This window comes from Lytechinus pictus, chromosome 4 (assembly GCF_037042905.1).
Source record: "Lytechinus pictus isolate F3 Inbred chromosome 4, Lp3.0, whole genome shotgun sequence".
Classification (NCBI taxonomy): Eukaryota; Metazoa; Echinodermata; class Echinoidea; order Temnopleuroida; family Toxopneustidae; genus Lytechinus; species Lytechinus pictus.
The window spans coordinates 2,196,029-2,340,207 of NC_087248.1; the positions used below are offsets into that span (position 1 = coordinate 2,196,029).

Consider the following 144,179-nt stretch of genomic DNA (forward strand, 5'->3'; position numbering starts at 1 on the left):
GGATGTTAATCCTTTTGTCCTCTGGATCTTTGCTTTCTAGCAATCATGTTTCCTTAGTGATCAGGTACAAACCATCACCATCACTGTCCAAAACCTTATCATAAACCCCATCACAATCCTAACCTTATTCATAAATCTTCAGCAGAATTAGAGCAGGATCAATAATCGCTGGAGTAAACACACGGATCACCCACAAAGAGCGTTGCAATAACAAGGTAAAGGTGTACTTCCCAGTTCAAAGCCGGTGCTCATGGAAGTTGGGACAAATATTCGTCTCCGAGTAAAGACATGCAAGATTTGTATTCTGAATGTGTTGCAAACTGCATAACCATGGTAATGGCATGGGGCGGGGGTATTAATCACCTTCAGTGATATTTCATCATCACAATCATAATCATCAAAAGCAGCAGCAGCACATGAGAAGCAGTTGTCGCTATGATTTTCATACCAAGAAGCTATATGCAACATAACTTTGTTCAGGTTGGTAGAGGAATATCAATCGTCATCTTCCTCTTCAGCTCTGATGGTGATACCATCTGATAACATAAAACATGCAGAAGGTATCCATAGAAAATTATAAGGGAAATACATTGGTAAACTTATATGTATTCTGAAAATTGAATATGCTGAAAATTATCAACACAGATAAGCAGACGAGGGCACACACTTGGAGAAAAGACTATCTGTCAGAATGTCTTGCATAAGGAGCTGTTTATTGCAGCAAATTAAACCATCTTAGATCTACTATCAGAATCTCATGGCGAATAACATTCATTCATACATTTGAATAAATTGGTGGTCATTCTGTTAGGTTCTGTTAGATTGATTACATGATCCTTACTACACATAGAAATATCCATTAAAGCTGTAATGGAAAATGGACAGGCATGATAGGAAATGGTGGAATGAGAGGCTGCGGCAAGCGGAAGATATCATGGAAAGATAAAGTAAAGGAATAAAATGTTTGGTAGATCAGTCTACAACCATTAGCAGCCAGCCCTTGTCCTCTGCAACATTTCTACATCAAGGCTTGAAATTTGCATGATTGTACACATTATATGGAGGTCCTTGGTTAACGATTCAATCCTGAATAGAACTCATTATTTGGATGGTGGAATGAAGTGAAATAGACAAGGAACTTTTGAAAATGAAAGATAGCAAGAGGAAAATGAAAGGCAAGAAATTGAAGATGAGAGTAGAGTAATTTTCATGAGATGAGATGAAATCCTTAAAATTAATGAAAAGCAAATGAGATGTGATGGTCTGGAGGAAGAGAGAGGCCCATCTCCACTGACTTCACAAACACATATATTCTGACTTATCTTCTGCCATGCTACACAATGAATAAGCCTTTATCCTTCACTAAAGCATAGGTCATTGTACTATAAGGAAATATAATTTTTCATTACTGGTCTGTCGACTCTGCTCATGTGGTTGAAATTTAATCATCCTACTATCCCTGATAAATTTAAACAACAGAGTAGCATCAGAGAAAATTGACTGAAATTATAAATACATATTATTACATACCCTTAGAAATTCTTGGTATGATATAGTGCCAGGATGTTCACCTCTGACCTTCTGCAATGCACCAATCACAGCCTCTGTTATCTGGTCATCCATCAATGCAGGGGTAAACATGCCTTTGTATAGACTGAAGAGCTGCTCAAATCCGAGAAGTCCCTCTTTGTTTACGTCCAGCGCATCAAAAAGGGCTATCATTGCAAGGTGAAAAAAAGAATATGATTATTCATTTTAAGTAGAGACTGTAAGTCATTGTAAATCAATGTTCATTTTTTATTTCAAGATTATGTATATCATTTTTTTTCTGACCAATGAGAGCTAAAAAGAAGGGAGAATGAGCAGGTGAAAACAAGGAGAATTTATATTATACTTTGAAAATTATGTTACAGGACAAGTCCACCCCAACAAAAAGTTGATTTGAATAAAAATATAAAAATCCAACAAGTATAACACTGAAAATTTCATCAAAATCAGATGTAAATAAGAAAGTTATGACATTTTAAAGTTTTGCTTAATTTCACAAAACAGTTTTATGCACATCCTGGTCGGTGTGCAAATGAGAAGACTGATGACGTCATCCACTCACTATTTCTTTTGTATTTTATTATATGAAATAGGGAATATTCTATTTTTCTCCTCATTGTCGAGTGAAACAACGATCAATTCCTCCCTGAACATGTGGAATGAGCATTGATCAATACTATATGATTCAGTCAAGTTGGTCCTTATTGCCAAATCTATAAAAAATGAAATATTGTATAATTCAAACAATAAAAAACAAAAGAAATAGTGAGTGAGGGACATCATCAACTGTTTCATTGAGTTGTACATCATTATTTTATGAAAAATAAGCAAAACTTTAAAATGTCGTAACTTTCTCATTTTACATCCAATTTTGATGACATTTTCAGCGTTTTGCAAGTTTAATTTTTCTCTATTCATTCAGATCAACATTTTTCTGGGGTGGACTTAAGCTTAAAATAAAAAATGAACTAAAATGCAAACGTCTTTTTTAAAAACCAGCTTACAGGACATGCAATTTACCTTTGCTTTTCTCACGATAATCTGCTTTCTTGCACAACACTGACAAAGACATGAGAAACCCCTCTGGTTGAATGGTACGGTCTGGTCCAGTGGCATGCTTCATAGCCACTCTCCTTGCTAGCTCATTGCCAGCAAAGATGTAGAGGGAGAGAAAAGATTCCACGGGGATGCCATCCTCGCCATTGGGGGAGGGATCCAGTTTGGCATAAGTCTTCAGCAGAAATTTGATCTCCCTCTCGTCAACTACAGATTAGACAGATGAAGAAGAACAAAATTTAAGAGTTAGTAATGTCAAATGATCTTCAACAAACAGTAACAAACATAAACAGGTTATTGGAATGATCAAATTCTCATACAAATTCAAGTAGTTCCAATTCTAAAAGATGAATTATTGCATCTAGCTATGCACTTTTTCGTCTTAACTTGTAACATTTTAGATTTAGCTCCACCCCCCCCCCTTCTCTTTTCCTTGTGTCCAAACTAAAAATAAAAAGCATAAAATGAAGATAAAAGTTTGGAGTTCAAAATTCTAAAGAACACAAGTTTCAATATTCATACTTTGAAAATCACCTGGAAGTTGGAATCCTTTAAAAAATCAATATGATTTCATTTAAAAAACCCCACAATATTCTTGCCAATAAGTAAGTCAGCCATTGAGTTGCCTTTCTTTAAAGAGAAATATTTAATTTCAACAGTCATACAGTTATCAATTAATGATAGATAAGTATCAGCATCAGAAATTAAAAAACAGTTTTGTCTGTTTTTTAGTGGATTATTTGTTCCCAATTTGAAGATTGTTTTAATATAAATTCAACTATCAAAATAAAACTTGGTCTGAATGTTAAATAACATTTTATCATTTCGGGGAAGAAACAATGAAATGCAAATCTTGTGTTTTGTTGCATGACATCATGACAATATTTAACTCATTTTATATTTCTTCAAACCTATTACACTTTTCTTGTTTATTTTGTAACTTACAATGTGACTGCTCTTCAATATCTTCAAGCTTTTCTGGTGTGAGAATAGAATCTGAATTGCCCTGCAATGCAAAAACATTGTATTGAATTAATAGTACGTGAGGTAACTTCATTTCCGACATTTCTACGCTATCGATTTAATTTTTAAACAAGAATTCATTAAAAAATGAGAAAAATATTATGGAAAGACGGGGGAGACTTTCCCAATGTTACGCCGCCATCTTGTTTCTCATTGTTCTTCGCCAACGTTACGGACGCTTGTTTGACTATGAAATCGATAGCGTAGAAATGTCGGAAATGAAGTTGTATCCCATTTTTAGGGCCAGATCTTTTAAGTTTTAGAAGGAAAGTAGAAATCTCGGGGGCAAAAGTTTCAGGTTTTTTGGTGATACACGCAGATGAATGGGATGCAATCCCTGGCTTCTTGGAGAGTAAGCATATGTTAGTTAATGAACTTTACTCTCTAGAAGCCTCCTGGCTACTGCCTCTGGACCAGGGTGGGTAGAACAACGAAAAGACAAAACAGCATTTCTACTAAAAAGCATCACTTTAATGTAAAAACATTGCTCAAAACTTACCATAAAATTTCCTAAATAGAGAAAAATAAGGCTTAAATGCTCCATAAAATGTGTCTGGAAATGCATACAGCATTTTGGCCCATCCCCATAGGCTATACTGTATGGGCTAGTGGCTGAAAATAGGCATTTTTAAGTCTTTATGCTGACCTAGAGCTAGACTGTTTGAGCCTCTGTGAGGAGCCAACCCATGGAAACATGTCTCATTTAATGATAGATAATTATCAACTTTTGAAGGTGTTGCTAGTAAATGCTACATTCAATTACATTGTTCACTCAAAATATAGAATGAAAATTTGAGGCAAATTCACCCATTGACTTTTTACACATGTCTACAGCACAAATCTGGTGCCATTGGCATTTAGTATATGGCAAGATCCCCCAAGTCTGCGCAGTCCCCCTTGTCTGCGCACACGCGTATTTTTACGATTCTAGTAAAATAAGATACGCAACGAACACAGACTTTACACATGCAACAGATATTCATTTTAAAAATCTGACTCAAAATGGTGGGAAAATAGTGAATTTAGGGCATTTCATGTGACGACCTCAAAATGCAGCCTTTCTCATCAAAATCCCAGAATCGTGTGCAAAGTGAATGGGTGCGCAGACATGGGGTACCATTTTTTTTTCAATCTGAAAATGACTGCCCAAGGTTTTTTTCCAAAAAATTCCTATTATTACTAGATCTATTTGTATTTCTTTCAAATTTTTATGGGAATTTGGTACACTTACTCATAATAATATAAGGAACATTATTAACTGAAAGAAATATTGTGAAATAAAAAGAAATTCATGTTAAATCTTAACTCTAATTGTTAGGTGCGCAGACTTGGGAACCACCATCATATATATACTAACCTCGCAATACGTGTGAGTGTTGCCCACCCTTGACTGAGTGCACTAGGCCCTACACCTAGCCTGGAGGCTTCTGGGGAGTAAAAGTCATCTACTATACGTAGGCTTACTCCCCATGAAGCCTGGGATTGATATCCATACCTGCCTGTGCAGGAGAGGAATTCCCACGCCAAAACTAAACCTAAATCACAAATTTTCCGTTTTGTTTTGCGCCTAAACTAACGTACATGGGCCAAAACACTATTTACCCCCAATTTTTAATAAAATTCCTAATTATGAAATAAATAGTAGTAAGTAAATTTTAAAAATTAAGAGCACAAGTGTTCACTGACCGGTACCCAGTCTGTTTACGTCGCCATTTTGGAGTCTTTTGTTATCGATACCTAGATACCACACGCGAGTAGAGCTGCAACTTAGATTTTAAAAATACTTGCATCGGCCGATAAATATCACGAATCGTAAAATATTTGTTTCGGTCGATAAATATCATTATTTTATATTTATCGACCGAAACAAATATTTTTTAGTTTCGGCGTGGGAATTCCTCTCCTGCACAGGCAGGTAAGGATATCAATCCCAGGCTTCATCACTTGTTCACTGCAACCACCCTGCCTGTGGGGAATCTACAGGTAGGACTATGGCATGCCGATGCTGTACAGAGCACACACTTTAAAAAATCATGAAAATATCATTTTTGTGACCAAAATTACTAATTTCCATAGTTGCAATTTATTTTACATAAGTAACTTGGGAATAATTTTTGTATTCACTAGACTCTAGAGCGCTCAAAAACTTGAATTTGGGGCATATTTTTGTGTACGCCCTCTATTGGTGGAAAATAATATGGCAAGAAAATTTTCATTTTTTTATCTCCATTTTTAATTAAAGGAGAACTATATTAATTATGAATATGGTCTTATTATATGTCAATGGAAAGGTAATGATGTGGGGATTATCAGTGGGTCATTAAAAAATAACGAAAATAATACATAAGGTGAAAATCGCCGATTAAAAAACGCTCAAAATGCCTCTCCGAAATATGCCTCGCATCGGTCTCTGAATTGACTTGAATTTGATGACGTCACTTTCTGTACGACATGCGTGATTGGCTCTCCCACGTGAAGCTCCACTTGCATGCAAAACATGTTGCGAGGGTACGTTTTCTCCACACTGTCACTGAATACTTCGATCACGAAATGAAAGAAAACCCAGAATTTTATCTAGATTTGGATTTTCAAATTGATGATTTTGAAGATGAAGAGAATGATGATGAAATGAACAACAAAGTGACGTAGTTGGAGGTAAATTGGGGAATTACGCCGATGATGATGAGTCAGACAATTCAACTTGCAACACGATCACATGCCGATTCGCTACCTAACTCATGCAGCTGCTAAGTGCTAGCTACACCGCGCGGGCCAAATTGAATTCATGAAAATGAATTACCACACTGTCCAGACAGAGTCTCTTACCTCTGTGACTATGAAGAAGGAAAATAATGATAAAACTGTACTTACAAACAAGTGAATGTAATCCGAACCTGAAGGCAACTCAACGAATAGCAGCAAACGATATGCACCGACGATAAACTTCATGTGGCTGGGATAGATTGTCACTCGTTCTGTTAGATGTAATTTTTATCTCATTAATTTGACAAAATTACGAAACTCGGGGAATTATTTATCTATATAAAAATATAGTAACATCTCGTATTATTTTTTAAATTACGATAAAACCTTTTAAAAGCTCGTATATGTGATCGTAATCAAAATCACAAACATGCCGTATTGCTTGCTCGCCTTGGCTGAGAGAGTAGATCTATGCACGTGTTGCACAGCTCTCAATCAAGCTACGCATGTTGGGGATCTTTTACATCTAATTTCAATTTACCTCAACGTTTTCCTTCAAAAAACGTTTTATCGTAATTTAAAAATTATACGAGATGTTACTATATTTTTATATAGATGAATAATTCCCCGAGTTTTGTAATTTTGTCAAATTAATGAGATAAAAATTACATCTAACAGAACGAGTGACAATCTATCCCAGCCACATGAAGTTTATCATCGGTGCATATCGTCTGCTGCTATTCGTTGAGTTGATTTGCCTTCAGGTTCGGATTACATTCACTTATTTGTAAGTACAGTTTTATCATTATTTTCCTTCTTCATAGTCACAGAAGTAAGAGACTCTGTCTGGACAGTGTGGCAAGTCATTTTCGTGAATTCAATTTGGCATGCGCGGTGTAGCTAGCACTTAGCAGCTGCATGAGTTGGTAGCGAATCGGCATGTGATCGTGTAGACAGGAATAACCGTAGTTTCTGGGGATTTATTCAACAATTTCTGACATTTTACTGTAATCTCCATTTACCGACGGTAGGGTGTACGTGTGGGCTCGCATGTGTTCTCATTCCCTCCCTTTTGTCAATTCACAGTCCAAAGTTTGATGTAATTTTACACATCGAATTTACAATCTAAGGATGTATAAATAACAAACTTTTAAAACTTCATGTTTTAACATTTAAATACTTTAAACGATATAGATGAAAAAGGCATGAAAAATATACTTTACCGATGTTTAATTGGGTTGAACACGATAAAAATGGTCAAAATGGCAGCCAAACTATAAATATTTACAAACGAACGTCAACAATCACGAATGTGATATCGATATTGCTTTCGATATTATACGATCTGCTCCAGATGCGAACGAAACCGAAGATAAACGATACTAGTTACACTAGCACTAGTACTAGTTATAATCGCGATATATCAATTCGAGACATTAAGTTAATACGATAATGACGTCATTCAAGATGGCAACTTGCAAGAAAAACCGTCAGGTCAGGTGAAAATGTCTTAGATGACAGATTTCTCAATCATCCAGAGGATTTTTTTCAATAACTCCGGCCCAAGGTATGCAATTACTTAATTTATTTATATTTCCCTGATAATGGAAACCATGAAACTTTCAATTTTGCTTAAAAAACAGTTTTAAATCGCGATCTATAAAACGCTAGTTCACTATACGTTGGCTGTAGGTACGGGGCCCCATCCCCTTCAGTCTATGTATGGTGAGTGGAGCCAACGTAGTTCAGCGGAACAACCAAAATACAGAGACTGAAGCTTTTGGTCTAGTGATCGTGTTGCAAGTTGAATTGTCCAACTCCTCATCATCGATTCTCCCAATTTACCCCCAACTACGTCACTTTGTTGTTCACTTCATCATCATTCTCTTCATCTTCAAAATCATCAATTTGAAAATCCAAATCTAGATAAAATTCTCGGTTTTCTTTCATTTCGTGATCGAAGTATTCAGTGACAATGTGGAGAAAACGTACCCTCGCAACAGGTTTTGCATGCAAGTGGAGCTTCATGTGGGAGAGCCAATCACGCCTCTCGTACAGAAAGTGACGTCATAAAAAATCCCCAATTTCGCGGACGTAATTCTGCGTGTTTGAAGCATTCAGAGAGAGAACTTTAAACTCTCAATTAAGGACGTTCCACAGTTAAAGTGAAATCCATGTCATTTTCACCAAACTTTGCACATAGATACTTTAGAACCTTAATATTCGAAATATGCAAAAATTAACATAGGTCCATGTGCTTGATTTTTTGCTATAGAGCTTCAAAGTTCACCCAAATTGATGTTCTTAAGAATTGCGCATTCAAAAGAATTTGGCATTTTTAGACCGCCCAAGATTACTACAATGAGTTTAAACCTCCATTACTCAGTCAAAATACATGAAAAAGTCATCAAATTTCGCAAGAGAGTTCATAATTGTATCGTTAGAATGGAGAATCTATTAATAGTGCTATTTGTTTGCAATTTTAAGTTTAACAGCACTGTCAGTTCTTAAAAATGGCGTAAAAGATAACAAAATCCCAATCTAAAAAATGTAAAATTTCAGTAACAAACTACAAACGTACAATAAATGCTGCACTTTATTAAAAATCCATGTCATTTTCACCAAAATTTGCAGAGTTGTAGAGGAAGGTATACCTAAGAGGTACAAACATTAAAAAATAGGGGTTCATGTGCTTGTTTTTAAACTATCAGCATTTTTATTAGAGCAAATGCGCTTTTTAAAACACCAAAAATGGGCCGAATGCTTAGTATCTATGTGAAGAACAAATCAAAACCACTCTACCATTTATTCAAACTCGGGGTAATATTCGTGATTCTTGGCAGCACTGCAGAGTAAAGTATTTTGAAATTGTAGAGAATATTTTTTTGAATGGTCCATGGAATAATTCAATTTTTTAGCTTCATGAAATAACGCATCGGATCTGCAGTTTAAGTGCAGAAGATGAGAAAAATCAGCTCATACCCGCAGCTAATTAATCACCTGTTCATCCATTGTGACGTCAGCGCGCAGAGTGTAAACTATGCGCAGATCATAATGCGCACAAATATAACTGTGGAACGTCCTTAACTGAGTTCCATCGGTCTCCATGATAAATTGTGTACACCATCGTGTTCCCCTTATTTTCTCCTTTGATTTGATATATGGTTCTCCATTTTTACAATTTTCAATATATTTCTCCTTTAAGAAAAAAATAATTTAAAGAATCAAATTTACTTAAGCCGTTAAGGGCCAAATTGTATGACGAGGCAGCGTAGCTCAGTCGGTTAGAGCGCATGTTTCGGATAAGATCGTAGATCTCAACGTGAGGGGTTCGAGTCCCGCTCATGCCGAAACGCGTCTAACAAAAAAAGTCTGATGCTATAGCGTTGTGTGTTAGCGTGCCTCACCACTGTATTCAGTGCAGGTGTGAATACAGTTGGAAAACACTCCGTCCATCGGAAAGGACGCAAATGTTGGTCCCGTGTATAGGAGAGCTGGTACAACCTATGCACGTTAAAACCAATACACTATTCGTCAAAGAGTAGGGTGTTCACCCGGTGTATTGCACCTGCCGGTCCCGGCAAAATCCAGGTCAAGTACCCGATGCGTTTATGCCCAGAAGGGCCCTGCATCGTATACATCCAGATCCAGATCCAGACGAATAGGCCTAGGTGTAATGGAAACTGTCAGTGTAAAAAAATCAAGCATTTGTGACTTTGTCCCAAAGAAAAAGAGAAAATAAGCCAAACATTGCTATCCTTATTTTGCCACACATGGAGATATAACTGAGAACAAGGTTATATCATAACCTTGTTCATTGAATGAGTGGGCTTCATGGGGAGTAAGCCTACGTTACGTAGATGACTTTTACTCCCCAGAAGCCTCCAGGCTACCTACACCAAAATGAGTATGTGGGAAACATGTTAATGTTTGCGCCAAGGCATTTATTTCACAAGTAATTTTGCAGATATTTGTACATTTTCTTACCATTTTCAAGCCAGCATACCTTGGCACACACAAAGCCAATCTAGGGACAAGGATCTATTTGATAATAAAATGTTGATCACATCGTCTGAATCATTTCATACTTGAATATCATATCGGACGGAGGGCCAGGCAAAACTTAAACTAAAGGCTTCCTTGGTTGTCAACGTAACAGCATTTGAGGGCGTTCTCCCAGGGCGGCGAGTATCTCGCTTTAATCTATGATCTAGGCCTACTCTACTCTTCCATCTTAAAATACTAGTACATGTCCAGTCCACAGCCCTTTAATCTTTGAGTAACTTTTCATCTATTCTACCCCATTACCCCAGTGCTCCTCATAGGCGGCGGAAGCGGGGGGATGGGGGGGGCGTGTCCCCCCCCCCCCTAAATTTTAGGTGGGGGACGATCCCCCCTTAATTTGTGGTTGATAACTTTTTTTTTTTTGCTTGTCAAAAAGTTGTGTGCTGGTCCCCCCTAAAATTTGTGGCTTCCGCAGCCAATGGTGCTCCTAATAATTATAACAGTTATCTCACACACAAAAAAAACGAGTGAAAATTTTGACCTTTTTCGAATGAAAATCTAATTTGGTGAATTTTCCAAAATATTTAGAAAATATTTTCATGTTTCTCAATTTCTTTCTTTCCGTTTCCTTCTTTTTCTCCCTTTATTTTCCTTTTTGTTCATACTCGTAAAACTTTTTTTGCCGAGGGGACGGGGATTCCAATGCCCCCGAAAGGCCGCCAAGGCCAATGCTTTCAGAATAATAAGCCTATGCAGGGGCCGCGGAACCGGGGGGGCTGGGGGGGGGGGGCTTCAGCCCCCCATTTTTTTTCCAAAACTGTGTACAAAAACGTAAAAATGACCATATGATTGTGATTTTTAGCATGGTCAGCCCCCCCCCCCCACTTTGAAAACCGTTCCGCGGCCCCTGCTATGTATAGGCCTTTAAAAAAAAGCACGTTTCATGCATACTTGAATTTTTTTTTCTAGTTTCCATTCCTCTTTCCCTCTATCTTCTCGTCTGCTGAATCCATAGTTTGCCTATTATTATCTTCATTATGTTCATCAAGTAAGAAGATTAGTTTCCTAGACAGGAAATCAACTTAGGATGATCCTTGAAAACGGCTTTAGTTTCATCATTTCTTATGAACCCCGCCCTCGCCCACCTTTCAAATTTCCACTTCCTCACTCTCTTCTCCATCTTCTATCCCCTTCCCCTTTTCTCCTTTTAATATCGTACGTACCGTAGTAACAGTGCTTTACAGCCAATCAGAGGACAAGTCCACTCCAACAAAAAGTTTATTTGAATAAAAGAGAAAAATCCAACAAGCATAATGCTGACAATTTAATCAGAGTCGGATGTAAAATAAGAAAGTTTTGACATTTTAAAGCTTCGCGTATTTTTCACAAAATAGTTAGTCACATGCAAATGAGAGAATCGTTGATGTCCCTCACTCACTATTTCTTTTGTTTTTTATTGTTTTAATTCTACAATATTTCAATTTTTACAGATTTGACAATAAGGACCAACTCGACTGAACCATATGAATGTTAAACAATGGTAATTCCACATGTTTAGTGAGAAATAAAACTTTGTTTCACAGGACAATAAGGAGAAAATTAGAATATTTCCTATTTCTTATGATAAAATACAAAAGAAAAAGTGAGTGAGTGATGTCATCAGTTTCCACATTTGCATACCGACCGGAATGTGCATATAACTATTGTGTGAAATTAAGCAAAACTTAAAAATATCATAAATTTCTCATTTTACATCAGATTTTGATGAAATTTTCAGTGTTATGCTTGTTGGATTTTTCTCTTTTTATTCAAATCAATTTTTTGTTGGGATGGACTTGTCCTTTAAATAATGGAAGTTGTTACATCTTAAAACTTTTCGGATAACTACTGTTTACCCATGACCTGTCGGGTATTTTGATTAAAGATTCGGTTATTGCTCCCCTCCCCCGCCCCCTTCAACACTGAAAAAGAAGAAGAAACAATATAGCAATATCATAAAAATAAAAGGCGATCCCGGGACGATCCAAGGGTTAAACATTTACAGAAATCAATGCAACTCATAAATGTCGTTGAAAATTCCATTAACAAAAAAAGGGATTTTTGTGGCATTTAATTACTACTCTTTTGTAATTATAAGAACTAACAATGAAAAAATCGAAAGCATTGAAATTACCTGAATATACACAAATAAACCACTGTTCATCTTTCTTATAAAATGCGTTAATGCTTCCAAGATTTGACTGCTTGCCATTTAATAGAAGATTATCAGCAGAGGCCCATTTCACAATAAAATATCAATTAGCAATAAAGCTACTCATTCAATTTGAATAGTATTCTAGTATTCTTATTATAAAAAGTCTTTATGAAACGGAACATACAGGCCCGATTAAAATATAATGATCATTATAATAGTTATTAATGGATTAAGTCACATTCAAGAAGTTTTTTTTTATTCATTAGATTTGTGATCATGAAACGTGAACATAAAAAATAAATATTCATAAAAAATGTGCAAATATCCACCTGTTAAAATGATGAAATCGAAATATACAAAGCGTTGCCCATAATAAATATTTAAAAAAAGTGTTGTCCATTTATTTCCCCAATGTAAAAAAAACAATCTTTCGGAATGGTCGCGCGTTAAAAATTCATGGTATTTTCCTCCATTCATCATGTTCATGGCCAATTATCATCAAAAGACAATTTGATGTAATAATGTTATATTATGTGGAGGATATAGACCTGTCAAAAGTCAGTAGATTATACATGTTATACGTTTTCTTCAGTGGTTCAATGTGATACAGGCGCCACACCGCTATACGGCTTCACACATTGGACGCAGGCACACGGTAACGAACCCGTCGATGCACTCCACGGTTTGTCCACACCCGATATCTTAACTCTATCGACGACATCGGACGTACGAGGATCAAGTGATGGTTGATGATGACGGTCAGATTGATGTTGGAGGTGAAGATGATGATGAGCAGGAGGTGCATTGCGAGGGTGATTGAGGTGATGGTTATTTGCTAGGTCGAAGCTTAGCGGCAGCAACGCTGACGGTCTCAGCGGTAGACTCGACTTGGAAGACGATGAAAGCGACAATGGCCCCATCGATGATGCTGACGATGTCCTCGAGTCATACAACTGGCGTTTCAATGGGTTAGTTGAAATCCTATGATTCTTTAAGTGAGGCGATGTTGGTGAAAGTTTAGACATCGATGGTTGTGTCGGTAAAACGCGTTTGAAAGGAGATGAATGTTCATTACGAGGAAGTGAGCTCAACGTCGGCATCGACACTCGGTTCACGAAGGAATCCGATGATGGTGTCTCGTTATGACTTTCCTTACCAGGAATCATTACAGATGGAGGCTTTGGAGCTTGATAGCTTAATCCAGGTCTATTATCTTTCGGATATAGTTTTAGAGAAGAAAGTGGAGAAGTCGAAGTCGGTATCGTGGTGGTGTTGGCGGGATGAACAGGGCGATGGTGTTCAGGATAATCTCGTGTAAGATGCGGAGCTGCGACATCGCGGATCTCATGCCGGTGTGGTTGATGTCCAGGCTGACTAAATGATGGCAGTGTTCGACCGCGGCCCCGATAGACATCATTCACGAGCTGCCTCATTTCCTCCATATTATTACGTAACATCAAGATATAATTCTTTGCCAAGAGTAAGGTTGACATCTTTGAGAGTTTCCTGACCGAGGGTCCCTGGGCGTAAGGCATGACCTCCCGTAAACCATCCAATGCCTTGTTCAAATCATGCATCCTCTTTCGCTCTCGACTATTGATCTTTAACCTCAGGGTTTGCTGGTCTTCGTTTGACATCATCTCGACCTCGTCAACCCCTGACGTCATTCCAACCCCATCCATCATCAAACTCGACAAACCTCGGCTTTGGAGTTCGTTCAGTCTTTCTTCCGTCATTGCTCTCAGGTTTCCGGTCGGATTGTGGTCGTCGGCCCCTATTCGTAATCCATCGTCGTCGTCGGCACCATCATCAGGAGACGTTTTGCAATAGGATGATTTCGAGTAGAATGAATCGAAGATCGAGTTCACAGACATGCTGTCGTCACTGAGTTCCGCTCCCGAATCAGAGATAGGTGATGACAAGTCTCTCACCATCTTCTTCCCAGTCGATTATTAGAATCGCCGAAAACTGGCCTTCTATCTTGTAAGTCTACAGGTATAATTATCGTAACTCTTTGTAGAGTTAAGTATGAATAGTGACAGTCACAACAGAGAAAATGATTGGAATTCTGATGATTTTCGAAGTTCAAATGAGGCTCAACTACCAGCTCTAAAACCAGACTGAAATGGCAGACGTCCATCCAAGAGGGGTAGCGAGGATCGAATGAGGTGGGAATGAGGATGATATAAGATTTTAATGACCCCGCCTTTGCAGGCAGTCGCGTGCCACCGATTCGATGCAATAGGCCTTTCCACTACCCCACCTCCACCATCGTCATATTCTTCACTTATCACATCCCCTTCAACCACCACGTCACTACCACTTTTCCACGTCTGCATTTCTCCATCATTCTTTCCCCCTTCTCTCCCCCCCCCCCTGTCTCCCCCTCCCACTCCATCTCTCTCCCCTTCTCTCTCCCCCTCTCTCTCTCACCTCCCTTTTCCACCCCTTCTCTTCTTTTTCATAATCCGCACTCCTCCGTGATTCGCCCATCTAAAAGCATGATAAGGGTGGAGTCTCTAAACAATGGAAGGCGGACGGCATCCGGCCATGACGCCTCGACCACCAGGTCGCACGTGCCACTCGCGTGCCATCCAGTATGGCATTTTAAATCTCGATTGAAGTTTTTTTCTTAAAGGTTTCATTAAGTTTTTAAACTCTATTCAATCAATATTTATATAATTGCTACAGATTTTAAGTCTGTGATAATAATAATAATAATAGGCATTTATATAGCGCCATCAATCTAGAAATATTCTAGTCCGAGGCGCGTTGTTATTATTATTACCCCGGCCTTAGCATAAAAACATAAAGTTTACGACACGTTTAAATTTATGATTTAGTTTTTTAATCATTCAAAGCGTTTCTTAGTCTGGGCTGGAGAGTCAATAATATCACAATTATTTACGTGTTACTGATTGGCATTCCAAACTAGGATACATAGACCTACATTCTCCTTTAATTGTTTAACAGTAAAACTGAATAGTGAAATTGACAATAACTGATCAAGCAAATTATATAGAATCAGACAGAAAATATGACCAAGGAGCACTAGCGTACCCACGGGGGGGGGCAGAGGGGGCAGTCTGTCCCCCCTGACGAGCCACAACCCATGCAAAGGACGTATCCCTGCCCCCCCCTGAGGAGCTTGAAAGACCTTTTTGCCCCCCCCCCCCTGACGAGCTTGAAGACCTTTATTGCCCCCCTGACGAGCTTGAAGCTCTTTTTTTTTTTTTTTTTTTTTTTTGCTTGTCAAATTTTTTTTGGGTACGAAATCCTTCATTTTTGATTGAAGACCTTTTTTTTTTTTTTTTTTTTTTTGCTTGTCAAATTTTTTGGCGGACGGTCTTGCCCCCCCTGTGAAAAATCCTAGGTACGCCACTGCCAAGGAGGTTGTTTTTACCATGGATAGTAGGACCCATGTTTTAACACTGATGATCACTATGACCATGGATCCTACTAGAACAGGATACATGCTATGACGGGTACAAAATAGTTTATATTGATTGATTTATAAATCTTCTTGGTTACTAGTTGTTCTCTGTGTTAAGTTTTAATCATAAAGATACATTCTTAAATCTCAAAGGATAACAATTGAAGCCTTTAAGGTTTAAATATATCCCCAATGATTGGCTGGTCATTTATTTCATATACCATGAAATTTAGAGGTTTACAACTAAACATGTCCTAACCAATTCGCTGTAAATTTCATTTTTTTCTTTTCTTTTCAGTTCAATTTGGGCATATGGTGATCACTGATGGGTTGGCTTAATGAATCACGTGTCGTCATCATCGTCCAAATCTTCGGGACAACCGGCGCGGCAACCACGACCAATTACGATTCAGGAGACGCATGCCCGCCATATTTTAAGCATTATCGGTAGGGACAAAATACTGACAGTTTTAAGTTACTAGCAGGCCCTAGCAGGTCTCCTTGATTTTAATATCATCCGACCCGCGTCGTATGTATATTAGGAAACGGCACAAACGTCAAAGCCCAGCAGACGGCATATCGTGTTGAAAGGAGCTGGGTTGTTCATAGCTTACAAATCGACAGAATTTGAATTTTTAAAAGGATGTTCTAAACGGATTTAAAAAGGGTATTTCATTTTGAAAACGGCACTTTCCTACGGGGAATTTTTGGGTCAAGTGCCCCCTGCCCCCCTCCCCGGTTCCGCCGCCCCAAGTAGATAGCTCGGTATAATTTCCTAACATACAGCTATCCGCAGTTACCGTTTGGTTTATCTCCTGAATATATTCATGGTACCAAGGAGTAACTCCTTGATGGTACTTATCATGGTATTACCTCTCCGAAGACCAATCACTTTGATTGAAAACGGCCTATCATCATCATTATCATCCTCATCATCATCATCATCATCACCATCATCATCGTCGTCGTCGTCGTCATATCATCATCATCGTGCACTACCCTCATCATTATCATCATCATCATGATAATCATCATTATCTTCATCATCGTCATCATCATCATCGTCATCATAATCATGGTCGTCGTCATCACCATGATCATCATGATCATCATGATCATCATCATCATCATCATCATCATCATCATCATCATTATCATCATCATCATCATCACAATCATTACCTTTATCACCATCATCATCATCATCACCATTATCGTCATTATCATCAACATCTTCATTATTATCAACATCACCATCACAATCATCATCATCTCTCTTAGTTGCATGATCCCTCCACTGTTTCGGGGGTATAATCCAATAGAACAAATCCAAGTCCGGTGGGATAGAGGTTCAGCATAGCCTAACGATGGAGCGATATATATGAATTTTATGTAGAAAAGGGAGAGATTTGAGAAGCAGACTATTATTCACTTCAGATGGGAGACCAGATTGATGGGAAGGTAGCACCGGAGAATCGGTGTGGATCGTCAACTGCATACAGGTCTAGGTACAGTGTACTTCAGGTGATCAGTGAGACACTCTAGAGACGACACTGTGTTAGAAACGTTACGTGGATGAAAGTAATTGGGCTCTGACAATATGAGTGTGCAGGGTTCCCTTTCTGTCCTGTGAAAACTATTCAGACGGTTGATTGATTCGCAATTTAAATACAGTTTTAATCTAATCTAATATACATGTATGTAATTAACGTAACGACCCTACATTTGATAACATTGAATATGTCTATATCTCACTAAATATACACATAGGCGGATCCAGGGGGCCGAGGTGCAGAATAAAAAAAGGGGGGAAAAGGGAAAAGAAAGAAAAAAAGGAGGGACAAGAGAGGAGAAAAAAGAAGAGGAGGAAGACGGGTGAATAAAATAGGATGAGAGGAAGACTTGGAAAATAAAAAGAATCTTTCATGTCACTATTTAAAATTTTCGCTCGCGCTCGCAATGCCTGTTAGGTGATTTACATATCTTGTTTCAATATGGAGCTTAAATGTTAAGGTTGGAAGTCAATATCTAAAACATATCTCACCTCTGGGATCGAATTTTCATTATTTTGTTTGATTAACAAATTGATTTTTAACTTGTTCTCTATTTGAATCATTATCCAGTTTCAGATCACAATGTAACAAAATTTGTGCTCGCGCTTTGTGCTCGCAATATTAGTGTAGGAAGATCCCCCATTACCCATCCTTTTCATGATTAACAAAACATGAGTAGAGTGTACCGTTTTTAGGTCTAAATATCGAATTTTTCGCTCGCGCTTCGTGCTCGCATCAAGTTATATAGCCATCCTGTTCAAGATTTTAAAAATTGATCAAAATTTTATATTCTTTATGTAGAAATGTCAAAATCTTTCAGCTCGCGCTTCGCGCTCTTATTATTTGATTTTTGAAATATGTAACGTCTTCATCGCAAAGTGCAAGCAGTCCTTAACATGTACCTTTTTGATCAGTTAAAAACGTATATAAAAGGTTTCTGCTTGCGCTAAATAAATAAAGTAAAATTCACAGAGCAAAATGCTGAAAAATTTCATCAAATCGGATAATAAAGAAGTTTTTCAATTTAAAAGTTTATCAGAGGCCGCGGAAAGGTTTTCAAAGTGGAGGGGGGGGGGGGCTGACCATGCAAAAAATCACAATCATATGGTCATTTTTACGTTTTTGTATACCGTTTTGGAAAAAAGCGGGGGGGGGGGGGGGTCTGAAGCCCCCCAGCCTCCCCCCGCTTCCGCGGCCCCTGTTTATCAATATTTTGTGAAAACAGTTATATGCACATGGTCATGAATATTCATTATGTATATCGTGGGCTGATGATATGTGACATCCCCATTTTCCTTTTTCTGATGTTATTACATGAAATCAGACATGCCTAGAACTGTTTCACCGGAATAATGCAAATCTTAAAAATTCAATAACTTGATACTTTTTACCCGATTTTGAATTTTCAGCATTTTAATGCTTTGTGAATTTTACTATATTTATTGAGGTATAAATATCCCCAGCCTGGACCATCCCTTTAATATAAAATGAATAAGAAAAAGTAATTTTGTCACTTCCTTTACACACAGATTTTATTTTTGCTTGACTATTATTTTGTAATAGTAATTTGTCACGATTTGTCAACCCTTTCTCCGGGGGGGGGGGGGGGCAGTCAAATATATTGCTGTACACACACGTGACCAAAAAAAAAACGTGTTTAAAGGGGTGTTTTTTCAGTTTTGGACGCGGGCCGCGCATAGACATATAAGGGTAAGGGTGTCAAAAACACTGATTTTTTTTTTTTTACTAAGGGGTAGTTTTGAAAGACTGGTCAATCGCAAGGTCAAACGTTTCTCGGGTATGTTTTTTTTTCCCAAGCTTTTTTTTAAAGACTACGTGTTTAGGGTATCCCCCCAAAGCTTTTTTCCCTGGGGTCATATTCTGGTGACAACTTGTTTAGGGGCCAAAATGTGTAAATAAAGCCCGCAAAAAACTTGTTTAGGGGTTATTTTGCACACAGAGAAAAACTCGTTTAGGGGGGCCGGTGTTTGGAAATAATTTGGTCACGCGTGTGTACAGCAATACATTTGACTGCCCCCCCCCCCCCGGGCCTTTATCCTCCCGATACTAGTAATCTATCTTTTATCCCGCTGGCATTGCGTATAAATAGTGAAGTTATGATAAGATGAAATTCTTTTGATAGATAAATGGCGTGTGGCTGGCCTAGATATGCGTTCTCAACTGAAATTTGCGTTAAAACATAAATTTGTGAATTAAGCTGCTTGATGTAAGACTAGAAATACGGTATATCGTGTCTCGAGTCAGTCAAGTCAAACATGCCTGTCGCGTGCCGTAAATGTGGGGGTCCTGCCATACTAAAGAGGCCGAAAACTGTAAGTTTCATAAGTTTTGTTCTTGTTTTGTAATTTGGTTCATATTTTCAAGTACGATGCATGCTGTTCAATGGTTGATTCTCGTCATTTCTCAAAGTTATGTTACTCCCGACCCACTCGGGATCTCATTCCGATTGTTGCCGCGTGCGGAGTTTGTGCACATACATCGAATGCGCATATCACGACCTCGTGGCACAGATATTGCAATTGCCCAGGGGCTAAATCGCCGGATATAACACATGGGTTGTGCAAGATGGATTCGCATCGAGTTCTCCAGTCTCTCTCCACCTGGGCTTGGCTTGAGTACTCCATGATGATATTTTGGCATTATCGTGCTTTCTGACTCCGGAGACAAAAAAGATCTGGGGTGGTATTCTGAAAACGTTCTTATCTTTGTTCTTATCTTTTATCTTATCTCATTGAGATAAGAAGACGCTAAAATCATTGCAAATCGGTATTCTGAAAATCTTCTTAACGCGTTCTTATCTTCATGATCTTTGTAAGGACTGCCTCCTTCTTATCTTCAACACGCCCATTTTTAGGATATTACCAATCAAAATGCGCTTTATAGTGGCAGTTTAACCAATAGAAGCGTTCCTTATGTCAAGAGAATATCATGGGCGCTGTGCGTACACTGTTTCTGGCGCATTGCGCGAAATAGGCATTTTATACGCAATGACTGATTATTATTTCGAGACACGTGCACAAAATAAAGAAAGATAAAAAGTAAATAAAGCAGGTACGAATAAAGAATAAAATATGAAGAAAGAAAGTAAGTAGACAGAAAGGTGTCAGAATGAAGCAGAAATTAAAAAAAAAAGATGAAAGGAACAAAGCAGAAAATAATGACAGAAGTAAAGAGTAAACGAAAGTAAGCAATCAAAAAGGACTTAAGAAAAAAAAAATTAAAAAAAATAAGGAAAAAGAAATAGAACGATTATCAATGATAAAGTGAGGAAGAAAAAATAAAGAAAGAAAAGAAAGAAACTTAAAGGAAAAAAGTAAAAGGACAAAATAAAAAAGATTAAAAAAGGATAAAATGAAGTAATGAAGAAGCGAAAAAGAAAAAAGTTTGAAAAAAAAGACAGTGTGAGAGAAAGAGAAAACGAAAGAATAAAAAAAATGTAAAAAGTGAAGGAAGAGAGGAAAAGGAAAATGAAACAAAGAAATAAAGATGAGAGAGAAAAAAATGAAAGCAAAAATAAAGATTACAGAAAGATAAAAAGAAAGAGAGGTAAATTCAAATAAAGAAAAGGAACGAAAAGTGAAGAATGAATAAAAAAAGAAAACGAAAAAACATTAATGGAAAGAATTAAGAAAAAGATTTTTTTTTAATTGATAGAAGAAAGACACAGAGAGGAAAGTAAAGAAAGAGAATAAATAAAGAATGAACGAAAAAGAATGAGCGAATAAAGAATGAAACACAAAAAAGAAAGTAAATAAGACACAAGAGTGTCAGGAAGCAGAAATTGAAGGAAAAAAATGAAAGAAAGAACAAACGAATGAACGAAAAAAGAAAAAAAAAGAACCCAAAAAGAAAAAGAAAAGAAAAAGAAAAAAAAAATAAGGGGAAAAATAATATTAAGGGAAGGAAGAAAGAAAGAAAAAGGGGAAAAAAAGGAAAAGCACATATAAGGACGAAAGAATGAAAGAAAAAAATAAGGAAGAAATTAAAAGATTACAAAAATGTGACGGAAGAAAGAAAATGAAAAGAAAAGAAAAGGAAAGGAAGAGAGAAAGGGGAAAGAATAAAAGCAGAAATAAAGACTTATTCAAGAAAAGAAAGAAAGGGATAAAATGAAAAGGGAAAATAAAAAAGGAAGAACGATGAAGAATAAATGAAACAAAGCAAAAGAAAAGTTAAGAAATTAAAAGATTCAAAAGAATAAAACAAAAAATATAAAAGAAGAATGAACTTAAAGAAAGGAAAAAAGACAGACACATAGAAAGGAAGAAAGACAGACAGATAGAAAGGAAGAAAAAGAGAAAATAAATAAATAAAGAAAGAAAGAAAGAAAAAAGGGATAGAAAAAAGAGACGGGGAAAATAAAGGGTGAATGAAAGAAAGGGTGGGAGGAATACTTGTGGGTACTTGTTACTACTAGTGACCATCGAGTTTGAGCAAGAAAGAACGCGGAAATCGTGAGATGTGATAACCCTCTAGCTATCTTAAATATCATCATAAATATCGTGAAAGATAAGAAAGAGAAAAGATAAGAACGTTTTCAGAATACCACTTATCTTCATTTTGTTCTTATCTTTTAAGCGCGCTTTTGTATTATATGCGCGAGTAATGCATTTACGCGCTCAGCATAGGATGTTTAGCAAGATAAGAAAAAGATAAGAACAAAAGATAGGAAAAAGATAAGAACGTTTTCAGAATACCAATTTGAGATCGTGACGTAGATAAGAACAAAATTAAGATAAGAACGTTTTCAGAATACCGCCCCTGGGGTACAAAATTTCTTACAACGCCTAGGCCTATAAATATATAGTCTCGACACTGCACTGCCACTGGGGCCTGGGCAGTAGTAGCCTCTTGTCGAGGCCCTGTCGGCTGCTTTCCGAGCGAACATGGCAAAGCAAGGGAGAGAGCGAAGCAGAGCGCAGCGAGACAGGGCCTCTGGACATCTGACCCGAATTTCACCGACTTTCTTTTGTTTTTTATTGTTTTTACCAATTCACCGACCAAAAACTGGTCGGTGAAAATCATCCAATGAGAGCGCGAACTGCTATGATGTCATATTAAATATTCATGAGCTCATCTTGAATGGCGACCCTTGGATTCTTGGCGAAGAGTGACGACGAAATATCAAAGAGCGCTGAATATGACTCTAAAATGCTGAATATTGACCGATTTAAGGATTTGCAAGTCGATGAAATTAACTCTGCACTGAAAGGACGAGATGTCTTTGTAAATCTACCCACAGGATATGGAAAAAATGTAATATATCATGCGATTCCACCGGTCGAACCGGGGCGTCGATTATCGATCTCCGCTGTGCAGTGCAGTGAGGGAAGCTGGGGTGGAGTTGCTGGGAGTTGACTCGAGTCTGACCAGCGGCTGAGCAGTATCTCCCGGGAAGTTTCGGGGCGGTGATGGGTCTGTTACGGCCAGTAGTAGTAGTAGTAGTAGTAGTAGTAGTAGTAGTAGTAGTAGTAGTAGTTGTAGTACCACTACTTGTAGCATTTTGCTGGTTATATCCCCTTTAGTGTCCCGCAATTAAATGAATCCCCTGCAGAATAATGGACTACTATACTATATAGTATTCCGAACCCAAAACGAAACAGCTCTGACATTTCATTGGTTTACTCGGTGACCGGTAATATCATGACTCATGTATATTCATTAGGAAGACGTTCCTCATGAATATATAATTCAGTTCAGATGTCAAGAGGCCCTGGCTAGCGCCAGGCCTAATTCGCTTCGCGAATTAGGGAATCCCTCGCTTCGCTCGGGAAGCAGCCGCCAGGGCCTCGACAAGAGGCTAGGGCAGTAGAGGCGCACGGCCAATATGGGAGACTCTCTCCAATAGGGGAGACAATCTCCCACATTGGAGACTTGCTTTGCAAAAGGACAAAAAAAACAACACCAACAAAAGCATGATTTTTTCCACCCAAAATTTTGTCTCACTGAGGTCCGAAGCCCATTTGTTTTGTGTGTGATTGACAACAAAAATCCTTATCAAAACAAAAGTAGACGGTGAATTTTTAAAGTAGACGGTGAAAAGGGGTAATTTTTCATGAGGAATCTGCTTATCACATTTTTATTTGCCGCCAAGTTAATCCTTTTGCAGCAAATGTAAACAAAGGAAATTGGACTCCAAAACTGGAGACTATCTCTGAAATTGGATACCCAAATTCTTTACAAAAGTCTCTGATATTGGAGATAATCTCCCACATTGGAGACAGTCTCCAATATTGGCCGTGCGCCTCTACTGCTGGGTCTGGGTCTGAAGTTCCATCCGCGCTCGAGTTGGCTCACGATCAAAATCTTCCAGATGCGTGCGCACGATAGAGGCTATACTTTCTTATCCTCTCTCTCCCTCAAATCTCTCTCATTTTATCTTTCGCTTTTCGAGTGATGGCTTGGACTAAAATAAAGAAAAACATATTGGAAACTGGTTTGTTTGATTCTGCTCTTTTTTCTAGAACGTTGTTATCACTGACGGGATAACTGACTAAAAGTAAAAAATACAATTTGTGTATATGAGGAAAATGCCTCACACTTTGTCAAATCATTCTTGAACTCCAACATTCAACAAACTAAATGAATATCAATAATCCCTGCAGCTCGTTACACAGCTTTCACAAACTAATTACTTTCCCCAAAATGATATATACATGATACTAGTATTAGTAATGTATATTATTACAAGTGTGCAGGAATGCCTAATTCAATAGACATGTAAATTTCATGGCTTGTTATGTGCGCGTACCACATGCATGCTTGTCAATTTCTCATGCACACCTGTTGATTGACAGAAAGCAGAATTTACATCTGTCTTCTGAAAGTTGATAAAATCAAAATCGTCCTAAATTTATTTAGTCAGTGGTCGACAATCAGATTGATGATCTTCCCAATTCAAAATTCTGTCTTATTTTGTCAGCCAAGTGGGAATCTATAAAGGCCTCTCATGACTGACTGACTTATAACTGACGAAATCTGAATGATCGGCCTATTTATTTAGTCAGTGCCACAAATTTTGTTAACCTACTAACAATCTATCTTAAATGTTACAAAGGAAGAAATCTAATTATAAAATAACCCTGTCATACATATATATATATATCAATCTTACATTTTATTTAGTCAGCGATAATTAAGCCGAGTTTACATTTCTTTTAGTCTCCACTGTTTTCAGATAAATTTCACTGTCATTAAAGGGATGATCCGGACCGAAAGTATTTATAGCTTAATAAATAGAGTAGAATTCACTGAGCAAAATGCCGAAAATTTCATCAAAATCGGATAACAAATAACAAAGTTATTGAATTTTAAAGTCTAGCAATATTTTGTGAAAACAGTCATCATGAGTATTCATTAGGTGGGCTGATGATGTCACATCCCCACTTGTTCTTTTGTATTTTATTATATGAAATTAAGTTTATTCAAATTTTTTCCTCCAAGAACTAGAAAAAATTATTGACAACTGATTTAGTGCATTAGATATTTATTGCTGCAACTTATTTCATTATAAGGGAGACATATTATTCACACAAGTATGAAATAATGAAAAAAATATGATTTTATGTAATAACATAAGAAGTTTCTTGAAAAGGGAGTGTTAGGCAGAATCAAGTATGTTGAGTGAGGATTGAGTAAAACACAGGAGCTGTGAGCCATAGGTCATTCGGGGTAGGCAGAAAGTTTTCCAGAGCTTCGCAAGGGTGTGGGGGAGGAAGAGGTTATTGCTGCTGTTGCTACCGATGATGGCGAAGAGGGTGTTGTATCCCTTGGTGATTATGTGTTGAGTGTGGTCATACGGGATGGTTGATTTGGTGATGCCAAGGTGGGGATGATGAGAGACCTCTCTGATTCTGTCACCGTCAATGAAGAATTGGCAGGATCGGTGGATGCTGCGCTTTGACTTGAAGATGAGGATGGCACTTTTGGAGGGATTGATAGAGTATTCCCAATGAGTGGCATATTCATCTGTGACATTCAGCATTTGCTGAAGTTCAGTGGGAGAACTTGCGAGAAGGGCAACATCATCAGCAAGGATAATTACACCTGCGTATCTATTCTGGAAGGTGCAGCCAAGCCCCTTGTCCCGGTGAGTCTTGATGAGGCCATCAACGAATACGTTGTACAGCGTGGGAGAGAGTATTCCTCCTTGTCTGACACCCTTGTTTAGTGGGATGAAGGAACTGACAGAGCCTTTCCAGGTGACACGGCTTGAAGCACCTTGGTAGAGGGCGTTCAAAGTAGATTGTACAGAGGATGGAATTGGTGTGTCTTGAAGTTTTGAGAAGAGGCCACTATGAGAAACAGAGTCGAAGGCTTTATTTGCATCCAGAAGGGCAAGATACATGTAGGTAGGGTTCATAGCAGATATGTTGAGTTCGATTGAGAGTTGGAGGGTGAGAGAAGTCAGAGTACACGACTTTCCTGCCTGGAAGCCGAATTGAAGCTCGTCCGGAACATTGACATAGGAGAGAGGGTTTTCAATATGGGGCTTCAGAACATTCTCCAGCAGTTTGGACATGCACGAGGTAAGGGAGATACCCCGGTAACTAGATGGATCATGTATGGGTTTACCTTTGCCTTTGTGAATAATGAGGGCATCTTTCAGAGAGGAGGGGAAGGATCCAATTCTGATGCAAGATTGAATGAGAAGAAGAAGCAGTCTGCAGGTAATAGGTCCTGAATGCTTGACATGATTGGAGGTTATGTTATCCGATCCAGGGGCTTTCTTTGGTCTGAGTAAGGCTATTGCATTGTCTATATCTTCCAGGGTTAGAGTAACTTGTTGAGGCGGTACCTGAGTGGAGGGGTGGGTATGACGAGGAAGCTACCTTGGAGTGGCAGGAACTAGAGGACTGAGAGGCGATGAAGGGGAAATGATTGATGTCCGGGTCTTCTACAGGGGTTTCAGATGGGTTGAGAGATCAGGCAGAGAGCATGGAGAAGTATCTCTGCCAACCTTCGATGACCTGCTCTCCTGTGAAGCGTGTGTTGTCATATTCTAAGTAGGCTAGATTTTGAGTTGGAGCTTTACTTGATTTTTCGCTTGTTGACTAACTTATAGAAAATAGGAGCATTGGGCACCTTCAATCTTCAATCTTGTGTTGAGTTTAACCTTAGCAGAGGACTGCCTAAGGGATTTGCGGAAGTTCTTCTTGGCGGTAAGGTACTTGGATCTGAGTGAGTTGTTGTTTTCTGTAGGTTTGCCAGCATTCCTCCACGCTTTCCAGGTAGAGAGGGAGATGGCATATGCTTCGCTCACAGCGTGTGACCATTCTTGTTTACCAGACCTTTTCTTTGAATTAACTTTGTGGGGAAGTTCAAGAGAGAGAGTAAGCATATTCTTCTGGAGGTTATTGAAGATGGAGTCAATGTCTATGGGGGAAAGCTCCAGAGAGTCTAAATTGAGAAAGATCTTGGAGGACATGGAATCGAGACGGATGGTATATTTATCTCGGATGATAGCAGAGTCAGAGGGCCAAGAGATGGAAATGCATTGAATTCCTTCAGCAATGGGAGCAGAGGATGATGAGGCGAAGACTATACCAGATTTGTGAGGAGGGTGAAGTGATACAAGAACTGGCCGATGGTCAGATGTGTTAAGTGGATGCTCTTTCAGGATTGCTGGTTTGCTGAAGAGGCTGGAAGAGTGAGCTGGTACTAAGAAACCATCAATCAATGAGGTGCGTGTACCATCATCTGACATGAAGGTATACAGCTCCTTTGAGCCCACATCTTGTAGGAGACTGGCTAGACCATTTTCACAAATGAACTCGTTGAGCAGAATAGCAGATTTCTTTTTTGGCGAAGGACTAGATATGTCAGCGTTGAAGTCCCCAGCTATGACAATAAGAGAGTTAGTGTGGGAAGAGATAATGGTGGAGATGGTGGATAGGCATAGGCTATATTCGGCCAGGTCATCTTGAAAGGAGCTACATGGGAGGTAGCAGTTTATGAAGGTGAGATTCATGCCTGAGGGGAGGTGACATGTTGATAGAACTTGGATTCTTGATGAGGAACAGGGAATCTCATGTATACTGCCAAAGGCTGAGGTTCGGAGAAAGGCTGCCACGCCTCCTTTTCCCCTGCCTCTAGCAGGAAGGTTGTGAAGGGGAATATCTTCCTGGCACTTGCTGAAAGTTGAGAAGGAAGAGTCTATGCTGGAGAGTTTGCCACAGTATACATTCAGCCAGTGTTCCTGGATTTCCCAAAAATCCAAGTCATGAAGGAGGTAGGTGATGAAGTTAGCACTGGAAGAAAGGCCCCGGGAATTGAGAGTTCCTAATTTGACTGGGGGTGAGCGGGGAGGAGGTTCAAACTGGCTTGAGTGGCTCCCAGGATCTGGTGGTGGATCATGTGAAGTTGGGAGATCATTACTTTGTCGTGGTACACAGATGGGATAGTCAGGTTGTTTAAGGCATGGGCTGCAGCATAGTACACTGTTTCCATGAACTGTATATGAGTGCGCAGAGAGGCCCGACCCTGACAAAAAATCCAGGAGCGAGTCTTGGGAGACAAATTCTGCTGGCGGTACATGCTGATGAGTACTGGGAGCTTGTGAAGTAGATATAGCCATTGTGAGGAAAGAGTGTGGAATATGAGTTATGACGATGTTCGAGAATTAATCCTGATATGATAATCCATTTTTTATTTTAGACACAAGAGCATGCGTTCGAAATAAATACGAATGTCTCGGATCGCGATCGAGCTCTGAATTCATATAAATTATTATTGGATGTTAAATAATTACGATTTAATAAGATTTTATGGCCATACTAAAAATATTGATGATGTCAGCAAAGTATGTTATGTTCATATTGAAGTAAATACTATCATTATTTTTATTTTTATTCCATCTAGACGTCTCCGAGAAAAGAAGCGCAATGCGCATGTGCGTTCGATGACGTATGACATATTTTCCATTCACGAAATCAGAGCCCAAAGTTGGGCACAAACTAGCTTCAAATTGATGGGGAAAAAATATCAAACGCAATTTTCTCTGTTTTGTCATGTAAAATGTTATTATATGGTGATATTACGATCTTGAAAAGAGTTTCTGCATGTTGACAATGTTCAAGAATCAGTCCTGACGTGATAAATTTTTTTAGACAAGTGCACTCACTCAAGTCGATCGTCGTGTGATGTCCGTCATTGAAAATTGAAATGAAATACAAATTACAAACGTTTCACATCAAGCTCTAAATGCATAATTATCATATACTATTGAAGTATATGCAAATTATTGTTAAACATTACGATTGAATAATATTCTATGGTCATGATATTAATATAGTTCATGAATGCAAAGTATTTTTATGTTGATCGCGTCAATTTTCCGTCAATTTTCTGGTTTAATTAAAGCACAGTACTGCGTATGCACGATCGATGACTTCCATTCATGAATTCATCGTGCATAAATTATCTCGGTACGAGCAGACGAGTAAGACTCAAACTATGATCGAAATAAACTTCAAATTAATGGTGAATAGGTATCATAATTGCACAATCGGTTTCATTTTGGGGGGAATATAATTTAAGTAAGTAGAAGTCAAGTTGGACATTACTGTTTATTTTGATGATTGTGTGTACCAAACGAATCGCCCGGCCGACCATTTTTTTTTTTCGATGCACCGATTTTGCAAAATCTGCACCTGCGCTCGATGACATCAATCGAACACTGATTTTAAAATCAATTCGACTCAGGCTTAGTATATTCCTTCACTGTGATTGGTTTAAGTCTGAGAATTTGCAAAGAATTTTCTGTTAGGTCAAATTGGGTTTCATGTTTTTGAAATATGTTTGTTTGAAATACTTTTGATCAATCTGTGGAGATACCTCATGTACTTTAGAAGTCATTGGCAATCCACTTCAACTTGGTTTACTGGGCAGAGAAGTTCAAAACCATCAACTTCACTTATTTATAATGGTGTCAATGGGAGCTAGAAGGTTTTCTTTCAACAATTTTCAAGCTGCTGAACTTTGCGCGGCTATATTTGAACGCGACCCCAAAATTGATTACTTTGATTAAGTTTTTGAATTGGGTCAAAGGTTCGGACAAGATGAGTCCCCTAATATGTGCGGTACCTGTAGTCACTCTGGGGTAGACTACATATGTACTTGTAGACTGGAAAATCTGCTGTTTCGGAGGAGTTTCTGGACTCTTTCTGATTGTTCTCAGTTCTCTTACAGAGACAGAATACTCCCACATACATGTAGTAGTTCACTCGACGCTTTAGGGAAAAGGGTGCGCTAGATCAGTCCTTGCCCTCTTTGATTTCTCTTTAAATCTAACTTTTTATGGGATTGGGAGAAACTAAGCGTTGGAATGGAATGAATATTATTAAACTTCAATAACCTTCAAAGGGATTTGAAGATGAATTAAACTTGGGTGCACATTATGCATCTAATTACATTTATAATATACCTAGGCTTATCTATGATCACTGTCACAGTGGAATTAGAATTGCATTTACCATGTTTACTTGTGCGTATCTTAAAATGATACAGATTATAAAGAAAGAGGTAAAATAGAGAAAGTAAGAACATGCTTTTGTGCCATTGCTGGTGAATTGTGGTGAATGATAGTGAAAGATGATTAAATGAGATAAGTGTTGAGATTGGTAATGAAATTGAGGATTAATTTTCTCATGTGAAAGAGGTCATTTGTTTATTCTAATAGGCCAGAGGTCATTGAAATGTCTGTGAGTAGATTTGCTGAAAGAGGTTTAATTTCCTAGTGTATTAAGGGTCTTCTCTATAGAATCTTTAATGCAAGAGATAATTGAGCTGCATGCCTTATTTTATTCAGCCCAGGATAGGTTTTTATGTTTAGGAATTTTCAGGTGCAAATATGCAAATTAACTTTGGACATGTTCTTTGTACTGAACATGAGAGCGTCTGCCCGTCGAACCAAAGATCGTGGGTTTGAGTCCACCCCGGGTGGATGACTGAAGCCAGTGCGTTGTGTGTAAACGTCTCTCCCTTGTTTCATAGATGCAGGCTTTGTTACAGTGGAAGACACTCTGTCCCTCAGATAGGATGTTAAATGGAGGCCCCATGTAGAGGAGAATCACCACCTTTGCACATTAAGAACCCACTGCACTATTCGTATAAGAGTAGGGGGAAACCCCGGTGTAGTGGTCCACCTGCATTCCCCCAACCAGTTATCGGGAGAAGAGACCTGTGGGTCACAGTTCTGTGTGCGCACCCTTCTAGGCGACCCAGATTGGCTGGCTCCTCCAATGCGCCTTTGAATGTCTTTGACAGATATATGGCGCTATACAAATGCTGTGCATCATCATCATCATGTAGAAAGGTACACTTGGGGCAGACACACCCAGCAAGTTAGAGAAGGAGGACATGCCAAGCCTGGGCATGGATCCTCAGGAGATTTTGTTCAATTAATTTATTCAGTATTTTCCAGTTTAGTCTTATAATTCTCGAGTTTGAGAGTAGGAGAAGAACCTGTTTTGACAGGGTATTTCATCAATTCTGTATACGCGTAGTTAATTTAGCACCACTGGTGAGTTAAATGAGCTTTTGTATGTTTTGAAAGTAACAGAAATTACAATGTACATGTATGTGAAAGAAACAATACTGACTTCTGATAAAGGATACTTTACTACAGTAAAGGAATGATTCTTTAAGACCTATTTATAAAGTATTTGAGTAAAGCCTTTAATAAAATTGTTTGATTTTTATCCTTATTGTTGTTCAAGAACTTTTAGAAAACTCATTTATATCAGCATTTCAAGAGATTGTATATTTATAGGACTTCGTGATGATATTTTTTAATATTTTGACATTCATCACGAAGCCTTGAAATCCTTGCCATAGGCATATAAGAAGACTTGCCAACAAAGATGGATTTCCCTAGGAAATCCATCTTTGAAGATAGAAATCATGTATTTGTTTGATTTTATTAATCTACACACCTTCATACGCGTAATGCGTATGAAGGTGCAAAAAAACACTTAGTAAAAATGTGAAAAATGAGAGGTTTCTTACCAGACCGATCTCGTGTAGATCCATCGATCCATTCGTAAACACAGCACATACAATAAGCTTGACCCTTGAACCGCTTCATTATGACGTAGCTTCGATAAGCAATGTTACAAAATGCCGTTTTGAAGAACAATTTGAAGATAAAAATTATTATTTAACAAATAATAAAATTCAGTATAAATAATTATTATTGTACATGTAATAATAATTATTCATAATATTTATAATCAAGTTTCAAATTTTATGATTTGTTTAATAATAATTTTTATCTATAAATTGTTCTTCAAATCGGCATTTTGTAACTGAGCTTCAAATTAACGGTAATGAAATATGAGAAAACATAATTTTCTTTCCATGGTCATGTAATGTACATGTATGTAAAGTTATATTACGATTGTGAGAAGAGTTTCTGCAATGATGTTTGAGAATTAATCCTGACATAATATAATTTTTTATGCAAGTGCAGAGCACTCTATCCCGATGGTCAACATTCATCAATGGTTCAAACAAAAGAATCCTTTAATTTTATAATTATTACATTTAACCTTGAACTATTCATGAGGAGATCCATGCATCATTGAGGGGGGGGGGAATGTGTGTTAAATGGGCTGGTGAATTTGAGACATCATGACTTTTTAATGTCAAATATATATCAGCTGATTTTTAATGAAATTGTCAGTGTGTACATTGAAATCAATTCCGTCTTTTTCCCTGCTATCTGTCTTATTTCCGTATTTCCGACTTTTCCTGTTTTCTGTGTATTAAAAAAATCGGAAAGTCCTCCTTTTTCCCCCTCTCTCTCTCGATTGCGATGCATGCAGTGAGAGATATTTGCTATTATACAGTACATAATTTATAAACGCGCGCACTACCCACTACGTTCATTGAGTTATGCTTTTATCAAGGCTTTCCAATTAGAATTCTAGATATCCTGGCCAATCAATGCAAGCGACAAGTTCCGAACGCACGCACATAGACAAGCGCAAAGCAGCAGCACGAATCGCGATATAATAGTGACTGGTAAATACGTCTGTAAGGATGATGATGTCATCCAAGATGGCAACTTACGATGACCAACGAAAGGGTCGAGGATGACTAGTTTTGATCATCATTTGAAAGGAATTAGCGGTAACTGCGGTCTAAGGTATGATGTTTCTGAATTTTATATATTTTCTTGTAAATTTGGATGTAATTATTTTTATAATGTGACATTTTATGTACAAAAAACGATCCGAAAATCGGGTTTCCAACGAATGTTAGATCTAATGTTACTGCTGCATGCCGATATGTACCAAGGGTTTAGCTTATATACGTTGTCTTTACGTACTGGCCAACAACTCTTCAGTCTATGTATTGGTGAGTGGAGCCAACGCGGTTTAGCGGAACAACCAAAATACAGAGACTGAAGCTTTTAGTCTAGCGTTCCTGGAGCAACACACAACAACTAACTACCGTCAGTTTTTCAAACCTTGACTTCAAAGTCATCGATCACAACAAGATAAGAAGCCACTTGGTCCTTCCCCCCTCCCCCTAAATTTGAGGTGGGGCGACGGACCCCCAAAAAAAAAATTATGTTGATAACTTTTTTTTTTTTTTTGCTTGCTTGTCCAATTTTTTACCTGTATCCATCCCAAAATTTAAGGTGGACCCCCTAAATTTTTTGGTTTCCGCCCCCAATGCCCCAATTCACTGTTCTTGGACACTGTCCCTGCCCGTGATAAGTTTCAGTAATTTTGGAGGACACCTAGTGGCATCCCTGTGAAATACATGTTTTGTTAAATATATTTTAGTCTTTGTATCAAATTATTACTGGATATTGAGGATGATTTGGGCTTTATTGTTTATTTATTGTGTTGACTAATGGATGTCATATCAGCAATTAAGCTACATGTACATGTATCAATACAACTACGTCCCCACCAGTGCTCTCTAAAATTCATTTTTAGCTCGTTCGGCCCGAAGGGCAAGATGAGCTTATGCCGTGGCGTCCGTCGTCTGTCGTCCGTCCACAATTTCAAAATGCTACTTCTTTGCCATTTCAAGTCCGATTTCAATTCTGTTTGCTTTATATGATAGCACTAGGTGGGAGATTCAAAACTTCTACACAGAATTTTGAAATTCATTAAATATGCTAATTTATGCGCATTTGTCAAAATTCACAAAAAATGCTTCTTTTCTTTATTTGTTGACCGATTTTGATTTTTTTTCTTCCATCTGGTAAAGCTTCAAGAGGTTCACCAAAATTTTACACAGAATTTCGAAATTTTGACTAGAATAATTTTTATGCTAATTTATGCGAAATTAATTTATTCATATTTTTAAAAATTCACTTAAAATGCTTTTTCTTCTTTAATTGTTGACCAATTTTGATTTTTTTTTCTTCCATCTGGTAGAACTTCATGAGGTTCACCATACTTTTACACAGAATTTTGACATTTTCACTAGAAAATTATTTATGCTAATTTATGCAAAATTTGTTCAGAAATCACAGAAAATGCCTCTTCTTTATTTGTTGACCGATTTTGATTTTTTTTCTTCCATCTGGTAGAACTTCATAAGGTTCACCAAGCTTCTACACAGAATTTTGAAATTCTCAATAGAAAATCATTTATGTTAATTTATGCGAAATTTATTCATAAATCACAGAAAATGCCTCTTCTTTATTTGTTGACAGATTTTGATTTTTTTTCTTCCATCTGGTAGAGCTGCATGAGGTTCACCAAACTTGTACACAAAATTTTGAAATTTTGTCTGAAAAATTATGCTAATTTATGCAAAATTAATTCATAAATCACAAAAAATGTTTTTTCTTCTTCATTTGTTGATCAATTTCAATTTTGTTTGATTTATATGATAGCTCGAGGTGGTGATACAAAATTTCAACACAGAATTTTGAAATTCATTAAATATGCTAATTTATTCATATATTTTCAAAACTCACAAAAATTACTTATTTATTTGTTGATTGATTTTGATTATTTTTGTTCCATCTGAGAGCTACATGAGGTTCACCAAGGTTCTACACAGAGTTAAAAAATTTTGACTAGAAAGTTATTTATGCTAATTTATATGAAATTTATTCATCACAAAAAATGCTTCATGTCATTTCTTCATAAATTTCGATTCTATATCCTGAATTTATGTCACCAATATAATTCACTACAGTGTCAACTGGGCTGAGATTAAAATTGTGTTAAATTTCGTTGCGAGATGCCGGATGAGCTCCACATCATTGATGTGCTAGTTAGTATAAATTTGTACTCCTTCAGGCTAAACATCTGTGTCAGAACTTCACTATCAAAAAGCAATAGAACTATGTTTTAGTACCAAAAAGTACACAATGATTTCACTTCTTGAACAATAGGGATTAGGTAGAAGCACTCGGAGCCTTTCAGAAGCTCAAGAAAGTGTAGCAAGCACCAGCAAAGTAGCCCTCCGCCCTCAAGACGGTCGAACATTTGCAAACACGGCCATAGCGCATCTCCCTTTCCTTCCCCCATCAGTAAACACTGACACACGCTGCTTGAAAGGCCTGACATGGCGCTCTAATACCATAACAGCTGGTGGATGTGTACACTCACAGAATGGCTACTGGCCCTTGAGCAAATAATTAGGGGCAAATTCGGGAGGACTTAAATCACGATTCGTTGGTTGTTAGCTGTGAGATGACAGATGATGGAAGGTTACACTTCCCTCTATCATTTCAGTATTTGATGACCATGTTCATACTCTTGTATACAAGCCCATATATATAATTCCTGTATACTACATGTATAGTGAGGAAACTTGAAATAAAGTACTGCAAGTTATTTTTTTATAGATTGCTTGTCATGTTTTCCACTTTCATTGATTGTGCATATTCTCGGTAATGTCAGATAGAGATTAAATGCACTTTTTATTTTCTCTCTAAATCATTCAAATTGGTCTACAATGTATGTACTGTATTTTGACAATTTTTCATGGGACCCCAATCCCCATATACATGTAGCATACATGTACATGTAGGCCTACCATAGAAGAGGCTGGTATTAAATAAAATATGAAATGTGTTGCACCGTACATGTATGTAGCTTGTGCAGTGAGAGTACACTACTGTTGAGAAAAGTATCTTGAATACTGTGAAAACATTTTATCAATTTATCCGGTTTATTCATCTAATTTTATATTTGCAGACCTTAGTTGAAATGGTAATATAGAGAAAGAGCGAGTCAGAGAGAGAGAGAGAGTCAGAGAATGAGAGGGGCAAACCTATACCTGTGAGGGAGAGAATGGGGTCGAAGGGGGGGGGGGTGGGAAGAAAAGGCAGAACATTTTGAAAGATGAAGATAATGTGTGCCTTCAGGGAAAGAATTAAAAGGCATTCAATGATAGTACATATATATCAGGGCCCTGTTGCATAAAAATTACCATTACATTGTATGGTAACTTTGCCATGCAATGGTAACTTGCATGGAATCCTTGATTCTAATTGGCTGTTACCATGGTAGTTACCATTGGATAGCAAAGTTACCATAATAGTAACTTTAATGCAACAGGACCCAGAGGGATGCATGTGGGAAAGGGAAGAAGACAACGAGTGAAGTGATGGAGAGAGAGAGAAAGAGGTGGGCTTGGTGAGGGGGGGGGGGGTGTTCAAGCAGATGGGATGGGGAGATCTCAGTTTTCTTCCAACTTGAGATGAAGTGATGTTGACTCACCCCACACACACACACGCTCCAATGGGCATATCTTGACGTGTGTCAACATATGTGCATGATTTGTTTATGGTTATGGTCTATACACATGTAACAGCAGGCCATCATCATCTCTCTTGATTGATTCTCTTTTGAGATAAAGACAAAGTATTGGAGTTGGCCCCCTTGATGTGATTCCTTGCCCTGTCAGTCATCAAGCAAAGTCTCCTCAACTTTCGTACTGTTGAGGGGTGAGGAGGTTTTTAGACAAAATGAAATACATACATGTAGGCCTTTGATATCATTTGAATTTCTGTGAGTATATTACTGATGTGTCATTTTTCTCTTCGTTCTATTTTTTTTTTTTTTTTTTTTTTCAGATATCTCTTAGCCCTCCGTTTCTACTACATGGAAATACATGTTCTTCATATCTCATTTCTTCTTCCCATACATGTACATCACTATTGTCTGTGTATAGCATCCAATTTCTATTCTATTTCTGAATAGATCTCTCTTTATTTTCTATTTCTGACAAGAAAGTTTCTTTCTTTGCTGATTTCTTTTGCCCATTAAAAAAAATTCTTAAAGAATTTCCTTCTCTTTGGCCCAAATTGAAACATCTACATACATGTAAATGTCATCAGCTATAAAGAGTACAGTAGATTGATGCTTTTGGTCTAGATACCATTATAGATGGACAATCAAATCAACCTGTACAACCAGCCTCAACAAAATGAAAGTCAGTTTAGGTCTGTAATCATGAATGTGCATTTACATGTACATGTAGTTCCTTGGAATAATGAGCAACATACATGTACATACTGCCTCTAGGAAAACTCCTTTTCTCTGATAGGGTGGAACATGCTAACCATCCAATGTAAAATCATGCAATGCTGTTGTGATATTGTCAAGAAATATTGAACTTCAATTATTCACTGAAACTGCCTTCAAGATAAAGTGAGTGGATGCAGTACAGTCCTTAACGAGAATCAAATCTAGACAAGAAAAGCTAGGCCCTAATGGTCGCCAACGGCAGTTATAGAACTGCTCTCCTGTTACATGTCTGTCTAACTGCTATTGTATAAGTATCGAATAGTGCCACCAGATTTCTGGCAGGCGACCATGCTGGTAGATGGTTCCGAATGGACCCCTGTTCACATGTTAAAGATAATCTTAGGAAGAAAACAGTGACTGAACTTGGAAGGGTTGTAGTGCCATTTTGATCATGGGGGTATTTTTTTGTGAAAACTATTCTGTTAATTACAACTTTATAGGTTTTTCCTGACAGCATTTCAAGACATTATGACAAAGTATAAAGCAAACCCAAATTGTGAATACTTACAAGTTGGTAAAGTAATAAGAAACATATCTGTAATGTTGATATGCAATACAACAGTTCTGATAGATCTGCTAAACTGCAGTACTGTATACATTCCAAGGGCTTTTTAACACAAATTTCAACAAACAATCACACATTTCAATTTGTATATTTTAGTGAACAAAATAATGAAATAAATCGTAAAATTAAAATCAAACTCTACTACGAAAGCCTTGTGCCATCTTTTGAAATAAGACACCAATGATTTCAAGTTTTATTGAACCAGGGATGGGGAAAAGTTGAATTTAAAGAAAAAAAAACATTTGTTGTACGGTACTTTCTACATTGTTAAAGTATTGATATTCTAGGGGATTAAAACCTTGTGTTTTCGGGGCTATTAATGGATATGAACAGACCACCAGATTGGAAGCTGGTTGTGCCACAGGTCCGGGGGTGGGTGTCCATATGGATAGGGTGATGTTGACGCCCGTCAGGGGGGAAACAGGGTGGAGGAAGGAAAGCGTGTCTCTCTTAAATTAAAAACTATTTTCATTGTCATGGATGATCAGAAGCCCAGCTAATTTTAAATTTGGTTTCCAGCTTTTGAGGGTAAAAATTGATCATTACTGTTCTCGGCTAGTTTTGCTGAAAAAATACCATTGTATTGAACCCAATGGTACTTTACCTGTGGCTGTTTTAGTTTTTAGGCTATTTCATGTTTTTTTTGTTTTGTTCTTTGCTAGTTTGTTAAATGGGCAGTTTTTTAAATGAAATAGATTCAATGTTTTATTATATATCTCAGGATGGCAACCAAATGGACGAAGTCTCAAAGATTTTAACTGAAATCCCCAGTTTTGTGCGATATGAAAAACAGAAAAAATGTTACCAAATTAAGAATTTCAGGGAATAGAGGGAGACAAAAACATAATGCCCAAAATACAATATAAATACTAATACTACTATTATTGAAACAAAAAGGTCATTTAGTACAAAATATATGATTGTGTTTTGTGCAGGCAAGCCAGAATCTGCTGACCGGACTAATTACAAATTGATAAAGTACTTCTAGAGATGTTTCATTGCACTCTAAGACTCTAAAAAGATTAGAATCATTTATAGAATATCTTAAAATTGCATCATTCATATTTTGGGATGGAAACACAATTTTTAAGTTCTAGGTGCTGTAAGGAACTGGATGATATATTGGCTGCATATCAGACGAATACACCCGTAAGGCTCCTACTATACAGGCCTCAAATTATTGACAAGTGTAGATCAAATTTTTACAGGCTAAAGAGGTTCCAATCAGTCTTCTACAAAAGGAACGGAAAAGAGGGGAAAGAGAAACAAATATGGCACCCAGCAATTGAATGAAAATACCAAATTAGTCAATTTGCTATCCTTCCATTTTGAATGCCGGGAGCCACGATTCCTTTTAGCCTATTGTTGGGGTGAATGGAGTAGGAACGTTGACATACGGTGTGGTAGTTTGGGGAATTGAGTTAGAAGTGGGTTCAAAGTAAACAGTTTGCTGGGTTGCCCCTGGTTGGCTGATCATGATCGATGCTTATTTCATATTTTGGAACACATTTCCTCCTAATCATTCATCTAATTTTCATTATGTTTTTTGTGTGTGTATTTTGGGAGGGGCAGAAATTTCCTTTGGACCTCTTTTTTTGTCCTTCTGTTTTTTCCTTTAGCAGCTCTTCTTTTTTTGTTTAGAATTAGTGTGTTAAAAACTCATTCTTGGCAAATGAAAATGTTACACTGTATATGTTTGATTTACATAAATGTTTAATAGGACTTTTATTTCCTTTAATTTGGCTGTCAGAAGCATGACTTTTTACCTCTACTTCTTTTTATATGTATGATCATCATCCTTTGCATCTAGATACAAATATATTTCTCTTCACACATAAAGATTATCAAAATTTAAAAGTTTATCCCATTTTGTTCTTTAGCATCACGACATCCTTCGCGAATCAATCAGCATATTCATTTCATGATCAATGTTTTTTCTTTGCTTGTCTTTTTCCAGGGAGATGCTTTGTGCAAGGATTGTTTTTACGCTGCCTTTGAGATTGAGATTCATCACACTATTACAACAGGGAAGCTATTCACCAGAGGGGAAAGAGTAGCTGTCGGAGCATCGGGAGGCAAAGGTAGTAGCTCTTGATGGATCATTCTGCTTTTCACTATTCAATCTTTCTTTGTGCCATTTTCTTTTTTTATTCCATTTTTCATCAAAGATCAAATTTAACCTGGCTGGTTGATTATGCTCTTTGCATCACAAGTTTTCTCAAACTGCATCTTTATCTCAAAAGGTTTCAGTATGTCTGATGCCATCATTATATATTTGTGTTTTCATTGTATCATATCTTTTATCATTTTTTTAAATGCCTATGATAATTGCAGGAAATGGTTTTGTTTGGTTTCTTTTTAATAGTTCATTGGTTTCTAGGCTTTTGTGACATTCTATCAATACACAATAACACATGATTTATTTTGACTGTAATTTCAAGTATGCTCACAAAGTACAGTAGATATTAATCATTCAATGTATTTTGTATTTGTAATTAGATTCCACAGTATTAGCTTACGTGTTGAAGCTACTCAATGAAAGATATGACTATGGTCTTGATCTGGTTCTTCTCTCTGTTGATGAAGGAATTACAGGATACAGAGATGACTCACTGGAGGTAATAGAATCTTAACCTTTCTGGTAAATGGAAGAGTCCAAAGTTACATTATGCTATGTTGTGGTTGGCATAAACCACGTCCTGAATGGGGAGGGTTGAAAGAATTGTTCAGCTATGTTGAATTCAATACACTTCTTAGGATCTTCTTACCCATGGTTTGAATGAAAGTGACCAAAGTTGTGCTTTGTAGTAGCTGGCCTGTACTGCTTCATGAATCTTTATTTTATTGATAAATGTATATTCTGAAATTTCATATTTTTTAAAACCTGGTTAAAATTATACCTCGGTCACAATTTTGCTCTACAGCGGCCGTACGGTGAGTCGAAAACAGCAGTTTTATTCATTTTCAAACCACCTATGTATAGCTGGTACAACAAAATTTAAAAACGGCTGTTTTCGACTTGCCGTACGGCCGCCGTAGAGTAAATGTGACCGAGGTATAATTGCTTTACCTGAGGGCCATGTATGTACATGTATATAGGTCTAACATAGAAATAAATTGATTAGTTTACATTAACAATATTTTATTCAACAAACTCCTTTATCTTTGTCATTAAAAATTGTTTATTTTCTGATACCATGCCATATTTTTAAGAGACAACACATTTGTTTCCCAAAGAATAAACATTCTCTATAGGACCATGTAGAGCAACTAAAAGCCAATATTTTATTATGATATGTACATATAAATTCCCTTATTACTCTTTCTCTATAACTTTTTTCTCTCTTTATTCAGATATACATGTATATTCAATTTCCTGCCTACAGATTTGGTTGTGATTTCTATGTGATATCAATTTCATTTTGTTCCTTCATCATTCATTATTTCTTCAGACAGTAAAAAGGAACCAACAGCAGTATGATTTACCCTTGAAGATTGTCTCGTATGAGGTGAGAGGATGGGGATATCAACAAAATATAAACAGATCTACTGATAATCTTCAATCAGATCAGTTGATGAAGTTATATTTCTTTTTAATTTTGTAATTCCTTAAGCCTAATTAGGCTGTGCTTTATGAGCTATGCTGTTCACGAGAGGATGGTGGGAGGGGGGGGGGCAAGATCCCATCCCTCTTGGATATCTTGGCCACTGATCATGCTATCACACTGAATATCTGTATGCACATCACCTGCGATGTCGTCTACCCAATTCTATAATTAAATATTACAAATGATTCATTAGGTAATGGATTACTCTAATTTATGTACAAGTCACACTTTTATCAATATGTCACTAAACAAAGCTAAAAATATTTTTTATGAATACTCCGACTTTTTGATGATTTACATTAACAATCATGTGCAGTTTTTATTTCATTATTTGTCATATTTCCACTGTAGTCCCATCCCACTGATTTGTTATATCTCTATTACAGGAATTATATGGCTGGACAATGGATGCAATTGTAAAGCAGATTGGTCTAAAAAACAATTGTGAGTTTGTCTGAATAAATTACTGTTATTATTTTTTACCATTGTTGCCTCTTAGAAATTTACCAACCATAGAAAAAATGTCCTCAAATATTTATATTTTTCAGTTTCATATTTAATCAATAACTTATGTCTCTTTTCTGAAAATTTTAGTATAAAAATACTTTTTAATTTAAAGTTTGGCAGGTGTGTATCTTGTAAGATTAATATGTTTTCCTGAATTGTTTCTATTCAGGTACATTCTGTGGTGTGTTTAGACGGCAGGCGTTAGACCGAGGTGCAATGCTTGTAAATGCAGACAAGATCGTCACAGGACACAATGCTGATGACATTGCTGAAACAGTTCTTATGAACAGTAAGTTAATCCATGTAGAGAAACGCCAGTTTGGACAGCTAAACGCCTTTCATAGACAGTGTTATAGCTACAGTGGACAGCAGTGGTCATTCCCAACCGGCACAGAAGAATTTTGACCACCACTCATCATGGAAAACACTGCTTCCGTCCACCACTAGTTTCAAATGAAATGTGTTTCAAAACTTACTCCTTGCAAAGAGGAATTGCACTTCCCTTCATTTCCATCTTTAGTCTTGTTTTATTTGCATAATTTACATTACACATTCTTATATTCGATAAATATTAGTTTAATTTCAAAGATTTGCCAATATCAGATTGTTATTACATTGATGTAATAACTAACACTAACTCGTCCTGAAAACTTTGTAATGCTGTGAAATAGCGACCACCACTAAAATGGGCCTAACTAGAACTCTGTTCATAGATTATGATAAAATTGCTAGTAAGCTCAACACAATTGATTCAGAGCCAACAAGCAATTTGTCTAAATAGTTCTGTAGACCTTTATTCAGTGACTATAAATTGATTGTATCCAACCGAGCCCTTATATTTATGGGGGAATGAGTATGAAGGTATGAAGCATGATATAAGAAACTGTAATTATTGGAGCACCATGTTCATCCTATGATTTTTTGTTTCAGTCCTCAGAGGTGACATTGCAAGGCTGAGGAGATGTACAGATATTATAACAGTAAGTATGATACATTGCACTGTTCAATTATATAATCCTTTTCAATATTCTTTAAAAAGTTCATTGGGCTGTCTGTGAGTGCACGCTTGAAAAAAATCATATATTGGTTCCTTGGTCAATTTCATGGGATATTGTATTATGTAAAAATTGTAATATATCAATTTGCCTTGATTAGGTCAATAGTAGTGTAGTATTCAAGCCGAACCTGGCTGCAGAAAGAAATTCGCAAAAAAAAAACATCACACATGGTCAGATTTTTTTAGCCTCAAAGAAAATACAAATGTTTTGTTAAAATTGTAATTTTGAATAGATTTTGCTTAAACTTCAAAATAAGGGCATATATCTGTAAGATGCTCATGGCCAAGTGTTGGTGAGTTTGCCAAGTATTGGCAAGTTTGAGGAAAATAATAGATATACATGTCTGAGATGTTATGGGTAATCTGTGCTTTAAGTTTGTTACTTTGCGCCAAATCTCCTGTATTCCTGATGAATCTGTTTTTTTTTTAAATCCCCATACAGGGTGGAGAAGGAGCGTTGCCACGATGTAAACCATTCAAATACACCTATGAGAAGGAGATTGTGATGTATGCATACTTCAAGAAGCTGGATTATTTCTCTACAGAGTGTATCTACTCTCCCAATGCTTATCGAGGCTATGCTAGGGCGTACCTCAAAGACCTTGAGAAGATCAGGTCCACATCCATCATTGGTGAGTTCTCTTTGTCTGGTCTGGGTAAAATGGTGCCTAGAACAAGAGCTGGAATCATGCCACTTCCAATACTTTATTTACTTTGGAATGGATATCTGGCCCCTTCAAACTCTTTGCCCTTGACTGATTGATTTTTAAGTTGTTCATCAAATTAATCATTGTGGTTTTTGTTATTTTAGAAAATGCTTAACCATTGTTACAACGAAAATCTGAAAATCCATATTTTATTGTTCGAAATAAAATCCGAGGCTGGTGAGCGTTCGATTTCCCGGTTGTGAATCAGATGCTCTACCAGCTGAGCCAACACATTGGTTCGTTTGCACCCTATTGATATTTATATATGATGCTCATGAACCCCCCCCCCCCTACTATCAAATGTAGTTTTTGTATTTATCCTGACAGGCAGAGATAGTGTTTTTCTACTCCCTACCTGGGATGTAGATGTGATTCATATCATGTTTCTTAACTGTTAATTGCTATCCATGGACTTTTCACTTATCCCAATTTGCTATTTACATAACCCTGGTACAGAGAAGATGCTCATATTAGAACATCAATTACTATTCCTTTCAATGATTAATTCATTTTGTTCTAGACTCTCTTATTTAAAAAAAAATGCAAGACTGACGATGTTTCACATATTGCATTCCATAGTCATTGAAACATTTCCCCCTTGGAACAAAATTGTGAAATGTATCTTATATTATTCCGATAAATGTTATACATGAGAAGTGTTGAATTTTTAATAAAATATTCATCAACCTTGTTTGTTCTATTTCATCTGATCATGGCTTCGTATCATGAAAGGTACTATCAACAATACCAGGAAGTCCATTCTCAACCATGTTAAAAATGACATCATTTAATTCTCTTTGTGATACATCTAGATATCATTCATTCTGGAGAGAGTCTATCAATAAAAAAGGATGTTAAAATGCCTACTCAAGGAACCTGCTCAAGATGTGCTTACATCTCCAGCCAACCTGTTTGTAAGGCTTGTACACTCTTAGAAGGACTCAATAAAGGCCTGCCAAAGTAAGTACTTCTGGAAATACTAAGTATATTCATCTCATGTCGATCAACTAGACTAGAGTTCTACTTATATGTACAGTTTATGTTAGTATACAATATTACAAATAATGGATATTTATGAGTGCAGTGGATCATTTTATTTTTCACTGAATGAAGTATTATGTAGATAGCACAAATGAAAAATATATTCACTATTTGTTTTATATGACTCCTAAAAAAGATCATTGTCATTTGACAAATATGAATTTGAATGTAAAATTGCACGCAGCTGAGTTGATTTCTGCATACATACATGTTTATACAGGAATACATGTTGAGGTTTTACTTGTAATGTCAGTGGTCTGGGCGATCGTGCAGTGGAAAATTTATATGAATCCAAAATTGCATTAGGAATGGATGAAAAATTGCAGGAATGATGTTGTCATTGTAGAAGGGACTGAATGTTTGATATTAATCAACCAATCAAATGACAATCACATGACTAGCATCTATCAAGGTATCCTGTAAAGAAAATTGTATTTTTCTTTCTTTTTGATGATGCTAATTGGATTCGTACTGCCCTTAGTACACAAGTTCTCTTGCCATTCAGTTTTGTAAATTCATATATTTGATACAAGATAAAAGTGACTATGTTGCCAGATAGTTTTTGCAATCTCTCTTTCTTTCTGCCTATCTTTTCATCTCTCTCTTTAGGCTTGGAATTGGTAAACCACACAAGGCGAGACAGAGAGTAAGTTTGAATTAATTTATATACAACACGTGTATTTTCCTGTAATTAATTTGTGTCTAATAATTTGTTTGCTGCTTGATTTTATATTCTTTTTGTTATTTGGTGAACCTGGACCTTTCCAGATTATTTTACACATCCCTTCTTAGCAAACCTATGGATGGTGACACATTTGCTTTTTCAACGATTGTTCTGGGCTTTATTTCATCTAAGATGTAGGGTTAGAGCTAGGGTTGCAATAGCATTTTATGTTAGGTTAAGGATTAGGTTTAGGGTAGGGTATGCTGTTAAATCAGGGAATGAAGCTAGTCATTTGATTAGTGTATTGAATTTATAGCAGAGCAATTGTTTTGCTGGAGTAAATATGATGGAACCCTATGGCCCGTATTCTGAAGTTGGGTTTAACTTAAACTCGGGTTTAAAGTTGTGGTTTAAGTATGGATGGCCAATTGTTCACTAATGGTAGAGATATCATATTTCAGCTCATTTGGCTCTTAAATCATTCATAATTGTCTAGGAAGTATAAGTAGATGATTGTCTTCACCATCAATGAATCAGGAAAGAGCACAGTAAACATAATAAATATACAACTTAATACAAATTTTGACACTTTTGGCTTCCCATAATTTTAGCACAGAGTTAGACCATGGTCTAAGTTAAACCCGACTTCAGAATACGGGCCTATGGAAACATAAGTTCTAATCTATGTCCCAATCTCTCACTCTGAATTATTTCTTATTCTCTTTATAAATAGTTGGATGCTGTTGATCACAAGGCATCAGGAGACTCATCAAAGCCCTCATCATGCCATCTACCAGTATCTTCATCGGTAGCAACATCATCATCGTTGTCATTATCATCAACATCATCATCGTTGTCATTATCATCAAATACTGCTGAAGTGAAGCAGGTCGTCGACTTTTGACAGGCTCAGGTTTTAATCATCATAAAAAAATATATATTTTTAAAATGTATTGGGATTGAGTGGCTGCATACATTGGTTTAGACCAAATACGAATCATTTGTGGTGCCTTTAAAAGAAATGTATCCTCCTGTTTCCAGTGAGGGCCCTTTATTGGATTAAGTTAAACTGGACTTTTATTCAAACTATGAAATAGATAATAATGTCGCTAGTACTTAGCAGGAATATTTCTTTTACATGCTTATAAATATTTCTCTAGCTATGATTTCTGCCACTATCCGAAGAAAAGTTAAATAACAATTGATATAAAAATGAATAATAATAATACCAACATGCTTATATAGCGCATATCACTGCCAAATGCGTCCCTATGCGCTTAATTGGATATATTACCCTGGCTTTAGCCCCGCAGCCTTATTTTTCTGGTAGGAAAAATTGTGAATGTATAATATCCTCTTTGACAATAATTATCGTACAAAACTTTATATTCTATGTTTTTTAATTTGCAACTTGCCATTTGTTGAGCTGAATAGTATTCGGAGTTCAATGTTGATTACGCCACTACCAAAGGCGAGACAAAAAAGCAAGCAGTACAGAGAGAACTTGAAACAACTTTTGATACATGAATTTCACATGTCAAAGCAAAAGAAAGAGAATAGTTGGGGGAAAAAAATTGGAAAAAAGAATAAGAATATAATCTGTAGCATCCATTTTTATGGACTCTCATGAAATGATAAATAGAAAAAAGTTGAGAATTTATTCTCCATTAAAACCTATTGCAAGATGTGTCATTGAAAGTTTGTTTGATAGCAAAAGAAGAATTGTAAAGTATCTTTCTCTTTTGGATGGGTGCCAATTTTTTTGTATAATTCTCTTGGAATAATAAAGAGAAAAAGTTGTTATGTTTATTCTCCATCAATCCCTACCGTTGTAGTAAATGGTGTTTTATTTTGTCTGATGACAAAAGAAATAAGTGTGTCCCATCAGATGGGTGCTATTTATTCTTCAATATGCCTCTGAATTAATATCTTCTTATCCTTAACAAGCTGAGGGTAAGGTGAGTTATCATCTGGGTATTGTGCAGACCATTCCTTCAATAGAATTTCAAAGTTTTCTCGGTCCAACTTAGAGTACCTACAGTCAAAAGGAATGTCATACTGCAAGATCCATGGACGAGGATTTTTCACCAGATTTCCCGTTGTGGGGGTTTATATATCAGTGGTATAGATGTTTTAGTAGGTAAAATTTAAAATGTCCGCTTTATGGTCAAGTATTGTAGTTGTTACGAACACTATCTTTATATCAATTCACATTGTAGTGTTGGTGCCATGAACTGCCATCCCTTCAAAAAACCAAAAAATCTTGCAATATCTTTATTTACAAAGTTTCTTGCAATTTTCTTGCGTGCACTGTCGTGACTTTGTTGAGTTTGGGTAAGAGGGTAATTCATTTTTTGTAACCACCCATCGTAAAACAAATTGACAATGGAGTTAGTGTGACATCCCTTCTATTCAATCGAACTGTCTTTAAGAGGTGAACGAAAGGTTCACTATTATAGGTTGAAAAACTTGCATATTTTAATCCTAAATTTTCTCCTATCCCTACCTGGAATCTTGCAAACTCCCGTGGAGCTTTGCCGTGGAGCTTTGCCGTGAAGCATTGGATTAATTCTCTTATGAAATTTGAGCTGGTATTTAGTATCTCCTCTGGACTATAATTCTAGAAGGGTTTCAGAATAGCTCAGTGTCTCGTCGAACATTTTACCATGAAAGCACAGCCGATAGTAGTTTGGATCTTCATTGCTGTGAAGAATAAAACTGTTGGCTGTAAGTTTGTCTCTTAAGAAGGAAAATATTCCATGACCAAGGTCCTTCACAGCTATAACTCTTGTCAAAGAGGTATACGAGCCAAATCAGTTCTGGCAGTAACTGCAGAATATGATTACACCCGTTGGGAAACATCCTAACTGCTACTAGTTGGACTCGTTCCCCGATGACATCCCTGAACACATAATGCATAATGGTACTCCTGTCAGCAGTTGTTTCTCTAACGGTTGAATCGGCGTCAGATGGAATGGCTTGCTATAAAGTCACGTTATCAATCTTTCGCCTGAACTCTTGACCGGCAGGAAAAGAAGTGACACTTATGTGATCAACTTCAGCTGCGTCAGTCTCCATGGAGTCAGACTTGGCTTTGTCTTCAAGCATACATTGCAGTTTCTCACGACAAGACTTCGCCTCTTAAAAGGCGATCTGCTTGCGTTTGAATTCAGCTCATACTCCTTTGTCCCCAATATGCTTGTCAGCATAATCGAGGCCTTGAGATTCAACTTCTTTTGGATCGGCCCCTACGGCCTTCCGAAGTTGAGATAACTCTTTGCGCTATAGCTTCTGATAGTCTTCTTGGGTTAGAGTGTAACTAACTCACACCCGAAAGGGAGATAGCAGCCGTAAGGCACTCTCTAACCCCTGACAACCGTTCTCTTTTACTACGGGATCTCTTGACCGGACGGTCAGGGCCCTCAGTTGAAGAGGAACCATTCTAGGTTGAAGCACGTATTTTAATCCGAAATTTTCTCCTAACCCCACATGGAATCTTGCATTCTCCTGTGGAGCTTTGCCATTAATCATTGGATTAATTCTCTTATGAAATTTGGGCTGGTAATTAGTGCCCCCTGTGGGCGATAATTCTTGAAAAAGGTATTCAGAACAGCTCGGCATGTCCTTGAACATTTAACAGTTAAAACACGGCCGATAGTAGTTTGGATCTTCATTGTTGTGAAGAATAAAATTGATGGCTGTGAGTTTGTCTCTAAAGGAGAAAAATATTCCATAACCAATTCTTGACATGTATATTGTCCGAGAGGCAATCCTTCCTTCTGCAGTTGTTAAGTATGGAGAAAGAAAAATAGGGGTATCAATATTGTTACCAATACAACGGCGTTCCCCTTAATAGTCACAGTTACCAAACTCCGGATCATCAATAATCATCATCAGGCTTGGTCCACAATAAAGCACACATTTACTAGGTGTTTAGTAGCATATGTACAATTATCTACATTTGATATACATGTTCGGATCCATTCCATTGTCTGTCTCCTAGTCTGCAGATGTATTGAATAATACGTACTAGTCAGAGATATAAAGCAATTTATGTCAATATGACTCACCTATCTTTTCTTTGTTCTCCATAATTCTCTTTACTATGGAGATCCTCATCCCGTGTTTGTACTCTTCCACATTCCTCCTAACCTGCTGAATTGTCTTGTTCATTCTTGTAAAAGTAAACTATCTCAGGATAAAAGAATGGAGGCCGACTTCCTTTCAGTTTGTTGTATAGTGTTGACCTTGGTATCCTACATTGAGCTAATGCCTGCCACTGGGACAGTTCACCCAGACAAACCCTGTTCAGGGAACCCTCCAGTGATGCCTCTGAAGCCGCGCGAGCCTAAAAATCAACAAGTAAAATACCACTTACCTGTTTTCAGGTCCGCTCTGGCTGTATTCCAGTCAAGAGAGACTTTCAGTAATATCCAGATGTGTCTTGTCCAATGTCAAAATCTTAAGTGCCGGGCGGATATGGTGTAAAAAAAGTAATTTGAAATGGTACTGCAAGGTGTACGAATCATCAAGATCGTGGAAAGAGCTCGTCCTCAGACTGGGAGAGTTTTATGAGAATTTGGAACTCGCAAAGTTTAGTTTCAACTGTGATCGCCTAAAAAAGGCAATAAGAGCCGAATATTCTTTCATGGCTATCATAGTCCAGGCACAAAAGCAATTCCCCAGCTTCTTTAGTTCAAACACACAAAAGAAGGGCCTTCGGGTTGCTGTTAACGGCAAATGCTGTAAAGCTGCAGCCAAGGCATCCCAACCTCGACCTCAATCAAACATTCAATCTTATCCTATTTCGAATAGCTTTATTTTAACACTTTTAAGAAATGTATTTATTTACATATGTTTTATGTATATATCTGCATTTTGGTTTATATTGAAAATAACACTGATTAACCTAAATAAATAGACTTTTCTATTCATGTAGTAAGTAAAATAATTTTTTCCTTTGCAGCTACGCTGACATGCGCTCAAGCTCCATCGGCTCCTCATACATCCCAAGCAATAATCTAAACACCTCAAAATCATATGACTGAGACTTACATGTATGTAGCACGGGAACATTTTGGGTAGGGGAGGATCTTATACTTGACAATACAAAACAGTGCAGCGGAAGGATTTGATACAAAGAATCCCCACCCTGTCCGTCTACAGAGACTATAAATTAGATAAATACTTATGTTCTAATTATTTTGATATGTAATAATCACATATCACAGAATCAAACACCATCAATCAACAACATTCACACTATGTTATTAACTAATGTAATTAATAAAACCTCAATAAAATAACTAACATACACATTATATAAAGGATATGTTCCTTTAATTCTAAACTAACAAATTAACATTATGTACATGATGTTTATAGTGATAAAAAGATGATGTAACTCTTGGTTACATACATGTAGTTATTCAGAAGACACAATGATACCTAAAACTTATTAAACTGAACATAACTTTAAAACAGTTGTCAAACAACTACTGATATCAAGACTAACATAATTTGTTTAAGACATTGAGGGTCTCGGTGCAGAAATAAAATGTTTCACGGTCAGACAACTGGTGACCTGAAAATCATGAAAAGGAGAAGTTACATGAGAGTAACTTTATGGGGGATGTTTCCTCTCCATCTTGAAAGTTATGAATGAGTTAAATAATCAAAATATGATTAAATATTTCTAATATTAAACATCAAATATCACACTTTATCTCAACTAGGATAAGTAAATCATAAGAAATTCAAACATTAAATAAGATGTAGATTATAGAAATACAGAAGCAAGGTACTGTGATTGGCGCCATCTTCTCCGCCCATAAGAATCTTCTTTTCCAAATAAACCTGGACGCAAGTTTTGGCTCCTTTTCATGAGCAAGAGATGATTTGGCGTGAGCGGCTCTTGATCATGAGCATCCATGCTAAGTTGGGTTAGTGGCCGAGCGTTCAATATGGCTTCCACTTCCGCCATGACTGTGGGGAGAACTTCGTCGGACACAACTTGTTCAAGTATCTTGCAAGTCGATCTGATCATTCGCTCCCAGACGCCTCCCATGTGGCTAGCTGTCGGTGGATTGAATGATCACTCGATCCCTTTCTGATGGAGGATGTTTTCTACTTCTCGAGTGTTGTGACATGGTGATTACTGGGTAGAATTATGGGGTGCCTTGCTTCAAAGTCAACGGCGGCGTTGCTAATACGTCCTCCGACTCGTAGAATACCATCCTTCACTACTGGATTGAGTTTGTTGATCGATTTCCGTTGATCTCTGTTGTGGAATTCTTGTTCCTGGACAAGTCTGATGATTTCTAGCTCTGCACACTGCAGTTCATCTAGCGTCAGGTTCTTCTTAGAATCATGTGCGACTGGTCCCTTGGTCTTCGCTCGAAGAAGGGTGGGTTGGCTTGTTACAATATTATACATCCAATTCATGAGATCAAAATAATGAAGGTATAGATACTTGCGCCAAGTCTGTCATTTCTCGCAATGTGTGTGGGGTACAAGCCACTCTTATGTTTCGTCCTCATACGACATCTTGTATCGTTCGCTGTGATTTGATTTTAGACATAGACAAGATGTCTTTACCCCATTTCTCTTCTCAACAAGAGCATTTGCTACAGCTCTGATGGTCCCAGACACTGAAGCTATGCTCACTCCATGCATTGAATCAATAGGCATGAGAAGTCCACCAGTCCCAAAGAAGGACCGTTAGAGATGAAGACCTGCAGGGAGTCATGCAGGGAGAAATGCTCTCTTCACCATCTCTTGTTATTTTCTTACATTGCTCATGTCATATATTGTTGATTTGATTTTTTCTTGTAGGCCACTATCATGATTTTAATTGTGTTTTAATAGTGTAATTGACTACAACTGAATACTTTCATCCGAGGGGTCCACGATTCACAAGCAGAGCTTCACAGTGGACCTATAAAATACAAACTGAATCATAAAAATTAGTTTCTCACTAATGCTTTATTCTTGCACAGTGCCTCCTTCGTTAATCTCCCTTTTCTTTGAATCCAGATAAGGATCAATTTTCGCAAGACTCCGAGGCATGTTTGGTGCATATAATCCACAGGAAATCTGTTTACCATATCAATTGGTAGTTAGTAGATGGGCTATCCACTATGTGGTGCTTTGAATCTTGTTCATTTATGGTACATTACTTGACTCTTTTACTTGTCCAATTGAGTACACTTGTCACATCTGTGGTGTCCAGAATATAACTTTATACCCTTCACCATGGCTTTTGCAATCTTGAGCTTGGATAAATCTGTTATATGACCCATGCCACAAAGATTTTTTTTTATGGTTTGTGATGTCATGTGTTAATACCCCTGGAAACATCCAATGTGATAGATGATATGTGATTGCACACTGTTATTCATTTGGGAGGCTTTAGTTCTAGCTCTAGTTTAAAAAAAAAATTAAAAATACACTGACCAAAAATTATCTACATGTAGATCTAGGCCTAGATCTAGCCCCAGTCCGCGAGCCGAGCCAGCCCGTGGCCTAACAAAGGCCACGGGCAGGGTCAATTACTGAATTAGGTACCAATTAACAATCATCATCAAGCATTCATACCATATACAACTTGGTTCAGAGTCGAGACAAATGTTCATGAAAACCGAAAACAATAGTTACCAAAACTTTGTCATCTTGCTGGTTGCTGCCACCGGCGAGGACCGTCATGCCCTTGACTCAGGAGAATTCGATGCTCCGGTTCCGGCTGAAAGCCCTCCTCCCATTCTTCTTGGGTCCACAACACACGACTTCTATGGCTTGAATTTTCTGTGCGCGGCGGCATGTAATGAACCCTTGGGTGGACTAGACCTGGTATTAATCATATAATTAGTAATAGTCAACAAGTGCAAGTTTGATTACCTCCCGACTGTTGCCTGCAGCCCGAAGAAGGTGAGGCATGCAATCTAGCTCCTCGACCTCTCCCTGGCCTGGCTCTGCCGCTTGAACTTGAAGATGAACCTCGTCTCAGTCCAAATAACTGCGTGAACTCCCGCCGCAGGCCGGCTTCTCCAGGGAGCTCCACTGGTTGCTGTAACAGCTGCGGTGAAGGTCTAGTAGTAACATGATTAACGTTGGGGCTGATGCCTGCTGCCTGCCGGATGCCTGCCGGGGCCGCCCTCGCAGAGGCTGATGGTGCCGGTTGCCAGTCGGCCAGGGCATTACTGAGATTCGTAATGCCCTCCATCAGCCTCTGAAAGACCTGAGATCGATCGTTCCCTTGCCCGGCCATGTCGACAACTCGCGCAGTACTGGTATACAATAAACACAGACTACTGAAGAAGTCGAGGTCTCCGGACAAGTCCCGTGGTACTGCTCTGGAAGTGGTTTTAAACTTTTGCTATTTTTTGTATTATTAGTTTAGTTCAGCGGGCCGGGCGAAACCACGTGGGGAAAACTGGCCAGCTTGTTCGACAGCGCCCCATACGGCCGAACAAAAAGAGGAACGTATTTTTTCAATTGAGTGAAATGAATTTTGCAACAAGAGTGAAATGTAATACGAAACGAGAGAGGAATGGATTTTCACGTGCAGTAAGGCACGCCATGTGCTGTATGTGTTATCCAACGAATGCGAAATGATTTGTTTTCTCTCACAATTAAAATGTAACGGGTGAAATGATTCTTTGTCGAAAAGAAATTTATTTTTTTGAAAAAAGTGAAACTTTTTTTTTTCTAACTGAAACATTTCATTTGAAAAGTGAAAAGAAGTATTTTCTTCTTTTTTTTTTGAAAAGTGAAATATATATTTTTAAAAAGTGAAACATATTTTTTTGGAAAAGTGAAATACATTTTTTGAAAAGTGAAACATATTTTTTTTGAAAAGTGAAATGTATTTTTTTTTTAAAGTGAAATATATTTTTTTTGAAAAGTGAAATGTATTTTTTTTTTAAGTGAAATATATTTTTTTTTAAAGTGAAATATATTTTTCAAAAAGTGAAATATATTTTTAAAAAAGTGAAATATATTTTTTTTGAAAAGTGAAATATATATATTTTCAAAGTGAAACATATTTTTATGAAAAGTGAAATATATTTTTTTTGAAAAGTGAAATATATTTTTTTTGAAAAGTGAAATGTATTTTTTTGGGGGAAAGGGAAATATATTTTTTTTTTTGTAAAGTGAAACATATTTTTTTTAAGTGAAATATATTTTTTTGATAAAGTGGAATATATTTTTAAAAGTGAAATATAAATTTCTTTGAGTGAAATGGTTAAGTGGAAGAGAAACATATATTTAATAAGTGAAATATATATTTAATTGTTTCCCTATGGGCGTGCCATAGCCGGCTTCTCCGGGGAGCTCTGCTGGTTGCTGCGGTGAAGGTATGGGGCTGATGCCTGCTGCCTGCCGGGGCCGCCCTCGCAGACGCTGATGGTGCCGTTTGCCAGTCGGCCAGGGCATTACTGAGATTAGTAATGCCCTCCATCAGCCTCTGATAGACCTGAGATTGATTTGCTTGCCCTGCCATGTCGACAACTCTGGTCGCGCAGTATACTATAAACACAAACTAGAAGTCGAGGTCTCCGTGGTACAAGTTCCGTGGTACTGGTAGTGGTTTTAAAACTTTTCCTATTTTTGTATTAGTCCAGACAAAGTTTAACGTTAGTTCAGCGGCGCGGGCGAAACCGTTAACCATGCACGCACGTGGGGAAAACTGGCCAGCTTGTTCGACAGCGCCGCGTACGGCCGAGAAAAAAGAGGAACGTATTTTTTGCAATTGAGTGAAATGAATATTGCAACAAGAGTGAAATGAAATACGAAGCGAGAGAGGAATGGATTTTCACGTGCAGTAAGGCACGCCATGTATATGTTATCCAACGAATGCGAAAGGATTTGTTTTCTCTCACAATTAAAGTGTAAGAGGTGAAATTATTCTTTGTCGAAAAGAAAAGGATATTTTTGAAAAGTGAAATATATACTTTTTAAAAAGTGAAACATATTTTTTTGAAAAGTGAAATATATTTTTTTGAAAAGTGAAATATATTTTTCATAAAAAGTGAAACATATTTTTTTGAAAAGTGAAATATATTTTTGGGGAAAGTGAAATATATTTTTTTGGAAAAGTGAAATATATATTTTTTTTAAAGTGAAACATATTTTTGGAACAGTGAAATATATTTTTTTGAAAAGTGAAATATATTTTTTTGAAAAGTGAAATATATTTTTCATAAAAAGTGAAACATATTTTTTGGAAAAGTGAAATATATTTTGGGGGAAAGTGAAATATATTTTTTTGGAAAACTGAAATATATATTTTTTTTAAAGTGAAACATATTTTTGGAACAGTGAAATATATTTTTTTGAAAAGTGAAATATATTTTTTTTTTGAAAAGTGAAATATATTTTTTGGGAAAAGTGAAATATATTTTTTTGAAAAGTGAAATATATATTTTTTTTAAGTAAAACATATTATTTTTTAAAATGAAACATATTCTTTTAAAGTGAAATATATTTTTTTGATAAAGTGGAATATATTTTTAAAAGTGAAATATAATATTCTTTGAGTGAAATGGTTTGGTAGAGGAGAAACATATATTTTATAAGTGAAACATATATTTAATTGATTCCCTATGGGCGTGCCATAGACCTATGTTAATTTTTGCATATTTCGAATATTCAGGTTCTAAAGTATCTATGTGCAAAGTTTGGTGAAAATGACATGGATTTCATTTTAACTGTGGAACGTCCTTAATCAAAAATATATATTTCACTTTTCAAAAAAAATATCTTTCACTTTTCAAAAAAATATATTTCACTTTTCCAAAAAAATAGATTTCACTTTTCAAAAAAAAAAATTTCACTTTTTCAAAAAAAAATATATTTCACTTTAAAAAAAAAAAAAATCATTTTACTTTTCAAATGAAATAAGTTTCATTTTTGAAAAAAATATGTTTAACTTTTTCAAAAAAAATATATTTCTTTTCGACAAAGAATCATTTCACTTGTTACATTTTAATTTCACTAGAATTGGTCGAAAATAGATGAAGTCATTAAACTGCAGGTTTTTTTACCCAATTTTTGCCAAAATATTCTATTAACATGGCAGCACAATTCCCGAGACATGCAAAAAATGTATCTTGCACATCTTCACCCCAACACCAATATGTGTGCCAAGTTTCATGAGATTTGGTTAGAAACTGAGGAAGTAGTTGGTGTGCAAGATTTGCAATGAACCAACCGCCCGCCCCGTAAGCTGATTCTACATGTATATACCCTCTTCAAACTTTGTTGGCCAGGGTATAATAACAATTTTCATCCTGTTTGATGTCTCACATTTCGTAATGTACAGCAGTCAGAATCCAAGAATGAAACCATTTACGCAAAACATACCTAGGTTTCAAATGCTGTCTCGATGATGCCCTCCAACTCGGGCTCTGTCAAATGCCTGTTCAGTTGCACTAAACAACAGGCCCTCCCATTGTTCAGTGCCTGTAACTTGCTTGGGCTCGTCTCTGCCCCGTAGTCAAGAAGGACAACGTCCTTGTAGAAAACTCCTGCAAAAAAGGAGAAAAACATTTTTCAGAAAGGAAATTACCTTTCATGCCTCAATTCGAATTGTAGATTCTTCACTGAACTTCAGTTTATATGGACGATAGAATTCCGCCATGACTGTGGGGAGAACTTCGTCATTCACAACTTGTTCAAGTATCTTGCGAGTCAATCTGATCATTCGCTCCCAGACGCCTCCCATGTGGCTAGCTGTCGGTGGATTGAATGATCACTCGATCCCTTTCTGATGGAGGATGTTTTCTACTTCTCGAGTGTTGTGACATGGTGATTACTGGGTAGAATTATGGGGTGCTTTGCTTCAAAGTCAACGGCGGCGTTGCTAATACGTTTTCCGACTCGTAGAATACCATCCTTCACTACTGGATTGAGTTTGTCGATCGATTTCCGTTGATCTCTGTTGTGGAATTCTTGTTCCTGGACAAGTCTGATGTTTTCTAGCTCTGCACACTGCAGTTCATCTAGCGTCAGGTTCTTCTTAGAATCATGTGCAACTGGTCCCTTGGTCTTCGCTCGAAGAAGGGTGGGTTAGCTTGTTACAATATTATACATCCAATTCATGAGATCAAAATAATGAAGGTATAGATACTTGCGCCAAGTCTTTCATTTCTCGCAATGTGTGTGGGGTACAAGCCACTCTTATGTTTCGTCCTCATACGACATCTTGTATCGTTCGCTGTGATTTGATTTTAGACGTAGACAAGATGTCACCTCATTTCTCTTCTCAACAAGAGCATTTGCTACAGCTCTGATGGTCCCAGACACTGATGCTATGCTCACTCCATGCATTGAATCAATAGGCGTGAGTAGTCCACCAGTCCCAAAGAAGGAGAGGGCTATGAAGACCTGCAGGGAGTCATGCAGGGAGAAAGGCTCTCTTCACCATCTCTTGTTATTTTCTTACATTGCTCATGTCATATATTGTTGATTTGATTTTTTCTTGTAGGCCACTATCATGATTTTAATTGTGTTTTAATAGTGTAATTGACTACAACTGAATACTTTCATCCGAGGGGTCCACGATTCACAAGCAGAGCTTCACAGTGGACCTATAAAATAAAAATTGAAACATGAAAATTAGTTTCTCACTAATGCTTTCTTCTTGCACAGTGCCTCCTTCGTTAATCTCCCTTTTCTTTGAATTCAGATAAGGATCAATTTTCGCAAGACTCCGAGGCATGTTTGGTGCATATAATCCACAGGAAATCTGTTTACCATATCAATTGGTAGTTAGTAGATGGGCTATCCACTATGTGGTGCTTTGAATCTTGTTCATTTATGGTACATTACTTGACTCTTTTACTTGTCCAATTGAGTACACTTGTCACATCTGTGGTGTCCAGAATATAACTTTATACCCTTCACCATGGCTTTTGCAATCTTGAGCTTGGATAAATCTGTTATATGACCCATGCCACAAAGATTTTTTTTTATGGTTTGTGATGTCATGTGTTAATACCCCTGGAAACATCCAATGTGATAGATGATATGTGATTGCACACTGTTATTCATTTGGGAGGCTTTAGTTCTAGCTCTAGTTTAAAAAAAAAATTAAAAATACACTGACCAAAAATTATCTACATGTAGATCTAGGCCTAGATCTAGCCCCAGTCCGCGAGCCGAGCCAGCCCGTGGCCTAACAAAGGCCACGGGCAGGGTCAATTACTGAATTAGGTACCAATTAACAATCATCATCAAGCATTCATACCATATACAACTTGGTTCAGAGTCGAGACAAATGTTCATGAAAACCGAAAACAATAGTTACCAAAACTTTGTCATCTTGCTGGTTGCTGCCACCGGCGAGGACCGTCATGCCCTTGACTCAGGAGAATTCGATGCTCCGGTTCCGGCTGAAAGCCCTCCTCCCATTCTTCTTGGGTCCACAACACACGACTTCTATGGCTTGAATTTTCTGTGCGCGGCGGCATGTAATGAACCCTTGGGTGGACTAGACCTAGTATTAATCATATAATTAGTAATAGTCAACAAGTGCAAGTTTGATTACCTCCCGACTGTTGCCTGCAGCCCGAAGAAGGTGATGCATGCAATCTAGCTCCTCGACCTCTCCCTGGCCTGGCTCTGCCGCTTGAACTTGAAGATGAACCTCGTCTCAGTCCAAATAACTGCGTGAACTCCCGCCGCAGGCCGGCTTCTCCAGGGAGCTCCACTGGTTGCTGTAACAGCTGCGGTGAAGGTCTAGTAGTAACATGATTAACGCTGGGGCTGATGCCTGCTGCCTGCCGGATGCCTGCCGAGGCCGCCCTCGCAGAGGCTGATGGTGCCGGTTGCCAGTCGGCCAGGGCATTACTGAGATTCGTAATGCCCTCCATCAGCCTCTGAAAGACCTGAGATCGATCGTTCCCTTGCCCGGCCATGTCGACAACTCTCGCAGTACCGGTATATAATAAACACAGACTACTGAAGAAGTTGAGGTCTCCGGACAAGTCCCGTGGTACTGCTCTGGAAGTGGTTTTAAACTTTTGCTATTTTTTGTATTATTAGTTTAGTTCAGCGGGCCGGGCGAAACCACGTGGGCAAAACTGGCCAGCTTGTTCGACAGCGCCCCGTACGGCCGAACAAAAAGAGGAACGTATTTTTTCAATTGAGTGAAATGAATTTTGCAACAAGAGTGAAATGTAATACGAAGCGAGAGAGGAATGGATTTTCACGTGCAGTAAGGCACGCCATGTGCCGTATGTGTTATCCAACGAATGCGAAATGATTTGTTTTCTCTCACAATTAAAATGTAACGGGTGAAATGATTCTTTGTCGAAAAGAAATATTTTTTTTTGAAAAAAGTGAAAAATATTTTTTTCAAACTGAAACATTTCATTTGAAAAGTGAAAAGAAGTATTTTCTTCTTTTTTTGAAAAGTGAAATATATATTTTTAAAAAGTGAAACATATTTTTTTGGAAAAGTGAAATACATTTTTTGGAAAAGTGAAATACATTTTTTTGAAAAGTGAAATATATTTTTTTTTTTTGAAAAGTGAAATATATTATTTGAAAAGTGAAATATTTTTTTTTTTGAAAAGTGAAACATATTTTTTTTGAAAAGTGAAATGTATTTTTTTTTTAAAGTGAAATATATTTTTTTTGAAAAGTGAAATGTATTTTTTTTTTAAGTAAAATATATTTTTTTTAAAGTGAAATATATTTTTCAAAAAGTGAAATATATTTTTTAAAAAGTGAAATATATTTTTTTTGAAAAGTGAAATATATATATTTTCAAAGTGAAACATATTTTTATGAAAAGTGAAATATATTTTTTTTGAAAAGTGAAATATATTTTTTTTGAAAAGTGAAATGTATTTTTTTTGGGGAAAGGGAAATACATTTTTTTTTTTGAAAAGTAAAACATTTTTTTTTTTAAAGTGAAACATTTTTTTTAAAGTGAAATATATTTTTTTGATAAAGTGGAATATATTTTAAAAAGTGAAATATAAATTTCTTTGAGTGAAATGGTTAAGTGGAAGAGAAACATGTATTTAATAAGTGAAATATATATTTAATTGTTTCCCTATGGGCGTGCCATAGGTGTGCCATAATATGGTACGCCTATAGGGAATCAATTCAATATATATTTCACTTAAAAAAATATGTTTCTCTTCCACTAAACCATTTCACTCAAAGATATTTACATTTCACTTTTAAAAATATATTTCACTTTATCAAAAATATATATTTCACTTTTCAAAAAAAAAATATATTTCACTTTTCAAAAAAAAAAAGATCTTTCACTTTTCAAAAAAATATATTTCACTTGTTACATTTAAATTTCACTAGAATTGGTCGAAAATAGATGAAGTCTTTAAACTGTAGGTTTTTACCCAATTTTTGCCAAAATATTCTATTAACACGGCAGCACAATTCCCGAGACATGCAAAAAATGTATCTTGCACATCTTCACCCCAACACCAATATGTGTGCCAAGTTTCATGAGATTTGGTTAGAAACTGAGGAAGTAGTTGGTGTGCAAGATTTGCAATGAACCGACCGCCCAACCCGTAAAGCTGATTCTACATGTATATACCCTCTTCAAACTTTGTTGGCTAGGGTATGATAACAATTTTCATCCTGTTTGATGTCTCACATTTCGTAATGTACAGCAGTCAGAATCCAAGAATGAGACCATTTACGCAAAACATACCTAGGTTTGTTGAGAGCCATTAACTGGCTCTCAAATGCTGTCTCGATGATGCCCTCCAACTCGGGCTCTGTTGAATGCCTGTTCAGTTGAACTAAACAACAGGCCCTCCCATTGTTCAGCGCCTGTAACTTGCTTGGGCTCGTCTCTGCCCCGTAGTCAAGAAGGACAACGTCCTTGTACAAAACTCCTGCAAAAAAGGAGAAAAACATTTTTCAAAAAGGAAATTACCTTTCATGCCTCAATTCAAATTGTAGATTCTTCACTGAACTTCAGTTTATATGGACGATAGAATTCCGCCATGACTGTGGGGAGAACTTCGTCATTCACAACTTGTTCAAGTATCTTGCGAGTCGATCTGATCATTCGCTCCCAGACGCCTCCCATGTGGCTAGCTGTCGGTGGATTGAATGATCACTCGATCCCTTTCTGATGGAGGATGTTTTCTACTTCTCGAGTGTTGTGACATGGTGATTACTGGGTAGAATTATGGGGTGCTTTGCTTCAAAGTCAACGGCGGCGTTGCTAATACGTCCTCCGACTCGTAGAATACCATCCTTCACTACTGGATTGAGTTTGTCGATCGATTTCCGTTGATCTCTGTTGTGGAATTCTTGTTCCTGGACAAGTCTGATGTTTTCTAGCTCTGCACACTGCAGTTCATCTAGCGTCAGGTTCTTCTTAGAATCATGTGCAACTGGTCCCTTGGTCTTCGTTCGGAGAAAGGTGGGTTGGCTCGTTACAATATTATACATCCAATTCATGAGATCAAAATAATGAAGGTATAGATACTTGCGCCAAGTCTTTCATTTCTCGCAGTGTGTGTGGGGTACAAGCCACTCTTATGTTTCGTCCTCATACGACATCTTGTATCGTTCGCTGTGATTTGATTTTAGACGTAGACAAGATGTCACCTCATTTCTCTTCTCAACAAGAGCATTTGCTACAGCTCTGATGGTCCCAGACACTGAAGCTATGCTCACTCCATGCATTGAATCAATAGGCGTGAGTAGTCCACCAGTCCAAAAGAAGGAGAGGGCTATGAAGACCTGCAGGGAGAAATGCTCTCTTCACCATCTCTTGTTATTTTCTTACATTGCTCATGTCATATATTGTTGATTTGATTTTTTCTTGTAGGCCACTATCATGATTTTAATTGTGTTTTAATAGTGTAATTGACTACAACTGAATACTTTCATCCGAGGGGTCCACGATTCACAAGCAGAGCTTCACAGTGGACCTATAAAATACAAACTGAATCATAAAAATTAGTTTCTCACTAATGCTTTATTCTTGCACAGTGCCTCCTTCGTTAATCTCCCTTTTCTTTGAATCCAGATAAGGATCAATTTTCGCAAGACTCCGAGGCATGTTTGGTGCATATAATCCACAGGAAATCTGTTTACCATATCAATTGGTAGTTAGTAGATGGGCTATCCACTATGTGGTGCTTTGAATCTTGTTCATTTATGGTACATTACTTGACTCTTTTACTTGTCCAATTGAGTACACTTGTCACATCTGTGGTGTCCAGAATATAACTTTATACCTTTCACCATGGCTTTTGCAATCTTGAGCTTGGATAAATCTATTATATGACCCATGCCACAAAGATTTTTTTTTATGGTTTGTGATGTCATGTGTTAATACCCCTGGAAACATCCAATGTGATAGATGATATGTGATTGCACACTGTTATTCATTTGGGAGGCTTTAGTTCTAGCTCTAGTTGTAAAAAAAATGAAAAATACACTGACCAAAAATTATCTACATGTAGATCTAGGCCTAGATCTAGCCCCAGTCCGCGAGCCGAGCCAGCCCGTGGCCTAACAAAGGCCACGGGCAGGGTCAATTACTGAATTAGGTACCAATTAACAATCATCATCAAGCATTCATACCATATACAACTTGGTTCAGAGTCGAGACAAATGTTCATGAAAACCGAAAACAATAGTTACCAAAACTTTGTCATCTTGCTGGTTGCTGCCACCGGCGAGGACCGTCATGCCCTTGACTCAGGAGAATTCGATGCTCCGGTTCCGGCTGAAAGCCCTCCTCCCATTCTTCTTGGGTCCACAACACACGACTTCTATGGCTTGAATTTTCTGTGCGCGGCGGCATGTAATGAACCCTTGGGTGGACTAGACCTAGTATTAATCATATAATTAGTAATAGTCAACAAGTGCAAGTTTGATTACCTCCCGACTGTTGCCTGCAGCCCGAAGAAGGTGAGGCATGCAATCTAGCTCCTCGACCTCTCCCTGGCCTGGCTCTGCCGCTTGAACTTGAAGATGAACCTCGTCTCAGTCCAAATAACTGCGTGAACTCCCGCCACAGGCCGGCTTCTCCAGGGAGCTCCACTGGTTGCTGTAACAGCTGCGGTGAAGGTCTAGTAGTAACATGATTAACGTTGGGGCTGATGCCGGATGCCTGCCGGGGCCGCCCTCGCAGAGGCTGATGGTGCCGGTTGCCAGTCGGCCAGGGCATTACTGAGATTCGTAATGCCCTCCATCAGCCTCTGAAAGACCTGAGATCGATCGTTCCCTTGCCCGGCCATGTCGACAACTCACGCAGTACCGGTATACAATAAACACAGACTACTGAAGAAGTCGAGGTCTCCGGACAAGTCCCGTGGTACTGCTCTGGAAGTGGTTTTAAACTTTTGCTATTTTTTGTATTATTAGTTTAGTTCAGCGGGCCGGGCGAAACCACGTGGGCAAAACTGGCCAGCTTGTTCGACAGCGCCCCGTACGTCCGAACAAAAAGAGGAACGTATTTTTTTCAATTGAGTGAAATGAATTTTGCAACAAGAGTGAAATGTAATACGAAGCGAGAGAGGAATGGATTTTCACGTGCAGTAAGGCACGCCATGTGCCGTATGTGTTATCCAACGAATGCGAAATGATTTGTTTTCTCTCACAATTAAAATGTAACGGGTGAAATGATTCTTTGTCGAAAAGAAATATATTTTTTTGAAAAAAGTGAAACATATTTTTTTCAAACTGAAACATTTCATTTGAAAAGTGAAAAGAAGTATTTTCTTTTTTTTTTGAAAAGTGAAATATATATTTTTAAAAAGTGAAACATATTTTTTTGGAAAAGTGAAATACATTTTTTTGAAAAGTGAAATATATTATTTGAAAATTGAAATTTTTTTTTTTTTTAAAGTGGAACATATTTTTTTTGAAAAGTGAAATGTATTTTTTTGAAAAGTGAAATATATATTTTTTGAAAAGTGAAACATAAATTTCTTTGAGTGAAATGGTTAAGTGGGAGAGAAACATATTTTTTTCAAGTGAAATATATATTTAATTGTTTCCCTATGGGCATGCCATAGAGGGTAACCATTCTTCCTCTTCCTCATTTATTCTCTTTCTCTCAAGCTTGTAATATACATGTAGAATGATACTGTGACAAGCCAACTCTGCCCTTCATTCTCTTTTAAGAGAACCTTTTTTTTTTTTAACTCATGATGAAAACTTAGTTTTATAAGAAAAAAACATTAGTGGTCCACTAACCCTTTTTTATTACGACAGACAAGGGCAACCATTCTTCCTCGTATTTTTTCTCTCTCTCCCAAGCTTTTAGTATTTATTAAGTTCTTTGTTTTAATAAGTAATGCATCTAAACATATATTGCCATTTCATACCGATTTTATTTTTGTATATTTGTAAACCCCGACTAGTGAGGAGAGCTTCATAACAGAAACTAGTTTTTCTTTTAGTCATCCTCAGGCACTAGTCGGTGGTAATTTATTCCTCTTGTATATATTCTTGTTGTCTTTTGTCTGGAAATAAAATAAATAAATGAAATAAATAGAATGATACGAGCCAACTCTGCCATTCAGGTACAGCTCTTTTCCTCCTCCTTTTTATATACATGTAGCTCCCTGTATATATATCCCCCTCTTTCTCAGCCACCTGCTTTCTTTCTTTCTTTCACCATTTTCATTTGAAGTATTACGATTAATACAGCTGCTCCAGAAATGGTATGGTTAAAGTAATACAGAAACCATGGAGCTATAAATGCATTACAAGGTAAGAAATGACTTTATCTTGGACAGACTTCAATTGGTTTACCAGTATTCCAAGGTGCGCCAAGTACCGGTTTCTTGCCGAACTTATTTGAATTGAACAGTGTAGGCCCTTTCAAAGGCATCTTTCATAATTTAGCTTACTGGATCGTCATTGATAGATGATTACTTACACTGTACCATAGCAGTTAGAAGTTTGTCATCTTATGGAGTATTTGAGATGTTCTTGTAACAAGCATTTATCCAAAAGATGAATTGTACAGAAACTTTCCACTCATCCTTTCACTTCCCCCAATTAGGTATTTAAACTTTTTATCAATGATTGAGTAGACAAGAGTGAGTGGTAATTATTACTGGTCTTTTTAGACAAGCATTACAGAACAGATATAGGATGGGTAATGGGTTATGTATTGTTGTCTTTGCATAGAGACTTTAATAGCAGAATTTATTCAAGAAATGCATTTGGAAAAGTATAGGTGAAGCATTTCTGTTTAATAGTGTATTTGAGACATTCAAAAAAGTAAATAAATTGAGGTTGTATATTAAACAGTGATACGAGAGATATAAAATTGTTCAATAAATAATCTGGATCCCACTTTTTCTTGTTCTCATGCATATGAATTTTAAAATGTGATTTCTATCTGAATAGTGTAATGTAAAGTTTATGTATACATTGTGGGTGTTACTTTACAAGTCCATTAACCTGTAACACAAAGCTTGGCAATCATTGTAGAACAGTTTTATATGATTGATTTCATTGAATACAGTATGTAATTAATCGTGAAAATCAAGCGTACTATTAATCGCTAACCTTTGTGTTATGGGACCCATGTCGGGGTGGAAAGCCAGTGGGATACAATTTATTGTACTTTCAATTTCCCAGGCAACATGGCCTTGTAAAGTGTTATTGTTTGAATACCTGAATGAAATAGTAATAATAATAATCGGTCAGTGAAAGATGTTACTTAGGAAAGAATTAGTTTATATTTTTTCAAACAGACAAAGAAAGCAAAACAACGCATAATTAATGTGTTTAAAGAAGCAATGTACTGCATAGATTTTATTATGTATAAATTGGAATAGGAAAGGCAAGGAGTAGAAAAACAGTGAAAAAGAAAAAAATATTCTATTTCAGATCTGTACAAATGCAGGTATGCAGCCACTCACTCATATGATCAAATATTTGGTTTACAAGTAATATGCTATATAATGTACATTTGAATATGCTATTTATTGAATACAGTGTACTGTGCACAATGAAGAAATAAAATAAAGATGAATTTACATTATGTGTTCTGTTCTTGGTATTCTTTTATGAGCTCACAATATTTGAGTACATGGACTTGTTGTATTGAAAGGGAAATTTACCCTGAAGAAAAGTTTGTGCTAAAATTACCAGAAAAAAATTGAAAATAAAGAAATCAAAATTTGAATCAGGGAGATGTTGAAAATCGGCCAATTTTTAGGGAGTTTCCCCGACAATCAAGGAAACTTGGCATCCTGTATTAACAAATACACATGGACAACAAATGTACATGTATGAATACATGATATTAGGGCATTTTAGCAATTACTTCACAGAAGCTTTCTATAACACATAGAATCTTTTGTCAAAAGCCTTCATAACAAAGCAGCATTTGTTAGAAATCAGTGGATCATAGCAGCAGTGACGTCCTAGATTCTGGACATATTTGCAATTTCTTGTCCGGTCCAGTCCAAATCTCAAGATGATGTGCTGTCCTAGTCCACCAACTTTCGACAATGACCTCTAATCTGTCCTTTGTGATTTGATGGGCACTTTCAATAGATTATGAATGTTGCAGAAAGCGTGTGTGAAGTGGCAGCTGAAATACGCTATTGTTTATCTAGCACATAAAACTGGAGAGAACTTGCATTTTCTACTGAATACTTTGATCTAACAAGGTGACTTCAAGATGTAGTTAGATGAAATCACACAATACTATATGAGATTGCTCACAAATGAGAATAAAATACAGTTGGAATGAATAAACACGACTCTCGACGAATAATAAATACATTATACATCTGACATAAATAGAATATTAAAGGAAATAAATATTAAAAAAGAAATTAAATAAGTTGCGTAGGTACCGTACACGTATTCATTTGCTATGTTTGCGACTCTAAGTGATACAAAGATCTGAGATGGATTTCATTTTCACACCAACGTTTTGAAGAAAACTTAGCTTAATTAAACATGTTTGAGATGATCAATGAGTATAATATTGAGTAAAGTTTGCAAGAGGGTAAACAAAATTGATTTCATTTTCTCATAATAATATTGAGAATAAACATTTTTTTCATACCTTTGTTCAATATTTGAATCTCTAGTTACCTTGATCTACACTTCCATACAGTAATTAAATTTTTTAGCACAATTTCTAATATTCTGAAAATGCAATTAAACCTTCCTTCATTTCCTTTCTGGAAGTAAAATATATGCCAACATAGCAATTCAGAAATTCCCAATTAAGACAGGTTCACAATATACCTTGAACATCTCAAAGGGTTCTCCAAAGTCTCCTCAAACCTGTTCTTTACTGTGATTTTGTGAAAACTGATCAGAGAGTTGCTAAGCAGAATAAAAGTATGAACACACCTTGATTTCAGTGTATCTTTGTCATAGGCTCATAATGTACATATCCACGGTAGAAAAATAATTATTTATTACAATCTTCAGGGGTGTGAGTGGTCACAAATAAAAAGATCTGAAAAAAAGTTGAAGTGTTGAAAAAGTCTGAAAAAGAAAGAGCTCCCATACTTTTTGCACAAAGGAAAGCCAAAAATAAGCTGAAATTCAGCTGAAAATAAAATTAAAAAAATCTGAAATCAGATAAAAATCTGAACTCTCACACCCCTGAATCTTACTCATACATATCTCACTGTGTTCAATTATCACCCAAATAAAATGTGAGATAATTCACAACACACATATTCAGTTTGTTTTATGTAAGCTCTCATGCTAAAATACCCAGATAAATGTTAATTTTAACACACTACAAGCAATTATATGCCACAAAAAATAAAAATTAGAAATTCTTATCACCCCCAGAAGCCCATTATACTACCCAGTACGGTTGAAGGTACCACAAGCCATTCCCTTATTCATTCTTTATCATTTCTTATTGAAATGCATGAATTATAAATCTATTTCTGTTTTAATAATGTGAGTTTGTGATGCATAAAAATCATCCATGTACATGTGTTTATCTGAAGATATTCTTCAAGAACATCAGTCCTTCAGCCATGTCCACTTCTCATTCTTGAGCCAAAAACTCAAAAGAAAACGAATCCCCAATATAGAGTTAATAAATCATATTGAGACATTCTTCTATATTCAGTCATGGTAATTTCTCTTTGGTTTTGCACCCCCCCCCCCCAAAAAAAAAAAAAAAAATATATATATATATATGGAGGAAAGACAGTACTAGAAATTTATTTAAAACTATGAAAATAGATTGATACATTCCCTACCACATATAGATAATGATAAGTTATTATTACCAGAGAAGAAAAATTACTTGAAAATATCAGTTATCAGATAAATATGTTTATTACACAGGTAAAGAATATCAGTTTATGAATACACACTCATATTTTATACACTTCATTGAAATCATATATATTTGAACTATATTTCAGAATCGATGTAAAGGAAGCAACATTTATATATGAAATAAGTTTTGTAGCTTGATAATGGGATAATTCCGTTATTTAATTGGAGATTTGTCTTAAGATCTTACAATTAAGACAACGGAAATTAGTAACACTAAGACTTTACTTTCATAGCACACCTTTCTTTTCCATTTTTTAAATATTTCGTATAATATGTATTAAATAAACTTGACCTTTTGCATGAGGAATTATGGTTGTATAAAAATTAGAAAACACTAATAGAAAATGTACAAAAATATGACTTTGTCACGACTTGAGCGTACACTATACAAGCACATGTACAATTTACAAAATGTAAAATATATGTGTATTTGGGAACCTGGCAGGATCAATTCTTTGAATGTACTGAGTGTCGTCGAAAAAAATTGGTAGCTCGAGCTCAAGCTGGGGTTATAATTGCAGCACTTTGTATCCTCATGCAGAAAGTGCTATATAAATCAAGCTATTATTAGAATTAAATACATTTCGCTGATTGCAATTATAAAAAGAGAAGTTTATAATCATAAAACAGGCCTGGGTATGTTGACCTGTATGTCGGGATACGAGTTGCATAAGCTGAGTAGTCTGCTGCCCTCTATGGTAAGTACTAGCGTATCTCCTCGTGCAGTGAGTTTGATTTCTTTGAGTTGTGCTTCAGGAAGATCTATCAAGACAAAATGTGGAAGGAATACATTAAATATGAAAAAAGCAAGTACATAGGAGGGCAATTGACAGAGGAATTGAGATAAGATTTTATCAGAGCAATGGTGACAAGATGATTTTGAAGATGACGATTGTGACGGTGATAATGATGGAGGTGATAATGATAAAATGATGGTGGTGATGATGGTGATGATGATGATGGTGATGATGATGATGATGGTGACGATGATGATGATGATGGTGGTGATAACACTAATACATATTTGATATTACTGGAACTTCTGGTCACTGTAACGATGTACATGCAATTCAGCTTGTGTGTCTGTTTATATTCTGTCTTACAAAAATGATTGTGTGAAAGATATTCAATACCCCTTTAATTTTTTTTTTTACATGTATTGGGGAAAAGGCGCTATGGCACATCGAATATGTGTTGGGACTTTGAACCACAAGGTCCAGGGTTCAAAACCCACTGCAGCACTTGCGTCCTTTGGCAAGGCATTTATCTGCTTTCACCACTCTCCACACAGGTGTAGTAAATGGGTATCCAATCGGAAGGAATTCCTTGAATGCTTTCACGCCCGAAAAGAGTAGCCAAGCTAAAGCCAGGCAAATAGTATGCAGCACTTAAACTTTGTATGTAATGCTATGTTGCATGTCATTATAATTTGGGGTAAAGCACACAGATGCAGGGCTATACACAGACAAGCCATGTGGGATATTGCACAAATAAACAGGTGGGATGTACTTACAAATAATACTCTTTTCCTCAAAGGTGTAATTGTCCACACCAGGAATAAACATTTCTCCTTTTAGTGGCATCAGGAACACATCATTTTCTGCAAAAGACAAGACCATCAAAATGATTTTTCACTTTAAATAACCTTCAAAGTGAGAGGCCAAATAATTTACCAATTCAAAAGGAAACATATTATCAGTGAAACATGATATCAGTGAAACAAAGCTTAGCAGTGTTTTTTTCATTGTGTCTAGACATGGTGAGACATATCATCCAAATAAATAAATCCAAATAAATGTAAATAACATGGTGATTGATCTGCGTGTATAGGCATTGCTATCAAATACCAACTTTATGTACATGTACATGCGATCAATTTAAGCCCCGCCCATTAGGCCTTGGACGAATGTCAAGTTTACCATTCGATTATTTCCTGAAAAAGACAATCGAATCATTAGATTGTTCGTCGTCAGGAATCACGTCTTCTAAGCCAATAGTTGACCTACTTATGAAGACCTCCCAAAGTATTGTCTATTCCTCATAAATGAAAGTAAGCCTTTTATCCCCCCCCCCCCTCTCTGTGATTTCTATTTCAAAAGAAACTATATGAAATGTGATTAAAACTTTCACTTTATTATTCCAATGAAATATCTTTCCTAAATCAATGCTTTTTTTATGCATCTCTCCAAGTGCAACACCCCTGCATATGAATGAATCAGCCTACAGTCTTGAGTCCAATTTACATCTCTGTAAACATCTCATTCATGAAGTATTCTTTGAGACAGACACCCATGTGGTGACTTTTACTTGAAAAGTGGCACTGCCCACAATGTTAAAAATATTTTGCAAAATATTTTTCATTTGAAGTACCTCTCAAAATTACAATTTTTTTAAAAGTTTCATTGGCCATCGAATGTCCAATGACATATCGGCTCAAGTCAGCTATTTGTGTGTGCACTTTCTGTTTTAAGCACACAGACATGCAACCATACAGTTATATACATGTATGCATACAATATACATTGTGTATCGAGGGCAAGCCCGGGTGTGATTAAAATTTTCGGACCTCTTTCAGGATGGTGTTTTACTTTGAATGTGATACATTCATTGTTCATTTTTGACAAATTACATCTGTGACTCATTTTTAAACCTGTATCAAGTATTTAAAAACAATTGCTTTCATTGTTATCTTGTCATTTTGTTATTACTTGAGTATTCAAGTTATCCCATGTGTCTAATCGGGATCTGCCGAACATTCGAACAGTGTAAATTTTGCTAATCGATTAGCAACCGGCAGCGAGCCATTCGTTCAATTGATGTTTACTCCCTGGCCTACCGCCCATCAATTTGTAAAGATTTTGTAGTATTTACGGCTCGGGGTACTATTCCCTGCTTGTGGCATCAGATGTCAGGGATCACCTGTTCAGATTATTATCATGACGCATATAAATCTAATTAATACCTGAGATGAAATTTGAAGCAGTGGTTCCCTGTATAGATTTATATGCTGATGATCCTTGGATGGCATTCTTCTGATTCTGTTTGTTTATCTGCTCAGCTTTCTTGGCTTGTAGAACCTTCTTCATCTTGGCTGGGTTCCCAGAACCATCTGAAAAAGGTTTCAGTAAAATAAGGAATGTTTGTCTTAAATGCACATTGTTAAATTTTCACATGTTTGTTTTGTTTGTATTTTTGTTGTAGGGTCTCCAAGGATAACAGTACACCAATTACTGATGGAGCCATCCTACTAAAAGAAGACTGATAAATAAATAAACCAATAAATAAATAAGTAAAAAAATAAATAAGTAAGTAAGTGGAGTAAGGCAAGTAAGTTAGTAAGTAAGTAAGGTAAGTAAATCAGTAAGTAAGTAAAGTAAGGCAAATAAGTAAAGTAAGTAAGGTAAGTAAATCAGTAAGTAAGAAAGTAAAGTGAGGCAAATAAGTAAAGTAAGGTAAGTAAATCAGTAAGTAAAGTAAATAAGTAAATAAATCTCCCTACATGAATGAGATAAGAATCAATATGTCCTACAATGCACCATTATTCGTTATGTTAATATGTATCTTTACTTGTATGTCCACGATTATGAAATGGTTTCATTTTCAGCTAGGTTGATCCCTGGCTCCTGGGTCCCGTTTCATAAAGACAATTTCTCTTTAAACAAGTATACTATCTACCAATCAAACTGAATGATTTCAGTAGCTTTAAACTGATGATGATGACGACAACGGTGACAATATGATGATGATGATGATGATGGTGGTGGTGGTGATCATGATGATGATGGTAGCGGTGGTGATGATGGGTAGTGATAATGATAATGATGATGACGATAATGATTATAATGATAATGACGATGGGTGCCCTATGTATTTTCATCATTAAAATACACAAGTAGAGTATCAAATTCTCATACCCCTGGGTGGGGAGAGGCAACTTACTAATGATAACACCTTTATCATCATATGCTTCAGCACTGAAAAACATGGCCAGATTATAGACAAAGACCAGTGAAGCCCTTGAAAACATCTCTGATCTTGATAACGTATTGATGAGCACCTACAAAGAGTTGAGATGAAGAAAATAAGCATGATTAAATTCATTTCACTTAATTCCTCCACAAATAAGTATTTCTCTAAAAAAAAATGAAAAAAAGGCAAAACTGGCAATAGAAACGAATGCAATATATCTATATATACAGTGTATGAAGTAAAAGATATAGATTCAGAGGAAATATTCCATAATTCATTTAAAGGAGCATTTAAATTTCCATTTGCATGCACCATACATCACAGAGACTTGTTGATCAGATTTACATTCATCGGATGCACCCTAATGTAATACAAAATCATAAACAAGATTGTGAGTTAAATACGATTAGCATTGGCACTACTTTTAAAGTGTGTGTGCATGATTGAGTGTTTACAGACATCTATCAATCAGAACTGATCATTTACATCTGGGACCAACATTCAACGTCACCAACCATAAGATATGACCAAGGGACGTTTCACAAATATAAGTGTGACTTAAGAGTCCCACTGAAATTCCAAGTTGAATGTGGTATAAAAGGCATCACCGCAGTGGTCAAATCATAGTAAGACGAAGTGCGTTCCCACATATTATTCAGTAATATTGCATGCTACATATCATGTGCACATCAGCATTTTAGCATGACTCCAAGTCACAATTAACTCTTTGTGCAACACCCCCAGGGCTTGAACCATTGCATCGATTCATAACTTCCCCAACGCAGCTTGGATTATAGATGCACGCCACAATATCCACTTAAAGAACACTTTTAAGTCACAATTTCCGAGATGCCAACTGTTGGAAACAAGGCATAAGCGATTTTGCTTCTCGCCCACTTATGAAAATAACCAGAAATATCACGATTTGCGAGGGCACGCAAAAGAATTGTATCGAAACTTCATTGTGAAATGACTGGGATGGAATAACACTTTAATGTTGACCTCAATATCAACTTTGACCATACCATGTCATGTGACCTCCCAACACAATAACATGCAGGTCTCCTAAATACACCTACAACCCAAGTTTGGTATAAAAGTGACTTACGGTTGCAGAGTTATGTATGATATCATTGACCTCAAAATGACCTTTGACCTTACCATGTGACCTCTGATTGCGCCATGATATGCAGGTCTCCTCAGTACATCAACAACCCAAGTTTGGGTGAAAAGTGGCTTACGGTTGCGGATTTATGTGTCATAAGAGTGTCTTGCACATAAATTTTAACGTTGACCAGGAAATGACCTTTGACCTTACCATGTGACCTCTGACTGCAGCATAACATGCAGGTCCCCAAACTACATCTACCATCCAAGTTTGGTTGAAAAGTGACTTGCGGTTGCGGAGTTAGAAGTCATAAGAGTCTTGCATGTAAACTTTAACGATGACCTGAAAATGACCTTTGACCTTATCATGTGACCTCCGACTGCAGCATAACATGCAGGTCCCCCAAGTCCATCTACCATCCAAGTTTGGTTGAAAAGTGACTTACGGTTGCGGAGTTATGTGTCATAAGGTTTGTGAAGGACGGACGACATTTGGATCCCTAAGTCTCGCCTTCACCTCTGGTGGTCGAGACAATAAGGATGATTTGAAACTACCTGTAACAACAGACTATGTGCAAGGAGCGCTTGACTCTGCTGGCCGGGGATGCTACATGTAGATGCTCTCTGATGCAATCTGAAACTTATTTTGGCAGATTAGAGTGATGATAGTAAGGGCGGTACTCTTTTTCAGGAGCCTTCGGATGGAATCAAGAGAGTTGGCATCTCTGTAATTTACTCTAGACGTGAAGCTTTCTACTAGCTCTATGACATTAATGGGATAGAACTGTACATTGATAGAAATGAGGAGTGTATAAACATATACTTACAGGTAGGAGTATTTCAGCTTTCATTCTGTCAGATAACCGATTGTGTTGGTTTGTTCTTGTTTCCCAAACCTTGGCTCGCTTCTCAAAGTCATTTCCTGCTTCAACCTTGAACTTCATACCAAGACAACAAGAAAATCATAATTATGACCAATCACCCTGAAACCAAGGGTTATGGAAGAAATCGAGGCAATTGCTGAGAATTCAGCAAAACAAGATGTTGGGTCTTTTTCTCAGCAATAATAATACACTGTCTCACATAAGCTCTGTATTGGCGATCTTCAGTGTGACTGTTTTTCAGCTAAGATTTCATGATTTCACAAAACATTTTGAAACTATATTTTCATTACAATTTTTATTTTTGGGGTTATACAATAGCAAGCTTCCTTTTACATTGCTGATGAAATTCGAACATGGCTCATTTACATACACTACATATATAATTAGTAATCATAAAACGATAATTGTCATAACTACAGTTAAAAACTCACTTTATTAGTGATATTTTGAACGGTAGATTTCTTAATCCTGATGGCTTGGCAAGGGCCTACAGCACGGACAGAGCATGCATTGTCAATATTGGCGAAGAGACCTACAGGTGGACAACAGAATGAAAAAAAGTGAGAAAAGGTTAATACGTGCAGCAAAATTTTTGTTACAAAATGTACATTGTACTTGGACATATATTTCAGTTCAGTTGAAGATTAAAACAAGATGCCTGCAGAAATTGGATAAAAATAAACCTGACAAAGAGATAGAGGTATCAGTTCATCAATATGTTTGGATGAATCGACTACAGTAATGCGATCCAATCAAAAGCAAAGCAATAATCCATATCATTACAAAGGCAACACTTAAACTAGGGTTGTCATCCTGGACTTTCTTTATGACCAGTTCAAGGGGATGAAAACTAGCAAGATTTCAGGGCTTAAATAAAAAAATATAATTTTCATATATCATATTCTTTGTCAGAAGGTAAATAAGTACCAGGTGAAATATAGCATTGAAAGTTGGTGTTGAATATCAACCGGTGTGAATTGAATAAGCACAATTGTTTATGGTTACCTTCTTCTCCTATCCAAAATGGCCACCTTTCAACATCAATGACTGTGATGGATTCTTTTTCTCTTCTGACCTCCACTCTGTCAAATAAAATAAGCCAATCAAATTCTTATACAGTGTATCCCAGAAAAAAAACCCAGACAATTATTGATGATCTATCATAATTCATAACATCACTAATGAAATAGACTGACCGATCTTTGTAAAGCTAAGAGTCTGCTCTTCCATCTGGTATAACTCAATGAGACAATGATAGGTTGTTGTATAATTTACTTGTGATTACAGAATGATAAATCATCAATTATTCAGTTTTGTGTTTTTTGTTGGGACACACTGTATGATATAAGACTCAATTAGGCATCAATATTATACATAAAGTGCTCTGGAGTTGAATATACAATAATATAAGTATCAATATTCTTCCTGAAGTGGATTATAACCGTTACTGTGAAGTAATTTAAGCAAGAAATTCTACAGAGTGTCCCAGAAGAAAGGAATCCAGTATCCCTAGTTGTTTTTCTTCACAGGCATATTTCATATACAATATTTCATTTACATCACATTACAATTCATTAATTCTTCATTTCGATACCTATATAAAATGCCTATTCTTATTATTATACCTAATACGAGTTAATGAGCAAGAAGAGTTTGAAATTTTTATGCTAAAGCCATGTTGCACAGACAAATTGATTAACAATACCAAAACAGTATTTATTCCATGATTAGGTCATCAGCACTTTTTTTTTAAATTCTTTGTTAAATATTTTTCACTTATCTCTACATGAGAGTAGATTCAGATTCACACATGAGTTTCTTCTACTGATATGCCTCCATATTCATGGTTTTTAATCTACCATGATTTTTGTGGTCTCAAATCAGAGAAGAGAATCTAATATTACAGCAATTGTCAAATTCAAACACAAAACAAATCTGACATGATGGTTTAAAATTATAGGAACCTAGAGGCCATTGCACACTTAACGGCTGGTCCATGATCTGATTTTGGAGCAAATCGCACTTTGCTCATTTTCTGAAAATTATCTTAACTTGAGGTTCAAAATAACTAAAAGAATACTAATATGAAATTTTTTATGATTGCAAGCCTTTATTTTGGAGTAAAGGTCAAATTAATATCAAATCATAGCCAATTGTATCATTGCTATGACGCCATTACGACTAGATATTAGATTTGCTTTTATTAAAGGATGATAGCATAGTCACAGAGTTGAACATAGGTATTTGTACAATGATATAGAACATTACACAGTAAGAAATTCCAAGTCTCAATATTAGCATCAAAGTTTACTATGTCTTTTCCAAAGTCGGTTTTTATTATTATTATCATTATTATTTATTTGGCGTCACCTGTGCCTGGGAGGTGAAAAGCGAACTGAATCACTATGACACGCAGGTCTCTCCTCCCGATATAACTGATTGGGGGAGTGCAGGTGAACCACTATACCGGGGGTTCCCCCTATTCTTATACGAATAGTGCAGTGGTGACTCTCCTCTACACGGGGCCTCCATTTAACATCCTATCCGAGGGACAGAGTATTTTCCATTGTAACATAGCTTGCATCTATGAATCATGGGAGAGACGTTTACACACAACGCACTGGCTTCAGTCATCCGCCCGGGGTGGACTCGGAACCCACGATCTTTGGTTCGACGGGCAGACGCGTTACCGACTGAGTCAACAACGCAGACCAATGCAGTGGACTTTAGAAATCATGGAGCATCCATCATAGGCCCAGAGAATGCAATCAAAATATAATCATAATATGACTGACCTTTACTATTTTTTCAAATTTACATATTTTTCAAATAAGATTGTGACTTACTTTCCTCTTGTAACGATGACGATCTCTTCTGATTTATCTTCCTCCATGACCATCATTGTCATATCAGGGATGAGTAAGACTGGATACTGAATACCAATATCATCCTTGCATTGTTTGACTAGTGATGAACATGAATCACCCTTCCATTTGCCAAAGAGTGGTATCTGAATGAATGAAAAATAAGTCAATAACATAAATTATCAGCATTCATCTAAACTGTCACATTAGTCAATTTTGGTCAAGATATCGATTTGAGATTTTTGCAGAAAACGAATAAACAAGACCTACTTTATACATAGTTAAATTTCTAGGCAGTTATATATTGTAGTTTTTTAGATATGTGGAGATTTTCAGTTCAAGGCACAAATTTTGATAAAATGCACAAATCCCTTTGGAGACATGTACTGTACAAAAACAAACAACAGCGGAATATTTTCACTTAATATGCACATACACGATCAGCAAACTGTATCTGCAATACCTTGACATTGCACATGAAAAAGAGAAACAACGGTTTGCTGATTGCGCGTATTGAAAAATGTGATCAGCATTACTGTTTCCCTATTCCCTGACACATCATTTCATGCAAGACTTGGGAGTAAGTTCCTGGCAATCAATCGCAAAAAGTTTTGAGCATGTTCCAAACTTTTCTGTGTGAAATCAGACTTGCATGCACTCCTACAGGCCTGCGAGATACGTATGAGACCATGTAAAAGCAGGTAACCTACAGCCAACCAGCGGGTAGCAAAAGTAGTCACCCAAGAGTCACACGCAAGGCTTGCATGGTACGAAGAAACAGGGCCTTTAACAAGGTTTGGTGAAGGGATATTTAATTGTTACCCTTTCCAGCGTGGTTAGACAGATCCTGTTCATGAGTTGTGCCTGGTCTAGTTTTCCGCTGGTATCAAAGTAACGTTGTCTGACGTAGTAGTCCATCAGGTCTGTTGATACCACCTCACCGGTTGCCTTCCGAAGATTCTCTTCTTTCAGTAAGAGGAACTGAGCTCTGATAACAAGGAGAGGAAACATACTGTAGTAGCTATCATGAGTGATGAATTAAAGGTTGACAATTAGAAGGACGTGTCATTTTAGCAACAGAATTATCACATACTTCTAAAAACCATAAAATTTGAACTCAACTCAACTTTCTATTGCCTGTATAAAAGCATATGACATTTTACCACATCTCATTACCCTTTGGAACTTGATTTTTTTTTTCAACCCCTTTCGAAATATGAGAAATAGCAAGACACAATATTTAAAAAAATATATAAGATCATAAGAAACTGGAAAAGATAAAATAGTCACTAGGTCAATGATATTTCATGCATTGTATCATATCACTCTGCCTTGTTCTGTTTTAATAATCTCTAGAACAAAGAGACTTCCTGGGAGGTGTTAGCTAGGCAAGTCATAACTTTGAATTTTCCACTCTTAATGCTTGAAAAAGTGTTACTAATACACTGTAGATAATGAAATACAATAAATTATACAAAATTTTCTTTGGGACTCCCGGAATCTTGGAGTACAAGTAAAGCCAGCCACAGGCTCTATCATCAGCAATTATGTCTACTTTCAACAACATTCATCCTTCCCTTCAAACCTCCGTCTCCCATAATAGTGGTTTTACTACTTACTGAGCTGATGATTGAGCAGTCGCAGTGACAGGAACATAGAAGAGGGTTGAGATCTCTCCAAAGAAATTACCAGGAGAGAGAATGGCTACAGGTTCATTGCTTACTGATAGGACCTTTACTTGACCTTTGACCAGGATGTAGATACCCTTGGCTCGACCACCTGAAAAATTATAAGCAATAATGTGCAATAATGTAAAATAATGAGCGAGGACATTTTGTACTGTATCACATTTGAAAAAATTGAAAAAGTTCAATTTGCAGTTTAATAATGAAGTGATTATCATGGGTATGAGTGATCTAGACATGTTCTGATTGGTCTACAGCAGGGATTCTCAAATGGTGGCGCGCGTGCCACTTGTGGCGCACCGAGCCTTGCGGAGTGGCGCTTGGGAGCAGGTATAAAAAAGAACGTAAAAATAAGGATAAATTGGTGAGAAAAAATGTATCTACCAGTAACCTGGAAATAAGGATTTGGTGATCATTTTAACACAAAGAGAAAACAAAAACTCTTTACTTGACACTTAATTGCTAATTGATTTCCTCAAATTTTGTCCAATTTAGCACTCGATAACCCCTATTATGGAGGGTCGATGGTGTTCTCCTTTTTATTTATTCTATGCTGTACAAAGTTAATATTCCACACAAGTGATTTGAAAACCCCGTTTGTAGGATTTCTTTTTCAACGGCGAGAAATTTTCCATTTCCAGAGTATACGTTTTGGTTAAGAGTTAAACATCAAATAATATGATATTCAAAGTACATCCTGATCATAAAAGATTATGAATTTGGGACATAACAAGCAGAAACTTTGTTTCCGGAGCCGATTAAAATCCGAAGTTGTAAAAGTGAAATACATGTATGGTCAGATGTATTGCTTGCCGTGATTGCCTGCATGCACTCTTGCTTAACACGAGTTGTAGAGAGAGAGAGATCTATCAAGAGGGGCAGTTTGGGGCGTTAGTGCAGTGCAACGCCTAATTTTCAGCCCTTGCAAAATCGGGGAACGTAACTTCAGCCACTGGCGTACAGATGGGGGTGGGGATTGGGGGCCCCCCCAAGTGTTTCACGGCCAAGAAAAAAAAGGAGAAAAGGAAAGGGAAAGAGTGGAACATTGTATTATTTTCTTAATATTATGTCAAAATATAGATTTTTGTATTGAAAAGTTCAATATTTTTGCTTCAGCTGCCATATCTTGCCCCCTCATTTTTTTTTACTCATTACGCCAATTTCTTCAGCCAATAGGTCTGGTGCAAAACAGTTTGAACTAGTGGTATCATTGGTATGTTGTGAAAAAGTCACTGGTAATTTTTATTTTAATATTCATATTGTGTAGTTTGTTGGCATTTGTATTTCTTCTGTTGATATTAATTAGAGCCCCTCTGGGCAATTTAAAAGGCCTCATATTCCAAAACTTCTGGGGGCTCTGCCCCCTCGACCCCCATCAGGGGCCTCTGGACCCCCTCCGCTGATACATTGCTGGTTTGCGTAATGGATAGTGCGAGGGATAGTGGAGCATTACAGATTCTCAACAAGAAATGTGGCGCTTCAAAAAAAGTAATTGAGAATGGCTGGTCTACAGTAACTGTCTTTTAAACTCTCTCTCTACTATAAGGTGTGGTAATGCTGAGTCTACTGTTTTCATTATTTAACTTAAACTTTGTCTGATCTGTTGTGTAAGAACTAAGTAGTTTATCCAAGAGACTGACAGTTTTATACCAAAGGAAACAACTTCACTTTCAAATCACAAAAAAAAAAAAACTATTATATTTCTGTCATGCAATTGTGAATAGATTTCCTCCAGCAGCATTTTTCATTGCCGCTGTTTTTTACATTTTCAGTAGCAAACCTGGCAATGGGAATTCTATTTGGGCCAATATAAGTGTCCCAAACAAGATTTCAGACAAAATCTTCCTGCAAGTTCAATGGTCATATTGGCCAAACTTGAGCAAATCTTTGTGGTGATGTAGTTTATAATGCCAAAATTACTTCCTTGACAAGAAAATACTATACAGGGGGATTTTTAAATTTATAATTATGAATATTATAGGTTTACCAGAACTCTTGAAGGGTAGTTTACAATCTATTGGCAACCCAATGTTTACCTCAAGACATTGATAGCATCTCGGTACTCAAGTACTTTCTCCATTCCCTAGGGAGTAATATGTCAAGATCTACATGTATATATATGACTTCCCTTTCCGAAAATCTGTTTACCTTCTATCAAAACATTGATTGAATCAGTGTCCAGGCACTGATTGAATCAGTGTACTCAAGAAAACTTTCTCCACTCCATGGGGAGTAATCTATAAAGAGCTATCAATCCATTTTATTGATAGGATTATGGTTTCTCCACTCCCTGGGGAGAAAACCCTCCAAGCAGTACCCAAGACAGTAAATTTCCAATTCATCCACTGCCTACTCGTCCACTAACCACATGGTCTACCTTTAGTCTAATGCCATTCCGTCCATCACCACTTCGTGTAACAATCCTTTGGTGCATCATCACTTCGTCTAATCACCTGTTCGTCTACGACCATTTCGTCTCATAACCAGTTGGTCTAATATTTGTTTTATTTTCATGCATTTTGCCCAAATAACACTTAGTCTAGTTAGACCAAATGGTAAATGACTAAATGGCTATTGGACGAACTGGTTATTATACGAAATGATGAGTGGACGAAACGGCAATTAGACAATGTGGATATTGGACGAACTGACGGTAGACCAAATGAAAGTATAAAACAAGTTGGTGATTGGACGAATTGGCATTGGACCAAATGAAAATAAACCCCCAAGACCTACCAGGCCTATTTTCCCCACCGTCTGTTTACCTTTTGTCAAGATATTGATAGGATCATGATACTCTAGTCTCTCCACCATCCTTGCAGCAGCAGCTACCATCTCGGCATTGATGGTTCCTGGTGGGAATGGGAGGCTGTAAAGACATCTCTGTAGGAAACGTCTCTCATCCTTTTTCAGGTTCAGCCCTGATTGATCCCCCTGGGTCTTGTTCTTGCTGGTACCTCCCCCCATCGCTGCTGCTGGGACTGTCTAGGAGGTATTGGCTCTAGCTGGTTTGGGTGTGTGTGTTGTGTCCTCAAGATAGACAGGCTTTTACTCTGTTAGACTGTAATTGAGATAAAGACACTTGACCAAGTAACAAGTACAAACTGACTCCAGGTATCACACACTTTGTAAAATACTTTGTGAACAGATGTACATGTAGTAAGCAGCTTGTATGGCTGTATGAAGATAAGGCATACATCTTCGTGTACATGGGGGTAGTCGATTATTGCTGGCCGGAATGCCATCAGTTGGGGACATCTACATGTAACAATAAACTGTAAACAAGTGGAACGCCTCTGGCAGTCTCGCCTGCACTACGCAATTTAATATAGCAGCAGTGCTAACTTTGAAAACTACTATAAAATAATCATTCACAAAAACATCATTCATATAATGACATAATACCACGTTCATTGACCATAAATGACATTTGAACGGAGACTTAAGACTGTCAACTACACCCATGTCCACATTTCATTCACTCTATCCATAAACTTTCAAAGTTATGATGGCACTTCAACAATTACCCCAACATGGCCTAAGTTTATTGACCTTAAAGTAGAAATATATTGAAAATCATAAAAATGAAGAATTATATATCAAATTAAAGGGGAAAATAAGAAGAACACGATGGTGTACATCGTTTATCATGGAGACCGATGAAACTCACTTAATTGATAGTTTAAAGTTCTCTCTCTGAATGCTTCAAACACGCACAAATACGTCCGCGACATTGGGTTTTTTATGACGTGTATGAGTGTACGAGAGACGTGATTGGCTCTCCCACGTCAAGCTCCACTGTACTTGCATGCAAAACCTGTTGCGAGGGTACGTTTTCTCCACACTGTCACTGAATACTTCGATCACGAAATGAAAGAAAACCCAGAAGTTTATCTAGATTTTGTATTTCCAAATTGATGATTTTGAAGATGAAGAGAATGATGATGAAGTTTCTAGCTCTAGTGACGTGGATGGTGGTAAATTAGGGGAATCACGCCTATGATGATGAGTCGGACAATTCAACTTGCATGCCGATTCGCTACCAACTCATGCAGCTGCTAGTGCTAGCTGCACGTACCGCGGGCCAAAATAAATCCATGAAAATGAATTCCAGCCTGACCATCCAGACAGAGTCTCTTCCCTCTGTCAATAAGATTTACTCTAAAGAAGGAAAATAATGATATAACTGTACTTACAAACAAGTGAATATATCCGAACCTGAAGGCAAATCAACTCAACGAATAGCAGCAGACGATATGCACCGACGATAAACTTCACGTGGCTGGGATAAATTATCACTCGTTCTGTTAGATATAATTTCTACCTCATTATTCTGACAAAATTACGAAACTCGGGGAATTATTTCTTTACATAAAAATATAGTAACACCTCGTATTATTTTTGAATTACGATAAAACCTTTTTTGAAGCAAAAAGCTGAGGTAAATTAATATTAGATGTAAAAGATCATCCCCAACATGCGTAGCTCGTATGTTATTGTAAACAAACCATCTAAAATGCCGATTGAGAGCTGTGCAACACGTGCATCTACTCTCTCAGCCAAGGCGAGCAAGCAATATGTGTTTGTGATGGTTTGTTTACAATCACATACGAGCTACGCATGTTGGGGATTATCTTTTACATCTGATTTTAATTTACCTCAACTTTTTGCTTCAAAAAAGGTTTTATCGTAATTCAAAAATAGTACGAGGTGTTACTATATTTTTATATAGAGAAATAATTCCCCGAGTTTCGTAATTTTGTCAAAATAATGAGATAGAAATTATATCTAACAGAACGAGTGACAATTTATCCCAGCCACTTGAAGTTTACCGTCGGTGCATATCGTCTGCTGCTATTCGTTGAGTTGATTTGCCTTCGGGTTCGGATATATTCACTTGTTTGTAAGTACAGTTATATCATTATTTTCCTTCTTTAGAGTAAATTTTATTGACAGAGAGACTCTGTCTGGATGGTCAGGCTGGAATTCATTTTCATGGATTTATTTTGGCCCGCGGTACGTGCAGCTAGCACTAGCAGCTGCATGACTTGGTAGCGAATCGGCATACAGTTGAATTGTCCGACTCATCATCATAGGCGTAATTCCCCTAATTTACCTCCATCCACGTCACTAGAGCTAGAAACTTCATCATCATTCTCTTCATCTTCAAAATCGTCAATTTGAAAATCCAAAATCTATATAAACTTCTGGGTTTTCTTTCATTTCGTGATCGAAGTATTCAGTGACAGTGTGGAGAAAATGTACCCTCGCAACAGGTTTTGCAGGCAAGTGGAGCTTGACGTGGGAGAGCCGATCACGTCTCTCGTACACTTATACACGTCACAAATTCGAGTCAATTCAGAGACCGATGGGAGGCGTATTTCGGAGAGGCATTTTAGCGCTTTTTAATTGGCGATTTCCACCTTATGTATTACTTTCGTTATTTTTGAATGACCAAATGATAATCCCCACATCATTACCTTTCCACTGATATCTAATTAGGCCATATTCATAATCAATATATTTCTCCTTTAACTAACCTTTGACTTGGTTTTGTGACCTGAAACAGGGGATGTTCAGTGATGCTTGATTACTCTTATATCCCAAGTTTTATGAACTAGATCCATAAACTTTCAGAGTTAGGATGGTAATTTAACATATACCCACAACACGGCCAAAGTTCATTGACCTTAAATGACCATTGACCATGGTCATGTGACCTGAAACTCGCACAGGATATTCAGTGGTACTTGATTAACCTAATGTCCAAGTTTCATGAACTAAATCCATAAATTTTCAAAGTTATGATAGTAATTCAACAAATACCCCCAATTTGACCAAAGTTCATTGACCCTAAATGACCTTTGACCTTGGTCACGTGACCTGAAACTCGAGCAGGATGTTCACTAATACTTGATTAATCTTATGCCCAAGTTTCATGAACTAGGTCCATATACTTTCTAAGTTATGATGTCATTTCAAAAACTTAACCTTCGGTTAAGATTTTGAAAATAATTTTCCCAACATGGTCTAAGTTCATTGACCCTAAATGACCTTTGACCTTGGTCATGTGACCTGAAACTCAGACAGGATGTTCAGTAATACTTGATTAACCTTATGTCCAAGTTTCATGAACTAGGTCCATATATTTCCTAAGTTATGATTTCATTTCAAAAACTTAACCTTAGGTTAAGATTTGATGTTGACGCCGCCGCCGCCGTCGGAAAAGCGGCGCCTATAGTCTCGCTCTGCTATGCAGGCGAGACAAAAAACTGTAACTGTATAAACTATAAAACAGTTACAATTTCTTAGTCAAAGCTGGTCATGTATATAGGGAAGGAATGAGAGCCCAGTTAGAGTCACATAAAGAATTGTTGGGGAAAAGCTATATCAGGAACAAGTTAGTGGCAGCTCCAATGCAGAGCGAGCGCACACTTCACAACAAATAAATTTTGCTCAAACTTGATGCTGAGTGTCTTTTGCAAAATAATGCATGCAGAATTAAAAAACTATGACTTTGCTAGCTTCAATACTTATTCAGCAAATTTAAATTCCAGTTTTCAGAAAATTTGTGCTGGATAGCGCATCCAATTTTAACCCAAGAGCCCGGTGGAAAAATTATATTTAGTTGATAAGGGAACGATTATAGATGGGGAATGTGTAATTAGCTTCTTTAAAAAAAATTGCTCCGTTACCTGAAATGTAAGACTTTTGTTGACTCTAGTAAAATATTATGGTATTTTGACTATTGATATATGTGACCATAGGGCAAGCTTTGTTGCTAAATACATGTACACTTACTACTCTCCACAGAAGTATATGTACTTGAATGTTGCAATTTGATATTATCAGTTGTGAACTTATCATAACAGAAAACATGGTACGTACATGTAAATGCCTTGTAAAAAGTTATACAAGTATGTAATCATTGAAGTCTGAACAAGAATTAAATGGCCAAACACCTCATTGCTACATGATTGTATTCCTATAATGACATTTCATTTTTCAAAAGCAGATTAATCAACAGTTGTAGCCACTTTGCTCTATGTTTGACATGGTTCATATAGCGGATTGAATTCCAGTGAGATGTAAATTATGTCTACAACCTGTAAAATGTGAGAAACTTTTGACTCATAGTCTTGCTTTCCTAGCATTCCACAACACTTGTACTGTTTTCATAACACCAAATTATGTTAACCTCTACGCTGACCCTCACTCAGAATCCAACTGACTTGTAATACACTCAAACCCTCAGCCAAACAAAGACTACACTGAAAGCCCCAAGCAGTCACTTTCATTGTTATAATAACAGTTAAGTCATTCACACCTGCCCAATAAAAAAACAAAACAAATAAATTACATTTTATAAACTCATCCCACAGTCAATTTTGCACAAATTTGCAGTTTCAGACAAACATCCATACCTACATGTAATAATGGAACCAGTTAAAAATGTTCTCACATTTACAAGCCAGCAACAAAACTCTCATATGACTACTATACTACAGAAGTAAGAAGTGTATAAATATCTATGCCTCAGATCAAAGTTATCCTAATAAACCTGCTTTATAGTATTTTTGGTATTTTATCATCATCTTTATTATTATTATCATAATTACTTTTCATGTTATTATTATCATTGCTATTAAAGGGATGGTCCAGGCTGGAGATATTTATATGTCAATAAATAGAGTAAAATTCACAAAGCAAAATGCTGAAAATTTGATCATAATCGGTAACAAATAACGAAGTTATTGAATTTTAAAGATTTGCATTATTCCGATGAAACAGTTCTCTTTATGAATATTTGTTAGGTGGGCTGATGATGTCATATCCCCACTTGTTCTTTTGTATTTTATTATATGAAATTAGGTTTATTCAAAATTTTTCTACTAAGAACTTTATAAACAATTGGATTGACAACTGATTAAGTGCATTATTATTAATTGCCGCAACTTATTTCATCATAACGGAGACACATCATTTACTCACGTATGAAAAAGGAAAGTGGGGATGGGACATCATCAGCCCACCTAATAAATATTCATGACGATGTGCATATAACTGTTTTCACAAAATATTGATAAACTTTAAAATTCAATAACTTTGTTATTTTTATCCGATTTTGATGAAATTTTCAGCATTTTTCTCTGTGAATTTTACTCTATTTATTTAGACATTTATATTTTCAGCCCGGACCATCCCTTTAACATTGCTTTTTTCAGAGCGGTACTAAAAATATATTTTTAAAAATTTCTTCTCACTGCAAAAATCAAAGCAACATCTCTCCAAAATATCTCTTGGTTTGAAAACTATATTAAGTCAGCAAGTAATTTTATTTCATGTGGGAAAATTATGATCTGGCTGAAAACCTCCATGAAAAAAAAAAAACAATATGAAAGGAGCAGGTGTGAAAGCACTAGTGTAGCAGAAAATCTGCAAAAAAATGCAACGCTGCTGTGATTTTGAGCTAACAAGGTCTACAGATCATTATAAAGGAGTGGAAAAGGCAATTTGGTTTCCACAATCACTACTTTGGATTTAAAAACCCTTTCAGAGGCACTCGACTGAAATCTAAATGAGAGACTCAGTTTGAACTATACTGCACAATACATGTATACAAGACAAGTACAAACTATTGTATACAGCACATATAGGATTTATTACCAGCAAGTTCCAATGATATTTACCTCACTCATGCAGAAGAATTCTTCATCTTGAGAGGGAACATTGCATCCAGCTCTGAAATGAATAGAACACAGAATGTTCTGGAGGAAATGAAATCAGACAGAAAATTTGGGCAATTTCATAACAACAGTAAGGTGTGATGCATCAATAGCTGCCCAGAAAACCAAACAAAATCAAGTCTAACTTCCTTCAGTTAAAGGGGTTCTATGGACTGAAATAAAATCACTGAGCATTTAAAATCTGACAATAAATAATGAACTAAAAATGAAGTAATTGAATTTTAATTTTGGCAGTAATTTGTGAAACAAGGTGTTTCACGAACCATGAATCTCACCTGATTTACAATCAATAAAACATGCAAAATGAGCTTTTGACTACAAGATGGCCTTTAATGTAATATTTCTAGGTATATATGTGACAATACCTCACGATCAGTGATTAAAAAATGCAACAAAATTCATATAAGAATGAGAACACAAGGACATGTTTAAATCAACATGATTTTTTTTCTACTGAAAACCTGTGAAAACTGAGAAACAAAAAAATCATAAGATTAAAATAAATTGATTGGATAGCATTATGAGAGCATGCATACTTGATGCAGAGTGATTTATGAGAATTAAATTGTGGAAATATCCATGTAGGTGAAATGAGAGCAAGTTAAACCAAAACTTAAAAAAAAAATGATGCACATGCCACAAGGCCTCAAATCATTTGACCTTTTGGTCCCTAGATGAAATTTGCCTCATCATCCTCACCCTTAAATGGTGGATATACATGCAAACTACAGTATGACATCCTTACCTAGAAATCTGGCAACTTTTATTGTGCATAAGCAATGTAGATGTATATGCCAGTCCTGAAAATGATTATTCTTTAGATTGCCCCCCGCCCCCAAGTCAAGAAAAATTGAAGGATGAAGGGTCAATGTCACTTTCCAAACACAGAATGAGAATCGCAGATTATATATTGTTATCAAAGCTAGTTCTTAAAAGGGGAAAGATTATACTTTATTTCACTGGACAAATAAATTCATGCTCATGTATGGCTCTATCCTGTCCTTTAACATCAAAAGTCATGTTATGTGTGGGTTAAGTCTGTCATCACCCCACGTGCTATATCAGCACAAGCTTGCCACAAATCAATATTTTTTCAACCTACTCTACGAGAATAGCTTGGTTTTTAGTTTGACTAAAAACAAAACCCTATTGGAATTGTACTACATGTATGCCTTATAAGGGCAATACATGTTTAGGTAGCGTACGAAATCCAAATGATCTTGATATGATCTACACCAGAGCAGGTTTCACTTTGGAAAAACACAGCTAATTCTTAATTTTCTCTTTAAAGGACAAGTCCACCCCAACAAAAAGTTGATTTGAATAAAAGAGAGAAAAATCCAACAAGCATAACACTAAAAATTTCATCAAAATCGGATGTAAAATAAGAAAGTTATGACATTTTAAAGATTCGCTTAATTTCACATAACAGTTATATGCACATCCTGGTCTGTATGCAAATGAAGGAACTGATGACATCACTCACTCACTTTTTCGTTTGTATTTTATTTGAAATATGAAATATTCTAATTTTCTCCTAAATGTCCTGTGAAACAAAGTTTGATTTCTCACTGAACATGTAGAGTTACCATTACTTAACATTATATGGTTTAGTCAAGTTGGTCCTTATTGTCAAATCTGTAAAAATTGAAATATTGTATAATTCAAACAATAAAAAACAAAAGAAATAGTGAGTGATGTACTTTGCCCGAATGGGAAATAAAAATGTTCTTAAAGAGAACTTGTACAGATATTCAACTTAATACAAAGTTCATGAATGGTGACCAATTGAGTTGGGTACACAAGGGAAGTTTGCACAAATTGTTAAATAAGACAGTCAATATTGTTTTTGCAGATTACAGAGAACAGAACTGGGGATGAAATGTACTTTTTTTAATACTATTTTTAATCAAGACAACTGGTGTAACTGCCGCCAGTACCAACACTATTAAACTGGATACTGATGAACTTCAAATGAAGAAGACATTTTGGGGAAAGTTCAAGGTGTACATGTAATATCCCCTCAAATGTCAAGAATGTGATTTACAGATACAGGGTGTAATTAAAAAATAATTGCGATGATATTGTAGCTAAAAGCAAAACTCATATTATGCAAATTCAAGCAAGCATCTGTCTTCATTTACATAATCTAAAATAGCACCTTATCTATGGGTTTATAGATACTCATCTACATGTAAAATCATTTGAATTTTTGTTTATCTAGATCCTTGCTCCTATGTCCATAGACCCTAGATGGTCTGGTTCAATTTGCAATTGGTATTACAGAGCCAGCTCACTGATTATGTAAATAATGCGATTTATCAAGTGATCAGTTTACTTAAACTGGTAAGGGAGACCAGTTCAGTCCCATCCATTCATTTTGATGCGATGCAAACTCTTCTGACGAACAAGTGATGGTGATCTCTTGGTCTAGATTACATGATAGAATTGGTTTGGAATAGATCTACCGTTTACTTCTAATAACCATGTCTGTGATTATAGGATGAGTGCAGCATACAACTAGGCTTACCTTCCAAATCCAATGTCATGAATTCGCTTGTGTGTGTGAGATGCCTCGTTCTAACACTACACTACAGTTAGTATCCATGCTCTCATAATCGATTACGACACTGGATTGTAAAGTTACCGTACTCAGACTACAGTTAGAAAATCTATTATTACTATAGTCTAGTCTACACCACTCATCCTACGAACGAGGTTATATTATAACCTCGTTCTCGTCACTAGTCAGTGCTCTTGTGAAATCATACATTGCTCATTTTCCCCCCATCCCTTGCCCAAAGCATCGCAAATCAATGCATAATTTAATAAGTATGTCGATTCAAATTGTTATTTAGACGGGAAGGCCATCAAATTAATCAATATAACATAAAAAATGAATAAAAACTCACCAATTTCTCTACGTGAACCTCATCCAACTGCCTCCATTACGTCTATGATGTTCAACAGTGACAAATCGAAAAAGGAAAAAGATCTCACGAAACCATAGAGGCTTATCAACCCGATTGGACCATTAACCGTTGCGGTTTCGGCGAAACTTTGCTCGTAAATGGTCTACACTAGATCTCGATCTTAATCTTTAATTTATTTTGAAGACAATATCACCAATTTCATTACAATATCTCTCTGGATCTGGGGCTCGTTGCAGAAAAAGTTGCAATCAATTGCAACTCTAAAAATCAACTTGATTTTCTACCAATCAACAGTGCGCATTTGGGACTTGCAATTGATTTTTCGACTTGCGTTTGAACGCAACTCTTTCTGCAACGGACCCCTGGATCTCTCTTTTCTCCCACATTTATCATGATCAAATTTTGCCAACGTTGCAACCTGAAATCCTACCCAAATCCCTCAAATCCTACTTGAAAATCCAAGAATCACAGTCATTAAACTGGGTGCAGTGTTCTACTCTTATCGCATCGTCGCTCTCGCGTGAACTAGCGGGGGCGAATCGCTCTGCCAACCGTGTCAGCTCCGCAAATTACCAAATATTGTATGTATACCACTTTGCATTCTCAAGACAAGTTATAACCAAAAACAAGGAGTTAAGATTGTAAAGAAACTTACCAAATAATAAAATTTATAGTAATCATAGTTACTAGAATTGGTACAGTATCGTGGTTTCCTCTCTAGGACATGTGGGCGATAAAATCAATCGGAGAATTCCAGTATATTGAATCCCTCAAGTTATATGTATGACTGCGATGCTTGACGAGTGGCCAATTTCCGAACCCTAGCCCTGCCAGCGCCACTGTATATTTGACCCCAGTCTTAATTGCACTCGCTGGTGGTGGCGCAAGGACCACGCCCTTGTTATCATTCCTTAGTTATTTTTAACGGTGACCTCCCCATTCCCCAAAATGCGGATGTTTTGTATTCGTTATCAAATTTTGTCCATTGATCGATTAAATTAAAGGCACAGTCTATATATTTGTTCGGGGACGGGGGGGGGGCAAAACCGAAAAGGGTACTTTTGCATTTTGGCTGAGGCCTTTCAATAAAGGCATCGGGGTGCATAGTTAGTTGCGTGAAAAAGCAGTGCATAGCTGTCTATTAAAACCTGAAGAGGGTTAATGATTAAATATGAATGTACTAGTGGTTTAAGTGTTTGATTTTTTCTATCGAGCTTTGAAGTTCACCCAATTGAAATTAGGTCTCGTGAAATATGCAATAAAAAGAATTTGATATTATTAGACCCTGCGAGATCACAACGTTGAGTTTATAACCTCTGTCAAAATCCAGTAGGCCTAACTTTCATCAAATTTTGCATTAGGCCTATTGTACAGGCCTACCTAAGATAGAAAATTCACTCATATTGCTATTCGTTTACTCTTTTTTATTGTAGGAGCACCTTTCAATTCTGAATAGGTGTGAAACGCGACAAAAATATATTTCAAAAGTTTGAAATAACAAATTTGAGAAGTAGGGCCTACAATGCTGCACTTTATTCATCAAAACCCATGTCTTTTCACCAAAATCAGCATGGTTGTAGAGAAAGGTGTACTTAAGACGAGCATTGTAACACTATTATTGGAGCGAAATGTGATTTTTTTTTTAAACGAACCAAAAGGCTTTGTATCTACGTGAGGAAAAATTCTATATCACTCTCCCATTTATTCAAACTCGAGGTCATATTCGTCATAATTAATTTGCAGCACTGCTAAGTAAAGTAAGACCTATTCTGAAGTTAAATATGTTAAATATATTATTTACTTATTTGATTTTTCAATAGCTTCAATTTGGTACCAAATAGGCCCTACCTTATGTTTATTCCATAAAAAGGGGAAAGTCATAATTAAGAGGAATGTTAAGTGGGCGTGGCATATGATACCAATTTTAAAAAATGCATTAAAGTGCCAAGGTGGCAACCGTCAGATTCTAAAATACACACCATCAACTATACAATTTTCAGGGGGAACACAAATAATACGTTATGTTTGTTTACAAAACATGATATATTTCGTGTGATATGTTGTTTTACCTTATTGTGCCCAATTTGACCTTAAATGACCTTTCACTGATCTACACGAGTCTTGCATGATGCCATGCGCGATCCAAATGTTAACATTTAAATTTTCATCAGCTTTAATTTGATATCAAACATGGTATGTTGATTCTGTAAAAGAGACAAATCATATTTAAAAGGATTGTGAAAAAATGGGTGTGGCCTCAGCCGCTTATGACGGCTTAGGGTGCCCAGGTTGAACCTTTCGAATTATTGAAGGAGATATCCTACTACCACTTTGAGCAAAAAAAAATACATATATACCCAACTTGACGTTGTGTTTCTACTAGTACTATTATGTTCAGTGACATAACCACTGCAAGGGGTGCCGAATGCTTATCATTGGGGTTCCCCTGTGGTAGGCCAATTATAATGATTTTGATCTTTCTTTTTTAATTATTTACAGAAGACGCAGTATCGATCCCGTCTCCCTTAAGACACTTCCTTTTCTCATCACAATACACAGGCTTGGAAAAATGAAAACCTAACTAGCGCTCATAATTATTGCACGGAGAATAACATAAACCAGTAGCGTACGCAGGATTTTTTACGGGGGGGGGGGGTTCAAGCTAAATGAAATGTAGATAACCCCCCCCCCCCCAATAAAAAAAAAATAAAAAAAAAGGGACTTCACCATAAATTTTAGGTCGTTTCCTACCAAAAAAAAATTGTCTTCATCACAAATTTAACGTCGTTGCGTACCTCAAAAAAATAGGGGGGGGGCTTCCAAAAAAATGAGGGGAATGAATGATTAGGGGGGGTTGGGTATCAAAAAAATTAAGGGAGGGTTTGAGCCCATTTAACCCTTACGCTACTGACATAAACACTGCCAACTTGTGGTCAGTAGGCCTACCCTGAACTAAGCTTCCGACACACATCGCTAATGAGTCATCAAATAAAGTCAACATTTTTCTAGAACAACCTCACTGTTCTGTGCACACCCCATGAAATATTGAAGCGTGATATATGTCATATAGCTTTTCTGAATTGTTTGCCTTTGCCATATTGGTGGTAAGTAGTCTTCTATTATTTTCCTAAACGATATACTACACTGGGCCAATATATCAGTGATCAACATTTTATCTTATGTTGATAAGTTTACCTTATGTTGATCAACAGTTTACCGAGTGTTGGTGTAGTGTAAGATTTCATTTAATACTACCTTGTATTTTTTGTTGAAAAGTGACTTCCGCTCACTTTTATCGACCTGGAGAGCGTGTCATGAAACGACTTGTGGGATTTTTTTATCCGACAAGTCCAATTTTACCCGACAATAACCATAGTAACAGTGCTTCTCTGCCAATCAAAATCAGGAAAATTTGTCATGTCTGACAACAAGTCGGACAAAAATGTTGATGAAACGCTCCCCAGGGATTTGACACTTGACGGTTTTATCCGTTCTATTGCCCCAACCTTCTTAATATGAATTAGGAATGCTTTCTTTTCATGAAATGTAATAATTAGTCAAAATCATATTGTACAGAATCAACTGACATGATATTATTTATTATGTTATTTTATTTTTTTTTTGGGGGGGGGCTACGGGCTAATAGTAAGTGCGGTAGTTTTTGCTGCCATATCAATATCTAAATGGTGACGGGTTTGTCAGCAACGCAAATTCAACCAGAATTTAAGTCACGCTCATCATGGAAGAATATCTGCTTCATTGAATTCACATAAGACCCTTCTCTTGACGTATATCCTTTTTTTTTTTGGGGGGGGGGTCAGACCTATACATCAGGAGCGTAACAGGGGTCGGTGGCCAGGGGGGGAGCAAGAGCAAAAAAAGATTCCCGGTCATATCATGGCATGAAAAGGATTGTTTTATGATTGTGGCCGGCCATTAGGGCGAAGCTCAATGCGTCATATAAGTACAAATATAAAAGGAGAGGGCACAGCATGGCGCGCGCGGCAAAAGTTGCTTAATAGTCGCAAGCGAGCGAAGCGAGCGAGAAAAAAATCACACTTTCATGAAAATCTAACTGTGAGATTGATTTTTACAAGATATTCAGAAAATAACATCTTCCATCTTCCTTTCCTTTTCCTTTCTTTATTGTTCTCGGTTGTAGAACTTTTGGGGGCCAATGCTATGCGGATCGGGTCCAAGGCAGTGGCGGCACCAGATTTTTAACCTAGGTGGAGGCAAAAGAACATGGGGGGCAGGACACATTATTTTTTGCCTCTTTCATAAAATTGAGCGAGAAGGGTGAGCTAATTTTTTCAATGTAGGTACTTCTGACTTGAAAAATGACTGGTTATGGACTAGCTGTTTGCTTTATTGGGTCATGAAGATGATATCTCACCATATAAATAATGCGATCGCGAAGCGAGATGAACATTTTTGATATCCTGAGATGATAACTGGACGTTCTAAGCACTTTTTGTTATCCTGAACTGGATGGCTATCTAACTAATTTTCTAACAGAATGTGTATCTCGCTAAAAACGAATAATGAAAACTGTAATTGCGAGATGCATAATGTCTTGAACACTGGATTTTCAAGCACCATGCATGTGACCAGATAATTTTCTTATCTCAGTCAACAGTTACTGCGAGCGCTTACCGCGAGCCGCGAAATTATTTTTTGCCTCTTTCATAAAATTGAGCGAGAAGGGTGAGCTAATTTTTTCAATGTAGGTACTTCTGACTTGAAAAATGACTGGTTATGGACTAGCTGTTTGCTTTATTGGGTCATGAAGATGATATCTCACCATATAAATAATGCGATCGCGAAGCGAGATGAACATTTTTGATATCCTGAGATGATAACTGGACGTTCTAAGCACTTTTTGTTATCCTGAACTGGATGGCTATCTAACTAATTTTCTAACAGAATGTGTATCTCGCTAAAAACGAATAATGAAAACTGTAATTGCGAGATGCATAATGTCTTGAACACTGGATTTTCAAGCACCATGCATGTGACCAGATAATTTTCTTATCTCAGTCAACAGTTACTGCGAGCGCTTACCGCGAGCCGCGAAATTTTGAATTTTATATGAATGACCTGAAAGATTTATGTTAAAAAAAAAATAATAAAAAAAATGTTGGGAGCTAACAGTGAATGAATGAGAACATTTTCAAAATTTAAAGAACGAAAAAGCTGTTTAGGAGCACTTTGCAGCTTTAGTAGGATGCTAATTGTTACCAATATTTTCAAAGATTCTCGAGAAAATAATTTATAAACGTTTAAATGAGTTTTTATCTAAAAATAACATCTTGATTCCTCAGCAGTGCGGATTTCGTAGAAACTTCTCCACACAAATGGGTGTTTTTAACTTATTGAGTAATATCATAAAGGCTATTGATGAAAACAAATATTGTCTGGGGATATTTTTAGATCTGTCAAAGGCATTTGATACCATTGACCATGATATCCTTCTCAAGAAACTTGAACACTATGTAATTCGTGGTGTAGCATTGTCATGGTTCCGAAGCTATTTGTGTGATTGGACACAATTTGTTATGATAGATAGATCTAGATCCAAACATGCTACGATTAACTATGGTGTACCTCAGGGTTCTGTTCTTGGTCCCCTGTTGTTTCTGATCTATATAAACGATATAATACATTCATCAACATTATTCTCATACTCCCTGTTTGCTGATGATACCAGTCTGATGCTATCTGATAAGTCAGTAGAAAATTTGTTACTGGTTGCAAATCAAGAAATTAAGAAGCTGTATTCATGGTTTTGTTGCAATAAGCTATTGTTGAACATTCAAAAAACCAAGTGCATAATTTTCCGCTCTAAGGGTAAAAAGCTTCCAGGGCGTATAACTTGTCTTCATATAGGGTGTCATGATGTTGAACCAAGTGCAAATATTTTGTTTCTTGGGTTATATATCGATGAGCACCTATCCTGGAAAAATCATCTAGATGTTGTCTGCACAAAGGTGTCTCGCAGTGTGGGGGTTATTTATAGGTTAAAATCAATTTTACCTGAAATGATACTGATAACAATATACAATAGTATTGTTCCACCTTATTTGACATATTGTAATGTTGCCTGGGGAAACACTTTCAAGTCTTATCTTGATAAATTGAGAGTATTGCAGAAAAGGGCAATACGACTTATAACAAATTCTAATTATAGACATCCAAGTACTCCGTTATTTCTTCGTCTGAAAATGCTACCTCTTAGTGAACTTGTGTCGTTCAATTATGCATTGTTCATGTTCAAACTACAATCAATGCCCCAAGAATGTACCTTAAAAAAATTATTTCTTCAGAATTCACAAATACATAATTATAATACACGTCAAAAGGATCTTATTCGTCAGCCATTTGCGAGAATAAATGTCACCCTGACCTCCTTTCATATATCATGTATTAAAGAGTGGAACAATTTACCTGTTGATATAAAAAATAGTAAAACTCTTTTCATGATCAAAAGATTATCCAAAACTTACTTTCTTGACAGATTATGATTATTTTTCCTTCAATATGTATTTTAAGTTGATGTATTTGCATTTAAGTTGATGACCTACTCAGAATTTATGTTTAGTATGTGCATATGTGGGTGAATGTGGTTGTGTGTGGGTGTGTGTGTGTGTGTGTATGTGTAATTATTCAAAAAAAAAAGTATATGTGTGTTTGTAATAGTTTTCCATTTTATTTTTAGCATCTTAACCTTATATATATTTTTCTGTATCTTGTAGATTAGTATATCCTATGTTGTATGTTAATAATCATAAGTATTCCAGGGCCCTACTCACAAGCTTTGCTTTTAAAGGGGTCCTAAAACCAATTCGTCTATGCTATAATCTAATTGATGTATGTTTATGTACTCATTTACATTGTATGTATATCTATTTTGATTATGATGTGGTGTTTTTGGTTTTGAATAAATAAACTTGAACTAAACTTGAAACTTGAAACTAATGATAACAATTACTATACATTTTTTATTTTTCAAAATTTCGGGGGGGGGAGCAAGTGGGGAGGCCAACTCACTGGGAGAAATTGTCCCCCGTGCCTCTCCCTTTGGTGCCGTCACTGGCCCTGTGCGGAGCCCCCGGAACCTCGTGATATTTTTAAACAGTCATTAATTGCATATGGCCACTTTTTATCGAATCGCGGGTACAAAAGCAACACATAACTTAAAAGCAGTTGCGGATATTTAGGAAATATTTTGAGGCAGCACAACATAGCAAATGTGGTAAAATTTGTATTAAAAAAAATAAAAATGTCGCCAGCGAGCGAAGCGAGCCAGAAAAAAAATTAGCCTTTTAAAATGATTTTGAAATGAAATTCTAATTATGTGATATTTTAGCTTTGGAAATTTAGCCAAAGTAAACATTAAGAGGCTTTTTACGGTAAATCTAGCCAGCGTAAGTAGGTTAGGACATAGGGGAATATAACTAGCCCTTATAGCTATAAGGATTTTTTTTCCTGATTGCATAAAATTTAGCAAGCTCTCTTGCTGTTCTTTTCGGCATCCCGGCCGTGTTATTAAGTTCTTTTCCTTTTTCTTGTCCCATGTCTTCATATTCTGATTTTTCAATTTAGGTTTTGGCTTTCCCTTTATTTCCGGTTTCTTTTTGCCTCTTTCTCCCATTTTCCCGCCATTTTTGCCCGTGCCATTGAGTCATATCTTTTGATTTTATATCCCTCTCTTGCTAATCATGCTAATGTATTTCAGACTATTTTGTACTTTCTCACATGCTCGTTCATTCCTTTTCCCGCTTTCCTTCCATTTTCCCTATTTATGTTCTTTCTTTCTGTCCCTTTCTCTTCACTTTTTCCCTTTCCCCTTTCCTCTTTTTCTTTCTTTCTTTCCTTTTCCCTTTCCCTCTTTCTCCCTTTTCTCTTTTTCCCGTTTTTTCCCCGGTGAAATCCGCCTGGGGGCAGCTTGCCCCCCCCCCCTTTACAACAAGAACCCATATTCTGGTATGCACTCAATTGAAGCCAAAGTCACCGGAGATTAAAATCATCCGGTGTTTGTTTATACACCTGAATATGATTTAAAGATCCTTGAAATTGACTCTCTAAATGTTGGTGAATAATTGGTTTCCCTTTCATTTGCGCTCTGCCTTTTTGTACGGAGTTATCTTGGTAGTCTCCTTTATGCTGAATATTAATTTTTTGTAGCCAGTTAATCTGGTAGATTGCTCAGTGCAAACTATTACTGTCTAACGTTTCATTCACTTCATTTCATCTCTACAGATCCAATTGTAGACCTGGCTGTGACCAACAGAATGGCATCAGGCTTTTCTGCTTCATCGGATGATTCACGGTGTGAGGGTTGCTTCACCGAGGACACAGCTCACGTTTCATACCGAGTCGAAGTGAGGCAGAAACTCTGCAATGGATGCGCCATAGATAAAGAAAGTTCTATCAATGCAGCAGAATGGTTCTGTCAGAAACACGTCATGGACAAGGCGAAGATCTTCTGCTTGACTCACGATGCCCCTATCTGTGAGGCGTGTGCGATCACTACACACAGCAAATCAACATGCACCCTTGGTGACGTTGATGACACTCTGAAGGAACGGAAGGAAGACCTGGCTCGGTTGATCGAGATGAGTAAAGAGAATGAAGAAACGTTTAACAATCAGGTGAAATCAGTCGAGGAGGAGGTTGAGGGTCTGGAACAGCATTTTGCAATGGAGGAGGAGAAACTGCGACTAGCCTATGAGAGAGAAGAAAAGAAACTCAAAGACGCATTCGGAGATCGTCAGCGAAAGCTGAAGGACGTATCCGCTAGACTTCGTGACATGACTGGGTATATAAAAGACCAACCTGATAAGAAGTGCAAAGACCTTATAGAGATGCGGACACGGGCCGAGGAACTGCTAAAAAACAAGAGCGATTTGATGAAAGACTTCCGGGACGTCAGTTCATTTCTGACATGTTTAACAGCCCAGGCTAACACCAAAATTGACATGAAAGTTGTGATGAAAAAGGTCACTGGGGTGGCCCAGAAAGTTTCGTTTGCAAAAAGCGACAACCAACAGATCGGAACCATTGATGTTCCAGTCGAAACCTGGGTCCAGAACGATGAATACAATCCTGAAATCGGAAAGATATCCTACATGATGGGCGCTATCGCTGGCACTGAAATAGTCATCAAAGACACTGAAAAACACGCAATCTATGTCGTTAATATCGAGACCAAAATCAAGAAGAAAGTGATTAAAGGCAACAGTCCATACGATTTGTGGCGATGTGTGCCACTGAGAGATACTGCTCGTAGAATCGTTTGTGGGTCTAACGAAGGTGAGGTGGTCATTTGTGATCATTCTTTGAAACCGCTCATCGTCATTACCGTAGATGAAGAAGAAAAGAAGAGTGTAGGCGGTGAGAAGTCTTCTGTATGCGTTGCTGTAAACAAAGATGGTCTGATCCTCGCCAACGCAGTCGGATCTGGAACGATCGGGATCTATAGCCCCGAAGATGGTAGAGCAGTTGGATCCATTGACATTGGGACTCCAATATACGACATTTGTGCTCTCTCATCGGGACACATCGTCGTCCTCAATGAGTGTGTCGAAGGCATTGATATCTCAGTCTTGGACGACTCCGGCAAGATGCTTGCTTCAAAGCATTGTCATGGGGAAGGAATCAAGAGTCTAGTTGTAGACCGCGGACATGACCTGATTTATCTGCTCTCTTGGGACAGACGCCACTCAGATTACAAGGTCTCAGTCTTGTCAACTTCTGCTGAGTTTGTTGCAGAACGAGTAGCTGTGTGTGAGCCATCGTTTTACAGTCCAAGTTGTGCCATTCCTAGACCTGATAGAATGGTCATCTACACCGATGGAAAGGTACTCTCCTTCAGGAAGACAAACAGGGGACTCCATCAACTTCTTGCTGAGATTAAACTGAAATAATAAATATGAGCACGTGTGGTACGTGTACATCATTAAATATTCGTTCCTTTTAATGCAATCATGTATTAATAGTCGATCGATATACAAAGGGGACATTAAAAAAGAAGACGTTAACGCACTTTAATGCCGAATGGAAAGCTAGTCTACCCTCGAATATTTTTCGATTAGTTCGATTGTATGGAAGGGGTTTATCGTGTCCTACGCATAAAGTTGAAGAGTTTAATAAGTTGTCTCACGATGTTCAAACGTCGCTCTATGTTAAACATTGGGAGGCAATTAACTGATTAAAATCTTCAACTTCAATTCGATATAGGTTCACGAATACTCTGCAAAAAAAAACTGTTCCCAGTGGATATGGAAAAGGAAAGTTTTATACGTACCTTATTTTAAAATGTGAGACGCTGTCTCATGTACGCCAAGCTTCATTGATATTTTTCTTCTAATTTCAATATTCGAATGTTATCAAAACCAACCTGGGACTTAATGATATATATTCATTTTTCTGTAGATTTCGACTCAGATGATGTACTTTTATCGCTTATCTTCAAGTTTATAGTTGTGATTTACTGTGCATTATGTAAATTCCACCGTATGTTTCTAGTATCTTGAATTCTTGATTATCGTGGGGGGAATCGGGAAATCGGCATTTCTATTGAAGATATATAAAGTACTTTAGAGATGTTGTGACAGAGTTGGATAGTTTCACTTGTGAATGTATGATTGGATGTAACAATAATATATATAAACATATACATTTGTATAATTTTTAAATAGAAATATCATGGACAATTATTGGTGAATTTTACTAATGATGTCATCATTTTTATTGTCATCATCGTTATTCATTCGATTGCCCCTAACTCCCCCCCCCCCCTCCGTCTCTCTGTCTTCTCTCTCCCTTTCTTTTCCCTCCCTCTTTTTCTCCCCCTCTAACTGCCCCCTCTCTCTTTATCTTTCTTTATATCATTGATTTATCAATTCTTTTCAAACAGTAACGGGCCTATGTCTTAATAGGTCCTTTCACTTTCGAATATTTTTGTCCTTACTTTTGTGTAATGCAAAATATGAAGATAGTTTATCATTATAAATACTTTGTAAAACAGATCCAAATTCTCTCTCAATTCCGTTTCTATATGTCATTCATATTCCGTATGTTGTATTATGCATTTAATTATTGATACATTCTTCCATAACACTTAAATTTGCTCAATATTGGAATAGCGACTCATACACCATCTTCCATATGACAGCATAAGATTAAATTTCTCGACAATATAGCTCATATGTTTTATCATCTTAACCACATCCTGGAACCAGATGCTATTTCAGTAAAAATATGTAAACCGATATTAACTACATTCGTATAATCATGGGAATGTATTTCTACCATATGATATAAACATCGATATTAGTGATCGCAGGATGGGATGTGGTCCAAACAATGTAACCTGTTGTCATGACTACCATATAATATAATTTTACTGCTGAATTAAAGTCGACACTTGTTGAAAAATAAATAGTTTTCATGACGGGGTATTCTGTTTGCACGAGTGTGTATCATCAAATTCTAGATGATGTTTTACATTACTGTTCGTAAATTACGCTTGACTTAATGCACGATTGGAACATTTTTTATGATGCCATTTTATCCACTAATCGTGTATAATGTCGAGCGTATTATTGCGAACAGCTTTACGAAACGGTCCCAGGCATAATAATAACTTTATACATTCATATAATACTACGCACCACAATCTCCCCCGAAGCTTATATATTGAAATTAAATTCACTTTCTGTGTTAGTGAGCATGTAGTACACGACAGCACGAACGATTATGAGTTATCCTTTAACCATTGCATGATGATTACTAAGATCATGAAGTTAATCAGAAACGACCATCTTCCGCTGTAAGAGGAACAGGGACTTCCTGATCCAGGTAAACCATGTGCATGTACGCATGCGTAATCTGACGTCACCTTCTAAATAAAACTCAGAAAGTTCTAAGCAAATGCCAGCTCATTTTTCTCATCGCACTGTGTTGGTAAATACGGTCATGATGCCTGCGAATCTGGAGTCAAATTCTAAATAACCACCGAAAATTCACTATCAAAAAAAAATGCAATTTAGCATCCAAAATGCGACAGCAACCATTTGAGGTAAAATCCTGCAGAATTGCCCAAAAAAGCTCGTGAAAGGAAGATAAAATATAGGCGCAATATAAGTCTCAGTTTCCATGTCCTGAATCGCAAAGAAATGTTTCATCCTTTGTGCCCTCCTTTTTCAACAAGTACGAACAGAGGAGAAATACAAGAAACAAGAGGGGGAAAGGGGAGAATAGATGAATGAAGAGCAGTAAGACGCTGGTCATGTAACTTCATAGCACCACTGTTAATCAATTGAAAACTAAGTCGTCTTGTCTATCTCCCTATACTCTGTCGCCGCCTCCGCCCTTCTTTGGAATTATTTGATTAAATTGATCTCATATTACACAGGCTTATAAGCACAACATTCCTCCTACTTGGTAGGTTGACTAGGATATGTTACAAAATAGAGGATTACGATGACCCATGGATATAATTGTGAATTTTTTTACCATTGTCTACCATTAATTAACCGGTTGAAAAATAAAATTGTTCAGTAAATTATCTAACTGCTAAGGGCCTTTTCATTTCACAATCCGTTGTAGGTGGGGTTTGGCTTTGGATGGGCATCCGCAAAACTACGAAATTAAATAATACATAATAACAAAGAAGAATATCGCCACCTACAGGTGATGAAAGAATGAAATATTTTACAAAGATTGTACCCCCCAAAAAAATATTTTTAATGTATTTTTCAATACTTGAGTGAACATATCAGCAGATAGAGCATACGTCATTAGCTGACATAATCACCAAAGGCAACAGAGTTATACCAGGTAACCTACAACCTTAGTGTGCAAAGAGGTGAGTTGTGTTATTGAGCGTTTATCCTGGAGAGATAAATTGATTAATTTATTAAATAATAGATGGACCCTTCACTTTCTAGAGAGTAACTGTATGAGAAATAAAATAAGCATCACTTTTCTGAAGTAATGTACATGCTTAGTACCAATCGAAGATCTCATAAACAGAAATTAAAGAAAGAAATGATGATGGAGATGGTGGAGACGATAGTGATGATTAAGGTGATCATGGTGGTAGTAAAGATAAACATAATGATGGTGGTGTTGATGGTGATGTTGATTGTAATGATGATGATGATGGTGGTGATGGTGGTGGTGGTGATGATGATGATGATATGCTACTGCTGATGATGATGTTGATGATTATGATTGCAATATTACACTTTAAAAAAAGGAAGAGCTAATTTAGCTCTTAAGGAGCGTGTATAGTGACTGCACTTCGGAATGCAGATTTTTCTCGTTCAAATTTGAACAAAACAAGACAGCACTCCGAAGTGCAGTCACTATACACGCTCCTTAAGAGCTAAATTAGCTCTTTATCTTTTTTAGAGTGTATTGATGATAGTAGCAATGGTGATGGTGAGATTGGAGTTGATGATGGGAATATTAATTGTGGTGCTAATAGTAGTGATTTACAGAAAACAGAGGAGGGGGGGGGGCTCTGACCCCCAAAGGAGCTAGGAGGAAAAGGGCAAGGAAAAGGGACATTTATGATACTATTTGTTGAATATTATGTCGAAATCTATCACATAATTATATTGTCATTTACAAAGGCCCAGTTTCGTTCGCAACATTCTAGAAATAATTACTATCCCACAGACGATTTGTTGAGCCCCTCATACTTCAAAAGCTTAGGTACATTTTGCCATTCATTGCTGATGTTTTATGATGATTATATTAACAATATCAACATGATCAAGGGTTTGAATAGTACGAAAGATGAAATAGAATCCATATTCTGCTTCTTTGAAGAAGCTAAAAGGTTCTTTAAAAAGAGGTATGAGGTTCCACTCAGCTCATTTTATTCTATGAGTGTAGATAATTATGTCAGTGAGAATTATAATCAAGACGGAATTCTTTAAAGAAATTAAAAAAATATTCTATTAATTTCTTTTTACAGCAACCTTTGAGAAACAAACCTTGTGATCTTTTCAAATATTATGGCATCTGGATTTCCAACGGACAGTAGAAATAAATGTGAAGGTTGTCAGTCCTACGGCAAAGCCCATGTCAGCTACAGAATGGAAGTCAGGCAACAGCTATGTGACGAATGCGCAAAGTTACAGGGTCATCTGATCAAGGAAGATAACGAGAGACACTGGTGTTGCGCCAAGCATCCACAGGAAATCGCTAAGGTGTTCTGCATAACCCATGATGTCTTTGTCTGCGAGCCATGTTCCTCGACAGAACATGGGAAGGGGTGTACTTTGCAGGACACAGTCGATACGATGGAGGTCCGGAAAGAAGAGCTGAACTTCCTGGTAGAAGAAGGACGGAAGCGGGAAGGTGAGATGCTGAAAAGAAGCAGAATCATCAAAGACCAGGTCGTAAAAATAAAGGAACATTATGCCCAGGAGGAGAGGCGGCTTAAGAAGGCATATGGTGATGAGATAAAGAAAGTTACGGATAGATTTGGGGTGCTTATGAGGGAACTGAGAGAAGGATCCATAATAGTTCGGGAGAAAGTGGACAAGCAGATTGAGGGTGCAGAGAAGATTTGCAAAGATATGTCTGAAATACACACAAAGGCGGAAAAACTGATGAATAATGATGAACTTTCAGCAAGTGAGTTCACCAAGTTTACTCAACAATGTTGCTGTATGTTCGAGGGGGATATTGATATCAATGTATCCGACCATGCTTTGAAAATTGCTGAGATGGTGAAATTCGAGAGAGAAGAAGGTTGGAAAATAGGACAAATAAAGATGCCTGTAGAGAGGTGGGAACTGGAGCGGACATTCCGTGCGGGACAGAAGGGTATTTCATGTATGATTGGATCATGCAGCAACAATGACGTGGTCATCAAGAATAACTACGATTCTTCTATTCGACTGCTAAACTTTCAAGATGGCAGAGGAAAGAAAGTCATTGAAAGTAAGAACTCTCATGGTTTGTGGAAGTGCAGCTTTCTTGAGGATGGTCGAATCGTAGGAGGTTCTTGCGATGGAGACGTCGTTATATTCGACCATACATGGAAGCATATCAAGACAATCAGTGTTGTTCTCTCACCAAGTGCTCGGGTATCAGTATCTGTTGATGACAACGGGAATGTACTCGCCTCTGCCCTTGGACAGTCCATGATTTATATCATCAACCCAGATAAAGGAGAGGTCGTGGGGTCACTTAACATCAGCAACAAAGCGATCTACGAGGTTCAAGCGATAGGAAACAAGATTGCCATTCGTACAAGGTGTTCCAAAGGACAAGACGTCTGTGTTCTTGGTTCTGATGGTGTGGTCATTGCTACCGTCCATCTCCACTCTAAGGACATGAGAAGTATGATTGTAGACAGTTCAGGGGACGCCCTCTACGTTATGTATCAGGCTTCTCCTCTTACCTGCGCCATTGATGTAATGCCATTCGGACGAGCTGCAGGAGCAAGGAAGATAGTTGACTGTTCGTCGACTCCACTTAGTCCAAGTTTTGTTCTTGCAGGCCCGTCTCAGATTGTGTTACACAATGACGGAAAGGTCCTCATTTACAAGAAAACAGATCACGGTTTGAGTGAAATCTTGAACGATTCTTCATCAAGCTAAAATACTGTTAAATCCTCTTTTGAAGCAGAGATTGACAATTTAACAGTTCATTCCAGAGATGATATAAAGTTTACTTTGGTAAACATGGTATTAGCAAAAGTGTCTCTCCGTCTATACATCTATATTTATGTATACGCTTAATATCAAATCATATATTACCATCCAATAGCATAATAGACAACGTTATAATCTTCTAAAGGATTATCTTCCTGCTCTCGGTGCTGTTTAGGAAATTGTAATGCAAAACTATAGCAATTATATTATGTATGCGTAATATTATCATTTTTAACACGTGCACACGTTGGTAGGCCTATCAATAATGCATGAAGCATTTTTATTGGGTCAATGCAAGAGAAAAGAGCAGTGTATATAAAATGCCTTGGTTAAGGGCCGTGCCGGGAATCGAACCCCGGACTTTCACAGTCAGTCCGCAAGCCCCTGTGTTAATGAGCAAATGAGCAAGATTTATCCAAGTCCTCTCGTGGCTGTTTTCATGTCCCTGCAAAATCTCGTGAATTGTGAGACTTTCTTTCTCAAAGAATTTAACCACTTTCTCCTTGAGTAATATTAATTATTTCTGTACCATGGGCAAGAGTAAATGTTACCCTTTTATATTGGTCATTTATTTTGAATGAAATATTTTGATAAATAAGTGCATTTTTTACCTGAAAAGATGCATCAAACAGAATTTTCTTCCTCTGTTTTCACCTGCAAATTGTGCAACATTTTGTGTTTTAGGCACCAACATTATTTATATCATCAGAAAGCTCAAACTCTATACTTTCTTACAATGTCACTCTTGATATGTGGCATCTTTTAGATGGGTCAGCAGCCAGTTATATCCATCAAGATGCAAGACGAGATTTCTGAAATTTCTGAGTAACATAAAATCCAGAGTTCTGATTGGCTGAATACTGTTTTCAAAACAAACAGGCGCGGGTAATTTGAAGAGATTACCACATGGTGAGTGTGACCTTGCAGAGGCCCAGTGTGGGGAACATTGGAATTTGCGTGGGTGTGTGGTCTATGACCAATCAGAGCGCAGTATTCTTGTTTTTGAGCTGCAAAATGTACTTGGCCCATGAAAAGCTGGCTGCTGACCCATCTAAAATACATCTTCTTATAAAAATTATATCATATTAAAGCTTAGATCTTCAGCTTTATCATGATCTAAAAATCATTTGTGCCTAAACAGAAATTAAGTGTGAAAACAACAACTTTTGTTGCATGAAAAAAAATATTTTGTTTCATGTTTTAGATCAAAAGTTTTTCCTATATTACAACATTCTTTTAAACATCCAAACACATGACCTAAAAGAATGATTCTTCTTCTTTACAAAGATACCAAAAACATGAAATTTGGTCAAAATTTAGAGCAGCAATGGCCGAATAAAAAGAGGTGTTTTGGTTCGCACCAAGCTCATTAACTATGCAAAAACCCTCTTGTCATGAATATCACTTGGATAAAAGAAGCTACTTTTTCAGGGCTTGCGGACTGACTGTTCATGGTGTAGTCGGGCGCCTTAGACAACTCGGCCACAGCAGCTCGTCAGAAGAGATCGATATTGTCCGTTATTTGTTTTACTTAAATGGATGATCCGGGCTGAAAGTATTTATAGCTTAATAAATAAAGTAGAATTCACCAAGCAAAATGCTGAAAATTTCATCGAAATCGGATAACAAAGCTATTGAATTTTAAAGTTTAGCAATATTTTGTGAAAACAGTCGTCATGAATATTCATCAGGTGGGCTGATGATGTCACATCCCCACTTGTTCTTTTGTATTTTATCATATTAAATTAGGTTTGTTCAATTTTTTTCCACCAAGAACTAGAAAAATTGGATTGACAACTGATTTAGTGCATTAGATATTTATTGCTGCAACTTATTTCATTATAAGGGAGACATATTATTCACACAAGTATGAATTAATGAAAAAATTATGATTTTATGCAATAACATAAGAAAACGGAAAGTGGAGATGTGACATCATCAGCCCACCTAATGAATATTCATGATGACTGTTTTCGCACAATATTGCTAAACTTTAAACCTCAATAACTTTATTATTTGTTATCCGATTTTGATGAAATTTTCGGCATTTTGCTCAGTGAATTCTACTCTTATGTATTAAGATATAAATATTTTCAGCCCGGACCATCCCTTTAATAGTTTAAATTTGCAAATTATACTGTTAAAGAGGTTAAGCAATTTCTGCCCCGTAGTTAACAAAAACAACAAAACTTGCACAGCAACTACCCTTTTTAGCTTGGCAATGCATCCTACGAATTCCACATTATTAGAGATAAATTTAGCATGTTTATTAAGTTTATTGTTTCAGATACCGATTATCGATGTGTAGACTTAAAACAATGATATTTGATTTGATTTTATTTTATTATATTATATTTCAGCATTTTTCAAACAGAAATTATTAATTAACATAATGTACAACATAACAAAAAATAGTGATACATTTCTTTTTACAAAAATAAATACAAATAATAATTCATTGGCAAAAATGTATATAGATAATATAGTTTGCAATATTATAAGTTGTACTTTGTTGAGTAGACAAAAAAAATAATGCTGGAGACCGCTACCATAAGCAATGCTTGACTAGGATAGCGGCCTCAAGCATCTCAAGTTATTATCATTATTAGATGATAGACATACATAATTACAAATTATCTTAAAAATGAAATGAATAAAAGAGTAGGCCTATGCCGAGTGATCGAATTGATGATGCATGCTTGAATGTACGCAATTTCTCGAGTTAAGAGCACATGATGTTTGGACAAGTTAACAATCGAGATGAGGAATGTTATCATTACGGCATTCCATATTTTGAGTCAATTGAATGCCCACTTTCATAATTCTCTATAAGGGACGTCTTCATGCTTAAAAGCCGGGGTCCTTGGTTTTTGTATTTTTCCTGACAAGGGAGATTATTGCAGCTCATTGGATTAAAACATTTTGTCCTGTGTATGTTTTAGTTCTGATATTTACTGATTATTATTTACCCACAATTTACCTACCATGTAAGGAAAAAAATACTGAAATTGTATGTCTGTATGTTTAGTTCTTTAGCTATTTTGTTTGGTAGAGTAAACCTCTGTTAAGGATAATGATATATATGTTTATTATATTATTTATGGATTTTTCTTTCAAAACAAGTGATGATACATTCACTCATAGATATGAACTAGATATGCGTAGATATGACCAATTAAATGTCCGAGGTTCATTTACTAACGTATTATGATTATATCAATTGTGATACCGTTGATTTTTTGTTAGAAACCTTTTTTGTGTATTATGAAAATAAGCAGGCCTATATATGTATATTTGAGCATTTATCTTTAGCGATATAAGATTCTTGTAGTTGTGATATCTTGCTTATCTATATATTTTTTTAATTATGTGGGTTAAGAACGTGTATTTTGTAAACAAAATAACGATGTATTTTAAAAAATTACTTTTAATTAATAAATTTATTTTTTAAATCTATTCCTTTATTTATTCATTTATTTATTTCAGTGTATCTAAAGCGCGTATAGAGACATATTATTATTACAGTTAAAGGCACTCAAAAGAAAACTAGTATAATCTTAATTATTCATAAAATTTGTTAATAATAAGAGCAAATTGTGCATCTTTACACGAGGCATATATGTACACGATTTTGGTAGATTTTTTTATGTACAGCGCGTCCCCCAAAATGTGGCTAAATTACTTCCAAAAATAAAACTTATTCTCAATAAAATGTATAAAACTATTATTTAACAGTGGTGCTTTTCGGCCCATTCCAGGTTTGCATGCATGCAGCACTGCTGTGTGTTCTGTACTTTGTAGCAAATCATCCCCATTTGACCATTCTGACCAAGGAATTCCCTGATCTGACCAGGCAAATCTCCATGATCTAACCAGGCTCATCAAATCACAACCTTGAGCATGTTCAGAAGGGCAAAAACAGTATTTGACAGTTCATTTCATGAATGATAACGGGAGATGCACAATAATTGAGAAAACGGGTCATGTCTGTTTCATGCCTATAAACTGCATTTTTGTTTTCATTATTTTTTTAGTTTATAAGCTACTGAGGACAAGTTAATTTCATGCAACTTTTCAAAAGAAAAGAAAGTCAAAATTTTCTCTGGTAAAGTTCCTTTCCGCAAAGGGTGATTAACTTGTGGTGGATTCCCCTTTATTTTTCAGCTTATTTTACTCATTCATCATTCACATTTTCTTTCAAAGTTGCGCTGCACTGATTCCCCAATCATCAAACAAACTTTTTTTTATGTTTCTTGTCCTTCTGAACATGCCCAAGTCAATGATTTGATGAGCCTGGAAATAATTAGAGAAATGTCCCTACTCAGATCCTGGATGTAAAAATGGGGGTTCACAAGCCATAGACAAGCTGCAAACTTGGAATGGGCTAAAATGCACCACTGTTACATAACAGAGTGTGTATTCAAAACCGCTGAAGCACGACCAATGAAATTTCCATAGAAGTTAGATCACAAAAGGAACTTTCTACTCATCTATTTGAGAATACTACCACATTTTAGAATTAATTCAGCCCTATGTCAGAGGGACATTTTTGGGGAAGCGCTGTATAATATTGAAAAACATTAGTGCGTAATGCATATAGACATCAGTTGATAGACATGATAGAGTAGACAATACGTTACATATATAAATCTGTTTTGATTGTTGTCATAGAGCCAAGTAGTGACAAATGTTGTCCTAAAGATCAGTTTGGGTTCCGACAGACTTGCCAGAAACTTCCTCGGTATTTCCTAATATCAAGTGTCATACATAAAGAGCAATGTAATCTCTCATATTACATGTTGCACCTTTTCCTTCCTCTTATACCAGCTACCATTCTACTGCAGCATATAAACAGGATAAACTACAATCATAGTTTAACCAAGGGTTGAAGAGCTAGTATCCGGAGGAGGGGGGGGGGCGTATAGGTGGTGGGCCGACCAGATAATTATGTTTACGGATTATTATTTTTTTTTTGAAACACAAGTATGTGAGGTATGGCTTTGTGATTGTACTTTTAATCTTCGTACATTTCATTCTTCTCACATGGCCTCTTATTTATACCAGACACGGTTCTTCATCATCATAAACAAATACGTCAGATGTCAATACACTACAATCCCCAATGCATTGAAACATCTTACCATATTCACAAACCCTATATCCACACAAATCTCCTACCCCCATGCACATCACCCACCCACACACAGTACCCCAGTGAACACGGTGTACCCTCACACGCCTTTACCAACCTATGCCTATACACTCCACTCATCTTCACACACCTTAGCATAGCAATAAACTTCACCATCTTCCAAACATTATTAGACCACCCTTAGGTAGCATTTCAATGTATTTCAAATGCCAGATAATAGTAATGATAATATTAACCCCCCCCCCCACACACACACACTTACTTAAATCCCCCTCCAACTTTTTCATTTTTCTTAAACCACAAATACAGTTCACCAACCCTCCCTCACATTAAGCCACCTATACACTGCTCCACCCACCCTCCCACACATTAGCCCAAACATACATTTCACCCACACATTAACCCAGATATACACTTCACCCACCCTCCACACATAAACTTCACCCACCCTCCCACACATTAGCCCACACATACACTTCACCCATCCTCCACACATTAACCCATACATACACTTCACCCACCCTCCCCACACATTAACCCGCACGTACACTTCACCCTTCACCCACCCTCCCACACATTAACCCACACATACACTTCACCCACACATTAACCCAGATATACACTTCACCCATCCTCCCCACACATTAACCCACACATACCCTTCACCTGCCCTCCCACATTTTAACTCACACAAACACTTCACCCACCCTCCACACATTAACCCAGATATACACTTCACCCACCCTCCACACATTAACCCACACATACACTTCACCCACCCTCCACACATTAACCCACACATACACTTCACCCACCCTCCTCACATTAACCCACACATACACTTCACCCACCCTCCACACATTAACCCACACATACACTTCACCCACCCTCCACACATTAACCCACACATACACTTCACCTGCCCTCCCACATTTTAACTCACACAAACACTTCACCCACCCTCCACACATTAACCCAGATATACACTTCACCCACCCTCCACACATTAACCCACACATACACTTCACCCACCCTCCACACATTAACCCACACATACACTTCACCCACCCTCCACACATTAACCCACACATACACTTCACCCACCCTCCCCACACATTAACCCACACATACACTTCACCCACCCTCCTCACATTAACCCACACATACACTTCACCCACCCTCCACACATTAACCCACACATACACTTCACCCACCCTCCTCACATTAACCCACACATACACTTCACCCACCCTCCACACATTAACCCACACATACACTTCACCCACCCTCCACACATTAACCCACACATACACTTCACCCACCCTCCCCACACATTAACCCACACATACACTTCACCCACCCTCCTCACATTAACCCACACATACACTTCACCCACCCTCCACACATTAACCCACACATACACTTCACCCACCCTCCTCACATTAACCCACACATACACTTCACCCACCCTCCCCAAACATTTACCCGCACATACACTTCACCCACCCTCCTCACATTAACCCACACATACACTTCACCCACCCTCCACACATTAACCCACACATACACTTCACCCACCCTCCACACATTAACCCACACATACACTTCACCCACCCTCCACACATTAACCCACACATACACTTCACCCACCCTCCTCACATTAACCCACACATACACTTCACCCACCCTCCACACATTAACCCACACATACACTTCACCCACCCTCCCCACACATTAACCCACACATACACTTCACCCACCCTCCTCACATTAACCCACACATACACTTCACCCACCCTCCACACATTAACCCACACATACACTTCACCCACCCTCCACACATTAACCCACACATACACTTCACCCACCCTCCTCACATTAACCCACACATACACTTCACCCACCCTCCACACATTAACCCACACATACACTTCACCCACCCTCCACACATTAACCCACACATAAACTTCACCCACCCTCCCCACACATTACCCCGCACGTACACTTCAGTCCTTTTATTACATGCAGTGCAGAAACACAAAACACTGAGGGAATGCAACAAATTGAAAAGGAATTCAAGGCTCTAGATCTTGCTGCGATCAACGAAGTAATTTATTTGAAAAGAGAAAACCAAGTAATTAAATACATTATGAAAGAAAAAAGAAAGGTTCTTTCATAATGTAACAATAAATAACTGAATTGGGATAACTTGCACATCAATGATGTGGAGCTCATCCAGCATCTCACAACTATATTTAACACAATTTTTAATTTCAGCCCAGTTGACACTGTAGTGAATTATATTGGTGACATAAATTGAGGAAACAGAATTGAAATTGATGAAGAAATGACATAGAACAAGTATTTTTTGTGATTTATGAATAAATTTCTCAATTCTGAGTAGAACCTTGGCTCATGTAGCTCTCAGGTGGAACAAAAAAATAATAATATCAGTCAAAAAAAGGTGAGTTTTGAAATCTATGCATAAATTAGCATATTTAATTAGTTTCAAAGTCTGAGCTGAAATTTTGTATCCCCACCAAGAGCTTTCATATAAAGGGAACAAAATTGAAATTGATCAACAAATGAAGGAGAAAAAAGCATTTTTTGTGATAATGAATAAATTTCGCATAAATTAGCATTTATAATTTTTACTCAAAATTTCAAAATTCTGTGTACAAATTTGGTGAACCCCATGAAGCTCTACAAGATGGAAGATAAAAAAAGTCAAAATCGGTCAAAAAATACAGAAGAAGAAGCATTTTATGTCAATTTTTAAAAATACACATATATTAATTTTGCATAAATTAGCATAAAAAATGGTCTAGAAAAAATGTCAAAATTCAGTGTAGAAGTTTGGTGAACCTCATGAAGTTCTACCAGATGGTAGCAAAAAAATCAAAATAGTCAACAAATAAAGAAGAGGAAGAATTTCTTGTGAATAATGAAAAATGCGCATAAATTAGCATATTTAATGAGTTTCGAAATTCTGTTTAAAAATTTTGAATCCCCCACCTTGTGCTATCATATAAAGCAAACAGAATTGAAATCAGACTTGAAATGATGAAAAAGAAACATTTTCAAATTGTGGACGGAGGACATGCCACAGCATAAGTTCATCTTGCCCTTTGGGCCGGATGAGCTAAAAATTATCAGGCATCAGTCAGATAAAATATAGAAATAAAGAGGAAAATTACTGCTTGCGAGGGGGAGAAGCAACTGAACTTTCTGGGGTTGGTAAAGTAGGAGTGCAATTTTATGTATTGAAAAATAATCTAGAATAACATTTTTGAGGATATAATGAAATAGTTACAGGACAAGACTTTCAATTTATTCTTTTAAATTTATTCATAAATTTCTTACAAATATCTACCAATACCAATCACATTTGCACCTGTGCAAGGGCTATTGATATGGTCGATAGAAGCCTTACAATAGTATATTTTCAAAATCAGGCCATTGAAATAAGGAACATGGTCACATTGCTCTCAGGAAAATAATTGAAGTCACAAAAAATAAATGTTATTCTATTTTCTACAATTTCCAAATTTATGGATGATATGAAATGCATATGTAGGTAACACAGGATTGGTGCTATAATAATAGGATAGATTTTGTACTTGTGCAATTGAGGAATACTGCAACAAAAACAAAAATGTATATCAGGGCAGTAAGCTAATGAAATATAATGGAATTCATATTTTTTTAATACAAATATTGATTGGAATAATGGACTATATTTTGAATGAATAATTTTCCCCTCAATATTCCACATTACCAAGTTCTACTATTGATCAGTCGATCAGCGTTTAGTGTGTCGTCGCAGGTGCTTAGCAAGGCTTGTCTTAAATGAAAATCTCTGATCACACTTTGAGCAAGGATAAGGTTTCTCCCCGGAGTGCACAACCATGTGCTGAGTAAGGTAGGCATTGGTATAAAATCTTTTACCACAATCAGGACATAAGAAACCCTTTTCACCAGTGTGCCTTTGGAAATGACTCACAAGATAAGACTTTATCTGAAATTGCTTATCACACTTGGAGCACTTATAAGGCTTTTCTTTGGCGTGTAGTCGAAGATGCCTTTTGTAATTATCCTCAACGGCAAACACTTTCTTACACTCTTCACACTGAAACGGTTTTTCTCCTGTGTGAACAAGCATGTGTTCTTCCAAGGAACGCTTGCAAGAAAATCTTGCATTGCACAAAGAACAACAATAAGGCTTTTCACCTTTATGAGTCATTACGTGAATTTTCAGCTGACTGTTTGCCCTAAATCTCTTACCACACAATGAACATGGGTAAGGCTTTAAACCAGAGTGTGACATCATATGATACTCAAGGCCATGTTTTGAAGCAAAGTGTTTACTACACTTTTGACATGAATATTGTTTTTCATTCGAGTGCGTTTTTATGTGACGCATCAGTTGATACTGTGTTGCAAATTTTTTGTCACACAATGTACAAGGATTAGGTTTATTACCTGAATGCGTATGCATATGAACATTGAGATTCCTTGAATTGGGAAAACCTTTCTTACACACATTACACACATAAGGTTTTTCACCCGAGTGCGTTTTCATGTGCGTTTTCACGTGACGCGTCAGTTGATACTGCGTTGCAAATTTTTTGTCACACAATGTACAAGGATAAGGTTTTTCACCTGAATGCGTATGCATATGAACATTGAGATTCCTTGAATTGGGAAAACCTTTCTTACACAAACCACACACATAAGGTTTTTTACCCGAGTGTGTTTGTAAATGTCTATTTAGTCGAGCTTTGGTTGGAAATTTTTTGTCACACAATGTACAAGGAAAAGGTTTCTCCCCGGAGTGCACAAACATGTGCTGAATAAGGTAGGAATTGGTATAAAACCTTTTACCACAATCAGGACATAAGAAACCCTTTTCACCAGTGTGCCTTTGGAAATGCTTCATAAGAGAAGACTTCATCTCAAATTGCTTATCACACTTGGAGCACTTATAGGGCTTTTCTTTGGCATGTAGTCGAATATGCCTTTTGTAATTTTCAGCAACGGCAAACACTTTCTTACATTCTTCACACTGAAATGGTTTTTCTCCTGTGTGAACAAGCATGTGTTCTTCCAAGGAACGTTTGCGGGAAAATATTGCATTGCACAAAGAACAACAATGAGACTTTTCACCTTTATGAGTCATTATGTGACTTTTCAGCTGACTGTTTGCCCTAAATCTCTTGCCACAGAATGAACATAAGTAAGGCTTTAAACCAGAGTGTGACATCATATGATACTCAAGGCCATGTTTTGAAGCAAAGTGTATACTACACTTTTGACATGAATATTGTTTTTCACCCGAGTGTGTTTGTAAATGTCTATTAAGTCGAGTTTTGGTTGGAAATTTTTTGTCACACAATGTACAAGGATAAGGTTTTTCACCTGAATGCGTATGCATATGAACTTTAAGATTCCTTGAATTGGGAAAACCTTTCTTGCATACACTACACACATAAGTTTTTTCATCCGAGTGTGTTTGTAAATGTCTATTTAGTCGAGCTTTGGTTGGAAATTTTTTGTCACATTCTGAACAATTAAATGGATTAACACAAGAGGAAGCAGACACGCTAACTTTAGATGTTTCTTCACAAGTCCTGGTTATTGATTTCTCAAAATATGTTACCTTTTCTGCATCATTTCCCATGGACCCTTTCTTACTTTGAATTCTTTCCAGGACATTGTCAATCTTGGAGTCATATCTACTTTCCCCAAGGGTGTAAGTGGTGATCTGGTATTCCATATCTGTGTGAGGACTGGAACCCTGGGCCTTATCATCCAAACTTTGAGGCAGGTTACTGGAACTGTAGCTAGAATCTACACATGGACACACACAAAAATAAATTGTATTCAAAACTTATCCAGTATCCTACTAGCAAACAATACATATATGAATGTATATTTCATACAAACAATGAAATGATTGCAGTATTTTCACATGCTTTCACATTTGGAAAAATAATTTCAAACATTAGTTTTTGAGCTAGAAATGTTTTGCACCTTTATTAGAATACCTGTAGAATAGAACATTACAGTAATCCGGATTTCAAAAAAGACAAGTGGAATGCCTCTGGCGGTCTCACCTGCATCACGCGATTCAATATAGCAGCAGTGCTGATTTTGAAAACTACTATAACTCGCACAAGATGTTCAGTGATACTTGGTTACTCTTATTTAAACGTTTTATGAACTAGACCAATATACTTACAGAGATATGATGGTAATTCAACAAATACCCCCAACGTGGCCAAAGTTCATTGACCTTACATGACCTTTGACCTTGATCATGTGACCTGAAACTCACACAGGATGTTCAGTGATACTTGATTACTCTTATGTCCAAGTTTCAAGAGTCAGATCCATAAACTTTCAAATTTATGATGGTAATTCAACAGATACCCCCATTATGGCCAAAGTTCATTGACCTTTGACCTTGGTCATGTGACCTGAAACTCGCACAGGATGTTCAGTGATACTTGATTACTCTTATGTCCAAGTTTTATGAACTAGACCAACACACTTTCAAAGTTATGATGGTAATTCAACAAATACCCCAATTTGGCCAAAGTTCATTGACCCTAAATGACCTTTGACCTTGATCATGTGACCTGAAACTTGCACAAGATGTTCAGTAATACTTGATTACTATCATGTCTAAGTTTCATGAATCAGATCCGTAAACTTCCAAAGTTATGATGGTAATTCAACAGATACCCCCAATTCAGCCAAAGTTCATTGACCCTAAATGACTTTTGACCTTGGTCATGTGACGTGAAACTCATGCAGGATATTCAGTGATACTTGATTAACCTTATGTATAAATTTCATAAACTAGGTCCATATATTTTCTAAGTTATGATGACAATTCAAAAATTTAACCTTAGGTTAAGATTATGATGTTGATTTCCCCAACATGGTCTAAGTTCATTGACCCTAAATGACCTTTGACCTTGGTCATGTGACATGAAACTCAGGCAGGATGTTCAGTAATACTTGATTAACTTTATGGCCACGTTTCATGAACTAGGTCCATATACTTTTTAAGTTATGCTGTCATTTAAAAAACTTAACCTCAGGTTAAGATTTGGTGTTGACGCCGCCGCCGTCGGAAAAGCGGCGCCTATAGTCTCACTCTGCTATGCAGGTGAGACAAAAATCACATGTCTAAAAAGTTCAGTATTTGCTTTTTAATTGGATACTAGTCTCATTATCACAGAAAATGGTCAAGAAATATGGCTGACCTTTAACAAAATGGGGTCTGACAGCCTGTATAAATTCTTCATCTTATAAAATCATTTAAAGTTAAGCATTATTTCAAATACACAAATCTATTAAATTTCATTACCATTTTCTGAGATTGAGGTTCCAAATTAAAAAAAAAAACAGATTTGTGATTTCTTTTTTAAATTCAGATACCCACTGTCCTACCAAATGACTTTTGGGGTATCCTTTCTTCACACTGCTTTTACTCTCTCATGCATGAAAAAGAAAATTCATATTCTATTGTTTGAAATAGACATGAAATAAAATACTCTGAAAATTTGCTTTGCCCAAATGATCGTAGGCCCGGCAGCCGCTGTGCAGCGCCAGATCAAAAAGCTCTATCCCTTCAATCGTTGAACGCCAAACAGGGTAGCAGTATTTCCCATCTTTTAATGTCTTTTGGTCTGAAGTGATCTCCCGGTTGTGGGATGGACGCTCTACCAACTAAGCCAACACACTGGTTAATGAATGAGGAATCTTCTGTGTTATACCAGCTGAAAGAGAAGAATCTATGCCTTATCATAACAGGTAATTTGTCTATTGTATTTGTGATTAATAGTCTACAATTGTAGACCCACATCTGCAGTGTGTGTATCACAGCTGATTCAAGGAGTCTGCATAGCAGACTAGGTCTACTAGAGCCTGCAGATCTGGGTCTACAACATGTTTGACCAATGTACACGAAACGTGTACACAAGGCGGAGCTTGCTGAAACCCTCCGTTGCCAGTAGATACCATGATTGACAGCAGATTTGTGGAAGTAGGGGCAAGAGAGGGATTAGGATCCAGCTGTTCTGACCATTTCTTATCTTGTGGAATTTAAACAAATAGGGTATACTCCTCTTTCACTTTTGGGGCTTGCTACATACACATAGGATCCATATACATGCATAGATACATATATGAATGTACTTGAGTAGTCAGGAGATGCATGGAATGGTTTGGATGATAGGTCCATGATGATACCAAAGTCTGTAATAGCTCATGGTTATAATAGCATAGGGCATATTTTGAAACATTTTTTGTTACAGCAAGGAACGTGTATGGAACTAATACAGTATATGAATGTGTAGAAGATGCCCTGATCACCCCCCCCCCCCCGGGTCTTTTATAAGTGACATGGAATAAACATTGTCTTTTTCTTTCTTTCTCTTCCTTTTTTTCTTTTTTCCTCTTTTCATTCTTCTTGATTTTTTTTTCTTTTCCTCTTTTCTTCTCTTTTGTTTTCTTTCTTTTTTCTCTCTTCTTTTTCTCTTTATATCTTCCTTTCTTTCCTTTCCTTTCTTCCTTTTTCTTTCTTTCATTCATTCATTTTTTCCTTCCTTTTTTTTCATTTTTATCTCTTTCTCTCTCTCTCTCTTTCTTTCTTTCCCTTCCTCCTCCTTTCTTATTTTTTCTAATTTTATTTTATTTTTATTTCATTTGCTCTCTCATTCTTCTTCCTTTCCTCCAATGTCCTGTTTTTTTTAATGTTATTTATCATCCTACGTGTATCTTTATCATTTCTACAACATAATGGAACTGATTGATTAAAGGATAAGTCCACCCCAACAAAACTTGATTTGAATAAAAAGAGAAAAATTCAACAAGCATAACACTGAAAATTTCATCAAAATCGGATGCAAAATAAGAAAGTTATGACATTTAAAAGTTTCGCTTCATTTCACAAAACTGTTTGATATGCACATCTCGGTCGGTATGCAAATGAGGGAACTGATGACATCACTCACTCACTATTTCTTTTGTATTTTATTATATGAAATGTGAAATATTTTTATTTTCTTGTCATTGTCATGGTGAAATGAAGTTTCATTCCTCCCTGAACACGTTTAACATTTTATGCTTCAGGCAAAGAGGTCCTAATCATCAAATTCGTAAAAATTGAAATATTGTGTAATTCAAACAATAAAAAACAAAAGAAATATTGAGTGAGTGACATCATCGACTCTCTCATTTGGATGTAACTGGCTCGTTCATATAACTATTTTGTTAAAAATAAGCGAAACTTGGAAATGTCATAACTTTCTTATTTTACATCCGATTTTGATGAAATTTTCAGCATTGTGCTTGTCTGATCTTTCTCTATTGATTCAAATCAACATTTTTCTGAGGTAGACTTGACCTTTAATGAACCAAACCGTTTTCTAAAGTACAAAATAAGAAATTATATGAAATTTTAGCGTGCAACATTAACCTTATGTACTACTCACATAAGATATGACTTGTTCTCCTTTCTTATACCCTCTTTATTTCTTCCCCTTCCTTTCCTTCTTGTTATCTTTTCTTTCTCTTTCTCTTTGTCTCTTTTCTTCTTTTCCGTTCCTTCTTCTTACATCTTAATAAATTAAGTTTTGTTTGCCCTGCCATTAGCATTTAGTTTCACATTTTCTTTATAATTCTATTCTTTCGACTTCAATGTTTCCTTCTTCATTAAGCCTATTGTGAATGTTTTGTTTTATGGCTAATATCAAATAAAGATAAATTATATATATTTCATTTACAGATGAGATTCAGACATCCCCATTGCACATGAAATACAGGGGCCGCGGAAGCGGGGGGGGGGGGGGGGGTGACCCCACTTTCAAAGCCGTGTACATAATCGTAAAAATGACCATATGATTGTGATTTTTTGCGTCATCAGCCCCCCCCCCCCCTACTTTGAAAACCATTTCCACGGCCCCTGAAATATACACTGTTCATCATCACACCGGACACCTCGGGCCCACCCTGGATCCGCCTATGAAATGTTTTTTTTTTTTAGAAGAAGTAGCATACACTACAGCAGTGGCGTACCTAGGATTTTCCACAGGAGGGGAAAATTTGCCCGCCAAAAAATTTGACAAGCAAAAAAAAAAAGAAAGAAAAGGTCCTCAATCGAAAATAAAGGTTTTCGTACCAGAAAAAATATTGACATGCAAAAAAAAAGAAAAAGGCCTTCAAGTTTGTCAGGGGGGGGGGGCAATAAAGGTCTTTCAAGCTCGCCAGGGGGGGGGGGGGCAGGGATATGTCTTTTGTATGGGTTGTGGCTCGTCAGGGGGGGGGGCAGATTGCCCCCCCGTAGGTACGCTAGTGCACTACAGCCAATATAACTGGTAAGCACATATTTAACAGACAACAACAAAAAAATTACCTACTTTCCACAATTCAAATCCAACAAATTAATATTTTGAAACAAAATAATTATCCTTCAAAGCAATGGGGCATAGTACATGTAAGCAGTTTGCACTAATGAGTAAAGCATCAAGGCATATAGCTCCCGGGCATACCAATATGCAACTTTCACATCTTTGGCATCGACATTGCATGTGTTGACAAAGCTAATTGTTTTCATATTCAGTTCATTCAGCAGGATTGGCTGATTTAAATCACGTTGATTTAAATCACTGTGATCATTTTTTTCAAATCATTGATTTAAAGGTCATATCCACCCCAGAAAAAAAGAGTTTAATTTAATAAACATAGAGAAAAATCAAACAAGAATAACGCTGGAAACTACATCAAAATTGGATGTAAAATAGTTTATGATAACATTTTAAAGTTTCGCTTATTTTTCACAAAACAGATGGGTGTTTTATAAAGCTGTTCGTAAGTTAAGAGCGACTTTAAGAACGATTTGAGATCCTTTGTTGTGGTAAATTGTATATACATTGGCGATGGTTTATCGCGTAAGAAGTGTTCACCAGTCGTTCTTTAAGTCGCTCTTAACTTGTGAACAGCTTTATGAAACGGCCCCCAGTTATAATGACAATTCAGTGATATGAAAATTAGAGAGTCGATTATGTCACTCACTCACTATTGCTTTTGCATTTTTACTGTTTGAATTATACAACATTTCAATTTTTACGAATTTAACAAATAGGACCCTCTTGTTTGAACTACAAAATGTTAAAACAATGTAATCCCACATGGTCAGGGAGGAATGATTTTTTTTCATAAAAATATTTCATATTTCACATAATAAAATACAAAAAAAATGAGTGATGTCATCGCCCTAATTTGCATACCGACAAGGATTTGCATATAACCACGGTTTTGTGAAATTAAGTAAAAATTTTAAACGTCATTACTTTCTTCTTTTAGATCGGATTTTGATGAAATTTTCAGCGTTATGCTTGTCTGATTTTCTCTTACTATTCAAAGCAGCTTTTTGTTGGGGTGCATGACTTTTCCTTTAAATCACTTCCATTGAAACATGTACAAATTATTTGGGATTTTTTATTGTTTGTGGCAGTTTTACTTTTTAAATTAAAAAGAGAAAGATTTTACCAACTTTATATCATGAGAACAGGAATAAATCCTTCATATCTACTCAGAACAATTGAAATCAAATCAATGAAATCAAGTCAATCTTGCAAAACCAAAGATGAACATGTAGCCTACATTATATGCGACCCCAACTCAACTTGTATGTATGAGTAGACTTTGTTAATAGTAAAACAAATTTCTTGTTTCTTTATGTCAAAATTCAAAAGTGTTTTAGAGGGCAGTTTTCAAGAAAGTAAAGGAACTCTGAACTTATTAGGCTGAATCTCAACATGATAGATTTTTGCCAGGATGGGTTATAACCATGGATCCTATACTAGAAAAAGCCTGTTCAGACATTCTGAGTAGGATTGTGCTTCATTCAGCCAGTTCACTGAAAAAGGTTCAGTAATTAAGTACATGTACATTTATTTTAAAATATGTATGAATGTTCTTGGCAAAGGGCACTAACATGACTAAATCATAACAACTATACATTTTAGTGCCCTTTGCCAAAATGATTTATGTTTGTACATTTTTAAGTGAATATTTTGAATTGAGTACAATAAAAGTAAAAATCGGCAACGTCCCTGCTTACCCAATACACCGATATTTTAACATTTCTATTACTTTACATGTTCCTGTATTCAAATAAATAGGCCGACACAGTAGTATAAGGGAACCCGTTTTCTTATTTTAGCAAAACTGCTGCTAAAATACTAGTTTTCCAGTTTATTGTAAACGAAATCATTTAAATCAACTTGCAAGTTTGTCAAAACTTTGCAAGCCAATGCTTTGAAACAGTCAAATAGTTCCAACTATGGCTCAAAGAAGAACTTAAAGGAATTGTCCAGGCTGGAGAAATTATGATACATGTATCAATAAATAAAGTAAAATTCACAGAGTAAAATACTGAAATTTGATCAAAATCGGATAACAAATAACAAAGTTATTGAATTTTAAAGATTTCTTTTCGATTATTCCGGTAAAACATTTCTAGGCATGTCTTCATGAATATCCGTTAGTTGGGCTTATGATGGCATATCTCCACTTGTTCTTTTGATTATGATTATGTGAAATTAGGTTTATTAAAAAGGAATTTACCAAGAACTAAAAACAATTGAATTGACAACTAATTAAGTACATTAGTTATTTATTGCCGCAACTTATTTCATCATAATGGAGACACATTATTTACACATGTATAAAAAAAAATGAAACAATTATGATTTCATGTTATAAGAAAAAGGAAAGAGGGGATGTGACATCATCAACCCACCAAATGAACATTCATGACGATGTAAATATAACTGTTTTCACAAAATACTGATAAACTTTAAAATACAATAACTTTGTTATTTGTCATCCAATTTTGGTGAAATTTTCATCATTTTACTCTATTTATTTAGATCTGAATATTTTCAGCCCGGTCCATTCCTTTAAGGTTGATACAAACAAAAATAAATGCAGTCGGTCAAAGCTTTGAAAGCCAATGCTTTGAAACAGTCGTTCCAACTGTGGCTCAAAGAACAACTTGGGGTTGAAACAAACAAAAGATAAATGCAGTTTTCTTTAACATGTATGATCTTCAATCCTTGACCTGAAAATAAAATTTAAAAAATATATCTCTTTGGAGAACTTGAATCTCTGAGTCATGGAATTCTTCCAAATAAACTGATCCTCATTAAATACCAAGAGCTTTGAAAATGAGCACCAACTTTGCATGTTTGCAGCATTAGCTGTACCAAGACAGTTCCTTTGAACCAATAAGTAGAAGCTCTCTACATGTATTTTAGACACAGCAGAAAATGTCAGCTTCTTTATGGCTTTAATATTTTCTATAAATTATATTTTGACTGGATTTGATTATGAAATAGTTAAGAATAATTTTGGTGGTGAAATGCATAATTTTAAAATTGATGTCAGTGTAAAGGGTTATATTTTGGGTGTTTGCACTTTGTTAAAAAAAAATTGTTAGAAAAAATCAGATTGAAATTAAAAAAAATCTGATTTAAATCAAATAGATCCGATTTAGGTTTATATAAAAAATTGCCAACATTTTCATTCAGCATACTTTTGAGTTTGAAAGTACCTGATTATCACATACATTATGGCTGGCATAAAAACACTTTTAATACAAAGGTGAACGAATGTTGCTGGGCATGACAACTTACACAAGGCTAATTAAGGCTAATTAATATCAAACTGAGCTAACATAACAGTAAAACAGGTTGAATACAGTAGCATGGAGAAGTGACTACAAATACAAGATCCAATCAAGAAACTATGGTTAGAAGTTAATTCCAAACAGGAACAAAATAAAACATAGCTATCCTGTTTGATTAAAAGTATGATAGTTTACAAACTTACAATCGTGAAATTTAAGATTTTCATTTTGTAAACTATCATATTTAATATTTAAGTTCTGAATTTTATGAGAATGGTGTTTTTGAGTTTGATATTTTGGGTTTTAAGTACCATATGATAAATGTTTTAAGGAATACTGGTTTAATTTACAAACTTAAGCTTAGTTTGCTTCATAAAAATCTGATAACTTTATACCATTCCATGATTTTCTCTTATTTAAAATATTGCAATACCAATGTAACCTCATATGAATTGGACTCAATATTCAAAAGAAATGTTTAAGAATAATTACCTATTCTAATAGCACCATCCGCACCTTTATTTAATAAGCGAGAACTCACAATATTTATCTATAAGTTCAAGAAGAGGTAGTTGTTACCCATGTAGTTTTCAGATCTTTTTCAATGCAATAATCAAGTTCATAACCATAATACCCGTTCTTCCAATAAATTTCATTTATGGTCTATTAGGTCTATAGTCACGAAGCTGAGTTATGTAGGTCCCAAACAATGGAATGAGATTCCCCAAATAATAACTAATTCACAATTTATATATTCTTTTAGAAAACAGTATTCAAATTTTCTAGTAAATTATTATTAATTCTCACACATGATATCAATGCATACTGTAACGTATCTACCCCCCTCAACTCGTGTTTTTTTCTCCTTTTTATATACACTATTAACTATAATGATATGATATTCTGTTTTGTATTAATGTTGTTTTGTTTTTACTATGTTTTGGCGAGCCTCACATGTTTCTTATTACCTTCATGGGAAGCCACGCAATTTATTTTTATTATCTAATCACATTATTTGATGTTTCCTTGTATTTTTATCCTATTTGCGAAATAAAGATTGAATTGAATTGAATATATATATATAGAGCTATGATAAAACCCAAAACCATCCACTATTTTGGGCCATGGAGCAAGGTTTTGGCCATACATGCAGCTGCTCAGTGGAATGTCATATGTAAACACTGTCTGATGGCCTGAGCGAGGGTATTACATAATAACCCTGCTCATGGCTCTGTGGTTGAAGTAGGGGATTATCTATACTCCTCAGTGGTCATAAAATTTGGTTTACAGACAGATGAAGTTATCCAATGAAAGCTCTCTGAAATTTTGGGTGGGTGGGACTTATTTTGACCGTGGGAACAAGATTTCCAAAGAAGAAGCAGACTCTGAAATGGCTCGCTTCGCTCGCCCTTTCAGGCTGGTTTGCTTCGCAAACCATCTGCAGATCCCACTTCACGAGCCATTCAGAGTCTGCATAGCAGACTACCCCCCCCCCACCCGCCCGTGTAGCAAAAAGCTAGATTCGCCACTGATGATTGCTTTGTGCATAAGCGTGTCTCACCCCTGTAATTAATGCTCGTATGGGAAACAGCTTGCAAAACACTATGTCAATCGGAGAGGATGCCATGTTGGTCCCGTATGTGGATAGGAAATTCCCATCTATTCATGCTAAAACTAATGTACTTTTCGTCAGAGAGTCGAGTGTTCACCCGATGTATTGCACCAGCCATTCCCTAATGCTACTGTTCTGCAAGAACTCTCAAAATTCAAAGAGGCAGTGTGGCTTGAAAATGTTGTTTTGTAAGACATTTTGTTGTTATATCTACCTTCATCTGTTTCTTCTTGCTTGATGAAGAAAATTGATGATCCATTCTTGCTTGACGGTGACAGTTTTTCCAAGATGCTCTTAGAACTTTGATCTAGAAAAAAAAAATTAAAAAAATACCAAAGTAAATCAATGCATTTTACTTTTCTTCTGACTGAGGTGCGATAGAGCAGGGGTTTTATATTCCAGTGAACCATGTTCAATTCCCAATCGGTGTGCTAGTGCCCTTTGGTAAGGCATCAATCCTCATTACCAGGTGGCTCGGAGAGGACCTTAAGCCGTCGATCCTCTGCATATTTTGTTTACACTCTTCTTTCTGTAATCTATAGGTAGTACCATAATTCATTCCTCACCCCCTCTCTATCTCTCTCATTCATCCTCTTTCTTTCAAGTTTCTCTTGGATTTGATTTGTCGCATAACTTTTGTATATCTAGGTTGTTTTATGTTTTATTTTCATGATTTCTCCTGTTGGCAATCTTGGTATTTATTATTACTTTTATGCATCTTTTTTTCTTCTAATCTGTCATAATTTGAGGGGCTCACAATATATACAAGGTTTGCTTTTGAGAGGCATCCTCCATTTTAGCAAATTATATACCATATGATCCTTTTCAAATATTTTGTATGTAATTTTCTGATGTCTCTTATCAGTCGATTTAATGATCTGGCATATTGTTTGTGGCACTTGCTTGTTATGATTGTATTTACTTTGTTTATATTTTGTAGAAAAAGAAATGAAATATGGCATACTGATCAAATTCACAATGTAACATAGCAACAACAAAAAACAAACAAACAGATCCAAATTATCAAAACGTTGTAATTTCACAGATATTGCCACTTTGAAGGCAGAATTTGGTATTTAATACCCAAGAGCAATTTTAGCCAACAGCATCCTTATTTCATAACGAAAGACAATGCCTTGAAGCATTTTCACTGGCAGACAGAAGTATTTTGTCCTTGTGAATAGTTGGTATTTTGTACTTCATAAAATCATAGCCAAATTTTAATCCCTATTCAAGATTATGAGATTACCAACCTGTAATCTGAATGAATCAAACATTTGCCCCTACAACTATTTTGCTCACCCCCAATTCCTCCTAATAGGTCATCAATTGTCATATAACAATGATTTACCTTGATGCGTTGATGAGTCATCAGGTTGGAGAGATGAATGATCCTCCAGCTGTATTAGTTTAATGGAGGCTTCTGTCAAGCCTTGCTTGTCTGGTGGATGCTGCTTTACCATGAGCTTAGAGTAACTTTGGTCTGGAAGAAAGTAGAAGGAAACTTTGACATTACAAGTGACCCATGACACCAGGAATACACATCTGGGGCCCTTTTATTTTGAGAAAAGAGGGTTACACTCACGATATCGTGCAAGGTGACATAAAAGATTTTAAAAAATTAATTTAATAATTTTAAATTTCATAACTTGATTATAAATAATTACTATTGCAGAGACTCCAACCCCAAGCACCTTCTGATCTGGAGATTCTCCTGCCTGGATCCCCAAGCAGCCAATCATAATCAAGGTTTCCATGGTAGTTGCCATAATCATGATAATGGCAAAGTTACAACGGTTGCAAGTCCTTTGTGCAGGGGTGTGAGTGGTCACAAATAAAAAGATCTGAAAAAAGCTGAAACTTGTAGAAAAAGTCTGAAATAGAAAGAGCTCCAATACTTTTTGTACAGAGGAAAGCCAAAAATAAGCTGAAATTAAGCTGAAAATCAAAACGAAAAAAATCTGAAATGAGATAAAAATCTGAACTCTCACACCCCTGTTTATGAACGGGCCCCTGATGATGATCTCTGGAGTAAGATTGCTTAAAGTTGGTTATCAGCAACTATACTGCTTCTCTAATTATTTCAAATGGTATTCCTATAGAAACCAAAATGAAGGAATTTCCTCACATTTTACTTTCTAACATTGATATATAGTCATCAATTCATGTCATGTTATCAATTCTTTGGTATATGCAACGTAGGAGGGCCTAGGACTCCTAGGAGGGATGATGCTATCTAGATAGCTCGCGCCCGCTAAATTAACTAGATTGCGCACAGCTTTTATGCTCTACTTACCTTGAAATCGGCTTGGATATGAAAATTTAATTCCCGTTTTTAAAAAAGGTTTTTGGGCGGGAGATATTAAATATTAAGCAGGAGAACGGGAGATTTTGGGAAAATGGACTTTTGGCGGGAGATTGCAATAATAATTATTTATAATATTTATAATGAAGTTTCAAATTTTATTATTTGTTAAATAATAATTTTTATCTATAAATTGTTCTTCAAAATGGCATTTTGAAGAACAAAAGTCGAAGCTACGTCATAATTAAGTGGTTTAAGGGTCAAGCCTACGTATGTGCGGTGTTTACGGAACGGATCGAAGGATCTACACAAGATCGGTCTGATAAGAAACCTCTAATTTTTCACATTTTTATCAACTATTTTTTGCATCTTCATACACATTAGGCGTATGAAGGTTTATACTTTATAGATAAATGAAATCAAACAAATTTACGTGATTTCTATCTTCAACAATGGATTTCCTAGAGAAATCCATCTTTGTTGACAAGTCTCGCTTATATGCCTATGGCAAGGGTTTCAAGGCTTCGTGATGAAGAAGTGTATGTCAAAATATTAAAAAATATCATCATGAAGTCCTCAAGGCTATAGCCTGTACCCCATGTCTCCGCACCCATTCACTTTGCACACAATTCTGGGAATTTCGAAAGGCTGCATTTTGAGGCTGTCACATGAAATGCCAAAAAATTCATTATTTTTCTGGCATTATCCTGGTTTAAGTCACCACTCCATTCACTGCCGTTTATTTCATCAGCGGCGGTGACTTCTTTCAACTCCCATTGACTTTGTACACAACCACTCTAGGCGACACCCCAATACTTACCCGTGCTAATAAACTGGGACTCCACTCACGCGCATTTGGGCCGCCCTAGCTTAGAACTAAGCAATATTATCTAGAAATTGTTACATTGTAGTCATTAAATATGTTCTATTAAATAAATTGATAATGTTTAATCGGTACTCACCGGTTCTTTTGTTGCATTTTCAGACCATTTCTCACAATTCTTCGTAAATATTTGCGGCAAATTTTGTCGCCATAGACAGCTTAGCATCCATCTTTATTGATAAATGGAGCGCCCTTTACGATAGTTGTTAATGCCGCGGAGAAATCGTTAGGCATTTTGGCCTGTGTTCAAGGCGTTCTTTCTGTTTTATTTTTTATATTGAAGATTGTGCATTTGTTGAATAGCGCCGTCTACGTCAGGTATGAGATCGAGTGTATAAATACACTCTTCCAAAATAATTATGATTCCGACCTGGCGCTGTTTAACTTCAATCTCTTTCACCTAAATTAGCGATGAATGCTAGCATTATAAAATATATATTACTAACGTCTGACAAAAAGAATAACCAACCGATCAGCTGACGAGAACGCGAATCACGTGATCTTCATATCAGCTTCGATCGCGAGTCAGAAGAGAAGAGCAGCTGCCCAGAAAATCAGGAAAAAGCCGTGAAAATGTAAGTTCCCCTTCATTTCTTTCATTTTTTTGTTGTTGCTAACGATGCATTTACACTATAAAATTATAATTTAAATAAGAGAAAGGAATATACCGTAAGGGTACTAGTATTCAACCTGTTTGGAGAGTTTCTTCAAATATACAGAAATATGGAATTTACCTGAATTTCAGACCTGTCTTATTTCAAAGAGCAAATGCTGGTTATTCTTTTCCCGTTATTTTTTTCTTCAACCCGTCAACTGCGTGCGCGGGCGATCGATTTTTACGGCGACGATTTTTGGTACTAGTATTCAATCCGTCGGTACTAGTATTCAACCTAGTGATAAAAGATGGTCCTGTCTCTCAATCTGCCCTTGTCCCATCCGACTATGGACTAGACCATTTGAGATGAGACCAAACAGGGAATTAATCAAAGCCAGAGACTTACATAGATCTAGATCTAATTTAGCAATCTAGACCTTTTTAAGATTTGCTATCAATCCTCACTAGGTTGAATACTAGTACCATTCAGTGCAAAAGGCCATCGCCGCATAATTCGATCCTCTGCGCACACAGTCGACAGATTGATAAAGAAAATACTGACAACAGATTACCCTGGAAATAACAAAGGTATGAAATTAAGATAAATTCCCTATTTCTAGATATTTTGGGGAATATGTCAAAATCTTTGAATTATGCCGGGTTGAATACTAGTACCCATACGGTAGCTTGTACTTGTGATATAATATATAAATATCCTGTTCTCAGAGATTTCTAACCAAAAATACTACTGATGTCGCCTATGAGGTCCATACATGTAATGTTGGACCTCATTGGTATGGTCAGTTCCCCCATGTCTGCGCGGTCTCCCAAGTCTGCGCACCCGCGTATCTGCGCGATTCTAGTAAAAGAAGATACGCAACGAGCACGAACTTTACACATGCAATACATAGACAGGTATTCATAAAAAAATCCGACTCAAAATGGTGAAAAAATAATGAATTCAGGGCATTTCATGTGACGGCCTCAAAATACAGCCTTTCTCATCAAAATCTCTGAATCGTGTGCAAAGTGAATGAGTGCGCAGACATGGGGTACCGGTACCATTTTTTTTTTCAATCTGAAAATGACTGCCCAAGGTTTTTTCAAGAAAATCCTATATTTTCTTTCATTTTTTAATGAGAAATTTGGTATACTTACTCTCAATAATATAAGGAACATTATTATCCAAAAGATTTTGTGAAATAAGAAGAAATTCATGTTAAATCTTAACTCAAAATTGTTAGGTGCGCAGACTTAGGGCCCACCATCATACTAGTAGGAGTGTACACAACGAGCGCACAAACACCGACACACACGAGAAGAGTTAGAGAGGACTTATTTCAGGACAAGGCCAATTTTCCAGCATTTTGAGTCGGATTTAATGAATATCTGTCTATGAGACTATTTTATTTATTGCATGTGTAAAGTCCGTGTTCGCTACATAGTACAAGTTCTTAAAATCGCGCAGATACGCGTGTGCGAAGGGGAACTTGCCATACGCCACTGCAAGCAAGTGGGGCTAGGCCTAGCGCTATTATAGCTGAACGGTATGCTGCCTCTTCTTTCGGCCGGAACTCCGGCATAGGCGCAGGCAAGATACGCTGGGATTTTTAGGCTCAGCTACAACTAAGCCATGCAAGACCAGCAATTTCATTTGAACTCAAGAAATAGACATTAAAACCAACTTCAGTTCATTGAGAAGTCATGCAAACTTACTCACCTGCGATATCCCTTAAATTCATGGCTTCCTGAATCCTGATCCTGGACATCGTATTTAAGCTACCACTTTTCAAAAAAACCTTTCGCCGCTAGCTTTATAACAACGAACGTAGAGGGCAGCAACACACAAGCGTGTTGCTATAAGGAAGGTCAACTCGATACGCGCATGCAGCTGAGCTGCGCGCGTATTTTATTGTTCATGCCAACGAAATCAAATGCCGATCCAATACAACAACAAATTAGTAGCGATCAAAAAACGAATATGAAAGAATATGACTACAACAATATCAAAGATAACTTAAAAAATATGTTGAGGAATATACATACATATAAAAACATACTTTGATATTTAAAACTTTACAAATATAAGTTTCAGGAAACTAAAATCATTACCAAATCGGTGATTGTTGTTATCAGCGATTTCACAAGACGGCTGTATTAGGTGATTTGCGTCGAGACGATTTTGTGACCACTCGCAAAGCATTTCGGGATTGAATATAACCACCCTATTTTCTCTGAGCTCTTCGCTGAACCCATCATCACAGTGCAGCTGCAGCGCAGCGCGCAGCCAATGCAATGCATCCGATGCATGGGTTGTTTTTCGCCGTCCATGCCATGGTCTCGGACTCAGAGTTGAAATTTAGACCCGGATTTCGGGGATACAGCGCCTTTATTTCAGATTTATAGACTTAAAAGTCAAATGACATTTAAAATTTGAAATCTAACCTTGAAAAATCGTCGTTGATAAACATCAGCCCTGAAGCCATTACACTTCAAATCAGGCCAGGCAAATTAGACGTCATTGTCTAAGTTGCTAGATCTATGACGAGTCGCCTGAAGCCCCAGCGCATCATCAACGTCACTAGCTAGCTGCGCGACCGGCCCAGACTCGGCGCACCCAGGCCAGAAAAATGACCTCGATTATTACGGTGGTTGTCTATGCATTTATTAGTGGTGCAGCGAAATTCAGCAGAAGAAAATAAGAGATATGAGGTATCCTCGTCACAAGCTTAATATTCCAAAATGAGGAAAAATGTCAAAATCATGATTATTTAAGCTAGATATTTTCTTTAAAAATAAAAGTAATATTTTTAATATTTATACCCAGAATAACCGATCTAATAATTGTTCATTAAAAAATATTTAAAATTAACAAATGAAAAAAAATCAACTCGACAAATTTCCCAAAACCCCACCTTATTTTTTAAAGTGGTCACAAAATTCGAGCGGAGTTGACCTTCCTTAGAGCAACACGCTTGTGTGTTGCTGCCCTCTACGTTCGTTGCTTTATAATTAGCTAGCTCGAAGTCAACGAGTTTGGTTGCAAAAGGGGTTAGATCTACATTGGACCATTCCGAGAAAAATCATGTTGTTTTTATATCTCCCATATATTGCAATTTTTTTATGAGAAACTAAATTATCATTATGTTCTACCCTATCATGTGAACATAAAATTATGTATAAAGAAATCTACCAGTCTTCAATTTTTGAATAAAAAAGTGATTTTTCTTTGCCACTAATTTATCGGGTAATCACGTTTTAATGTGAATTTCAAATCTTGCAAAATAAGTTAAATTTACAAGAAAATCATTTTGTGCAATATTCTTATGCGAAATTTAATTTTCATGATACCCTAGCTACCATGTGAACATAAAATTTGGTATCGAAATTAATCTAACTTTACAGTACCTATCTTCACATTTTTTAAAATATTCTTTTCCAAAAGTTTCTTTGTGGATCTAACCCCTTTTGCAACAAAACTGAAATGGGTCTAAACCCTTTTGAAAAAAAGTGAATTTTCTTTGCCATTTTTGTTCACTTTTTAAAAGTCTATGGGAAGTCTACAACTGTCTAATATACATAGAGACCAAAAATAAATTTGATGAAAAATGGATCTAACTCCTTTTGCAACTGAACTCTTCATTAAATCAACGAAACATGAACGTAGAGGGCGTCAACACTTTGTTCTATAAAGGGACACTAGTTTGCAGTCAATGGGTGATTCCCACTGATCTCTCCTCATGGTGATTCCGGGGAGGGGGGGGGGTGATTTCAAGTACATTTGTGGTGGAATGTGACATTTTACCGTCTATAACTCTAGACCATTCTGGAATCTTGCTTACCTGTAGTAATGGAAAAATAAAAAGAAGCGGAGCGAGGTCCTTCATACTGGAAATTCAATAAAAGTCTATCATAGGCGGATCTCCCCTATTGGCGGAGCAAAAAAAAAAAGGGAAAAGAAAGAAAAAAAGGAAGGAAAAGAGAGGAGAAAAAAGAAGGAGGAAGACGAGTGTACGTAATTAGATGAGGGGAAGATTTGGAAAATGACGTACAAATCTTTCTCAATATGGAGCTTAAAATATCAAGTTTTGAGAACAACTACAAAACATATTTCAGCTCGGAAATCGAACTTTCATTATTTTGTTTAATAAAATTTACAAATTTATTTTTTAAAAGTGCTCTGTAAAAATGTCATTTTTAAGGTCTGAATACTCACATTTTATACTCTCTATGCGCGCTCGCAAAATTTGATTTGTCAGGTACCGGTACCTATTATTTCCGTGTATTCCATAAAGTTCTCCAAATATCCCCTTGATTCAGGGCCGCTTGTCAAAATGTATCAGCTAGCACTGCATGCTCGCATTCTGATTGGTGAGCTATGCATATCTTAACAGGGGCCGCGGAACCGTGTACAAAAACGTAAAAATGACCATAGGATTGTGATTTTTTGCATGGTCAGCCCCCCCCCCCCACTTTTTGCTCAGCCCCCCCCCCCCACTTTGAAAACCATTCCGCGGCCCCTGCTTAATAAAGATCATGACAGTTTATCCAAAAATTTCGGCTCGCGATTTGCGCTCTCATTAATTGTTAAAAATATATCAACTAATGCATCCTATGCATTATTACAAAGTGCTTGAAATGTCCAGTTTTCAGACCATAATATTAACAGATTTCGCGCTCAGGCTTTAGGCATTAGGCTTATTAGATTAATTAATAAGATATTGATTTAATAATTAAATTGTCCCTTTTTTCAGAATGGAATATTGACAAGTTTCATCTCGCGCTTATAGGAAGAGGAATAGGAAGATAGTCATCATTTCATATCATGACATAATGTCCTTAGAATGTCCCAGTCCTATGTCAAATCAGAAAGTAATAATAATGACAAATATCAGCACTTTATTAAGTGCGATTTATATCCACCTCACAATTTTCCTACAAAGTGCTTCAAATATAGAGTTTAAATTGACCCCTTTTCAGATTTCGGAATATCAAATATTTAAGCTCGCACTTCGCGCTCGCTTTATTGACTTTCATGATGAAACATGTATTTAGAATAGCCAGATTCTAGGTCTTAATCAGAAACACGCACGCGCATGTTTATTCAGATATATACGTAGCTTTTTATCTATTAGAATATCAAAAAATGTCTGCTCGCGCTTTGCGCTCGCATTAGTATAACGTAGGAAGATCCCCAATTACTCATCCTTTTCATGATTTACAAAACATGAAAAGAGTGTCCCATTTTAGATCTAAATCTCGATTTTTTTTTCCCGCTCGCATCAATTGTTTAGTTATATACCAATCATTACAAAAATTGCTTAGAATTTCCAATCTTTAGGTAAATGTCAAAAAATTTCAGCTAGCGCTCAACTCTCGCATTATTTGATTGTTGAAATATGTAACGTCGTCAAGGCTAACTGCATGTAGTTCATTAACAGGTACCTTTTGATAATTTCAAAAGTATATTGGAAATTTCTGCTCGCGCTTCGCGCTCGCAGTAATATAGTTGCATTCACATCTTGTTCAGGATCACAAATATTGACAAAAATGTTCAAATTTTAGGACAAAATAGGCCTACATAAATAAAAAAAAATTAGCTCGCACTATTTAAATAATAAGGATTATGAGATTATCATATATTTGTGTTTAATTACAAGAATAAAGCTAAGAAGTGACTACTAGGACACCCCTTCAAAGAAACAAACAAAACCCTAGCCCCCCCCCCCTATTGGCTAGGCTGGATCCGCCCCTGGTATATGTTATGATTAAGAAAATGTTTCTGCTATAAGGAAAATGAGATACTTAGTTGAAAAAAGCAATTTAATTACTCATTGCTTTAGGGCTTTATTAAATTAAAGATTAGAGAGCAGTGGCGTACCTTGGGTCATGGCATGGGGGGGGCACCAGCAAATGTTTTTCATTTACTTAGTGAGCGCGCTTCGCGCGCTCAATTGCCAGGTATACTGACCTAATATAAGCATTTTAAGGACAGTGTCATTATGTATGTCACTGATCAGCGCGAGCTGAAAATTTTAGATATTCAGACCTAAAAAGGGACATTTTAAGGACTATTTTTAAAGGAATCCATTAAGAGTAGTATACATCTCACATAGTCATCTGGTGCGAGTGTCAAGCGCTTGCTGATTTTGTTAGAAGTACATCTGAACACACGAAGCACTTTTTATAGTCATTGTAATCATGATTATCATACGCATCTCACAAGTCAAATATTGCGAGCGCGGAGGAAATTCAGACCTTAAGAGAGGCATTCTAATTAAGGATTGTTTGTAGGATTCACTAAGACCATAACCGAATGATGCGAGCGCGAAGCGCGAGCTAATTTTTTTAAATATTCAGATTAGAAAAAAGGACATTTTAAGGACTGATTTTAGGAATTCATGAAGAGCAGACATCAATCCACCAATGCGAACGTAAGCATGGACAAGAAATGTTTTATATAAAGACCTTAAAATGGGGCAATCACTTTAAGTAGTCATGACAAAGAAGCATAGGTCATTATTAAAACAATAATAACTCGAAGTACGTGGAAAGATATTTGGTGTATATCGAATTGAAAATGGGAGGTTTTAGTACAACAGGATTATATATCTTGTTAAACAGACAATGCGAGCACCGGGAACAATGAGGACTTAGGCCCCGGAGCAAATTATGTTTCATAAAGTTATGAAAAATGTTTATTATGTAATATGACATAACATCATTATAATTATAATTATAATGAACAATAATTTCTTATTTCCCGCTACGTTTCTCTTCCTTAATTTCACTCCGTATTTTTCTCCTTTTCCCCGTTTTTGGGCCAGCCGATGGGGGGGGGGGGGGGCACGTGCCCACCCATGCCCCCCCCCCGTAGTTACGCCACTGTTAGAGAGTATACTCAAAATATTCTAAAGAAAAGGCGCGAAAAAGAAATAAGCAAAAGCTGATTTTATAGAGTCCGAAGTAAAGATTTAGAACAGCAAATGGCTGTGCGGAATAACTCTGATGTTTTGCAGAAAATTTTGGAGAAAAAAGTGAAATCCTTAAGACGTTATTTGACGTTGGCCTTGATGGTCTCAAAGTAAGGTCATAACGTGCCGCCTGGAGTGAAAAAGGGGAAAAGAATCCTGCATTTTTTTTCTTTACAAACTCGTGTTATCAAATAAACGTAATCTGCAGAAATTCAGCACTCGTACGGTGCAATTTATACGGGAATTTATACGAGCACTGTAATCGCTAAATTCGCACTTCATTTTTTTTTACAGTGTTATGCATTTTGTTCATAAATCAATAATAAATTAACATGTTCCAGGGGCGGATCCAGCTTTCGTCAATAGGGGGGGCCGAAAAATATTTTCATCAACATTTTTCTCGATTGGCCGCTATAATCTGATTTTTTTTCAGGGGTAGTCCTAACTAGAGACTGAAGTTTTAAGTATATGTTAGTTTTTATTGTTATTAACAAGATAAGGTATCTCATGTGGTCTTAATATATAATGCGAGCGCGAAGCGCGAGCTCAAATTCTTTGATATTTTATGTCCTTAGACCTGAAGATTCTGAGGAGATTTTATAATCATGAAAAAGATAAGTATCCAACTAAACAATGCGAGCGCGAAGCGCGAGCCGAAATTTTATCATAGTAACGTGAAAAAGGACTCAATTAGGACTGTTTTTAGTGATTAATGAAGAGGATACAAGTATCACCAATTAAATAATGAGAGTGCGAAGCGCGAGCTCAAAATTTTTGATATTCCGACCTGAAAACTGGACAGTCTAAGCGCGTTTTTATTTAAATACAGAAAAAGCTGTGTGTCTCAAACAATTAAATGCGAGCGCGAAGCACATAAGCTCAATTTTGTTATATACTGACATGATCAAGGAGCAATTTGACAAATTTTGGTAAGAATTTCCAAAGAGGTTAGGTATCTCACAAATCAAACAATGCGAGCGCGCAGCGCGAGCTGAAAATTTTGATATAAACAATTTGTGTAAAACAAACAAAATAATCAAAGCTTGATGTGCGAGCTAAAATATTGTGTGCAAATTGATTTCAGATCTGGATATAGAAGTGTCATTTAATCCTCTCGAATGGGATTCATTGGCACAGGCAATGCGAGCGCGAAGCGCGAGCGAAATTTTTATATAAAGTTCTTTTTCCAATTCTTCCCCTCAACCTTTTCTTGTTTCCTTTCGGGGTCGGGCCGGCCGTTACGAGGTTGTAAATTACACATCCTGGGTATGATACCTCTTTAGTGTTTTTCCTTTAGTACTTTCTGCAGGTTGTCAAAAAATAGGGGGGGCCGGGGCCGGCTCGGCCCCCTCCTGGATCCGCGCCTGTGTTCACATAATAACAAAGATATGAATACGTTTTAAATGTGACGATCGCAGATCGAGATAAATATAGGCCCGGAATACTGAACAAAGACTGATAATTAAATTACACATAAAGCATTAGTAACTTTGAGTAAAATTAATATTTTTAAGAAAAAGCATAGCTTTTATTATATATTTTCTGATAAATATATTTGTTACAAATTGTTTTGGGAAATTTCTGGAGTGAAATTCATATTATATTTCACATTATTCTAACAATGAAAAGGAAGATTAAAGTTACTGTATAATTTATACTAACGCAACCAGTATAACAAAAATTGAAGTTCAGTTATATTTCTAGAACAAATATCAATAATACTTTCTTGGAATCATGTGCATGAAAACGAACTCATATCTGCTATCCAATCGGTATGCAGAAAGGCAGTCACAGCATCAAATTTTATGTGATTTTATCAAATCTCATTTTAACAGATGAGTTGGGGAAAAATAAACAAAGTTGGTAGTTTGTGTTTGGCAGTCATATCTATTCTCGGCAATTTGGTCAGTGGTTAATAACTATTACCAAGCTGTTATTATTTATTGTAAATGTCTGAATAAAAAAGTCAAACATTGGTTTTTCATGTATATATGTTTTTGTATGTCTAAATAATCTACATCTATATTTAGCTTCACTGTTTATGAGTGTATAGATTTCAAAAGATTTGAAATTCGAAGAATAAAGCTGGAGTGAGGTTTCTTTATCTATCACTTTTTTATTTAAACGAATAGAACAAGCCTACACTAGGAAGTGAAAAAAGTCGTAAACATCGATGCGATAGCTCAGCGAGGGCGAGGAGTCATTTTCATGTGATCCTACTACAGTAATTGTTACATAGTCTTCGTTAATTTTTCACTTCTTGACTGAGACTTTGGACAAAAGTTATACATTTAATTTCATCAGGTCAAGGAGATTAGACGTTTACTGTATTCTTGATTTCCACGAGATCGCAAAGATGAGCAATTTAGAAAGTATCCTTTTCAGATCCCGTCTACCGTCGAGTTCACGAATAAGGCCAACTCAGCTCAGCGCAGCAAAAGGCCATACCATCATCGGTGTGTGCAATTTACTAAACGCGCAGGTGAATGTAGGTTTTCACGTTTAGATGTTTGCCTACCTTGGCTTGAGGCTTGCAGCGCTTGAGCTTTATTTGAGTAATGTCAATGGAATCGCAAGGGAGCTACATTATTACATTAAGTATTGCGAGAGAAGAGTGAAGGATGGATGGTGCATGGTCTGATGGTATTTAAATCTGTTGACAGCTGTTTCACGATCATGTACCGCCTACCGCCGGTACTCTTCTTCGGCTTGTTGGCAGAAATTCAGATTCAGAAACAGGAAAATTCACATTTGTCAGGCCCCAGGGCAGGGCAGGGCGCACTCACACATATTGCGAGGTTAGTATAACCTCGCACTATGAACGTGTTTACGCAACGGATTTTAGAGTTGTCGGATAACTTCGCTTCATTACGCGAATAATGTTAGCCGAAACCCATTCCACTACTCACCAGGGCTTTTTTTGGTCAAAAGCGTTCCATTTTCAATTTTTCAAATGTATAAAGCATATAAAAAAGAGCAAAATTGCTAACCTCATGCAATCTATTATTAGAGCATCGGTGGTAGCATTTGTCTCATCCACCAGCGCTAACATCTAGCCAAACTAGCCAACAAAACAATTACCTAGCAGTTTTTCTACCTTTGAGTTCTCAACACTAAGTGTCTACCGAGGAGACTACTAGGGCGTGAAACAGGCCCAAAACGAACAACAACAACAACAACAACCTCAGCCTGGAAAGTTGCTTCGCATGTCTCTTCCCGGAAATAAAAGGAAGGTCATTGATGATGGCGCTAATACAATTCACAACCTTAATTCAGCTTGTCATAATTTTTAAAACTAGATACTTGATTCATTGTATGCGCAATTCCCATGATTGTTTGATAAAATATAGGCACAAATAAATGCAATAACTTAAAAAACGTACATTTCATATTATTTTTGCTGACGACAATACTTTTTGGAAAATATTCAAAGCAATGACAAATTAAACAAAAAATTCTATGTACCTTGAATGAAGCCCCGCAAGTGCTACCGTTCGTTTGTCAATTGACGTTCCACCAAAGTCTTTACAGTAAAAAGATTGGACACTTTGCCGACTTCGTGTAATGCTTTGCATCGATTTATGTTTAAAATAGTTTTTGTGCCTAGTCTTTCCCTTGTAGTGTCTTTGATATGAAGATAAATCGCGCGCCCTCTTTAGCTCAGACGAAAAATTTGGGAAATTGTAAGCTCGCTCCGTATTTGTCAACAAGAAAAAAAATCAACGCTTAAATGATGCTATTTGAGGGATATTCATCATATTAGGGGGAATTGACTTCACATCGTTCGGTAAGTTTCGTAGGAGGACTTGATACTGTACCGGTAAATCTTCTTATAAAATTTGCGGGAGTTTGTTGCAATTTTGCATTTCTCTTGTTTTGGACATATTATTCTACGAGTAAAACATCTAACCTAAACTTATACTGAGTCATGCATGGCCGAATTTCAGTGGCATTGCTGCAGAGGTCGTTTTGAAATCTGCCGTTAAACAACGTGCATTAAATAATGATGAGAAATAGACGAAAAGCAAACAGTCTCTGTTTCGTCTTGAAATGAAGGATTGTAATTTCTTATACACACTGTACTCTCATCTCTAATGAAATGCAAAATGAAATGAAATGAAAAGGGAGATGGTGAACATGCAGTGTGTACATGTACATTGCGATTTATAATGACATGTCTACATACATGTATACAGACATATTTACATGTAGGAATGCAAATGCCATTCATTATTTTTCATTTTATTTGTACTTTTCACTGTTATTTAGATTTATAGTATAAGTATCATAGTATTTCCACCTGAAGATTTACTTTAAAATGTGTAAGTCAGATTAAAATGCGATGTGATGGCCTTTTCTCCAAGAATATTGGAGATAAAACATTGCACAGTGGTACACCTGGAAACCTTTTACAATAATTTATATCAGGAGGAGAGCGACTTTAAAAACGACTGGTGAACCTTTCTTACGCGCTAAACTATCACCAATGAACATTGAATGGTGCATGAATGGTGCCTATCATTTACCACAAGAAAGGATCACCAGTCGTTCTTAAAGTCGCTCTTAACTTACAAACAGCTTTATGAAACACCCACCTGGTCTTCAAGAATAGTGGAGATAAAACATTGCACAGTGGTACACCTGGAAACCTCCACAATTATTGATATCAGGAGGAGAGACCCTCGGGTCACATCTATTCAGTTTGCTTTTAGCCTTCCAAGCACAGGTGTTGCCAAACAATGATAATCAATGAGATTTTCGAGTACATGTGATACAGATATAAATGATTTTCTTAACCAGAACTTGTTTTCAGAACAACTCTTCAATTTGAAGTTTGCAGCCAAGCAGATGGACAGATCATCTAAGAAATGTGAGAAAGAAGAGAAAGCCGAGAAGCTGAAATTAAAAAAGGTAAGTTGTAACTTGTAAATTAAGTAGGAGGTGTGCATGTAGACAGGAGTAGAAACAATACCAAGTTGTGGAAAAAAAACAAAAAAGTACAATCAGGAAAAAGATTGATATTTCGGTTTGGGGGCTTTGATTTTTTTTTGTTCCTGTCTATGTCTGTATTTACCACATGTACATTCAAAGGAAAATGCACAGTCTATTCAGAAGAACTACTATATGACAGATTACTGAATGAAATCAATGATAATTCAATGCCTTTTTTTGTTAACAAATTTTCGGCATTACTCCTATTTGTTTAAGATCAGTATGCTCGATCTGTAAATGAAAATCATAAGATCAGTATGCTCGATCTGTAATGAAAATCATATGATAATAAGTCAGAAAAAATTGGAACCAGTGGGATTCGAACCTGCCATCTACTGCTGGCAGATGGCAGGTTCGAATCCCACTGGTTCCAATTGCTTCAAATATCTTCTCTGCACATGAGCTCTTAATCACAAATCTACCTCATTGCCTAATACTCTGTAGCGAAACAGTTTCTTGGTAAACTTTGTTTATTGTATACATGAAGTGTAACATTTTCTTAAACAGAATCCTTTGTAACAATATTATGAACCTTGTCAAAATTGTGTGCCACGTCTTTAGCAGGAAAAAGGGCACTATGCATCTTTTTTCTCCCATGTCTATGATTAATGTGAGAATTAGTAATTACACATCTACTTGCAGGTTCCCTGCAAGAAAGATGTCACGCTGACCTATGACAAGGTATCCAAACCTTTTGGAAGTGTGCATAATTTAATCTCTTCATAAGATACTCAAGGAAAATATACAGTATTTGAATTATTTCTAAAATCAGGTTTAATTTTTTTTTATTTAAATCGTTGATAGGCTATACAGAAGGGCAATGTTGATGGTGCCAAGATACACGCTGAGAATGCAATCAGACAAAAGAACCAGGCCTTGAACTTTCTTAGGATGTCTTCAAGAGTTGATGCAGTAGCACAGAGGGTCCAGTCAGCCGTTACTATGAAAAAGGTCACTTCATCAATGTCGGGGGTGGTCAAGTCTATGGATTCTGCATTGAAGTCCATGAATCTTGAAAAGGTAATAAAATGAGGCCCTCCAGCTCAATCATATTTACTCATAGCAAAACTGACTCAGATTAAGTTATATTTTGTTGAATCAACAATTATTGGCCCATTTTATCTCCCACTTGCTTGAATTTAATTTTGACATGGAAGAAATATTGAAAACATCTTAGTTTGGTTCTCCTTTACATCTGACTTGCTGAATATATGACCTCTAAAACATATTTTGGTAGAGTGTACCTGAATTTGTCTATTAAGCTTTATAAGTGGATTGCGTATATCCAAGTTTCATCATAAGGGATTTTGAAGGGTAACTGTTGCAGTTACTCTGTACTGTAGATAATTAACTTTACCATTTACAATGATAGTATGTTTGTTATATAGTATGTCTCCAGTCTAAATTACATTGTACCCTTGTACACTGTGAACTAAGCATATGGCTTAGGGAGATATGTAAGAGTTGACCCCCCTTTTTTCCAGCTTCCTAAATGGCAAAGTGTCACAGCAGTTTTACTGTTTGTTTGTGAGGGTTATTTCTAACAAGCCATTTATGTGTTTTTTAAAATCCTCTCACCAAAGTTATTAATA

General features: G+C 36.7%; 7 protein-coding genes and 1 long non-coding RNA gene across 10 annotated transcripts in view; 5 read left to right on the plus strand and 3 right to left on the minus strand.

Annotated features, from left to right (window-relative positions):
- LOC129259713 (calcineurin subunit B type 1-like) overlaps positions 1 to 10,490 on the minus strand; it is a 12,252-nt gene extending 1,762 nt beyond the window's left edge. The window contains exons 1-5 of the mRNA XM_064098066.1: positions 10,318 to 10,490; positions 3,550 to 3,610; positions 2,569 to 2,811; positions 1,531 to 1,715; positions 1 to 536 (exon numbers count right to left, since the gene is read on the minus strand). The exon at positions 1 to 536 is cut by the window's left edge and continues 1,762 nt beyond it. Of these exons, the coding sequence (XP_063954136.1) occupies positions 477 to 536; positions 1,531 to 1,715; positions 2,569 to 2,811; positions 3,550 to 3,610; positions 10,318 to 10,320 (552 nt within the window). The 5' untranslated portion in view covers positions 10,321 to 10,490 and the 3' untranslated portion in view covers positions 1 to 476. The remainder of the gene's footprint in view (positions 537 to 1,530; positions 1,716 to 2,568; positions 2,812 to 3,549; positions 3,611 to 10,317) is intronic.
- Positions 10,491 to 34,750: 24,260 nt separating this feature from the next.
- LOC129259711 (cytoplasmic tRNA 2-thiolation protein 1-like) lies at positions 34,751 to 52,476 on the plus strand. Its single transcript, XM_064098889.1, has 11 exons — positions 34,751 to 34,783; positions 39,570 to 39,693; positions 40,112 to 40,230; positions 41,065 to 41,121; positions 41,607 to 41,664; positions 41,897 to 42,016; positions 42,658 to 42,707; positions 43,227 to 43,416; positions 44,304 to 44,451; positions 45,142 to 45,178; positions 45,930 to 52,476. The coding sequence occupies exons 1-11, from the start codon at positions 34,751 to 34,753 to the stop codon at positions 46,098 to 46,100; spliced, it is 1,107 nt and encodes a 368-aa protein (XP_063954959.1). The 3' UTR covers positions 46,101 to 52,476.
- An 8,086-nt stretch (positions 52,477 to 60,562) lies between these two features.
- On the plus strand, positions 60,563 to 66,209 carry LOC135153855 (uncharacterized). Its single transcript, XR_010293304.1, has 2 exons — positions 60,563 to 62,334; positions 62,501 to 66,209. It is a non-coding gene; the product is annotated as an uncharacterized LOC135153855 (long non-coding RNA).
- LOC129259183 (uncharacterized) lies at positions 65,945 to 91,717 on the minus strand. Of its 3 annotated transcripts, none has more exons than XM_064098067.1 (13): positions 91,342 to 91,717; positions 87,697 to 87,748; positions 81,772 to 82,067; positions 78,941 to 79,100; positions 78,144 to 78,309; positions 77,304 to 77,467; positions 75,463 to 75,539; positions 74,889 to 74,989; positions 74,401 to 74,511; positions 72,437 to 72,554; positions 71,460 to 71,606; positions 70,011 to 70,097; positions 65,945 to 69,259 (listed from the first exon to the last, which is right to left on the minus strand). In XM_064098067.1, the coding sequence occupies exons 3-13, from the start codon at positions 81,971 to 81,973 to the stop codon at positions 69,117 to 69,119; spliced, it is 1,476 nt and encodes a 491-aa protein (XP_063954137.1). In that variant the 5' UTR covers positions 81,974 to 82,067; positions 87,697 to 87,748; positions 91,342 to 91,717; the 3' UTR covers positions 65,945 to 69,116. The 3 variants fall into 3 exon arrangements, with proteins under 3 accessions (XP_063954137.1, XP_054753460.2, XP_063954138.1); XM_054897485.2 differs by having other exon boundaries at positions 87,697 to 87,774; positions 91,342 to 91,551; XM_064098068.1 differs by lacking the exon at positions 87,697 to 87,748 and having other exon boundaries at positions 91,342 to 91,509.
- Positions 91,718 to 93,648: 1,931 nt separating this feature from the next.
- On the plus strand, positions 93,649 to 102,132 carry LOC129258574 (uncharacterized). The gene is made up of 2 exons (XM_054896823.2): positions 93,649 to 93,790; positions 98,949 to 102,132. The coding sequence occupies exon 2, from the start codon at positions 98,981 to 98,983 to the stop codon at positions 100,613 to 100,615; it is 1,635 nt and encodes a 544-aa protein (XP_054752798.2). The 5' UTR covers positions 93,649 to 93,790; positions 98,949 to 98,980; the 3' UTR covers positions 100,616 to 102,132.
- A 1,340-nt stretch (positions 102,133 to 103,472) lies between these two features.
- On the plus strand, positions 103,473 to 106,488 carry LOC129258572 (uncharacterized). Its single transcript, XM_054896822.2, has 2 exons — positions 103,473 to 103,560; positions 104,680 to 106,488. The coding sequence occupies exon 2, from the start codon at positions 104,720 to 104,722 to the stop codon at positions 106,313 to 106,315; it is 1,596 nt and encodes a 531-aa protein (XP_054752797.2). The 5' UTR covers positions 103,473 to 103,560; positions 104,680 to 104,719; the 3' UTR covers positions 106,316 to 106,488.
- A 7,131-nt stretch (positions 106,489 to 113,619) lies between these two features.
- Positions 113,620 to 132,451, minus strand: LOC129259182 (gastrula zinc finger protein XlCGF58.1-like). Its single transcript, XM_064098069.1, has 4 exons — positions 132,342 to 132,451; positions 128,190 to 128,321; positions 127,053 to 127,145; positions 113,620 to 117,371 (listed from the first exon to the last, which is right to left on the minus strand). Exons 1-4 carry the CDS (start codon positions 132,388 to 132,390, stop codon positions 115,324 to 115,326), a joined length of 2,322 nt encoding a protein of 773 aa, XP_063954139.1. The 5' UTR covers positions 132,391 to 132,451; the 3' UTR covers positions 113,620 to 115,323.
- Positions 132,452 to 139,734: 7,283 nt separating this feature from the next.
- LOC129258559 (charged multivesicular body protein 1B1-like) overlaps positions 139,735 to 144,179 on the plus strand; it is an 8,875-nt gene continuing 4,430 nt past the window's right edge. Inside the window, exons 1-3 of the mRNA XM_064098071.1 lie at positions 139,735 to 139,967; positions 142,409 to 142,506; positions 143,392 to 143,607. Coding sequence (XP_063954141.1) covers positions 139,952 to 139,967; positions 142,409 to 142,506; positions 143,392 to 143,607 — 330 coding nt within the window. The 5' untranslated portion in view covers positions 139,735 to 139,951. The remainder of the gene's footprint in view (positions 139,968 to 142,408; positions 142,507 to 143,391; positions 143,608 to 144,179) is intronic.

Coding starts and splice junctions, on each gene's coding strand:
- LOC129259711 (XM_064098889.1), top strand. CDS start 34,751: ATGCCGGATGAGCTCCACATCATTGATGTGCTA. Junction 34,784..39,569: donor TCCACATCATTGATGTGCTA/GTTAGTATAAAT, acceptor GTCTTTTTCCAG/GGAGATGCTTTGTGCAAGGA. Junction 44,452..45,141: donor CTCAATAAAGGCCTGCCAAA/GTAAGTACTTCT, acceptor CTCTCTCTTTAG/GCTTGGAATTGGTAAACCAC.
- LOC129259183 (XM_064098067.1), bottom strand. CDS start 81,973: ATGGGGGGAGGTACCAGCAAGAACAAGACCCAGGGGGATCAATCAGGG. Junction 75,540..77,303: donor GTCATCGTTACAAGAGGAAA/GTAAGTCACAAT, acceptor TTTATTTGACAG/AGTGGAGGTCAGAAGAGAAA. Junction 69,260..70,010: donor TGAGGAAAAGAGTATTATTT/GTAAGTACATCC, acceptor TTGTCTTGATAG/ATCTTCCTGAAGCACAACTC.
- LOC129258574 (XM_054896823.2), top strand. CDS start 98,981: ATGGCATCAGGCTTTTCTGCTTCATCGGATGATTCACGGTGTGAGGGT.
- LOC129258572 (XM_054896822.2), top strand. CDS start 104,720: ATGGCATCTGGATTTCCAACGGACAGTAGAAATAAATGTGAAGGTTGT.
- LOC129259182 (XM_064098069.1), bottom strand. CDS start 132,390: ATGTCCAGGATCAGGATTCAGGAAGCCATGAATTTAAGGGATATCGCA. Junction 128,322..132,341: donor GAATTTAAGGGATATCGCAG/GTGAGTAAGTTT, acceptor ACTTTCTTCCAG/ACCAAAGTTACTCTAAGCTC. Junction 127,146..128,189: donor TGACTCATCAACGCATCAAG/GTAAATCATTGT, acceptor TTTTTTTTCTAG/ATCAAAGTTCTAAGAGCATC.